The sequence below is a fragment of the Puma concolor genome, chromosome D2 (genome assembly GCF_028749965.1).
Source record: "Puma concolor isolate L17-30 chromosome D2, mPumCon1.1.hap2, whole genome shotgun sequence".
Classification (NCBI taxonomy): Eukaryota; Metazoa; Chordata; class Mammalia; order Carnivora; family Felidae; genus Puma; species Puma concolor.
In genome coordinates, this window is record NC_141677.1 from 48,214,053 (window position 1) to 48,347,804 (window position 133,752).

Consider the following 133,752-nt stretch of genomic DNA (forward strand, 5'->3'; position numbering starts at 1 on the left):
AGATTAGTATTTAGAATATGAAGAACTCCTACAAATCAATGAGGACAAACAACCCAATAAAAATGAACAGGAGAAAGAAATGAAGAAGAAAGAAAACACATATTAGGAAATGTTCCCTATCATTTGTGAGTCAATGATCAAGGGAAAATCAAATTAAGATTAGGAGATTTTATACTCATTTGATCCACAAAATCTAAGACGTCAATAGCATCAACTGTTGGAAAGGATATGAGTTAATAGGATTTCTTATACTTTGCTTGAAGGGATGATTTTTGGAGCAATTCATACAATTGTATTCCTGGCTATTGTCCAGTAAAATATGTCCAAGAGACAGCCCTACTCATGTAATACCAGGAAGCATATATCAGAATATTGATAGGTACTGTATTTATAATTTTAAAAACCTGGAAATAACTGAATGCCTTTCAATAAGTGAATAAATTATTCACCAAATGGCATGTCATACAATGGTGAAAATTGAAGAAGTACAGCTACATGCAGCAACAATGGATGAGACACAGTAGTATAATATTGATAATATTGACTTTAAAAAAACAAGTCCCGGGGCACCTGGGCAGCTCAGTGGGTTAAGCATCAGACTTTGGCTCAGGTCATGATCTTGTGGTTCGTGGGATCGAGCCCCATGTTGGGCTATCTGCTGTCAGTGAAGAGCCCACTTTGGATCCTCTGTCCCTGTCTCTTTCTGCCCCTCTCCTGCTCACACTTTCTTTTTCTCAAAAATAAAAAATAAACATTAAAAAAAAAGTCCCAGAGGGGTGCCTGGGTGGCTCAGTCAGTTGAGCGTCCAACTCTTGATATTGGCTCAGGTCATGGTCTTGTGGTGGTAGGATCAAGTCCCACGTCAGGGTCCCCACTGAGCGTGCAGCCTGCTTGGGATTCTCTCTCTCTCTCTCTCTCTCTCTCTGCCCTTCCCCACGTTCTCTCTCTCTCTCTCTCTCTCTCTCAAAATAAATAAACATAAAAAATAAATCCCAGAATATCATGTACCACAATATTCCCTTTTCATTACATTAAGAGCACCCCAAAATAAACAATGTTCTTTTAGAAATATACATAAATACGGAAGCAAGAAAATGAAAAGCACATGGTCCAGAATAGTAGTACTCAGTTGGAGGAGAAACCTGAGGGAAGGGGGGAGGAATAAATGGGTAGATGTGAACTACTGGGGTTGTCCTCTAATGTTGAGCAGTGGGCTCCAGCCTGATTATTATTACATACATAAACACAATAAAACAGGCCATGGCAGGATAATGATGAGCATCCTGAGCCAAGAATTCTCGCTTATCCAATTCTGAGCACCTGAGGTCCATTAGAAAGTTAATAACATAGTAATCGAAGAAATAATAGAGAGAATGACAAAACCTAAAAGCTGGTTCTTTGAAGAGACTAATAAAAGAGACAAACCTCTAGCACAATAGTGAGATTAAGGAAGGAGAAACACAAAAACAATCTCAGAAACACAAAGGACCATAATTACAGGTACAGTCAAAATTGAAATAACCATTTGAAAATCAGATGAGTTAAGTTTATGCCAATAAATTTGAAAACCTGGATAAAATGATATATTTTCGACAGAACTATAACAATAAAGTAACACAAAAGGAATGAAAATGCAGAATAGATTCGTACCTATTTAAGTAGAATCAATAGTTGAAACTCTTCACACAAATACAGACATATACAGTAAAGCAGGTGGGTTTTTTCAAAATTTCTAGGAACAGATAATCTTACACATATTACTCCAAAGAGTTGAAAAAGCAAGAAAACTATCCTAACCAACATGTATTCTAAACAAGAATAGTACACAAAAGGAGAGTCATACTCTGGATTCGTTTATGAGCACACATGCAACTACCCTACATAAAATAGCGGCAAATGGTACCTAACAGTATATTCAAACATAGTAGCAAAGCGGGATTTATCACAGGAATACAGTGATGGTTTCACCTTAGACATCAGAGCAGTGTGCTTCATCACATGAAAAGATCAAAGCAAGAAATAAAACCACAATCACCTCAACAGATGTAGAAAGAGGATTTGATAATATTCAAAAACCCTTTTGTGATTACCATTCTTAGTAAAATCAGAGAAGGAAATTTCCTTAGTCTGACAAAGGCCAGCTACCAGAACCTAAAGCAAATATCATACATAATAGTGAAACCTTGAAATCATTACCTTTAAAACAAGGAATAAGAATTTTCTGCAGAGGAAAAACAAGAGACCCTACAGATAAAACTAATAGACCTAATCAGAGGATTCAATCACCAGCTGATAAATACATCAACAAATAATGAGAAAATGTACATTTCTAAAAGGTATTAATCCCAATAAGCAATAAAATCTATAGATACGTTTGACTAAATCTAACAAAATATGTGTATGAACTTTTATTGTTAAAAGTATAAAACTTTACAGTAGGCTATAAAAGACCTACATAAATGGAGAGCATACCATGATTAATGGACTATTCAAATCATAAATACAGCAATTCTCACTAAAATAATCTATAAATTCCATGCAATTCTAACTTAAATCCAAACAGGATTTTTCATAGAACCCAAAGAGCTGATCTTAAAATTCCAATGGGAGGAAAAAAACCAACAACATGAAAAGCCAAGTCTGTTCTAAAGATAGAGATGATAGACTTTCTACTTCACATATCAAGTCTTACCACAATGCTATAGAAATTGAAACCATGAGATTTTATATATATATATATATATGTATGTATTTATTTATATATATATTATATATACACACATATATAATTTATATATATATTTATATATATAATATATATTTATATATAATATATATTTATATATATAATTTATATATATTTATATATATTTTATATATGTATAGATATATATATATATAATATCATGTACACATATATTGTATGTGTGTGTATGTAAAACCTGTTATCTGACAGAGGTAAAATTATCTGAGGAGAAGAAATAAATAAATTATTCTGGGTCAATCAGCTATCCATATGGAAAAAGAATCAGGTTCCTGTCTCACATCATCCACAAAAACAAATTCCACACAGATTGAATACCTAAATACAAAAAAACTTTAAAACTTTAAATGAAAATACAGATGACCTGGGGCATCTGGGTTGCTCAGTCGGTTAAGCATCCAACTTCTTTGGCTCAGGTCATGATCTCACAGTTCGCGAGTTTGAGCCCCACGTTAGGCTCCGCACCGGTGGTGTGGAGCCTGCTTGGGATTCTCTTTCTCTCTCCCTCTCTCTGTCTCTGCCCCTTCTCCACTTGCTCTCTCTCTCTCTCTCTCTCTCTCTCTCTCAAAATAAGTGAATAAACTTTAAAAATTAAAAAAAAAGAAAATACAGGGGGGGCACCTAGGTGGCTCAGTCGGTTAAGTGTCCAACTTTGGCTCAGGTCATCATCTCACACCTGGTGAGTTTGAGCCCCGTGTCTGGCTCTGTGCTGACAGCTCAGAGCCTGGAGCTTGCTTCGGATTCTGTGTCTCCCTCTCTCTCTGCTCCTCCCCCACTCATGCTTTCTCTCTCTCTCTCTCTCTCTCTCTCAAAAATAAGTAAACATTAAAAAAATGTAAAAAAAAAAAGAAAATACAGATGATCTTTATGACATTGGGGAGAGGGAATGATTTAATAAACATAGGCTCAAACCCTAAATAAAAAGACTAACAGCTGAAAACTTCTCTGATAAAAGATACCTTGCACAAAGTAAAAACACAATCTACTCAAAAGCAGCTTTTGCAACATACAGATAGAAAGACTGGTGTCTAGACTATGTAAGTCAGTCCTAAAATCAGTAAGAAAAGAGTAATATAAATAAGCAAATGATATAAACAGCCAATTCACAGAAAAGGAACATGAACAGTCTCTTGAGCAAATAAAAAGATGCTCAACGTTCCTAGTAATCAGAGAAATGAAAATAAAACGAGATACAATTTCACTATCCATTTAAAATATATTTTAGGGGCTCCTGGGTGGCTCAGTCAGTTAAGTATCAGACTCTTGTTTTTGCCTCAGGTCATGATCTCATGGTTTGTGGGGTCGAACCCCACATTAGGCTCCGTGCTGACAGCACAGAGCCTGTTTAGGATTCTCTCTCCCTCTCTCTCTCTGCCCTTTCCTGGCTCATGTGCTCTCTCTCGCTCTCTCTCAAAAATAAGTAAAAAATTTTAAAAATCACTCAGAGGGTGCCTGGGTGGCTCAGTGGGTCAAGCATCTGACTTCGGCTCAAGTCATGATCTCAGTTTCGTGGGTTAGAGCCCCGCGTTGGGCTCTGTGCTGACAGCACCAGGGCCTGTTTGGGATTCTTTCTCCCTCTCTCTCTGCCCCTCTCTTACTCACGTTCTCCCTCCTTCTTAAAAGAAATAACAACAACAAAAAAAATGAACAAAAAAATTCTATTTAGTGTATGGCTAGGCATATAGTCAATAAATAAAAATATGCCTGGAAGAACACAGGTCAATTTTAGAGGGTTAACATATGCCAACATTAGGAATCTAGTTACCTCGGAGAGAGGAAGTGAAAAGGAATTGAGATGGTGGATTCCTTTGTCACATTTAGTTCTCTAAGAAACAGATCTGAAACAAGTTTTGCATAATCTTCACATTTGCAAAAGCTCGGCAAAATATTCTGCCTTCATGAAAGAACATAACTTAAAAGGTACTTCATCGAAAACTAGTAAGAATCTACTTAAAAAAAGGGGAAATGCAGGGGGTAGGGAAAGCACCATACAAACGAAGATTTATCCCCAGGAGTGAGAAGCTTGAGAGTCGGGGCTGAAATCTCTGAAGAACAGGTGAGCAGTAAGGCAGAGAGTTACCTGGGTGGAGGCAGAGAGAAGCAGCTGGAAACACTATTAAGATATCACCTTCCTGGGGCACCTGGGTGGCTCGGTCAATTAAGCCTCCAACTTCGGCTCAGGTCATGATCTTATGGTCCATCGTCCATAGGTTCGAACTCCATACTGGGCTCTATGCTGACAGCTTGGGAGCCTGCTTTGGATTCTGTGTCTCCCCTTCTCTCTGCTCCTCCTCCGCTCACACTCTGTTTCTCTCTCTCAAAATAATAAACATTAAAATTATATATATCACATTCTTGCCTTGATATCTCAGAATGTTTGAGGTTCCAAAGTGTGGTTATTAAATGGAGGGAGACTCCTTTTTAATGCAAATTAAAATTATTCTAAAATGTGACCTATTATTAAAGTTCGACAAATGAAAAAGAGCTTTAAACCCACTTTGTCCTCTTAAAGGCAGAACAGCTGTTTACATCTTTCCCTGTTCCTCTGCCTTTTACCTGGATACAAACTCATCTTATATGGTGCACAATTCTGCATCCTGATTTCTTAACAGTGAAATGTGTGGTCCCACAGTTCCCAGGGTCTCTGCAGCCACTCTCCCAGGGGGACATTCTGTGCACCCCAGGTGTCACCCAGGGCACAGATTTTCCAACCCTGAGCGCCCTCGGGGCTGAGTTCCATCCACAGCACCAGCAGCCTGTACCGATTATAGCACAGCTTTACAAAGCCATTTTCCTGATATCATGGGTTTAAAAATGGAGCTTTGGTTATTGCGATTACTGGTTATGACCCACTAAAAACCAAACGGAGAGGAGGCAGAAATGTGAAAGAACGAGGAAGAAACAAATGAAAGTGGGGAGAGATGGTGTTTCAAATTTAAAGTAAAACTTTACCTTGTGAGATAAGCCAGGACGGTCTCCTGGGAGCAAGGGAAACCTGAGGCACCTCTGTCCCTTGCTGACCATCTTCTCCCACCCTTGGTGTTTGTATCCAAACAAGACCCCTGCCCTGGAGGTGTCGGCCTCTCCCCAAAACTAAAGTGGACAGCCACAGTTACAAAGGTCTAACTCCCACCCCCCCCCCACCTCCCCACCTCACACCGCCCACCACCTCCCCCATCGCCCCGACCCCCGGCCAAGGCTGGAGAGTTAAACACCTAGTTTTCAGAAGCCATATCACCGTTTTCCAAATTACAGTTAGAGCCCTAAGGTCAAGGTTACCAGAGAATGTGAACCACCCTCCTCTCTGGGCCTCCTCCTTGAGGGTCCCCATGTTGAGTGGGAGTGGTCTGGTCTACCCTGTCGTGAAAAACAAAAAATGTTTGTAGATTTCTTTGTACAGTGCCTACAAGCTTGAAAGCACCAAATTCATTGTGGAAAAGAAAATGATAAATGGAGGTGGCCAATATTCAGATACACATTTTCTCAAACCAAGATTCAAGCTAAGGCGCTGTCCTTTCTTCTCCTCCAAAGAAGCAGCGTGTTCTAACAAGCAGCTTAGAAGAAGTTATTGACAGTGACAATACTAATGAGATGCATCAGTCAGATGTAAAGATGTGTTTGTCTTAAATTCAGACTCTATCCAAAGCCATAATCTAAATCGAAGCTGGTTTTCGACTTTTTTCAAATCTGAAATCCACAAAACAGGTAAAGGAAATAGGCGGAACGAAGGTTTTTAGATCTGAAATCTGCAATACACAGATGCAATACATAGGTTTGGGGGCACAGGTCTCCCACACTCTTGCTGGGTTGGTCTTACCAGGGGGCAGGTGGTCGTAGAACTGCAAAGAGCCTCTTCTGTGGGGATGAACTGATTATGGTCCTGTTAGATTCTTCACCTCCCAAATTTCATTCCTATAGTTAGTGAAAAGTATTTTCCATTTACTCTCAGGTTACTTGCTTAGCAAAATGAAATTTTTATATTCCAGGGAAAACAATTTCAAAATTATATTCCAGGCATTAATTTGAGGATTAAAACATGTCCAACAGACTAAAAATGTTAGTTGACATTCTTCTCCTGTAGATAGTTACTTAGTTTGCATTCACTTCAGACACTTGTGCCAATGGAGGTATAAAATGTCCCCTTGGTGTGACTGGATCATCAGGAGGTTACCTTCCCTTCCCTCACTGCATAAATGAAGCTCCCAGAGATTTAACAACAGAGGACACTGAATGGGAAAGTGAAATTCAACTTCTGAAAGAACATTCCCACTTGGGCAGTAAATTAAGATTCAGATAAAAAATATGTTCTAAAATTACTCCCATGAATTAAATGTTAATACATTTAGGTTAAAGAAGTTAAATCGGAGTCATTACATGGAGACTGAATGAAATGGTAGACTGAGCATAAATATTTGACACCCCTTCCAGACAAAATATATATACACATATAAAAATAGTTATATATAGTTGTATGAGATATATAGATATATCAATAAGTGTTGGAAGATGAATAAAGGAGGGCCCACTGTGAATCAGAAATTATGAAGCATCCCTGAAGGGCAGACACAATGGGATGAGAGCAGGTGGCGGCTGCCAGTGTGGGAGTGGCTGGGTGCTGAGCCCACAGTCAGCGGTTCTGCAGGCAGCAGCAGGTCATTTTGTTAGGATGAGGCAGAGGTTGGGCCCTCTCCCCCCGACCTTCGCCCACCCCTACTGTGGCCTTGCAGGCAGGTACTTGAACAGAGGGGCTTTGCCATGCCCTCTGATGGAAGCAGTCAGGAGAAAGGGGGCCCGCACGCACCTGAGACTTGCTTTGGAACTCCCTCCCTAGCAGCAGAGCCCGGTTCCCTCCACAGTGCTCAAGACAGGTTAGGATAAACATAAGCATCTGTAGACAGACCGACAGAGGAGCTCAGAGATATCGATGCAAACATTAACTAAGAATCAATCATCAAAGAGGAAAACCAGCACCATAAAAATTAGTACCAAAACAATGAACTGCAGCACTGGAGTTCAAGGAAAGGAACTGACTAGAGGCAATGAAAGGAGATATTAAAGATAATTAACACACTGGAGGGATAAAAGAGCCTAATGCATCCGTGACAAAGGAATAGGATATTAGGAAAGAAGGACCAATGACAAATCTCAGAAATGAGCAGTATTTTGTGAAATTAGAAGACACACAGCAGGGCATAGACAGACTAACAGAATTAACATTGCTAAAGATCAATTTAATGAATGGAAGGATCAAGCAGAAACATTCACCCAAAAGGACCAAACCCAAAGAGTCTTACAAGCATTCCATCAAATGTTCATATAAATTCCCATGTTGTATGAAATCTTCTTAGAACAAGGTGAGAAGTGTCCCGATTCATTTTCCAAGAGTAATATAACCTTCATACACACACATGCGCGCACACACACACATGTACACACACGTACACACACAGAGAGCACATCAAAAAATGAGAAAAAAACCTGTAGAGCAAATTCTCTTATGAACTAAAGGGTTAAAAATCAAATAAAGTATTAGCCAACTGAAACCAGCAATATATTTAAAAGCAAACTATTATCATGACCCGATAGGGAACCCCACCTCCAACCCAGTATTGAGAACATCCCAGGATTGATTGAATGAATTGATTCAACAAAAACTAGATCTACTATACTAATTTCTGTAGCAAATTAAGGAAAATTCTTGTCATCACAGTAAATGCAGAAAATGCAAATGAAAAATTAAACATTCATTCTTAATAAAATATAATTTGTAAGCTAGGAATAGGAATAAAAGTTTTTAACGCACTAAAAAGTATCAACCAGAGGGGCACCTGGGTGGCTCAGTCAGTTAAGTATCCAATTCTTGATTTTGGTTCAGGTCATGATCTCACGGTTCATGGGATCAAGGCCTGTGTTGGGTTCCACGTAGCACAGAGCCTGCTTGGGATTCTCTCCTCCCCGCTCTCTCCCTCCCTCACTCGTGCTCTTTCTCAAAATAAATAAAAATAAACATTAAAAAAAAAGAAGTATCAACCAGAAACAGCACAAATACTCTTAAAATATGGGAAGTGGCCACCCTTATCACCAATCCTGGCTATCAGTGGGCTTGAGAAACTAAGAAAAAAATAAGAGGTAATAGTATTGAAAAGCAAGAGAAAATTCTGTCATTATTTATAGATGATATTTGAAAGACCTAGAATATATAAGAGAATCAGCTGTCAAAATCTTAGAACTATAAAGATAATTCAACAGTAACAACAACAACAACAAAATAATAACAGCTAAGCTCTTATTTTTTGTGCCAAGCACTATTGTAAACCCTTTTTACCAACATGACTAATCAGAAAATACCATAGTTTCAGCAATATAACACATAGGATCATCTAAAGGTCTTCGTAAATAAGGAACATTCTATAATGTAAAAGCTAAGCTCTTCACAAAGTAAAATATCAGAGCCTACAAATGAAAAAGAACCTGAAGAATATAGAGTAGTGCATGCACAGTGTAAAGTGCTATTTCTGGGGGCACCTGGGGGGCCCAGTCCGTTGAGCGTCCACCTTTTGTTTCGGCTCAGGTCACAATTTCATGGTTTGAGCCCTGCGTTGGGCTCCACGCTGTCAGTGACACTGACAGCGTGGAGCCTGCTTAGGATTCTCTCTCATTCCCTTTCTCTGTCTCTCCTTCACTCGCGCACTCTTAGTGAATAAATAAACTTAAAAAAAAAAAAAAGTGCTGTTCCTGAAATCTAGAAATTTGGATTTACCACCAAAACATGGATAAGAGACAAGGGAGTCAGAGCAGGACCCCCACTTATAGCCACAATCCTCAGAAAAACAATGGGCTCCTCCTGGAACAAAGAAGCGTTTCTCTTTGAGCCTGAATTCTTCCTGGGGGTGTTTTCCTCTCCTCATACCTCACCCCTACACCCACTCTCTGAAAATTTATAACTATAGGTTCACATGGGTTAGAGTTCAAATTTACACACTACCATGTGATCCAGGAAGCTTCAAGCCAAGAAATTAACACAAAAATTAGTCTCAGGCTGATAATATCATGGGACATCAACAAATGCAAAACCACATTGGAGAGGCATGGTTTACACCCACAGATAACCATCCCTCTGAAGAGAATTCGCATCCAACGTTAGAAACCACACAAAACAATCCACTGTGGGGAAGAGCCAACAGACACAACACAGAACAGGACAAATACCAAAAACTTCAGCCCTTGCGGTAATTGGATGCAGTCTTTTTTTTTTTTTTTTTTTTTTAATTTTTTTTTTTTCAAAATTTATTTATTTTTGGGACAGAGAGAGAGCATGAACGGGGGAGGGGCAGAGAGAGAGGGAGACACAGAATCGGAAACAGGCTCCAGGCTCTGAGCCATCAGCCCAGAGCCCGACGCGGGGCTCGAACTCACGGACCGCGAGATCGTGACCTGGCTGAAGTCAGACGCTTAACCGACTGCGCCACCCAGGCGCCCCTGGATGCAGTCTTTAAAACAACTGCTTAAAATTATAACCATAAAAGAAAAATTCAAAGAGAAAGATAGTGTGAAACAAACTCAGGAAGGTTTGGGGTGGGGAGCAGCTTTAGAAATAAAAATTTTAGTTTTAAAACTAAAAATGGAGTTACAAAATAAAAAACTAAAAATGCAATGGATGGCTTAAACAGAAAACTAGAAAGAAAGGGTTCCACAAGGATGGGAATAGAGAAAACTGGGAGATGCATATTCAAAGAAATAATGCCTACAGTTTTCCAGAATTATTGAAAGACACAAATCTTCAAATTCAGGAAGCACAAAACCCATATACGATCAAAATAAATCCACACAAACTAGAATGAAATGCAGAACACCAATGACAAAGAGATGATACCCACAAAGGAACAGCTTTGAAAACTTAGATAAAATGCACGATTTTGCAGAAAAAAATGTAACTTACCATATTGACTGAAAGCAATACTGAACACCTGGGAATATTTTAAGTGCTTTCACTTAAAATTCAGTGACCTTTAGGACATTCACAATGTTGTGCAGCCACCAACTCTGTTTAGTTCCAAAACATCCTACTCACCTCCCAAAGAATACTGCGTACGTATTAAGCAGTCATTCCACATCCACTCCCCTACTCCCAGCCTCTGGTAACTTCCAATCTACATCTAGCTCTATGGATTTGTCTATTCTGGACATTTCATGTAAACAGAATCATACAATATATAGTCTTTTCTGTCTGGCTTCTGTCACTTAGCGTAATATATTTGAGGTTCACCCATGTGATAATATGTATCGGGCCTCCATTCTTTTTCATGGCAGAGTAATATTCCATGTCATGGGCATGCTATATTTTCTTTTTTTTTTTTTTTTTTTTTTTTTTATATATGAAATTTATTGTCAAATTGGTTTCCATACAACACCCAGTGCTCATCCCAAAAGGTGCCCTCCTCAGTACCCATCACCCACCCTCTCCTCCCTCCCACCCCCCATCAACCCTTAGTTTGTTCTCAGTTCTCAACAGTCTCTTATGCTTTGGCTCTCTCCCACTCTAACCTCTTTTTTTTTTTTTTTTTGTTCCCCTCCCCCATGGGTTTCTCTTAAGTTTCTCAGGATCCACATAAGAGTGAAACCATATGGTATCTGTCTTTCTCTGTATGGCTTATTTCACTTAGCATCACACTCTCCAGTTCCATCCACGTTGCTACAAAAGGCCATATTTCATTTTTTCTCATTGCCACGTAGTACTCCATTGTGTATATAAACCACAATTTCTTTATCCATTCATCAGTTGATGGACATTTAGGCTCTTTCCATAATTTGGCTATTGTTGAGAGTGCTGCTATGAACATTGGGGTACAAGTGCCCCTATGCATCAGTACTCCTGTGTCCCTTGGATAAATTCCTAGCAGTGCTATTGCTGGGTCATAGGGTAGGTCTATTTTTAATTTTCTGAGGAACCTCCACACTGCTTTCCACAGCGGCTGCACCAATTTGCATTCCCACCAACAGTGCAAGAGGGTTCCCGTTTCTCCACATCCTCTCCAGCATCTATAGTCTCCTGATTTGTTCATTTTGGCCACTCTGACTGGCGTGAGGTGATATCTGAGTGTGGTTTTGATTTGTATTTCCCTGATAAGGAGCGACGCTGAACATCTTTTCATGTGCCTGTTGGCCATCTGGATGTCTTCTTTAGAGAAGTGTCTATTCATGTTTTCTGCCCATTTCTTCACTGGGTTATTTGCTTTTCGGGTGTGGAGTTTGGTGAGCTCTTTATAGATTTTGGATACTAGCCCTTTGTCCGATATGTCATTTGCAAATATCTTTTCCCATTCCGTTGGTTGCCTTTTAGTTTTGTTGGTTGTTTCCTTTGCTGTGCAGAAGCTTTTTATCTTCATAAGGTCCCAGCAATTCACTTTTGCTTTTAATTCCCTTGCCTTTGGGGATGTGTCGAGTAAGAGGTTGCTACGGCTGAGGTCAGAGAGGTCTTTTCCTGCTTTCTCCTCTAAGGTTTTGATGGTTTCCTGTCTCACATTCAGGTCCTTTATCCATTTGGAGTTTATTTTTGTGAATGGTGTGAGAAAGTGGTCTAGTTTCAACCTTCTGCATGTTGCTGTCCAGTTCTCCCAGCACCATTTGTTAAAGAGACTGTCTTTTTTCCATTGGATGTTCTTTCCTGCTTTGTCAAAGATGAGTTGGCCATACGTTTGTGGGTCTAGTTCTGGGGTTTCTATTCTATTCCATTGGTCTATGTGTCTGTTTTTCTGCCAATACCATGCTGTCTTGATGATGACAGCTTTGTAGTAGAGGCTAAAGTCTGGGATTGTGATGCCTCCTGCTTTGGTCTTCTTCTTCAAAATTACTTTGGCTATTCGGGGCCTTTTGTGGTTCCATATGAATTTTAGGATTGCTTGTTCTAGTTTCGAGAAGAATGCTGGTGCAATTTTGATTGGGATTGCATTGAATGTGTAGATAGCTTTGGGTAGTATTGACATTTTGATAATATTTATTCTTCCAATCCATGAGCAGGGAATGTCTTTCCATTTCTTTAAATCTTCTTCAATTACCTTCATAAGCTTTCTATAGTTTTCAGCATACAGATCCTTTACATCTTTGGTTAGATTTATTCCTAGGTATTTTATGCTTCTTGGTGCAATTGTGAATGGGATCAGTTTCTTTACTTGTCTTTCTGTTGCTTCATTGTTAGTGTATAAGAATGCAACTGATTTCTGTACATTGATTTTGTATCCTGCAACTTTGCTGAATTCATGTATCAGTTCTAGCAGACTTTTGGTGGAGTCTATCGGATTTTCCATGTATAATATCATGTCATCTGCAAAGAGCGAAAGCTTGACTTCATCTTTGCCAATTTTGACACCTTTGATTTCCTTTTGTTGTCTGATTGCTGTTGCTAGAACTTCCAGCACTATGTTAAATAACAGCGGTGAGAGTGGGCATCCCTGTCGTGTTCCTGATCTCAGGGAAAAAGCTCTCAGTTTTTCCCCGTTGAGGATGATGTTAGCTGTGGGCTTTTCATAAATGGCTTTTATGATCTTTAAGTATGTTCCTTCTATCCCGACTTTCTCAAGAGTTTTTATTAAGAAAGGGTGCTGGATTCTGTCGAAGGCCTTTTCTGCATCGATTGACAGGATCATATGGTTTTTCTCTTTTTTTTTGTTAATGTGATGTATCACGTTGATTGATTTGCGAATGTTGAACCAGCCCTGCATCCCAGGAATGAATCCCACTTGATCATGGTGAATAATTCTTTTTATATGCCGTTGAATTCGATTTGCTAGTATCTTATTGAGAATTTTTGCATCCATATTCATCAGGGATATTGGCCTGTAGTTCTCTTTTTTTACTGGGTCTCTGTCTGGTTTAGGAATCAAAGTAATACTGGCTTCATAGAATGAGTCTGGAAGTTTTCCTTCCCTTTCTATTTCTTGGAATAGCTTGAGAAGGATAGGTATTATCTCTGCTTTAAACGTCTGGTAGAACTCCCCTGGGAAGCCATCTGGTCCTGGACTCTTATTTGTTGGGAGATTTTTGATAACCGATTCAATTTCTTCGCTGGTGATGGGTCTGTTCAAGCTTTCTATTTCCTCCTGATTGAGTTTTGGAAGAGTGTGGGTGTTCAGGAATTTGTCCATTTCTTCCAGGTTGTCCAATTTGTTGGCATATAATTTTTCATAGTATTCCCTGATAATTGTTTGTATCTCTGAGGGATTGGTTGTAATAATTCCATTTTCATTCATGATTTTATTTATTTGGGTCATCTCCCTTTTCTTTTTGAGAAGCCTGGCTAGAGGTTTGTCAATTTTGTTTATTTTTTCAAAAAACCAACTCTTGGTTTCGTTGATCTGCTCTACAGTTTTTTTAGATTCTATATTGTTTATTTCTGCTCTGATCTTTATTATTTCTCTTCTTCTGCTGGGTTTAGGCTGCCTTTGCTGTTCTGCTTCTATTTCCTTTAGGTGTGCTGTTAGATTTTGTATTTGGGATTTTTCTTGTTTCTTGAGATAGGCCTGGATTGCAATGTATTTTCCTCTCAGGACTGCCTTCGCTGCGTCCCAAAGCGTTTGGATTGTTGTATTTTCATTTTCGTTTGTTTCCATATATTTTTTAATTTCTTCTCTAATTGCCTGGTTGACCCACTCATTCTTTAGTAGGGTGTTCTTTAACCTCCATGCTTTTGGAGGTTTTCCAGACTTTTTTCTGTGGTTGATTTCAAGCTTCATAGCACTGTGGTCTGAAAGTATGCATGGTATGATTTCAATTCTTGTAAACTTATGAAGGGCTGTTTTGTGACCCAGTATATGATCTATCTTGGAGAATGTTCCATGTGCACTCGAGAAGAAAGTATATTCTGTTGCTTTGGGATGCAGAGTTCTAAATATATCTGTCAAGTCCATCTGATCCAATGTCTCATTCAGGGCCCTTGTTTCTTTATTGACCGTGTGTCTAGTTGATCTATCCATTTCTGTAAGTGGGGTGTTAAAGTCCCCTGCAATTACCACATTCTTTTCAATAAGGTTGCTTATGTTTATGAGTAATTGTTTTATATATTTGGGCGCTCCGGTATTCGGTGCATAGACATTTATAATTGTTAGCTCTTCCTGATGGATAGACCCTGTCACTATTATATAATGTCCTTCTTCATCTCTTGTTACAGCCTTTAATTTAAAGTCTAGTTTGTCTGATATAAGGATGGCTACTCCAGCTTTCTTTTGGCTTCCAGTAGCATGATAAATAGATCTCCATCCCCTCACTCTCAATCTAAAGGTGTCCTCAGGTCTAAAATGAGTCTCTTGTAGACAGCAAATAGATGGGTCTTGTTTTTTTATCCATTCTGATACCCTAAGTCTTTTGGTTGGCGCATTTAATCCATTTACATTCAGTGTTATTATAGAAAGGTATGGGTTTAGAGTCATTGTGATGTCTGTATGTTTTATGCTTGTAGTGATGTCTCTGGTACTTTGTCTCACAGGGTCCCCCTTAGGATCTCTTGTAGGGCTGGTTTAGTGGTGACAAATTCCTTCAGTTTTTGTTTGTTTGGGAAGACCTTTATCTCTCCTTCGATTCTAAATGACAGACTTGCTGGATAAAGGATTCTCGGCTGCATATTTTTTCTGTCTAGCACACTGAAAATCTCGTGCCAATTCTTTCTGGCCTGCCAAGTTTCAAAAGAGAGATCAGTCACGAGTCTTATAGGTCTCCCTTTATATGTGAGGGCACGTTTACCCCTTGCTGCTTTCAGAATTTTCTCTTTATCCTTGTATTTTGCCAGTTTCACTATGATATGTCGTGCAGAAGATCGATTCAAGTTACGTCTGAAGGGAGTTCTCTGTGCCTCTTGGATTTCAATGCCTTTTTCCTTCCCCAGTTCAGGGAAGTTCTCAGCTATTATTTCTTCAAGTACCCCTTCAGCACCTTTCCCTCTCTCTTCCTCCTCTGGGATACCAATAATGCGTATATTATTTCTTTTTAGTGTATCACTTAGTTCTCTAATTTTCCCCTCGTACTCCTGGATTTTTTTATCTCTCTTTTTCTCAGCTTCCTCTTTTTCCATAACTTTATCTTCTAGTTCACCTATTCTCTCCTCTGCCTCTTCAATCCGAGCTGTGGTGGTTTCCATTTTGTTATGCATTTCATTTAAAGCGTTTTTCAGCTCCTCGTGACTGTTCCTTAGTCCCTTGATCTCTGTAGCAAGAGATTCTCTGCTGTCCGCTATACTGTTTTCAAGCCCAGCGATTAATTTGATGACTATTATTCTAAATTCACTTTCTGTTATATTATTTAAATCCTTTTTGATCAGCTCATTAGCTGTTGTTATTTCCTGGAGATTCTTCTGAGGGGAATTCTTCCGCTTGGTCATTTTGGATAGTCCCTGGCGTGGTGAGGACCTGCAGGGCACTTCCCCTGTGCTGTGGTGTATAACTGGAGTTCGTGGGCGGAGCCGCAGTCAGACCTGCTGTCTGCCCCCAGCCCACCGCTGTGTCCACAGTCAGACTGGTGCGTGCCTTCTCTTCCCCTCTCCTATGGGCGGGATTCACTGTGGGGTGGGGTGGCCTGTCTGGGCTACTTGCAGACTGCCAGGCTTGTGATGCTGGGGATCTGGCGTCTTAGCTGGGGTGGGTAGGCAAGGTGCACAGGGGCAGGAGGGGCAGGCTTAGCTTGCTTCTCCTTAGGTGATCCTCTTCAGGAGGGGCCCCTCTTCCGTGGGCCTCTCGTCTGCGCTTGGCTCCGGCGACTCCGTTCTGCTAATCCTCTGGCGGTTTTCTGGGTTATTTAGGCAGGTGTAGGTGGAATCTAAGTGATCAGCAGGACGCGCGGTGAGCCCAGCGTCCTCCTACACCGCCATCTTCCCTCTCCCCTATATTTTCTTTATCCATTCATCTGTCCTCCTTTACTCTTTTCTTTTGCATTGAATTCTTTTGTAATGTAGTATTTTAATTTCATTAATGATTTTTCACTATTTTTTTTTTAGTTATTTTCTTAGCAGTTGCTCTAGGGTTTACCATATACCAGTTAACAGAATCTGTTAAAGATTGTTTTTCTAGTTTAATTCCAATGATGTATAGAAACATTATTCCTCTATATCTCTATTGCCTTTTCCTCTTTTTTGTATTACAGTTATACAGATTTATTAATGTTACAAACCCAACAGTACACTGTTATAATTATTATTTTGTCACCTGTCGCCATTTCATTAGCCCATTACAGCTCTGCTCCCACCCACCTCCTTTGTGTTGTTATTGGCAAAGGGTTGCACCTATATTACATTTCTGCATGTTATAGGCTCAACAATACAGTACACACATACTATTTTATACAATTGCTTTTTGAATCAGTTTAGGAAAGAAAGGAGAAAAAATATGCATTTATAGTGTCTTTTATAATGACACGATTACTTTTACTGGGGCTGTTTATGTGGACTTGCATTTCTATCTGAAATCACTTGCTTTCGGTTGGAAGAAGTTCCTTTAGTATTTCTTGCTAGGCAGGACTGCTAGCAACAAACTTCCTGTTTTTATTTGGAAAAGTATGTATTTCATTTTTGAATAATATTTTTTGCTGGATCTAGGATTCCTGATTGATAGTTTTATTTCTTTGAGCACTTTGAGTGTTGTCCCTGCTTTTTGACCTCTATTGTTTCTTCTGAGAAATTGGTCATCTTACTGAAGTTCCCATGTAAATAATGCGTCATCTTTCACTTGCTACTTCCAAGATGTTCTGTCTTTGATTTCAGCACGTTTATTATGATGTGCCTGTAGGTCCCTTTGTGCTTATCCTGCTTGGAGTTCCTTGAGCTTCATGGATGTTCTTCAATAAACTTGGGGAGTTTTCAGCCATATTTCTTTGAATATTTTTTCTTTTTCTCTTCTCCTTCTGGTACTACCATTATGCACACATTGGTGTACCTAATGGTATATTACATTTTTCTGAGGCTTTGTACATTTTTCATCATTCTTATTCTTTTCTGCTCTTTGGATAGCATCATCTCCATCAATCTATCTGTAAGTTGGTTGACCCTTCTTCCCTTTCAAATCTGCTGAGCCCATCTAAATTTTTAAATGTTATTATACTTTCTAAATTTTTTTTTACCATTTATTTATTTTTGAGAGACAGAGCACCAGCCAGGTAGGGGCAGAGAGAGGGAGAGACAGAATCTGAAGCAGGCTCCTGGCTCTGAGCTGTCAGCACAGAGCCCAATGCAGGGCTTGAACCCACGAACTGTGAGATCATCACCTGAGCCAAAGTCGGATGCTTAACTGACTGAGCCACCCAGGCACTCCTGTTCTTGTACTTTTTAACTCCATGAACTTAATCCCTGCAACTTGGAGCTGGAGGGAATGAGAAATGCTGGTCACATACTCCTCCCAGTGAGATACTGTACCCTTTGGGAACAGACGAAGGGAGCCCTGTCTTCGTGGCTAAATCCACCTGGATTACAGCATCTGTCATCACAGTGAGGTGGGAAAAGGCAGGGAAGAAATGGGTTGTGGCTCAAGAGTCACAGACTCTTGCTGTTCTTACCAAGATTTAGTTGATTTTCTTGACTGTGTCTTCACTTGCAGTATGTCCTTAGGACTATTTCCAGAAACATTAATTGATCTGGCAGGGGAGGGGGGCTCTCTTGATATTTTGTCCAATTATAGTTGTTTTCTGGATAGCAGGTCCATGGACTCCCTAACACTGTCAATCTGGAAGTCTAAAAGATTGCTGGAAAACTTGACTGTACTTTATGACACTAAAAGAGATATTTAAAGGAGAAAAACTAACAGATCAGTAGATGCAGAAAAAGCATTTAATAAAATTCAGCACTGGATTTAGGACTGGAAAGAGCATTTTCTTAACCTGATAAAGACCATGTGCTAGAAAATAACAGCAATTGCATATTTAATGGTAAAACTTTAGAAGTTTGTCTTTGATGTCAGGAATAAGACAAAGATGCCAATGGTTGTCACCTACATTATCAGATTATCATATTGGAAGTATTTAAAGTATGTAAGAATTGGAATGAAAGAAACACAATTGTCATTATTTGCAGTTGACACGATTGTTACATACACGACAATTTATAGACTAATTAGTAAAATAGTTTAGCAGGGTTGCTACATACACACCAATATATAAAATCAACAGTATTCTTATCAACTAGAAAATGTCTTTCTAATGTGATTTACTGTAGCAACCAAAACTATAGGATAATTAGAAATAAATGTAAGATAAATAATCTTATTGTAAGTGAAAGACCCGGTGGAATTATGTCTTCATAATAAATATGTATTAAAAATGTCCTATTTAAAATATGGAACTAGGAACTAAGGCATTTTTGGAAGATGAGGGAAATCATTCTATCATATACAATAACCGATTATAAAGCTACAATGATTAAAACAGTGGGTTATTGGCAAAGTTAGATAGGTGGACCAATTTAACAGAAGCCCAGAAATATTCCCATAGTTACATGAAAATTGGATATAATCATAGCGATAGCCTGACACATCAGGAAAGGATGAGCTATTTTTTTTAAACGTGCTAGAAAAATAACTATCCATATGGAATTTACAAGACAATTTATGAGAATGTAATAATGACATCAGGTTAGGAAAGGGATCCTCAAATAAGGAAAAATATGTAAAGACTGAATTTGACTACACTTAAATTTAAAACTTCTGTATGATAAATGGTATCATAAGGAAAGTAGATACATGAATGTTCTGATTCTCCAAATTTTTATGTAAGAATGATCTCCAACGAAAACTAAAAATCTATATAATACCTAGGAATAAGCCTAATATGAAAAGTGGCAAGATCTTTATGAAGAAAGTTATTAAAAATTTATCCAAGAATATAAAAAACTTTAATTAACAAAATGAGACTTATCATGATCCTAATGGGAAAATTTGTATTAATTTGAAGAAGTCTATTATCCTCAAGTCAATAAACTAATGCAATCCCAATCAAAAGAACAATACAATCTTAGTGACATTATAAACTGATTCTAAGACTCACCTGGAACAGGAAATATACAAGATGGCAATGGGGGCAGAGGCAGGGAGGACTAGGAACTTGCCTATAGAAAGCAAAACATAGTACAAAATCAAATGACAGTGAAGAGTGTGGTTGGTAGAATAGACATCTAGATCCATTCTCCTTGAAAAGACAATTTAGCATATGATAAACCTGGCATTTCAAATCGGTGGAGAAAAGAATGAACAGAGAAAAGAACGAAGAATGAAAAAGTTCAATAATAGTTGGGGCAATTGCCTCTTCATTTTTCTTTGGGGGGAGGGACCCTGAAAGATTAATAACCAATTGTAAAACTAGACAAACATGATATGAACAAGCAACACTCAAGAGAATCTACAAATGGCCAAAAAACATGGAAATCTTTGGTTTTCAGGGAAATTCAAGCTCAAACAAGTATTTTCAAACACAAGACTTGTTAAAAACAAAACAAACCTCCCAAGATTGATGCTACCTACTGTTGGCAAGGGTGTGGAGAATGGGGTCCTTTCATGGATGGAGTATAAACGGAAGGAAGCAGTTTCACTATATCCATTAAAATTAAAATCTATGTAATTTTTAAAAAAATTTTGAGAGAGAGTGTAGGTCAGGGAGAGGGGCAGAGGTAGAGAGTGAGAATCTTTTTTTTTTTTTAATAATTATTTATTTTTCGGAGATAGAGTACAAGCAGGGGAGGGGCAGAGAGAGAGGAAGACACAGAATCTGAAGCAAGCTCCAGGCTCTGAGCTGTCAGCACAGAGCCCGATGCGGGGCTTGAACTCACGAACTGCGAGATCATGACCTAGGCCGAAGTCAGATGCCTAACTGACTGAGCCACCCAGGCACCCCGAATCTTAAGCAGGCTCCAGGCTCAGTGCAGAACCCAATCCGGAACTCAATCCCACGACCTTGGGATCACCCGACTGACTGAGCCACCCAGGCACCCTGAAAAAAATCTAAGTTTTAAACCAGCAGTTCCATGAAGGTAAAGCCATAATTGTAGGGATGAAAAGATATCTTGCATATAATGTCCAATGAAAAGCTAGCTGCAAAAAGGATGACATAATCTACATAGATCACATATCCAAAAACAAAACTGGAGGCTGTAATAAACAGACTGTAAAAGGCAGTGGTTAAATCAGGAATTTATTTTATTCTTAAGGAACAGGTAAAAAGAAAGCAGTTCAAGGCTGGCAGGCCAGCTTTTCCAGCCTCAACACACGACCTATGTCGATCCCATGTCACTGCTTAAGGTCCCCCGGACATCTCGGCAAGAAGAGTGTACACCAGTCCCTTATTTAAGGACCCGATCTGGAAGTTCTGCTCATATCCCATTGCCTAGTCACAGGGCCACACTTAACTATAAGGGAGGCCGGGAAGTCAAGTCTGCAGCTGAGTAGTCACATACCCAGGTAAAACTCAGGAAATCTTGTCAGTAAAGGAAAAGGGGAAAATGCACATGAGAGCAGCAGTCTCTGCCATGGGTATTTATAAATGCCTGGGACACAGCCTGGAAGAATACACACGACATACAGTACTTATCTCTGGGACAGAAGCAAGAACAGTGAGGAGACAAAGTATTGCCTGAAATTTTTTACACAGTGATAGTATATTCATGTATAAATTAAGGAAGTTTTAAAATTTCAGAAAATTTTATAGCTTGATACCAATATAACATGTTAAATACATTAAATCTATCTACATTGTACAAAGCCTTTAAAGTTGCAAAAAGTAGATTTTATCTAAATGAATAAGTTACTATTATTAAAATCATGACATTTAGAGCATCGTCCTCTAAGCCTGTCCACCTGGGAGGCATGGTGACAGTGTTCATAGATGTCACACTGAGACACAGGCAGAGCAGCGACCTGCCTGAGGTCCCAGCATGCCAGTGGTAGTGCTGAGACAAGAACTGGAGTGAGGACCACCCTGCTTTGACTGCATCATCCCTTTTGATAGCATTTTCTACTTGACAAGAAGGGTGCAACTTCTCTTGCTCAGCAGAGTTCAGATCTCAGACAAGAAAGATAGAATGAACTAAATTCAATCAAAGAACAAGGGGGAAGTAGTTTTCTTATAGGCTGATTATTACAAAATTAAATTAAAAAAAAAGAACTTCCCAGTTCTTCCCAGAACTTCCCAGGGAGTTTTAACTCCCTTCTGAGCCAAATTCTCAAGTTCAGGATTTATTGAGCTGTTTAAAAATCCCATCTATGACTTCTGGATAAAGACAGCAGACTAAAGAAAATAATAGCATCTTCTTCCTCTAACATATAAATCACTCTAAAAACAGAGTAAGATGAATAAGACAGAATTTTTTTTAAAAAAAGCAGAAAATCCTAGCGGGAATGACTCTCTGCCATCTCCTGCCTACGGGTAGGGATGCCTGGGCCCAGGCTATCAAACAGAACCTCAGACCAGAGAGGTAAAATGCAAATCCTCCAACCAGGGCTGTGTGGTGCCCAGCAGAGGCTCTCCCGGACCCCCAACCCAAGTCCTTTCCCTTCCCTCTGCGTCACAGGGAAGAACATACAGATATGGGCAGAGTGGCTCTCTTGCAGCAGAAGCAAGATGTAAAGAAATGGCATAGGAGGAAGGCAAGCATGATACAGAAAAAGCAGACAGGAAATATAGCAGGCCAGAGAAAACAAATCCAAGAAACAAACTGCACTGTGACCGCTCTAGAAGAAATGCAAGCAATACAACGAACTTAAAACAAGATTTCAGAGCTGAGATGATAAAACAAAGGGCAGGAAACGAGAAAATCAAGGCTAAGAAAACAGAGGATCAGAACAACACCATCACAACAGCCAGGAAACAGCTACAAAGCAAACCTCTGGAGCAGGAGAGTCACAGCAAATGCAAAGCACAAAGACAGATGAAAACCGCTGGACAGAAGATAACACACAAGGGGAACGATGGTGCCTAACACAAAGTAATCAGCATCCTCAGAAAGCAAACAACAAATAAAATAAAAAATGCTCCAAGTTACCGCTCGGCATGTGAACAGAGGGAGCAGGCCGCCAGGGTGGTCACTACACAGTAATCATGGTATATCGACTGTGGTCTGGAGTGACATTTGTGTGCACGTGTATGTTGGTGGTTTCATTTGTACTTATTTGTGGTTCTGCTTAAAGTTTTGTGTATTTTTTTAAGATAACACATTTTATATTCCTAAAAGACAGTCCCCGTAGGGGGGAAGAAGATGCACTTGGCTTAAAGTAAAGCCAACATAAGCTTAGTAACACTACAACCTTTTGCAAGTATAGGTCTTATTTATTACCAAGCTATTTCATGCTTTACTAATGAAAATGCCTGCTGATTTAACAGTATCTTAAAAGGAAGACTATGAGACAGATATATTCATAAGACACCAAATCTCATTTTTTATGGGTAACAAATAAGTTTAAATGTTTAAAACCTATGCCTCCAAAATAAGTATCTGTTACCAGATATTGATGAACTAATTTATTGAACAGGTCTGAATGAATATAAGACATGTTTTTAGCACCAATAAAAGAATTCTTGAGATTTCTGGTCTACAAACATCTAAACGAGCAGTAATGTGCTCCCCGACAGCATCTTTTGGGTAGAGGAACAAATGCGATCCAAAGATTAACTATCAGGTCCCTGATTTTATAACATAATTCATAGTGCCAAAATGAAAACATCAACCCAAGTATTTTTAAAACTTTTAAGTTTTGGAGATGAATGTCTTCTTCCTTGAAATTTTAAATTATGAGGTAGATATCATTCAAAGTAAACATCAAATGCAGCCAACTTCTGTTGACAAACATGATTATTAGTTATAGGATTAATAACCAGAAATTTCCATTAGGAAAAGTCAATCGAAAGTTTAGAAAGTAATGTCAGCAGTATTCTGGCTTGAGTTTCCAAATTCCTTCACCACTAGAAGTCCTATGAAAAGTGCACAGATTTCTCAATAGTTCTCGAAAGACACAAGACTGTGAGGCTGATAACTTGCACTCGAACTCCTGCAGGATCTCCCGAGTGCTGGCCTGGCCATCAACACGGGCCTGAAAAGCAATGAAGTTTCTCATTTCCACCAGCAGATCATCGTGTTCCGTGATGGCAGATGGCGGAGCAGATGCCTCTTGGTGCGCACTGTCACTTTCCAGTCGCTCTGGCAGAATCAGGTGGTTCCTAGCTCTCATTTTAGCCAACAGTGAAGACGAAGAGAGGGCCCCAGGTGAAGATTCTGCATCTTCCACTTTTCCACTGAAGTGCTCAGAAGCATCATCCTTTCCATCCTTTCTCGTGACGCCGTCCTGGAGAAAGAAGACCACTGCAGTGATATGCCAGCTTCTAATTCACGCTCCTACTACTTCCCCCAAAACACTGAGGAGCCATAAGCAAATACTAGAGCCCAGGGTAGTGAGGCTGACAGGAAAGAATGAGATGGCATCGAACAAAAAGGGGCAGGGGGCATGTCAAGCACTGAAACCCACCCGCCATTATATACCATTTTTTTAAAAACCCAATTCCCCCAAACTACACTCTTCACTCCATCCCTTTCTGTGTGGTGAGAGGAGGGGGATGGGCAGGGGGTGGGGTTGCGGCCTCCCTTGGGTGGGAAAGCCGGCTCTAGGAGGTGCGGGTTGTGCAGACTTTTCCTGCCCTTCCTCGCGAGCCCACCCTGATCCAGGCACCGTGGGCTAAGAACAATCGTAGAGCTGCACTTCCTTCTCTTCACTTTTAAATCTTTTGACTCTTTCCTACTTTACACTTCATGTGAGTTTCCCTAGAGCAACAACACAAATCTAACCTTTTTCACATCCCTATTGCTAAAAGAACAGAACATGGAAAGTCAAAGAAACGTTCTCTGTTCTACATGTGTTCATATTAATCTAAAATAGGAGTCTGAGGGATGCCTAGGTGGCTCAGTTGGTTGAGCATCAACCCAACTTCAGTTCAGGTCATGATCTCACAGTTTGTGAGTTCGAGCCCCGCATCGGGCTTGGTGGTGACAGCTCAGAGCCTTGAGCCTGCTTCGGATTCTGTGTCTCCCTCTCTCTCTGTGCCTCCCCCACTCATGCTGTACCTCTCTCTCAAAAATAAACATTAAAAAAATTTTTTTTTTTTTAAGTTTGAAACAGGAGTCTGAACTTGGGGAGTTTTCAACTTTTATCAGTAACATAACCCTTAACTAGCAAAGACCAAAGAGAGCACTGAATGATAAGAGTCTGGTCCAGTCTTTACTCAGTGAAGCACTCAGGGCATCTGGGGGTTACAGGACAGGGAGAGATGGGCACAAGGTTCTAGTGGCTAGTAAATTACAAACAACATCCCAGGCGGTTTTCTCAACCTTCACGTTAGAGGGTAGGGCTCTCCAGAACTGGTACGTCACCACCGAATGGAGCAGGCTGCAGGGGCAGCAACTCCCACATCCTCTATCCCTGTGTTAACTTTCTGAGGGCAAAACAGAGATTCTGCTGTAGATTTGGGTTAAAGACTGTCTTTTACAAAGTTGGCTGGTCCTTTCAGTTTCACATGAAGGTGCTTCATTAATCAGAGCATACAACACAGATACCGGGGGCCATTATGCCAGCGATTTTCTTCACATCTGAATCAGGTTAAATTTTCACAGCAGTTCTATCAATTAAGACTCACACACGAAAAGCAGACAGGCTATCATATTACCTGGCATTTCTCCTTTGAAGATGTTGAAGAAGGATGCTGCAGAGAGAAGTTGGAATTCCTTTTCTGACCAAATCTACTCCTAAATAAGGAAAAGAGCCACAGTAGATGAAATGTTTGCTCTTGTGGACTTAGAGATGAAAATGCCCTTTCAAAACTTAATCTTTTGCTGGAAAATTTTCTTCTTCATGGTTACTCTTTCATAACCATGAGGCTCATCCCCTTCAGTCTTTCTACGTTGCTCTCCTGGGAAGTCACAGCTGCATCTCAAGTAAGAACCACTCAGTATCTTGTTCAACAAGTGATGGCAACTACCCACAAATTCCAGGTAGAAAGATTATTCTGAACAAATGAACCAAATAGCATAGTAGTTACTGATTGCTGAACACTGGCTAATCATCTTAAGTTTAGTTATTATTCTGTATCTCTTATTTTTAACAACATCTCTTGAGCAAAACAGATCGTGCCGCCTTCCCTGAAAACTCAGCTTTGGAAGACAGGAGACAGTGTGAGGAAGAACGTAAGACTATAAATGTTTTTCCCCAAGTCATGCAAATCCGGTTGACCCAACCCCTCCCTGCAAGACTTTCTACCACACCTGCCCTGGCTTTATTCCTGGCCTAGGCGGTTTGGCCACCTCACATGCATGGGAGAGCAGCAATCTCTTACTTTATTCCTGCTGGTGCACCAGAAACCCCCCGATGGCCTGTCCAGGTGGGAACACCGGACACTGCTCCCAGACACCGTTGACGAGAGAGCCTCAGCGCTTTCAGGGCGTCCTGGGCCACTCGGTTGGCCTCTGCCTCCACCAGCACATAATCTGGATTGGCCCCATCTATGATGGCATCGTGTTTCATGACACTGTGCACACCAACTAGCAAGAACAAAGGAAACAGTAATGTGTTATTCCGGTTTGTACACAATATGTTTTCTTCTATATTAGCTAGTCTTGTTGTGGGTGGAGGAAAAACAATGAACATTTTTAGCTGCCATTTGCCAAGTTGACTATCACAACCCAGGAACTTTATAAATGCTGTTGCTAGTCACCTTCATCACCACCCTACAAGGTATGTGGGGATTACTAACAACCCTCAACATATCTGCTACCTGGAAATTTTTAAAACCATCTATTAATTCTTTACTGAAGGCAAAAATGTAAAAATATAAGCCAGAATTATAGAGTTTCTAAAAACTAATGATCATGAAAATGCCACTTATCAGCAGAATTTAATGAAGTTATCAGTGGTAAATTCATAGCCTTAAATATTTATGTATCAATAAAAATGAAAGAATAAAAATGAATTAATTTCTTTTTTTATTTTAAAAAAGCATTTTTCTCTTTTTGAGTTAGAGAGAGAGTACCCTTGGGCTTGTCCCCTACATGCACAGACGAGGTGGGGAGGGGCAGAGGGACAGGGAGAGAGAGAATCTTAAGCAGGCTCTATGCCCAGCACGGAGCCCGACTCAGGGCTTGATCTCACAATTGTGAGATCATGACCTGAGCCAAAATCAAGAGTCACACCTGACCGAAAAAAAAGTGTGGCAGAAATCTACAAAATTAGAAATGACAAGGGAGCAACTGTCTTGAAACAGAAGCAAGTTTCTAAAAAATTACAATAACATTTTCAATGCCTCTATGCAAATAAACGTGAAAACTAAACAAAAGAGATCATTTCCTAGGAAAACAGACCAGTAAATGGAAAAGAAATAGAAGGTAGGAGGCCCAGAGGGTTTCCTTCTGAAATGCCATACAGGAACCTGCCCTCCCGAATTGAGACCCACAAACGGTGATCTCTGGTCACTCGGGCCATCACACTGTGAACGCGATGACTGCAGAGGCCTGAACAAGACAACATTCCCAGGGATGACTATGCTGTGCAGGACTGCCTGTCCTCCCTGGTCCTGAGCAACTGTGGAATCTGCTTTCCTGATTGTTCTCCCTCGATATTAGTGATCAGCTTTCCCACTTCCAGAGTGCCTGCCTCTGGCCACGTCCCTGCCTCTCCCCTATGACGGTTACTTTAATCTCCTGTGCTGGAAAATGACATAAATACAGCATGTCCAGAAACTTCCTATTAGTGTTCAGGTCACACAAATCTACTTAAAGCACTGCACCCCTCCTGTATGTGGTTGTAAGTCAAGTACTGTTGTTCCCCAAAGGTTCAATTTCTTTGAGGTCTTCAGAAAAGAGAGGTGAATAAGATTTTCAAAATGTCACTATATTCCAAATCTGAATTTTAGAAGAAAAACTACTTCCAGCTGAGAGCCCATTTGGCCCTGTGAGTAAAGGCTGCTACTGCTACAAAGAGCCTACCCATCTTCTGTTCCTAGCACACCTGTGGCACATTCAGCAAAAAGATTACCTGACTTTTTGAAAAGCTTTTCCAAGACATAATCGTCATTGCTCTGCTGGCTGGTCTCATTCTCATTTTCATTGTCTTGCTTCTGGTACCGCCTTTTCTTCACTAGGTGTGGAATTCGAGTTCCTTCAAACTTGGCATCTCTGCGATGCTTAGAGTTCTTAGGCTTTTGCTTCAGCCTGCGATGGTGCTCCAGGGTCTCTTCTTCTGGTGCACTATGTTTTGTTTTAGACTTGTGCTTATAAAAATTATTTTCCGTTTGCTTATTCTCCCGAAGAGGGTCTGTTGGAGCCTGGCAGCTTTCTCTTTTGTCAGAAAGACCTTGTTTTTCATGGATGCTTTCTTCACTAGACAGTCCATCCATTTTGCTGATTCCTGGAGAATCTGAACATTCCCCATGTCCACTAATCACTGATGACTCCTCTGGTCTAGACACTGCACTCGCCTCTTCTCCAGGCCCATCACCACCAGTCAGATCTCTAGGCGTTCGAGGGGCATCTTTCAAAGGATCAGATGTTACTTGATCAGATGTTACTGCATTTACTTCAGCTCCTGTCGTTGTAGACTTCTCTTCAGATGATGTGGCATCATTTGCAGATGCATTAGAATCAGGGCACTTTTTGCATATTGAAACATCAGGGTCTGTTCCAAAGGCTGGCAGAAGTTTTCTTTTTAAAAGGCGTTTGGGAGTCTGAACATCTGAACCAGTTCCTATAAAGGGGAAAAGCACACTCAAGTTACACTACATAATTCTGCTGCGATTTATTACTCTAAGTTAAGTTATTTTATGTAATACCTGCAAAAATAGCACTTGTTTCAGTGCTCTGGGATGCATCGGGGCTTGTCAGAGTGAACAGCTCATAAAGATCATTGGACTTGAAAAATCGCCTTTGCTTTGGATCTTTCAGCACTCTATTTGTCAAAAACTGCTTGAAAATTTGTCTAAAAAGATAAAAATTAAACTCGTATAAAACAATGCTTAGCCGTGCCTCAAAATCCTAATTATAAAACTATGACTGATATGATAACTGCCGCTGAACAAATGTCTAAATAATACCCAAACTTCTTGCTTTGGAAAATTACAATTCAGAAAGTACATAAAACATTGGATGGTCTCCCATGTTTTATAGAATCTGAAATACAAAGAATGTCGTATTATTTATACCCAGTGAGCTTTTTCAACCTCCAAGATTCATCACATGTCAGACAACACTTTTCTACATGTAATCATGTGATTCACAGCCTCTCTGAGCTGGAAGGAGTCAGCTTCCTGGCAGGTCCCCTGCCCTGCCCTCTTCAGGACCCTTCCATGATGGCATTCAGGAAACTCTCTTAACTGAGCTTTGTACTTGAAGCCATCTCACCCACTTCTGCCTGCTGATTCACTCTATGCTGAAGCTCCACACCATCATCACCCCTGCCCAGACGTCCCCACAAAGCAGTCCTGCTTCTATCACCCAGGCTACAACATGTCTCTCTAAAAGGAAGCTCTCCCTCACGGGACTCAGCTCATCTCCAGCCCTCTCAGAATAAGGACTTGAGGGGGCGCCTAGGTAGCTCAGTCAGTTAAGTGTCCAACTTCAGTTCAGGTCATGATCTCACGGTTCATGAGTTCGAGCCCCGCGTTGGGCTCTGTGCTGACAGCTCGGAGCCTGGAGCCTGCTTCAGATTCTGTGTCTCCCTCTCTCTCTGCCTATCCCCCAGTCACACTCTGTCTCTCTCTCTCTCAAAAATAAACATTAAAAAAATTACAAAAAAATAAAAATAAAAAAAAAATAAGGACTTGAAGAACACATACCTATCTGGCAGTAACCCAGTGCAGGGTAGAAAGCAGGGAGCCTTGCTTTAAGAGCTAGGGTGCAGTTTGAGAATAAAGTCTTCAGCAGAGGAGGGGGGAGAAGGTGGCAGTATCTCCACCCCACTGTTAAAGCGACCTCTGCCCAAACCCCTACTCATTGTAGAGAGAGATGGAAAAAGAAACAGGTATCCTGGTCAACTTGTCTCGCAGGGGCATCTGAACCAGGCTACCCCACGCTGATCACACCTGCATGTTATGTGAAAATTTCAGTATGTATTTCAACTCTGTCACTTCTTAAAATTTTTGAAAAAAAGATGGTACACTATAGTAGATAGGTACGTTTCTCTTAAATAACAGTTAACATGAAGTTTACACATAAGCAGTCCTTGATATTTAATAAGGTACGAAGACATTCAGGTTCAAAGACTTTTTTTTTTTTTAATATTAAGTAAACTCCATCCCCAATGTGGGGCTTGAACCCATGAACCCGAGATCAAGAGTCACATGCTCTACTGACAGCCAGCCAGGCACCCCAAAGACGTTTTCTAAAAACTCAAAATAAGCCATCTGAGCTTACTTTAATAAGAAAAAATACAAAACCAAAACAACCAAAAAAACCCCCCAAAACCCCCACATATCCTTTAAGTTACAGCAACTAGTGCTCTAAGATGAAAAGACTCTTAAAGCAATGCATGAAAAAAATTCCCAGCTCCAAGCCCTGGAGGCATACTTCTAGATCTACATCCTGCACACGCGGCAGCGGGGAGAGCAGTCTCCAGTCAAGGAGCGAGCAGCCATCTGTACTGACCGGTGGTAAATCTTTTCTTCGATGGTGCCTGCAGTCAGCAGCCTATACACCGTCACTTGCTTCTTCTGGCCGATCCTCCAGGCTCGCTCCCGGGCCTGCGGCAGAGAGATGCATGGTAACAAGCACCCTTCCCAATGACAAGCACTTACCGAAAGAAAAGAGAGACAGCCGGTCGCTTCCTTCCCCTGCCAAAGCTAAAATTTTGGCTACTGATGCTAAAATATATATAAGGCCTATTAAGGAAGATAAATAGGCAGGTGACAAAGGCAGACGGAGCCATCTCCACCTGAAAAACAATGTGTGTAACTTTGCACACTCTCTCTGTACCCCAGGTGTAGCGATGAATGTTACAGATAAACTGCTGGAGACTCTTCCTGTCTGTGAGGCCAGACAGTATCTTCCTCCACGCTGAAGACTGGGCAACAACCAAGATGTCAGCTCCATGCAGAAGCTGACAGGGGCGCCGAAGGACACTCCCAAGTGCTGGCCACTCACCTGTATGCCACTAATACACTCCCTTACCTGTGTGTCTGTACTTGGGTTCCAGTCGGGATCATAGATGATGACTCTGTTTGCCCCCGTCAGGTTGACTCCTATGCCACCCACCCGAGTGGTCAGAAGAAACACAAATATAGATGTGTCCTAGAGGTAAGATGTGCAACATTTAGCATGCTCATTTAAGACTAGTTACAGCTCTTCACCTCTGTCTTTACATACTCTACACATGGAAACCTCTTCCCAATACAAAAAATGGGTTATGTCCTGGAGACTGTGGGTCAGTCAAGATCTCATCCCACAACTCCTACTTTTAGTATCAATTATATTAGAAATATCTCAGAGTTGGCTTTTCAAGAAGGAATACACATTCTTTGTTTAGACACACAAACATACACAAAATACAGAAATGCACAGAGTTTAAAGCAGTAAGTCTCTCCCTACCCACTGCCTATTCCCCATGTACGCATGGCTCAGGTGAGTGAAGCTATTCTCCTTCCTTCCTCTGCACGGAGTAGCACTACTTGGTTGTACTGTTATATACACTGGTTACCTCGTTGTATCTTGTAATCAGTGGTTGTCTTGAAGCTATTGCAGTGGTACCATCCATCTTGAGGTAAGAATACTTTTGGGCTCTAAGGAATACTTCAAGTATGTCCAACATCTGTTTGGGAGAGGGGGGAGGGGAAAAGAGTTTAAAAATCAAAAATACACTTGCAGTGAGTACTCTCACATTTCTCTAAACAGTCAAACCTTCCCCAACAGGCTTAAATTAAAAGGGGCTTCTTGCTCTGAGGCAGATAAATATAATACTTACTACAAGAGTATTTTTGGCATTTCTCTACTATTAATTCTTCTCAGTTTTGTAAAGAGCAGGACATCTATTTGAGTTCAGACCCAAACCTACTCACACCCTAGAATCACATGGTAAACTTTTTTTTTTTTAATTTTTTAATGTTTATTTTTGACAGAGAGAGACAGAGCATGAGTGGGGGAGGGGCAGAGAGAGAGGGGGAGACAGAATCTGAAGCAGGCTCCAGGCTCGGAGCTGTCAGCACAGAGCCCGACGTGGGGCTTGAACTCACGGATCGCGAGATCGTGACCTGAGCCAAAGTCAGACACTCAATTGACTGAGCCACCCAGGTGCCCCTTTGGTAAACCTTTTTAAAAAGCTAACTTCGGGGCGCCTGGGTGGCGTAGTCGGTTAAGCGTCCGACTTCAGCCAGGTCACGATCTCGCGGTCCGTGAGTTCGAGCCCCGCGTCGGGCTCTGGGCTGATGGCTCAGAGCCTGGAGCCTGTTTCCCATTCTGTGTCTCCCTCTCTCTCTGCCCCTCCCCCGTTCATGCTCTGTCTCTCTCTGTCCCAAAAATAAATAAAACGTTGGAAAAAAAAAAAAAATGTTAAAAAGCTAACTTCTAGGCACCAACTCTAGAGAAAGATCCAAGCTCCCAAAGAGATCTGTAGGCTTTCCACCTTAGTATCAGGGGGTGAATTTGCTTTTAAAATCATTATTTTAAATTACATCTCATTTTTTTTTTTTTTTAACGTTTATTTATTTTTGGGACAGAGAGAGACAGAGCATGAACGGGGGAGGGGCAGAGAGAGAGGGAGACACAGAATCGGAAACAGGCTCCAGGCTCTGAGCCATCAGCCCAGAGCCCGACGCGGGGCTCGAACTCACGGACCGCGAGATCGTGACCTGGCTGAAGTCGGACGCTTAACCGACTGCGCCACCCAGGCGCCCACATCTCATTTTTAAAATTACTGGTTGTTAAGTCTTAAAGAATTGTTGTTTCTTGTATGAGGTCTGTATACTCACTTGTCTTGACTGCGAAAATAGCAATACTCGTTGACCTTGTTTGTGCCATATTTTCAACAAGGACTCAACTACTATCATTTTCCCAGAACGTTTCCAGTATCCAAACTGATCTTCTTCTAGTTCCTCATCTGGAATACCTCTGAGATTCTTGGGGCCTCCAGAAAAGAGATCAGGGTGGTTGCAGATTTTTCTTAGGGCTACAAGTCCAGAGAAAATCTATGGTATAAAAGAATTACGTGCATTTGAATTATCCCACTTAAATAACATTCGCTTGGAAAGGGAGGGAAGGATGATATTCAGTATGCAACACAGATTAAAAAGGAATTCTTCACCAGCTTCTTAGCTTCCTCCACATCCACAGCATATTAGGAGCTGGAAGAAATCAACCTTCATTCATCTTCTGTCTTGCTAAGGTAAGTAAGTTCTCTAGAAACAAAAACATCCTATTGGACTGAACATCTACTGGTCATATTTAATTTACTGATGATTTATTTTCTCTCACTAGAAAAAAAGGTATGCAGTTCACAGCATATAAAAACTGACTCATCTTTTATGTGAATAAAAAAATGCCCATCTAAATTTGGAGAAATCGGGCAGGTGACTGAACAAAAGCATTTAAATATTACTAAGTACACCTCACTGAAAGTTCTGCAGTTGAATATGAGTCAGAGGTTGAAGTTCCATTTACTTTTAACTTTTTTTTTTTTTAATGTTTATTTAGTTTTGAGAGAGAGAGAGACACAGAGTACGAACAGGGGAGGGGCAGAGAGAGAAGGAAACACAGAATCTGAAGCGGGGTCCAGGCTCTGAACTGTCAGCACAGAGCCCGACACAGGGCTCAAACCCACGAACCATGAGCTCGTGACCTGAGCCAAAGTTTAGACGCTTAACCGACTGAGCCACCCAGGCGCCCCAAGTTCCATTTACTTTTATATTAGAATATCAGAAAACGTGTCTGCCTGGAAAATATGCAAATGGGAAAGACATGAGGGTGGTTCATTCAGCAGAAGGGCGTAAGAAGAGACCAGGAGTGCCTGCCCTCCAGGCTCCCAGCAGAAGGGCATCCTTCACAGCTTTCTGAGTATGACTCAAATCAAGCTCAGGAGTATAAAAGCTCAAGTAGAAAAAGATGAACCATAAGTGAAGTCAACAATGGTAGTTTTAACTAGCAAACAACAGTTAAACAAAATAAACAATAGAAAAATCTGAACAAATCAGGAACATTGTCAAAATTCCTCCTAAGAGTCATCTGTAACTCCCCGTCTGCCTCTAGATCTGTGCTTCCAATACAGTGGTCACAAGCCACAGAGGGCTACTATGCACACACAGTGTGGCTAGTCCAGGGGCACCTGGGTGGCTCAGTGGGTTGAGCATTCAACTCTTGGTTTCAGCTCAGGTCATGATCTTGCGGTTTCATGGGTTCAAGTCCCACATCGGGCTCTGTGCTGGCAGTGCAGAGCCTGCTTGGGATCCTCTCTCTCTTTCGGCCCCTTCCTGATTCGCACTCTCTCTCTCAAAAATAAATTAATTAAAAAAATAATAAAGCATAGTAGTCCAAACTGAGATGTGCTGCAAATGTAAAATATCCAATTTTAAAGATGTAGTTTTAAAAAAGGTAGAATATTTCATTAATAATTTAAAATGTTTGATTATGTATTAAAATGACATTTTAGATACATACATCAGGTTAAATAAAATTCATTATCAAAATTGATTTCACTTCCTTTTACCTTTTTTAATGTGACTAGGACAATTTAAAATCCCATATGCAGCTGGCATTGTGTATCTACGGGTTGGTGCTAATCTAGACCACCTACGGCTTCCCAATTCAGAGGCACACGAAGCTAAGTTAAGGGACGATTTTGGAGAGATGAATAAATGTGAATGATTGAAGAACCTCCCATAGATGCCAAAGACAGATGAAGTAAGAAACTGCGCCATGGCTGAAAGAACTGAAATGACTTCATCTGGAAGAAACAGCACGCAGACAGTACAGGACACGGGCAGCCCGTCACCCATTCTCATCTCTTTGTCAACCTCTGTGTATAAGCAGGGAAGTGTGTTTCGGAGAGTAAGGTGCTTGCCACTCAGCTGTACCTCCCATGAGGACAGACCAAAGACTAAGGAAGTTTTATGTGTCAAATAAACAAAACACAATTCACACTTTAGGACACTGAAGCACAATGAAATTGAACAGTTTATATGGAGCTTCAAACTAAATGCTGATTATAAAGCCACTATGCTTATTGAATAAACCTTTACCCCCATCTACTGCTGAGTACTGCCAGTAACTAAAATGTTATCACTCACACAAACATTTATAATCCTAATTCTTCCTTCATGCACCTGCTAACCCCAGCAGTCCAGGGCCACTTCCCTGCTTTCTGCAAAGGACCAGACATCCCTGCAGGACTCACCACTACAGACCCTGTGTCTAGCACTACTCTTCTGGACCACGAGACGTGGGGCTCAAGTGTAACTGTGCTGCAATACAGGCAAAAGGAAGCATGCTTAAATGGAACTGTATGTTCTCTTACTTCTGGAAGGGCTTTGAATTAAGTGACGGTGCACACCCGAATGTTTCTAAGAGGTAACCATGAATCCTTGACTAGTCCTAGTTTCCTTTCCTCCCCTGCTTCCCTGCTCCACAATTCATTTCTCTACTTTCCATTATTTAGCTGACCTGCATATCTCCATTAAGAATTCTGTAAACTTCTTTGGAATCAATAAAATTTTGGTAGACTTTAAGTTGCTCCTCTGTAAGACGGCAAAATAGGACCTATAGGGGAGAAAAAAAAAAGAGAATTTTTTTTTTAAAAACTATGAAAATAATTAAAATATCAACAAAATTTTCCAATTAAAAAAGCACAACACATACAATTTTAACAATGTACCTCTTATTTTAAAAAGCCAAAATTGTGCCACATCTCAAGCTGAACAAAAACACAGTCACCCCTTTACATCAGCCCCTCCATTTCTGTCATCCATCCACCTCCAGATTCCTACCCACTCTCCCAACAGTCCCTGAAGACTGGCTTCCTCTCCACAACAAAGTTCAGGGACAGGTGCACAGAGCCTCCTGCATCCTAGCCTCCAAGAGTTCAGACCATGTCACCACCTGTGCCCCGCTCCCACCTTCACTTCCGCAGACCTGACCAGGGACCCTACCCTCGCCTGACTTGTTCCCTTTCCTGGAGATGGAAGCACAGGTCCGTAAGTTTACCAGACTCGCCCACCCTCCCAACCCAACTGTGCCTGTTACTCCATGCCAGAACATTCCTTGATTTTCTGCCTCTCAATACCCCTTTCTCCACGTCCACTGCCGCCACCTCACGGCTTGACACTATTCCTTAGTCATTAAAACAAGACATTCTCCTTCAGCTACCCCTTTGCCACCCACTATGTCTGCCTTGTAAACTTTCAAATGAAGACTGACTCAACCACCTGCCTTCTCTAATCCTTTCTGGTAAAGTACTGAGCACTGCTGAAGAACACTACCCATCGGGGCAGTGTCCTGCCACTCTTGCTCCTGGTCTCCAGGGGAAGTCTCTATGCACTCCCCGCTCAGCACCTTCTGTAAACCTAGAACAACTGTGACAACACTCCTCATTCTCCCCAAGCCTCCCACTTACCCACCTTTGTTACCCACCTTTGTCTCAACCTCTACTTAAAAGCAATCAAACGGACAAAACATCAAACATAGAAACTGAAGCTATCAGTCATGATTCCCTGACTTTCACTTCCTAAAATTCATCTACTTTATCCACCTCACCTGGTTTTCCTTTATCCTCAGAACAGCTTCCTATTTGCAATCGGGGCAACCCTTTGACCTTCACACTGGATCTGAAAACCCTCTCCTCTTCCTTAGGACAGTGCTCCACCACCTTACACTTTCCAAAATCTGAGGGGGAAAACTCCCTGAATGGATTATGTACAATCACCATCCCCACATCCTCTCCTGGACCCAGCACAAGCCTGGAGCACATCCACCAGGAAACTGCCGTGGATGAGGTCACTAATAACTTGCTGGCAGCCGGCCACACAGGGACCCTAGACCTCATGATCCATTTCCCCTAACCTACCTCCTGCCTTTCTACGTAGGCCTCCTATCCTCCTGGCTAGTCCCTCCTGATACCCTCTCCACAACACTGCAGCTTTTCTCTTCTCGTTCTGTGCATGGGCCTCAGGCAAACTCATCCCTGCTTGTAACTTTCACCCCTTCCCTGCTCAGAGGTCACAACTACATCCCAGCCTAGAACTCTCCTCAGAACCCAAGACTCATTTATAATTGCCTTTTAAGCAGGCAGATATTTCGTGGGTGCTTCAAACGACCCGAATTAAACTCGTCAGCTGTCTCCTCCACGTTCTGTCCTTTGAAGCCTCTGGCGGAAGATCCATCCCATCAACTACACAGGAAACCCCTCCTTGGTTCAGACTCATCTTTCCCCTCAGACTCTATAAGGACCGGCTAACTCATCCCTGTGCCTCCATTTTCCTTCTCCTCCAATACGTTCATATGCTGCTTGAGTAATCTTCCTAAAATATGAACCTGAGTATATGTAATTCCTGATTTCTTAAACTCATATTTCAGTCCTTTGAATACAAAGGCAACAGGGAAAAGCATTTCCTGTTAATTACAAAGTTAACTGAACAAATTATTCACCAGATGCTTCATGTACGCAAATCACTGTTTTAGGTGTTACACGGCATTTTAAGATGGGTAAGACAAAGTCCCAACCTCAAGGAATTCTGGTCAAGAGCCTCGTGGGATCTTAAAACTCCTGTGTGTAGGTTTGCTGGAGTGTAGGATGGATGGATGCAGTGGGGTGGAAAACCTCCAGGCAGAGGGAACATCCAAGCACATGGAAAGATAAGTGGCTCATGTTTGGAAAACAAGAAGTGATTTGCCTTGGCTACTACATGGAATATAAAAAAGACACATTCTGGGACTCCACAGCAAAAATAAATTGGTGCAAATAAGCTAAATCAGGTATTCTTGATGGGAAGAAGGACACTGAAGATAACTGGCAGGAAGATGAGCCTTGGAAAAACTAATCCAGCAACACCATGCAATACTGAGGAGAGTGCCAATCAATGGTGGGAAACGAGACAGACACTGGCTGCATTAATTTAGGAGGATGTAGAGCAAAGAAGCGAAAGCATGAAAAAGGACAAATAAAACAGCACAGCAACTGGTGGATTTGGAATTAGACAAAGAACAGAGCATTGTGGCCTGAGACACTGGTGGGAAAGAGAGACCTGCAAGGGGAATGCTAAGATCAAGGGCTGAGTTTGGAAATAAGTCTGGGGGAAGGGAAGAGGCAGGGACAGAAAAGCCTTGGTGACAGATCTCCAAGATCTTTTATATTTTCAACACTGAGAATCTATATTGTACTTACATTCAAAAGAAGGTGTAGTCATTGGTGGAGATAACAGACCACCAGGATGGCCTTTAAAAGGATGCCCCTTGCACTTGTACCCCAATGTTCATAGCAGCACTCTCAACAATAGCCAAATTATGGAAAGAGCCTAAATGTCCATCAAACTGATGAATGGATAAAGAAATTGTGGTTTATATACACAATGGAATACTACGTGGCAATGAGAAAAAATGAAATATGGCCTTTTGTAGCAACGTGGATGGAACTGGAGAGTGTGATGCTAAGTGAAATAAGCCATACAGAGAAAGACATATACCATATGGTTTCACTCTTATGTGGATCCTGAGAAACTTAACAGGAACCCATGGGGGAGGGGAAGGAAAAAAAAAAAAAGAGGTTAGAGTGGGAGAGAGCCAAAGCATAAGAGACTGTTAAAAACTGAGAACAGGGGCGCCTGGGTGGCTCAGTCGGTTAAGCGTCCGACTTAGCTCAGGTCACGATCTCGCGGTCCAGGAGTTCGAGCCCCGCGTCGGGCTCTGTGCTGACTGCTCAGAGCCTGGAGCCTGTTTCAGATTCTGTGTCTCCCTCTCTCTCTGACCCTCCCCCGTTCATGCTCTGTCTCTCCCTATCTCAAAAATAAATAAACGTTAAAAAAAAAATTAAAAAAAAAAAAAAAAAAAAAACAGAACAAACTGAGGGTTCATGGGGGGTGGGAGGGAGGGGAGGGTGGGTGACGGGTATTGAGGAGGGCACCTTTTGGGATGAGCACTGGGTGTTGTATGGAAACCAATTTGACAAAAAATTTCATATATTAAAAAAAAAAAAAAAGGATGCCCCTTTTACAACCTAAGTCAGATGACATCATTCCTTTATCTCCCTGTGAACCACCTCCTCCCTCACAGTAAAATCCAGTCTTCAGCGTGACCAGGAGGCCCTGTTGATCTGGCCAGCCATCTGACTTCTCCCTCTGACCACTGTCATCCTTCTTCCTGCCCTCAGGCCACAATGCCTTCCTTGAAGGCCCTTCCACTTCCATCTACCTAAAATGCTCTTCTTCCAAAAACTCCATGACTCACTCCTTCACCTTCTTTAGGCCTCTGTTAAATGTCTGTTTACCAGAGAGGAGACCTCTAACCATCCCTTACAAGAAGCCCCCTTCCCCAAATCCTCGCCCCTACTCACCCCATCCCCCTTACCCTGCTAATTTTTTCCTCCACACTACTGCTGCCTGCCATGTGACATATTTACCTATGACTATCTCCCCTCCTCAAGAATGAATGTGAGTTTCATGAGAGTGAGCGTTTGCTCTGTTCATTGCTATCTCCCAGGAATGTGACTGGCACCTACTATGATTTGTGGCAAGAATGAGTTGGGGCTTGAGGAAAATAGAGAAGTTTACAAGTGCAGCTGCAGGAATATGTGTGTTAATAAGCAAAAGAGCAAAGCCTGTGGACAGAGGAAGAGTCCCGCCAAGGGCAGATGACACAGCAGGCTCACCTGTCACATACAGATGTATACAAACATAAAGCAGCAGCCCAGCAGCACCAGCGGCCACACCTGTTAGCCTCGCCAACTTTGCGCATGAAAAGTAAACAGACAGGTACACCCACGCTTCAGAAATGTTTTGGTAACTCCTGGATTTACAGACCTGTTCATTTTTATCTGGCAAAGAAAGGCTCATTTTGACATCTGACTTCATTCTCCGCAGTAGGTATGGATTTATGGTATCTCGTAAGACACATGCACATTTATAAGCAGTTTTAACCTTTAATAAGAGAAAAAGGTAAACAATTACTTATGTTTAAGAAATACATTTGTTCTTACCTCTCAACTGATTCCAATGTTTAAAACAAAATTTTTTAATGACCTCTGGTTGTACAAAAGGGGCTGGAAATGGCTGGAAAATGGTTTGGAAAAATTAGGATAAGCTCCATATATTCCATTAGGTGGCAGATTTCATAAGATCTCATCAGTAAAAAAAACTTACTAATCAAATTTACAAAAAAGAACTGGTAATTCTGTGCCCTATTTCTCCTCCATACTTTGCTTTAATTATTATATAGTTAGACTTTAAAGTAGAGATTGGTTTGGTTCTCGACTACCCTCTAGGGAAAAAACAGCTTTCAAATGAATCTCTGTTTATAATCTTGCATTCTCCAAAAGCTACAAAGAAACTGCTGCCCTGCAAGACTGAAGATCAAAAGCTAACTCTGGGGGAAAGCTGCAGCAATGGGAGCAACCAGATAATAAGCTGAGATTACTGCCCACTGGGGACTTAGGAGAGTAAGTTCAAGAAAAGCCCTATGATCCCAGAAATAAAAGGTCACTCTAGCCTAAGACAGAGCATATGGTTCTGTAATGGAGCATAGCCACATGAGATGGGTATTAACTGTATGTAGAAAAACAAAGACCCACAGCTCAGGAAACACTCCCTCTGTAATTCACTTAAAGGCAAACAACGAATTCAATAAATTATTGATACCTGGAAAAATCTAAACAGGCTTAACAACCTAGTAAGGAGGACTATTTAATGAAACAAGAAAAATTCCAAACAAAGTTTAAATTTAACAGAGTTAGCTGCAAAATGAAGGGCAATAAAAAGAGTATGACTGTGTAATACATACAGAAAAACTCATGTGAAAAAGTAACATGTAAAAAACATTTTAAAAGACCCTAAGAACACCTTACTCGAGTCTGTAGACATGTTATGTGCATGTATGTGTGTGTATCTTGTGTGTATGGGCATATATAAATATAAAAACAGGATTTACTTGGAATAGTAGACAATAAACAAACAAGTTCAATAAACAACTTTTAATTATAGGTAACCTCATAAATGTATCATTCAGACACTGATAAAAATTACCCTGAAGATGATGATCAGGAACATATTATTGTTTGTAATACAGAGATGATAAATTTCAAAATTTAACAAGACATTATAGTCCCACCAAGGAAGCAAGTGCACGGTTTAAATTCTTCCTAAAAATATATACATTATGTTAAGGAAACTGTCCCCACATCCCCACCTCTACCCACATTTCTGATCTCCAGAAGCATGGGTGAGTGGATGATGATTCAGGAAAACCAGGGCTGGGCTGGTGGGTCGCCTGGCTACTCATTCCCACTCTTTCTTCTGTCTGTCCACCCCTCTGGAGAGTTCTCCTTCCCCCACCCCTCCCTGCTCCTGGCCTACTATGGTGAACTCACAGGGGTCAGACCTCAGAGTGGCTGGGGATGGGTCTGTTTTTCATACCCAACTCCCTTCAAAGAAAGATCTAAAGCTCTGGAATGGGGTGGAGATGGGAGAGCAAGGAACACCAAGAAACCCAATTTTAGCCTGGATGTCAAGCCATGTTCTCAGTGCAACTTTCCTAGGCTATCCTGTGCTTCATGCAATAAAGCTGATTCTATATTTACTCCCCATCTGCCTCTCTGTCTCTCCGTGAATAAACATACATGGTGGGGATCCAACTGTATTTCTCTTAACTATCCCTCCCAACTCTCTAGTACCATGGAAAATGGAGACCTAGCTGAGCACGCCCGTGCTTCCTTCCTACTCCTGTCAAGGTGGAGTGATTATCACTCCCCAGTTCTGCCTGTTCCAGAGCTGAGTGACCTTAGGCCAGTCACCAAACCACTGAGTCTCAATAACCTTGAGCAAGAAATGAGGAGGTTCTTTTCAGTTCTAAAATCCCCGCACAAGCTTATTGACATGCAAATCCAAGAAGCAGTCCATATTCTTGGCAGTTAATGTTCTTCTCCCTCACCTTCCTCAGCCTAGCATAATCCTCTCTCTCCCAGGGAGCCTTTCTTGACTCCCACAAGCTCTGATATTGCATTATCTCCCCTGATCACAGTCCTCATTACCCTGTACTACGATCATCGGTTTATCACGTTCCCACTGTGCACCCACCACTGGAGTGGATACTATTCAAGGTAAGGTTCTCGTTGCCAGCCACTTCTCATCATTTTAGCCCCAGCCTAACACAATAAATTATCTGCTGACAGACTATCTTCTTGGGATTCAGTAATTGATGGCAACCATGGACATATAAAAGCAAATGTAAAAACAACACCTCTGCTCCCAAGGACCTCATAGCCAAAAAAGAGAAAAAAAGAGAAGTACACAAACTTCTGAAACAAGGCCTTCAAAGAAGAAACAAGACCATGTTTACAGGTCTCAAAGTCGCTCCCCATAAGTGATTTATTAATTCCGAAGGAAGTGGTTAACTTCAAAGAGTTTAGAGATCTGGTAAATACCCACCTTACCCACCACCACCAACTACAACCACCACCAATGAAGCGACAGGCCAACAGCATGAGCCTCCAGATGTGAAGAACTGAGAAACGCAAGTCACAGAGAATGTGAGACAAACCCAAAGTGAGGCACTTTCTACAAAACAACAGGCCTATAGTCTTTAAAATTATCAAAGTCATGAAAGGCACAACAAAAACAGAGGAACTTTTGCAGATTAAAGGAGGACTAAGCAGGGAAAGTACTGGAACAACTGGCAACATGTGAATGACTACACTTCAGAATTATACCAGTGTTGAATTTCCTTCTGATTTTGATGTTTTTACTGTGGCTATGTTCTTAGGAAATACACCCTGAAGGATCTGGAGGAAAAGGGCATAATGTCTGCAACTTGCTCTCAGATGATTCACACAAATCAGTATAAATTTGCATGCACATGTACAGAGAGATGGGGGAGAGAGAGAGAAGGAAAGACCTAACAAAGGTGGCAAAATGTCAGCAAATGCTAACAAGTGGTGAATCTAGTGAAGAGTGTAACAGTTCTTTTTACAATTCTTGCAACTTTCTGTTAAGTTTGAAATTATTTCAAAGTAAAAATTTGTTAAGGGAATGGTATAAATGATGGACAACAAGAACTCAGTGGAGGAAGAAGACTCTTATAAAAGTTAGTTATAAGTCATTCCATCTCAAAATGTAAAAGGTATTAAAATGGTTTTAACAATCCTCTAATTTTAAAGGGCTAAAATTCTTTCTCTAAATATTTTAAAACACGTAAATGTCTCTTTTGGTGGATGGCTTTATTTCTGGGTCAGTCATGACCTGGCAGGTACAAGTCCCGCAGGAGGTCTGTGCAGAGACCCTGCTCCTCACCGAGGCTGAAGCTGCCTCCAAGTGCCACAAACTGCCCTCAGGTCAGCCTCCTGACATTCCTCTCGGAGCAACTCCCTTTTCCCAGTCACCCAGACCTAAAACCTCAGGGTCTGCTGCAGCAAGCTCACCACGTCCGCTCCATTTCCTTTATCTTGTCGGCCCCCACATCTTGTTTCTTCTGCCTACAAAGATGCCACTTAGAGCTTTTGCTCTTCACCTTCCTCCTAAGAACCACTGCCCAAGTCCAGGCCCAGGTCCTCATCACCCTCACTCCTAACGATTCCTGAGGGTCCCTCAAAGCCAGCCTCCCTCCCACAACCATCTGCAGCCTGGGTGACTCTCCGAGAGCAACCTCCTTTCAGCCTCCTACTTGGATACCTTCTGTGGCTCTTTGCTGCCTGAGCACCTCTGCCTGCATCCCTTTCAAGGCCCCCATTTCTGGCATCCGCACCTTCCCTGTGATATATCTCACAAGCATCTCCAGTGCAATCAGGCATGTCTCTTCACTGCCCGTGGCCATATAACGTGGCTGCATTCATATTGCTGCCCTAATCTAGAATGCCCTCGCTCTTCTTAGAGGGAGGCAAACCATACGAAACTCTTAAATACAGAGAACAAACTGAGGGTTGATTGGCGGGGGGGGGGGGGAAGCAGGGGAGAGGGGAAAATGGGTGATGGGCACTGACGAGGGCACTTATTGGGATGAGCACTGGTTGTTGTATGTAAGTGATAAACACAGGAATCTACCCCCAAAACCAAGAGCACACTGTATATACTCTATGTTAGCCAACTTGACAATAAATTATATTAAATAAATAAATAAATAAATAAATAAATAAATAAATAGAGTGCTCTCACTTTTCTTAGCCTGTTTTCCCAGAATCAGGTTAAGGGTCACTTGAGTGTTGCATTAAGTCCTCTCTGAACAACTCAATCCTCCCTGGCTTCCCCTTTTCTAAGCTTTTACACTACCTTGTCAGATGTACTAAATTATATACTGTCCAGAACTGATTCATCCTTGTTTCATAATTCTGACTGCTCCTGAATACTTTACATGAGTTTTTAAAACTCATCTGGAAAAATATATGCTATCAAGCACAAATGATTTTGCGATTTTTGGCAGATACTGGTTTATAAGCTTGGCCATTTCCCTTATATTATGAATGACTTGGCTACAAAGTATAGTACTTAGTAGGCACATTTAAATATTAAAATGCCTGAAGTGTTACCTGCCCAATACATTACCTGTACTGGGGAGGCATTTGAATATCCCCCCATGGTGATAGGAACCGAGAACTGCTCCATGAACACAGGCAACGTGCCTAACTTTCCTGGGAAGATGAAGTCAAAGAGCGACCACAGCTCCCGGAGGTTATTTTGCATCGGTGAGCCGGACAAGATGATGCGATGAGGGGTGCGGAACTATTTCGGGAAAGAAAACACTTTTTTATTAAATTCACTTTCCAAGGGATGACTACCATCCCAACCCCAAAATCCTCCCATGCAATCCTGTTAAATTGTAACACTTTTACATATCATTTTAGTCATCTCCAAAACATGGACACTTTATGCAATTTTAATTCTTCAATTACATGTAAATAAATAGGGAAGAATTTTTCTTATTGTTCAAGCTGAATACTACAGATCAGAGTCAGGTTTGGTTACATCTTAACAAATGACCCCTAAAAGAGACATTTAGTAATATGAACAATTAGAATTTTTAAAAATATGATAATGGGCAAGAATAAAGAATTTTCTGCATTAAAGCAAAATGTGTATTTCAAATCCTTTATGCAAAGCCCCTAAGTGTGTTACTCTCAATTAAACACTATTTTTCACCTGGAAATCCCCCAGTTATAAAAAGTCATACCTGTTTGCAAGCAAGGGTGACAGCAGCATTTGGATTTCGAATTTTGTGCCCCTCATCCAATATCACATAGTGCCAGTCATGCCTGCTAATGTCATCTTGCATCAGCCGAATGTAGGAGTAAGAAGTGATCAAAATGCCATGACAATGAGCAATATCTCGAATTAGTTTCTCCTAAAATATGAAATGGAAAAGCCAGTTTTAAATAAGCTCATTTAAATAAGTTAAATGAGTGTTACTCTTTAAGTGGCAACCTTTCAATCATGATATAATCTAATGCACTTTTAAAATATGTATACAAACATAATATACACAATTATACATTATTAGCACTGGAAGTTTACTTTATGTTTCATTAATCTGTAAGTGGTACACACAGACTGCCATATCTACTATTAAGCGGGGGAGCCTCAAAAGAAGACTAGAAAAAGTTATAATATGTAAACCCTTACCCAATTTTTATTTTTCTAAAATATCCTTCTGTGTCAATCCTTGTTAAATTTAAATTTTTTTTTTCAACGTTTTTATTTATTTTTGGGACAGAGAGAGACAGAGCATGAACGGGGGAGGGGCAGAGAGAGAGGGAGACACAGAATCGGAAACAGGCTCCAGGCTCCAAGCCATCAGCCCAGAGCCTGACGCGGGGCTCGAACTCACGGACCGCGAGATCGTGACCTGGCTGAAGTCGGACGCTTAACCGACTGCACCACCCAGGCGCCCCAATCCTTGTTAAATTTAAATCAACAAGGAGATGGGAAGTGATTATTTTAAAACCAGAAAAAGAAAATGAGAGAAAAACCAAGGAGACAAGACAAATCCAGGAGCTCTACCAGTATAAAACATGAAATCCGAGAGAAGAGAGTAGAAAAGGACATAAAAGCAATGGTTTTTTTTTTAAGGTAGCAAAGGGACAATCTTTCCATAATTGTAGGGGGAAGGCTTTGACCCTGGAATTCTGCATTGATCCAGACTAGCAGTCATGCCTGAGAGAAACAATAAATTCACCTTCAGACAGGCAGAAACAGAAAACAAACTAGAGACAGATTAGGTAGGGTATGTTATATATCCAGCCAGTGAGAGGTGACTGCACCAAAGAACATGGTACCTTTCCAAGAGCAGAAGAAAGTGTGTCTAGAACACACAGCACTCTGCAGAACGGCGACAGCAGAGCTCCCTGAACCGAAATGCTCATCACACACAGAGCACTTGCAGCAACTCTCTGAAAAAGGACAGAGGTCCTATTACTAACCCCTGTTTTACAGATGAGGAAACCAGTAACAGACCAGGTCACACAGCTGGTAAGTGGAGGAGTCACGATTTGAAAGTATAAAGGCAGCCAACTCCAAAGCTAGTATTAACTAAGTATTAGGCAATGCTGCCTCATACTTAACTGTAAAAGAAAAAAAAATTTAAGGGAAAATTACATGTAATATATATATACCAGTTCTCAATATAAATAACAGGTATCCTCTGCTTCAAACTAGCCACTTCACTTTTAGGAAAGACCTATATTAGTATCTTGTTTTTGCCAACCAACGGAAATCCAAAGAGGATTTCGCTTTTATGAGAAAAGGTGAAAAGCAAAATTAGTGTTCAGTGTTTGTTTAGCAGGGAGCCATTCTAGAAGCATTATGCACCCCAGCAACTAGAGTGGCGCCACCAGGCTCCTTCTCCAGGAACTACACTCAGCATCTTGGCAGTAAGCTGCCGTGCTTGGAAGCGGGTCCATATGTGTTTGGTGCTGTATCTTGACTTGTTTTGTGCATGTTAGCAAGATGTGTCGTAAAGTATCAGAAAAGCCTTAGAGAGGTTATTTTTGCGGTCTGGGGATGCTCGTTTTTCCATATAAATTAATGGCAAGGGCTTCTTCACTTCATGCCACTTCAGTGTATGAAAGGTTTTATGGGAACGCTCTACTTTTGGGTAGTGGGGAAACCTATGTTAAAACAGTAGGTGAATATGAAAGCATTGTTTTAAATGCTAATGAAACTGTTCAGAATAAATCTAAAACACAAAAAGGGATATATTTTTCAGTGTCACTGTAATTCCTGTTTGGTTTAACAAAACCTAGAGTGTGTACCGGAGAAAATAAAAGTGTACTAAAAATGCCACCCTAAGGACAGAAAGGGGCACAGGTGACACACACTGTGTGGTTCTTAATTGTGAAAGAAAAATAGGTTGGATTTACATTTGTAAAAAACAAGCCCACCTACTGATCCACAGTTGCTACTTCAACACAAATACTAGAAAAGAAACAGACTGTAGAATTATCAAGGGGGAAAGGTAAGAGAAAATAGGGGGAAAAGTCTGGAAAATAGAACACAAAAAATACAATAGCTGGTTTCAGACTAAATGTACCAGGGGTCTCCACAACGATAGCAGGTCATTAGCAGAGAGACTTTTCAATGGGTGGATACACACAGCCAAACCCTTAGACCCAAACTAGACTGGCACTGAAAGTTGAAAATATGGGAATTACCCAAGAAATGCAAACAGAAACAGGGCAGATCTAGAAATACAAGTATCAGACAAAAGGAACTGACCAGAAAAAAAGAGGGGCATTTGATATTTTAAAGGAGATAACACACCAAGGAAGAGGAGCCAGGCATGGCCAGGCACCTGTCTACCAAAAAGCCCTACAACAACCCACGAGCACAAGCACTCAGAGCTGCACTGACGAAACAGTACATCCACAGCCTGCAGGACAACCGACCACAGCCTCCCAGAGTTTTTGACAGGTCAGAAGAGAGAAAGTAAGATTAAAGAAAACAAAAGGTCAAAAATTAAGATACAAATGTTCTGATGTGCACTCTCCATGAGCTCCTTGTAATAGCTATCCGCGGAGCTTTTGACCACACAGAGAACACTCGTTCTTTACGTGCCACTGAGGCAGAAATCAAACTAAGCAGTCAATGCAATCTGCTAAAAAAGGAAAATGAGAGAACACGATAAAAACAAAAATTAGTGGACATTAAAAAAAAAAATAATAAAAACCCTGGTAGAACTAAAAAAGTAAAAAATCGAAACAGCTCACTGAAAAGACCAGACAAACCTCTGTAAACTCAGCCCAGAAAGCAGACTCAGATGCACAGCATGAGAAATGTCAAAGGAACACAACCCAGATGTAGACAATACACAAATACGTATTCTCACCAACACCACTGGTGAGCTAATGCCAAAACCCTGAACACTTTGACAGAAAGAAGATGACTATTAAAAACATAAAGTACCAAAATGGACCCAAGAAAAATGAGACAAACCGATCAGACCAATTACTGAAGAACTTGAAAAAGATGGTATGCTCTTCTCACCAAAAGTCAACCAGACCCAAAGGGTTTCATGAGTAAAGTAAGAATCCATCCTGTTGTTTAAACTGTTCCAAAAAGCAGGAAAAGACAGGACGCATTTCAATTCATTACTGTAAGACTAGTAAAACCTTGTTTTCAAAACTAATAGACACAACACACATGTGTGTGCACTCCCTACTAGAGATCCATTACTTTATAAATAAAATCTAGTAGTATATTAACCTAATAAGGCTCATCACAGGAATACAAGAGCGAAATATTCGGAAACCTGATGTAATAATTCATGTAATCACAATTATACAAATTTTGTAAAACTCAACATCTTCAAAAATGACTTTAATATTACGTTAATAAACTAGGATTGGAATATTTTTCAATTCAATAGAGTATAAAAGGGTACAATAGGAGCCAAAGAATTTTGAAAGAGAAATATAAAGTGGGAGAAATGACCTTCTCATGTCATAACACACTCAAAACTTCCAAGTTAATAAAACTGCCTTAGAGGATAATTAGGATATCTGGTATGTTAAAGGTTCGACGGGAGATCTGTATTATCATTATCATTATTATCATTATTATCATTATTATCATTATTATTATTATTATTATGACTACTACTCTGCCATCCCCCTATTCCCAATTTTCAATGCCTGCACAGTACTACACTGAAGACCACACGTGATTAACCATTTCCCAACTTTGTACCTTATGATGAATGTACAGTAAAAACCTCAGGGCTCACAGCTTTACAAACACACATATAGGTTCTCCTGGGACTCACCTCCCTCCACTTTGCCCTTACGACGCTGCTATTCCAATGCCACTGGCCCCACCACAGCTACCAATAGCGCCCATGAAGAAAAGCAGGCTGTCCAAAGAAGCACTACTCTACCTCAAACACCTCATCCCGTCAGTCCTGCGATTTTTTGAAGCCCAAGTAGATGTTAATAATTCCTCTGCATCTAAATTTTCCCCTGCGACTGTGGACAGGCAGCTACCACAACTCTACCCCCATTTTCCCCTCCAGGAGAGCAGTGGCTGCTCAAAGTCATGAAGCAGGTAGGACCCAGGAAGATAGCAAACTGAAATACAGAACATGAGTGCTTAATTTCTCCTCTAGACCTGGAGCTCTGTGTATACATAGAGAGAAGAGGCGGGTGAAAACAAGTACAAATGTTTGGGGCTTCAAAAACAACACAAGTCAAATTACCACTCACGTTTATAAAACATCCACTGCATTGTAGCCAAACCCCGCAAATGTAGGCCTACTTGCTCATGACCCTGAAACTCCTGTTAGATTCAGGATGGTCATTCCATTAACCCCCCAGGAATACTGCTCCAAACTGGATTCTGGACATCACTTCAACAGAGTTAAACAAATGAGATGCCAAGCCCGTCAAATACACACCAGTGGAACCGTGTTCAGCTTCTTTTGCAGGTATAAGGATCAAAGTTTATTTGGAAAATTCTGTAATGTTAAGCTATAGAAATACAGAATTTCTACCATATTCAGAAGATATATGACAGTGATTAAGAATCAAAAGGACACTTTTATAAAAAGAGTAAGAATCTTTTTTAAAAAATATCCCTATTGAAAATATAACCTCCACTTAACAGCCACTGGGTAAAAACACCATCTAAGATTATTTGTTTTCACCTGATTCAATCTCAGAATTCTATAACTGCCTAGACTGGAGTTTCAATAATGGTGAATTGTTGAATATTATGGACGTCTCTATCCAAACACTTAAGACAAATCATCTCGGGCGGTTTCAAATTAAAAGCTTGTAAAATATGTAACCTCTCCTAGTTTTTGCAATTAATAGGGTACATCTGCAATTAGCCTGACTTACTGAATGCAGTGCTGTTGTCATTAAAAGATGTCTGTGGAAGTGCTGCTGTTATTATGGAGGCTCAGGAGACCAATCCCTCCTAGAGGGCAAACAGTGGACTGGTAGAAAACAACAGCCATAAATCACACTGTCAGGCAGCGGGGAGAGCGGAGTGGAGCACAGGCACATGAAGGCCATTCACGGTAAACACAGCACGGCAGCTTCCCGGGCAGGATTTACTGCACCTGTAATTAATTAAAATTTCCTTCAAGCTAAATCTTTAATAAACAAGGATTTGTGCTGACAATGAAGAAAAAAGGGCTCCAGCAACATAATTTTACAATATACTTCACAGAACAAGCATAGCATCTATCATTTCTTGTATCAGGTGTATACACTGTCTCTAAAGTTAATAGGAATTACATCACTTTGTGTTATAATTTGTGTACTTGGAATGGGTCTGAAATATTTAGGATGCTTGAGGGACCATGTGGTCCTTTTCTACTTTTATCTGGTATGTCTCTACTTGACTCCCTTCCAGCTCGTTAAAAAGCCAAGTCTTTTGACTCCTAGCATTCCAGAAAACAGGCCTTTTTTTAAAGAACACGTGATGGCAGTTTCATCAAACAGCCACGTTTTCCTGTGGTTTGTTCTTTAATCGTACCTTGCATTTTGCAAAAAGAATTTCAACATGCTATTTCATTGTTTCCATTTGGGGCCAAACGTATCTGGATGTGAGAAAAAAAGGTCTAGAAGTGAATGCCCACGAACGTGTTTGATAAAGCAAGTGTGAACCTTCTATCTAGAATGTATTTATACTCAATCAGTCAGAAACATCAGAGCATCTTTTCTTGACTACTGAGAAGAAGGAGTCTACAACATTCTTTGTTTCTAACAGTAAGAATTAACTGAGTTACATGCCAAGGAAAACACTAAGCTTTTGTGTACATCTATTACCCCAATAACTCTTCACAAAATTAGCAAAAAATACTCATTTTTCAGGACATCAAACTAGGCTCAGAGAAGCTAAATGACTTGCCCAAGGTCACAAAGCTATCAAACGGCAAATCCAAGATTGGAACCCTAGTCTGGTAATGACAAAATGTGTGCTTTGGAGCCTTTAAGCTATTGTTGCATTTCCCACTCTTCTGCCTCTAAGTGCCACAAATTTGTCAAAGTGAGATTAAACTCTTTGAATTATCGAAAATATTCCACATAATTACTATATCCTACATAGCAGGAAAAGGTAGGAGAGACAAAGTGACAACTGTTTCAGAATATAAGCATGAAATTTCTCATTATGTATCTTCCAACAAATTGAAAAAAGGGTCCTTAATAATTAAACTTCATAACAGTGCTAAAGACGCCACCACCCACTGTGAATTATGTGAGAAGTATCACAAAACTGCCTTCTTTTATTATCTTTTCATATATTTTCTTTCCCCAAGAAAATGGTTAGCTTTTCAAGGTCAGTTAAAAACATCACAGCCATTTTTTGGAGCCCTAACAGCATCAAATACGTACAATATCATGTTTATAGTTATTCAACAAATGTATGCTAATTGACTCATATCAAGTTTCTCTATGTTAGAAAAAAGGGATCATGAAACATAATGAGAAATGGAAAATCTTAGATTCCTATTAGATGAGATTTCAATTGACCATTAAAGATGATTCAGAAGACTGAAAATGTCTTTATCTGATTTGATTGTTTGGCTGAAATATTAGCCACATATATTTTTGCATGGCTCCTGGGTTTGCACTTGATAATTCTAAATTACGCTGTCAATCAAATACAATAGTAACAAAGATAATATAGGGTCACATGGTGAGAGAGGTGGGAAGCTACAAGGCAATGTAAGGAAGAAGAATGATAGATGTGTTCCATTCAGAAATGGTTTGATCACTTGATGTCTGTTCTCTAAATGAAATTTTTTTCTAGTTTTTAAATTTTTACACCGTATCAGCTACAACAAATCATTAGGAAAATCAAGACAATCTACTTGAATAAGGAGAACAATTCTTGAATTATTACTTTTAAGTTTTCTAAAGAGAATTTCTCTTCTGTATTTTCTCTATCACTGAATGTCCCTATGCCAGAGCACCATTATCACATTTAGATGGGACAGCTACTGGACACAGAAAGCCCCACCATGGAGAAAAAGAATCTCAGCTGATAAGGACAGAAAGTAAGTTAGGCATTACATGCTGGGTTAGACGTCAGACTAGCAATGACAGAATATTTGAAATATGATTAAAAAACATAAACTGTACTGCAATGTAACACATTATCTGTAAGCCAACAGGAATGCGTGGGGTGGTGACAAAGATCTTCACACATAAATATAAAAGGAAGGGGCAAAGGTATCAAATGTCACTTTGGTGTTTGAATCCAACAGCTGGAGTTCTGATCTCAGGAAGTGTTAGTAACAAGGTCTGTGCAAAGGATTTAAAGTATTTTCAATGTGTCCTCATCACAAATAACAAACTGATACTAACAATAATGAGTAATAAACTGATTGTGTTTCTAAGACTAGTCTGTAAGATGCAAATGAACATCTTTTTTATCTTTTGCATAACAACTTACATCTTTAGAGATCTGGAATACTTCATAATGGAAAAGAAATGGTAGAGTTAATTAAGGGTCAGAGGAAAAACACAAGTCTACAGCTTTTCCTCAAAAGTTAAATAAGAAACTTCAGGTTAAGGTCCTTGGTAAATGGTAAAGCACTGAAAAAATTATGAACACTCATATGTATGCAGGTGTCTGTGTGTGCAAAACGACCTCAGAAGATGAAACCACTGTAAACAAAAGTGAAATATCTATTCTTTAAAGTTCTGCCCTCCAAACAAGGAAGCAAGTTGCACCAACAGAGACCTTACACTTACATGAAGACAGTTCTTCAGTTTAAAATAAAAGAGGAAATGCAGGTAAGCCACGATATACGGTGAAAGTGAATAAATGCCCTTCAGTATCCCAAAAGAAAAGAAAAGGTTGAAGAGGAACATATGAAAAGTGTACCTCTTAAAGAGAAGCATCAACTAATGAATCCTGCTGCAAGAGTTTGCAACATAAAACATTAAGAAACATCAATAGACAGACAAGTGAAAAAAGGCATCAAAAATGTTTTACAGGGTTGACGGAAAGATAGTTACAATTTAGTTTGACTAGAAAGAACAATCTGAACTGTTATTTTCATGCTGTTAAAAATCACTGGATTTTTTTTTGTTTTGTTTTGATCACAGCATTAACCCTACTTCATTAATTATTTTAATTCAGTTTGTTACCATCACTTAAAATTCAGGGCAAAGTCGACTGATTTTAACAGCAGCTACTATAAGCAAGATTCCATCTCACCAACCTTGAGCTACCAAATTATAAACAGTCCTTATTCACTTCTATCAAAAGTTCCACTTACTCACGATCATGAACAAAATGGGACTCTGGGAGGAAAGGGGTACTGGGTGAACCCGCGGAAAGTGGAGTTTAGTGGCTCACATGCATCCACCTCAGTGAAGCAAACATTCAGTAGCTCTTTCAGGTACGCTGCTCTTGTGGGGGGAACACAAGAGCTCACTCAAGAGCCCCAAAGACTTGGGAAAGAAAGAACTCATAACAAACCGCCACTTCCCGTCAATAATGTAACCTGCAAACCCACAGCAAAGAAGGGTAATTATTCATTTAGGCAGAGTCTGGATGGTCAGAGATGAGAATTTAAAAGTATAATACAACCTCTCTATGCTACCCACTGGAGCACAGGTAAACTTCCTTTTTAATGTGACTAAAACTACAAATAAGTGAAGAAATTCAACTTTCAAAATCCAGTGGTTATGCTTACATGATGACCAAGAATTCAGAGACCAAAAAAGCAACTTAACTAAAAAGCAACAAAACAAATTAGGAAATTCGCAAAAAGGAAGATTGTTCTTTCGTCACTAAGAATATATTTAAAAGCACGTTAAATGCATTTACCAATGAGGTGTTCTATTACTCTTTCCTTAAACTGTGTAAGGCCACTAATGCCCCAAATCCAGCTGGCTGACTGTTATGTAAGCCCCGATGTACGGTCCCACTCATGCTAATAGGCTTGTGGTGCCCTGTCTGTGACCAGTTGTATTTTGCTGGACAACAAACATGTCTCAACACCACTATGAACTGTTAGAATGATAAAGCTTACATTCCTAATTGTTTTGAAAATACAGAGATCTAAATTAAATCAGTGACAATAAGATTAATGCAGAAAAGAAATACGAACATACATGTGAGAAATATAGGCATCAGAGGGAAAACAAATATGTAAAATGGAAGACTTTAAAACCAAGCAAACCATAAGGTACTGAAGTATTATAGTGTTACCTTTTTGTGAGTGTAAGAGCCAGTTTCATGCAGAATTGCCACTCTGAATGGAGGCCACCACGTGTGAAATTCCTTCACCCACTGATGCATCACTGTCGTTGGACAGACAATTATAGTCGGACCCAACCCCTTGAACCTGCACCCAAAACATCCAAGAAGAAAACACAACCATGAATGACAGCATATGGGTGATTAAGCACTAAAAAACAAAAAAGGAAACAAGTAGAAAGCTAACAGTTTAAAAAAGAAGAGTCTAGCTATGGAAATTTATTTTTTCTTTAAAGAAAAAGCTATTGAGGTTAAAACCCAGTAAGTGAAATCTAGAGTAAAGTAAATGGAAATTGAACAAAAATTACATAACAAAAATACTTTCCTTTCCTCTTCTCCAGATAAGGGAAAATATTACAGGTTTCTTCAAACCAAAGAGAATCTTCTGTTTGAAGCTTTACAGCCTACGAAGAGTTTTCACTCACACAATTTCAATCAACTGCACAGCCCTAGAAAGTAAGCAGGACAGGAATGCTGCAGTGTTCCGGGGCTCTGGAGGCCGGCACGCCTGAGGCAACATGGTTACCAGCAGACGCCGCAAGGCCTAGAGCCAGTCTTTGCCCACCACAGCCTGCCTTCACTGCGTGGTGCTGCTCGCTTCTCTGGAGGGCACCACAGTGACCGCTTCCACTGGAAAGCCCATGCCACGAGCACAGCTGCGCTGTTCTCACAGAGCAACAGAGCACTACGTGGCAAGAGGCTTAACGACAGTCACCCACTGACCCAGCAATCCTGAAGAAACATTTATGTACCAGGATACGCACCGTAGCATATTTACAATGTGGAAAAAGTGAGTGCTACCTAAACGTCCATAAAGACAACGACTGAACAAACCATCCCATTTCTTTAATTCAGCACAAGCCAGTGGGTCTGGACTCCAGCTCTGCACACATATGTGTGCTCTTGCACACATAAAGTGCAAGATCCTGGGCACATCAACTTAACCTCTTTGAACCTCAGCTTTCACATCTTAAAATGGGAATAATAATAGTACTGATCATATAGGGTTATATAAAGATTAAATCAGTTAACACCTGTAAAATGCTCACAACAGGGCCAGATAGCAAATATTACAAGCTTGTTAAATAACATTGAATATCATATAACCATTAAAATCATTTTTGAAGAATATTTAAAAAGCTGGAATAATACTCATAAGAAGTCTTTTAAAAAACCAAATTATGGAATCATCCCATCTCACTTACACACGGAGAGCCGGTAGATTGGTCCTGGTGGCCACTATCTCAACATCCATCTCTCCTCTCTCCTTCCTAACAGAACCACCATTTTGTTAGGTATCCTCTCTTCCTTCCCACACATGTACTTGATGGGACTGACGACTGCCTGGCTGAGGCGAGAGGGGAAAAGCAGGAACCCTGGTTCACGCACAGCAGTCAGCACACAGTACCCCCTGGTGATGCTCACTCTTCCACTCAGGGCCTGGCAAGCCTGGTTCACTCAGGGTAAGGACGGACTTCCATTCTAGGCTGCGGCAGAGTTTGCTCTTTTGGGTGCTCCTACCAATGGCTGATGGGCAGTTGGGTTACAGTGCAAGGAAACCTGATGACTAAGAACTGGCCATAGGAGAAAACTGAAGTCCCTGGGTCCCTGATCACATCACTGAGCTGCTGATCATACTGTGTCCACTGCCCACCTCCTCCATAGGTTCTTAGGTATACTACACATACTGTGAACATCGACTCGACATAAGGTTTCCCTTACTGGCAGTAAAAATATCCTGATACACTGCACACCACAAGTAACTCACTGCATGTGTACCATCCTGCCCTTTCCCCCTGTTACAGTGGAAAAAGTATCCCTTTTTTGTCTGACCAATCCCTTTGCCTGTCCTTACCTCTCACTCATTCTGGGGCAGATTCACTACCACTCTCCCCCTCCCCCACCTTTTTCTGCCCCAAAAGGATGCTGAATATCTGATGCTAGATGCACACTGCATATGCTTTCCCCAAGCTACCTCATTAATTCCCATAGTTGTAATTTCTCCCTTTACACTGATGCCCTCAAATCTAGGTCCCCACCTCAGATCTCTTTCCTGAACTGCAAAGTACCATACTCTTGAATGTCTAATTGCTGGCTGACTTAGATGTCCCCACAGCACCACACATCATTCTTCTCTACCTCGCCCTCCTCCCATGTTTCCAAACCCAATGGAAAGAACTGTCACCCACTGTCCAGGTATCCGAATTAGAAATGCACGCTTCCTCACTGATCTGTCCCTCTTGTTCTCTACCATACCCAACCTATGCTGACTTCATGCCATGTCTACCTCCTAAATCCCTCTGAAAGGCACCCTTCTCTCCATCTACACTGTTAATGCTCCAGTTCTGGCTACTATCACCTCTTACCTAGGTTACTACACTTTTTAGCACAGTCATTTCAGAAAGGCAAAATCTGAATGTCTCATCCCTTTGCTTGAAAGCCTTCAATGTTTGCCCACTGCGCTTGAATAATCTACACACCTTAAGCTGGCCTATGAGACCACAAGGATCTGACCTCTGCTCACCTCTTCAGCCTCACCTCTCTCACTGCCCCCATCCCAACATCTGCCTCTGTGGTTCAGCACTCCACCTGCCAGTGCTGTCTTCAGTTTCTACGAAGTACATACTCCTCTGATCTCTCAACCTTCCCCTTGTCCCCTCTTACCCTCTTAACTGCCATCTACTTGTGCTTTAGCTCTTGAGCTTCTCCAGGGTCTTCCTCTTTCCCTCCAGATAGGTTAAGGATCCTTCTATGGTATATCCACACTAGACAGGACCCCATACTAACCCTACCGTGACACATATCACTCTTATCGTAAATGTGTATTAGATCTTTCCTAAGCTCCTTGAGGGTAGGAATGGCCTTTTCTTCAAATGATCTCAATGCCCAGACCACAGGAGATAATGTATATTGGCCTTTTTAAATGAAAACATTTTCTTAAACGTTGTTAGAAAATATACTGAAATGTTAAAAGAGATGATTTCTGAGTTAGGGAATCATGTAATTTTTATTTTCTTGCTACAGCTCAGTAAATAATTCCTGAGCTTAAAAAAAATTTTTTGTAGGTTACTCAGAATAAATCACACAGTGCTTGATGTATTAAAAATAATCTTCTGCACAACTCAAAAATACCTAATAGAAAACAAGCCATAACCAAAATGAGGCTTACCCTTATATTCCAATGTGACAAAATGCCTCCACCCACTTCTAAATCCTCTCACCCTTCAGCTACAGTCACTGTCTCTGCCCCTCTGCTCCATATTAAGGTCTCAAGAAGTCAGAGGCTACAACAGACTGACACTTCTCACTGAATTCCCAAGCCAGAATCTGCTCCTCACTAAGGGCAGGTCCCATGCAGGACCTCAAGCTCCCTGGGGAGGGCATGACTTTGCTCTGGCCTCTTCCATGGCTACATTCCTTTCTAAAAGGATTAAATGCACCAGCTTCTTTACATCCTCCAAGGGGAACAAGAGTTATCATCAATATGCACTTAGCAGGGATTAGGAAACAACCAACCAAAACCTCTTTAAAATATTCACAAACTCACTTTCAAGTAAGCATGAATATACATACACACTGTATTCAGTTATACAGCATTTTTTCTTTTTATCACATGCTTTCTGCAAACGGCTACATTGATGACTCACACTTTGTCATTTAAGGCCAATATTTTATTCTAGCTAATCATCTATCTGGCATTACTATACCCTTTAATTTCTGCCATTTTCCCTCTATTAGAAGACTATGAAGATTTTCACATTGAGTGGAAATCTAGGAACAGACCTAGATTGTTCCTGAACCACAGAAGGGTCAATCAAATCCATTAACAGTCACATCAACTGAATCACCCTTTTCCAATCCTCAATACCAGTGAGATGAGCATAAGAAAAGGCTAAATGTACTAGAATGATTAGCATCAATTACCAAACTGGCTAAAATTTCTTTCATCTTTGATTATCATTGATTATCTAATGAGTTTAGGGCAAGGCAATAGCTCCAACAGTCAAATACTTCAACCTGCAGGATGGAAATCTGCTATACATTGGTTAGAACTTACCAGGAATTACAAAAATATTTACCTTTGGAAGTTCATTAATTTTTTCAGGCCACTTATTGGTAACTAGAAAATTACTAAATGATATCCAAGACTCTATTAACTGAAGTTTGAAAGGTAAGTAATTTATTTTCTCTCCATCATGAAATTCGGGGGGCCTATCATTATAACAGGAACAGCCCCGGGAAGAGAAGGTAGTATGTATACATGATGATCTGGGATAGATTTTTACAACTGCATGTAATAAGCTACTCCCTCTTTTAAAACCAAACACACATGCAAAATACATTAAAAAACAGAACCAAAAGAACTTCTTTACCATCAAGTTTCTTCTTGGCATCCCAGAGATTTACACTGTTTTAATGATCATGGACCATAAAATTGCAACACAAAGACCATCTCAGGTCAGGGCCCCAAGTCTACGGCTTGCAGGGGTTCAGAGAAAATGTAAATAGCCAAGGAAGCAATGTCAGCTCATGCAGAACTTCATGTGACCATTTGTCTATTTTTCTTTAGGACATAAGCACAAAGAAGAACTCCAAGTTCATCTAGTTACAGAGGTGGACATGTTATAAACTTGTGAGGAAAATGTGATACAATTTGGTCTGGCACATGGAAGTGGAGGGGACCAAGCTCCCCAGTACACCTCTATCCATAAAGGGCCCGGTGGTTTGGGTGATACACAACTGCATCCTGGGAAGCCACTTCTACCAATACTATTTTAATAAAGACAATCTGGGCTACAGTCCAGCATGCCACACTATTTCATTATGAAACAGAGGATATGGGCATTGATGGTTAAGTGATTACAGCTGCTGCTCACTGTTAACCCTGATTTCCCTCCTTGTCAGACTGCCACCACTCCAGAGAGCAAGTTTTAATTTTTAGATCAAAACTACACTGCAGGGATGACCTGAGTTTTCCTAGGCCCAGCATATCAGACTCTACACAAGTTTCATGATAATAGAAAGGGAAGGAAAGATAAGAGATGGGAAATAAGAAAATCCCAGATATCATTTAAGGAAAGAAAGACAGTCTTAGAAACCATCAGGGGCAGCTTGGGGCATTCCAGTTATCCAAAAAGAAAGAAACAAACAAACAAAAAAACACCCATGTAGACACGCAGAGCCAAGCCAATCAAAGCGCTTATTTAGAACACAGAAAGCACTTTTTAAAATGCTAAACTGACACTCATAGAGAAGAAAACACACTAACTGTTCATTTTCAACTATGATTTTTCCCTCGGGCTGGAATCTTTCCACCTTTCCAAGCAAAATATGTAATAGAATTCTAATATTGGAAGCAAAACCTCTGCTTCAGTATAACCTCCATGTAATAACAAAATATTTAGTATTTTTAAATCTCCAAATGTTTTTTCCCTTTCTTATGTCATATAAATATTCCTAAAATATTCTAAAACTTTAAGTAACACTCATGAGAAGGCTGATCTGTTAAATTAATGGAAGAGTAACGAAGAAAAATAAAGCACTACTGAAGATTAAAAAAAAAAAAAAAAGTTCTTTACTCAATAGTTTATGGTTTGCATTTGGCTCCCTACTAAACATTTCTCTGGGGATAAACCAGAGTGCAGGACAGTAACTTTCTGCAGTTGCTGACTTCAAGCACATTGACACTATGTTAAAGGTATCTCCAAACCCTATTTAGTAAATGTCTGAGGTTTCTACAACATAACCATTTGGTAGATATCTTGCTATTGTTACCCATTAGATAAACCTATTCAAATACAAGGAGCTCTCAGATTATTTGGGTTCAAGAATAAATACCCACACGATTTACCTACTATTAGTTTTACCAATACTGATTTACATAGAGCCAATTTATAGCTTCAATATGGAAATAAATGCTCACTGTATTTCAAGATAAAATGCTTCAATCCCAACACACTGAACTGATAGTTTAAATGCTTATTCTTTCAGAATACCAAAGCTTTAATAGTTCATTTCAATTCCTAAAGAAAATAAAGATTGCAATCTAAACATAATTTTCTATCATTTTAGGCAGTCATTTAGGCTTTGGCTTTAGAATTGATATAAAAATCTTGAAGATTAGGAGAGGGAGAAGAAAGCAGAGTGAGCAGACAAGTAATTTCATGTAAAAAAAAAAAAAAAAGCACTATCTATAAATGCTATCGAGCATACTGATTATAAAAGAAATTCGGCAGAATGGCTTCTCCAAAGCTCCAACCTTCCCCATGAATAGACTTTGCACTTACTGTAATGCTCACCTGGTCTCCTGCCAGAACAAAATATTTTAATGTAAAATTTAATAAATGGAACTAAAGGTATTATGCCCAATTTAAAATTCCATATTGTGTAAACTATCGATATTAACATAATTGAGTTTGTAAACAATCCATTTGTAGAAGCTAACCTTAGACACTGTATTGACCCAAAATATCTAGTGGGGCTCATCTGCAAAATGAAGCATCAATGCCTGGAATTCATTAAAAGTGTTACATGTTTAATTTCTCCTGCCCTACAGCTCCATTGTCTCGTAAAAATTTTCCTTTGATGTCCCCCACTAAAAGAATTAAAGGAATATTGTAATTGAAATGTCATCAATAATTCACAAGACCCTCCTCCACAGCAATACATCTGATGAAATATTAATTGAGCTCCACAGACTGACAGTCTGCAGAGGAGCACTTGCCTGTAATTTGAACCACGAGTCCTGATCTTGCTGTAGCTCAGACCTGCCAAGAAGGCAATTATCTGGATGGTCTTGCCCAATCCCATTTCATCTCCCAGAATTCCTCCTGCCTGCTGGCAGTGCAATTCCCACAGCCACCTAACACCTGTCTGCTGGTACCTACAACAACAAACACCAACAAGAAAGAGAAAATGGCAAATGGTGGATAATACAGATCATAACAGAAAGTACTCATGAATTAATCATTTGACTAGGTTCTAGTACCAGTCAGAGAAACATGCCGGATGTGTGTTTTACATGAGTATTATATTTATAAGGTCATACATTTTTGATTACCTAGGCATAAAATCACAAATTTTTCTTTATAGAACACATTAACACATTTCTAATTAAACTGATAGATGAGGTAATTAGGGACTATTTCATTTCTTTTTCAACATTAGAAATAGCTTAGTAAACAAGCAAAAATTTATTGTCTTTTATTCAATATCTTTCTGGAAAAAAATCTCACATATCTTTAGTTATATAAAGTTTCAATAATTTGTCTATGAAAAAGAGGCATTAACATTTACGTTTTCTATCTCAGCAGCATCAAAAAGCAAGACAGAACACCACAATTTACAGCATATACTGTTGAAAAGTCACTTGACAATTACATTATCTTTTTATAGGAAAATTTTAATTGAATTTTGAGGCCATAAACAAGTCTGAATAAAAGGGCTGCTCACAAAATTAGTACATGACAGATGATTCTGTCATATTATTAGCAGATGCAAAAAAAGAACAGTTTAAAGACAACACAAAATATCTTTTTAATATTTTAAAGCAGAATTTGATTCAGAGAGTTTATCATAAATACAAAAAGATCAGAGCTATTAAAATTTTAATTTTTTTAATGTTTATTTATTTTTGAGAGAGAAAGAGTGTGAGTGGGGGAGGAGCAGAGAGAGGGAGACACAGAATCCAAAGCAGGGTCCAGACTCTGAGCTGTCAGCACAGAGCCTGACGCGGGGCTCAAACCCACGACCACGAGATCATGACCTGAGCCGAAGTCAGATGCTTAACCGACTGAGCTGCCCAGGCGCCCCCAGAGCTATTAAAATTTTAAATAAGGAGTACAAAACAAAAAGAAATAATATGTTCCCCTCTTAAAAAAAAAAAAAAAGTTGGTATTTTCCTTTCTCCACTAAAGGCATAATTTATAATCTAAAAATGAAGCTTAAAAAAAGGAATAATGCAAGAGGCATTTCTGAGAGTGAAGGAAAGACAGTATCATGGAATGGTATGAAAATTACCAAGTTTAAAAAAAAAAATCTAAGGCAAAAAACACTTACAGGACAACAAAATCTACAGTTTTTTCTTTTTTTTTTCCCCAAAGAAAATACCAAGGCTGATGAGTGCTCCACCCCATCACAGTTTGGGGGCAGCTGGGTGGCCACTGGTTAAGCGTCTGATTCTTGATTTTGGTTCAGGTCATGATCTCCCAGTGGTTGGTGAGATCAATCCCCATGTCAGGCTCTGCACTGTCAGCAAAGAGCCTGCTTAGGATTCTCTGTCCTTCTCTCTCTGCCCCTGCCATGCTTTTGAGCACATGCACATGCTCTCTCACTCTCTCTCTCTCTCAAAATAAATAAATAAACTTAAGAAAGAAACAATACAGGTGGTTTTCTTGTTGGTTTACTGGGTCAGTATTTAGTCTAGTATGTGATCTGTCTACCTAGAATCTCTGTGTGAACTCCAGTCCTTGCTGAGCCACACTTATCTAATCTCTTCTTAATTGTATGTTATAATTTCCCCCCAATAGTTTGCAAATCAATTCCAAAAGTGTGACTCTAGCTGTTGCCGTTACTATCATATTAGGAAAACTCTGAATAAGAATGCTGCTGCTCATTAAGGATTAAAAATCAAAACATAGTAAAGTCTAGTATGGATAAAAGAACTTTAGATCCAGGAAGAAGGACAAGTTCTATTAACACATGGTATGTACAGAGAATGACGGCTACCAACTCCTTTAGAAGCCAACTGCTGGGGAGGCAGCTGGCCAGGTGGTTTGGATACAGCCCCACAACCATCCTGCATAAAGATGATCAACCCATTTTATAGTTAGGAAATGAAAGCACAGAGGTTAAATAACTTGCCAAAAGTCACACCGCTGGGAAAAAAAAATGAGCAAGCCAGAATTAAAATCCAGAACCTCTCCTTCCAAAGTGACTCCACTTAGGAGATAATCTTGACCAGCAGTTCTCAATGGGGAGTTATTTGGTTACCTAGGGGACATTTGGTAATCCCTGGAGTCATTTTTGGCTGTTAAAATTAGTAAAGCATAATTGTCATCTAGTGGGTTGAGTCCAGAGATGCTGTTCAACATCCTACAATGCACAGAATAATTCTTACAACAAAGAATTATTCTGCCCAAAATGTCAGTTGTGCTCAGGATGAGAAACACTGATCTAGGCTAAAAGCTGCTGTGAACCAGTTACACTGGACCAATTTCAGCTGTGGATAAAGATGTGGTTCAGGGGTGCTGGGGTGCCTCAGTTGGTTAAGCTTCCAACTGTTCATTTCAGCTCAGGTCATGATCTCATGGCTGTGGGGTCAAGCCCCATGTCTGGCTCTGTGCTGAGCAGGGAGCCTGCTTGGTCTTCTCTCTCTCCCCTTCTCTGGCTCTCTCTCTCTCAAAATAGAAAAAAAAAAAAAAAGATGTAGTTCAAAAAACTCCCCCAAAAAACTGATGTACGATCGGAATCACTAAATACTGACAAACCTCCTTTTTCTGAGGTGCAGAACAACTATGAGACCAGCTCCTCCAGGCAGAGCAGGGACCTCAATCTCCCAATGATCATTCTAGTGTTTCACTTTTAAACTACATGGCCTCCCTCCAATAAGGGTGCAACACCTCTCTTCGTTTGGGGCCAATCAACTTAAGGCAGGAAAAATCTAGAGGAGCACTTGAGAAGTCATCAAAGGAATAAAAAGTGGCAACCGGCACGGTATCCCAAAGGGAGTCTGGGAGGGCATTAAGACAGCTGCATCCTATGTGACCCAGGAGAGGCAGTAATAGCGTGCCCGGTGTTTCCTCACCTCCAAATGTAATCTCCAAGGGTACCTGAATAGCATATGATTATGTGTTTATAAAATGAATAACACTAAAGAAATGGTTTAAGGAAAAGTCTCCATTAGGCGGCCCTGTAAGTCGTATCACGACTTTCTACAAAGGCCCTCAGACTGCACCCGCACATGCTGGCTGAGGCGTCAGTGGCCCTGGGTTCTGGTTTCGGCAGCACCACTGACAGACTAAGGGTCTGTTGCTTTCGTTTCCTAATAGAAACTGTAAACAGTTACACACTGCAAATGAAAGCAAGTTAACACAATTCCGTTTTCAGAACCTTTAAAAAGCATATAAAAATTACTCCTTCAGAAAAAGTTAAAGATTTTTTACAGGCTATTATAAAATAGTAAAAAATGACTATACTGTGCTTCCCCCATGAGACTGAAGTATCACCAAATAACCACAAATAATTGGTTTTTCTTGGCACTGTCACACTAACCCAAGACTGCATTTGCTAGTGTGGCTAAAAGTCAGGTCAGAAGACTGAAGTTTGTCATTTGATTGCTACATTATACAGATGAATGCATTTGCTGGGCAAATTTTCAAAACAGAATTTTAAAAGTTAAACACAATCTTGCAGAAAATAGCACTTAAATAGATAATTGTACCTTCTGACTCCCTTGTGTACAACTACACCCTGTTAATTTAATTCCACAGAGGGCGGTAAATACAGCAAAAATATATCGACAGCTTAAAATTAAACTGGCCTGGCTAAAACTTAATCATCAAAGAAAAATGGAGACACATCAATCCTATTAATTTTTCTCATACAGCAGAAGAAAAGGAACAGAAGTTTAATAACACTTATGAAATATTTAAAAACCTGTTTTTGAGAAATGAACACAAAATACTTTCCAGAAATGTGCAATTAAGACTAATTAAAACAGGGGCGTCTGGGTGGCTCAGTCAGTTAAGCACCCGACTCTTGGTTTCGGCTCAGGTCATGATCTCACGGTTCGTGAGATCAAGCCCCACATCAGGCTCTGCGCTAACGGTGCAGAGCCTGCTTGGGGTTCTCTCTCTCTCCAATCTCTCTGCCCCTACCCCACTTGCTCTCTCTGTCAAAAATAAACAAACATAAACAATTTTTTTTTCTTAAAAAGACTAAAACAAGCAAACGTACTTACATTAACTACTATAGGGTTAATAGTCAATACCCTGAATCCTATATGCACCTAGTAATCAAAGTTTGGTTCGACTGTGAAATTTCCTTAACAGAAAATCTCACACTTTCACAAAAATGCACTCAACTTGCCTCTTGAGCATATTTGCCAACTCACTTACTACATGTGTAGAAGCATCCTTATTTGTTAAATCAATTTAATTTATAATCTGGGTATTCCTTTTGCTTGTACAACACTGATACTATTTGGCCTGTTCCTTAAGAAGCAATCACTTTAGAGCCGACAAAAAGAGAGTTGTCAATAAATGCTGTCTTTATGAACCCTTCCATAGTTAATTTTCATGTGGGAGAAGCAATAAACAAAGAAGCCACCTCTCTGGGCTATAAAATGATTCATCTGCAAAAATTACTAGGGAGATTCTGGCCTGAATTTCCACATAGGTCTTCTTCTGTCCAGTTAGGACAACCCAACCAAGACACTTCACATTTTCAGGATTTCAGCTTTCCTATACATTAGTGGGATAAAGTAACTACTCCCAACTCCTTCTGCCCACCCTCTCCTCATAGAGATAAAAACTGAAACTATAAGACCTCTGAGAGAAAAGATAAAAAGCATGTTATTTTTCAATAGAGATCTTGCACAAGTTTTCAATAGAGACTATTTTCAATAGAGATCTTGCACGGTTGACAGGTGAATCTATGAAGGAGATTAAACATAACTGTCTCAAAGAAATTAAGTTCACACCCTGCACCCAACTACCAAGTGATGCTACTAGACAGAAAGCTATTTAATGGTTTAACTTCCTCTATGCATTGAAGAAGCCTTCCTAAATTATCTTGTTAAGTAAATCCCAGGAGTGATGAGACTGAAAATGTGCCTCAGTATTTACATTCATCATAAGAGACTGGCCCAGGCCAGGTAGGCTACAGGCACGCATCTATCACACAGCTCCCAGTTATCCGGAACACTTGGCCACTTCACACATGAAACACAGTCTCACATAGCAACTTAATGCTAAAGGTGTTTGCCTATACCTTCTCTTTTGACATTAGAACAACATCTGCATAAAATATTTAGATGCACATTTGGTCAGCTCAGAAGTATTCTACCCTTAGGTACAACATAAAACACTTAGATACTACTCTCAATAGTTTTTTATTTCTACACAGAAGTAAAAAAACAAAAACAAAAACAAAACAAAAAACACACCCCAATATTGATTTTAATATACATCTCTTCTTACTTAATCTGACTTAAGAAATTAGAGATTTGGTCCCTTAAATTTACTAAGAGCAAAAAAATAATCTGATGGAGATGGCTTTTAAATGTGTTGCTTCTAGGCTGCAGAGACAGGTCCACATAGACTCAGCAGCTTACAAACATGCCCAATGTGAACATTAGTCAATTTATTATCATCTACTTTTAATGAGCAGCACGTGGCTAAAATTTCATTTGATGGTATCCGTATCTGCAATACATTGTTACAAGTACCTTAAGGGTCCACAGGTAACTACTGTGTAATTCCTGAAATATTAATTTGTACACAATGGCTTGATGACAGACATAAAGGAAAGAACACACAGCACATACTTAAAAAGTTTTTTGAACAGAAAACCCGGGATTTTAAAATCGTCAAACTCGGCATCGCTCTCCTCAGAATCGCCTTCAAGCTTCAGACACTTCTCTTTGTCCCGCAGCCTCAGCTTATTCCATCTCCTACCATGAAAATAAAAATCATATTTCCATTATTTTGGTTGCATGATTAGAATATAGTTCTAGATAATGCACAAGAAAAAGAAGAAAATTAGAATGGTCTTTTAGCTTTCTACTACCATCATTATCCAAAACACTGATACTCAAAAAAAAAAAAAAAAAAAATTCTCTTTTCCTTCTTTCTCAATTCAATTCTTATTTGAATTATTATAGCTGCTTTAGAAATCTTTCTGGAAGGTCCCATTTCATTATCAAAACTACTTGTTCCTCTCCTGGCATACCCTAAAGGGAAATTTCTATGCTAGTTCCTAAGATATATGAACTTAATTCTAGAAAAGACTCAGTGAAAATTTCAATATAACTTAATCTCCAAAATGACAGTATAACAAAAAATAGATTTCATTTATAATTACTATTTCTGTGCCAAAGGTATGATAGTCATAGCATAAAACAGCATAGTGTCTTGAACATAAAGCAAATTTTTGGTCAAAACTGCTATATATCAGATTAACATATGAGGGGGCATCAGCAATATCAAAAGACTGACAATTGACTTAGAAAAAATGTTTCCACTAAATAAAATCTAAGTTATAAATTTAGTAATAAGATGCTTTTAAGATATAAAATAAGATGAATTGTTACTCAAAAACTAAAAATAGAACTACCCTACGACCCAGCAATTGCACTACTAGGCATTTATCCAAGGGATACAGGTGTGCTGTTTCAAAGGGGTACATGCACCCCCATGTTTATAGCAGCACTATCAGCAATAGCCAAAGTATGGAAAGAGCCCAAATGTCCATTGATGGATGAATGGATGAAGAAGATGTGGTATATATACACAATGGAGTATTACTCGGCAATCAAAAAGAATGAAATCTTGCCATTTGCAACTACGTGGGTGGAACTGGAGGGTATTATGCTAACTGAAATTAGCCAGTCAGAGAAAGACAAATATCATATGACTTCACTCATATGAGGACTTTAAGAGACAAAACAGATAAACATAAGGGAAGGGAAACAAAAATAATATAAAACCAGGGAGAGGAACAAATAGAAGAGACTCATAAATATGGAGAACAAACTGAGGGTTGCTGGAGGGGTTGTGGGTGGGGGGATGGGCTAAATGGGTAAGGGCATTAAGGAATCTACTCCTGAAATCATTGTTTCACTATGTGTTAACTAATTTGGATGTAAATTCTAAAAAATAAAAAAGTTAAAAAAAATGAGTATTTATATTTCAGAAGGGTGATGCCATGTATGTATAACGAAAAAATGTCAAAAGATCTGAAAGTCTTTTTTTTAAGTGTTTATTTTGAGAGAGGGAGAGAGAGAGAACACACACACACGCAGGGCAGGGGCAGAGAGAAAATCCAAGCAGGCTCCACACTGTCAGCGCAGAGCCCAACGCTCAGCTCGATCTCATGCTTCATGAGATCACAACCTAAGCTGAAATCAAGAGTTGGATGCTTAGGGGCGCCTAGGTGGCTCAGTAGGTTGAGCAGCTGACTTCAGTTCAGGTCATTATCTCACGTCTGTGGGTTCAAGTTCCACATGGGGCTCTGTGCTGACAGCTCAGAGTCTGGAGCCTGCTTCAGGTTCTGTGTTTGTCCCTCTCTCAAAAATAAACATTAGAAAAATTAAAAAAAAAAAAAAAAAAAAAAAAAAGAGTTGGATGCTCAACCAACTGAGCCATCCAGGTGCCCCTAAAGATCTGAAAGTCTTAACATCAAGACTATTGAGAAAGTGCAGCCATTTCACCAGACTAATTCTGTATCCAAATAACTATGATGAATATTGGTGTCATGAATTAAAAAATATACATACAAACGTCAAAAGCCTCACACTCTACTCACTCTCAAAATAAATGGATGACCTTGCTCAGCATGCATGCAGCTCGCAATGTGAATTTCACAAAATGGTGGGAATAGGATAAAGCAATATAGATAAATGCCTTCAAAGTCAAAAGCTCATAGGAAGGGAATGAGAACAGTAACATATATAAGAAGACATTTATCCGCCATCGATTATGGAAGAATGCTAAGAGAATACGTGAGGAAATGTAAATAAGAAAGTGGAAATAATATCACACATACTGTCCACTTAAATCAATGTTGTGTTCCGTATTAATTAGCACAGGAGGCCAAATACATGAGTGACAGGCAATCCCATCCAGGTAGCTGCTGGAGGACCTTCAAGTACATCCTCTGATAAATTCTTGCTTTGTTGAGGATGTTAACTCTTCAAGTAACAAAGGGGCTACCTGAGGTTTAACTGTGATCAATAAGGAAGAACTAGCTGATGATCTGAAACTCCTTCAGGGCACCACGAGTACCAACAAATAAGCACTGTTGGTAATTTCCAGAGAAGAACAGCAAATTTAAGAGGCAGCTTATAGCCGAGCCTAATAACGGTCATATAGCCATGAAGTTTAATGTAAGATAGTCTTTTTATACAAAAATTGTAATGACCTTTTTGTGCTCTAACTTCTAAAGGCAATCTTTTCCTCTCTTTTTTTCTTCCTTAAAAATTATCTCCATGCAACTGACGAAATGAAGTACGCCTTAGTGGCTATAATCGGCTTTGATCTTCTTCTGAGTTTCCTATTATCTACAAATTTAGTTAAGTGCAATGGTATACAGCACTGGATCTCAACCAGGGGCAATCTGGCCATCCTCCCCCCCACCCCAAGTTAATTTGACAATGTCTAGAGACATATCTGGTCATTACAACCGCTGTGAGGAGTGAGATATACTACTAGCATCTGGCAGGTAGAGGCCAGGTGCGCTACTAAACATTCTGCAATGTACAAGACAGTCCTCCATAACAAAATGTGACCTGGTCTCAAATGTCAATAGTGCCAAGTCTAAATAAAAAACCCTGGTAGATCAGTATACCCACTATTGGAACTTAGAAACCAAAATGAGGGGTGGTGCCTGGGTGGCTCAGTCAGTTGAGCATCCAACTCTTGGTTTCAGGTTGGGTCATGATCTCACAGTTTATGAGTTCGAGCTCAGCATCAGGCTCTGTGTTGACAGTGTGGAACCTGCTTGGGATTCCTGCTCTCCTTCTCTCTCTCTCTCTCTCTCTCTGCTCCTCCCCAACTTGCGCAAGTGCACATGCACACCCTCTCCCTCTCTCAAAATACAGAAATAAACTTTAAAAAAAAAAAGAAATCAAAATAATGTACATACATTTCCCTGTGTATATATTTGGATTCTTGCTACCTACTATGTGAAATTTAGCAAGCAAGCAATTTCACATGAGATATTCATCAGTATCCAAATTCCTTACCATCAGAACTCAAAAACAAACATCTGCAAAACAAAAGATACTTCTATTTAGTAAATTTATGAATAATACAAAACTGATAAGAATCACAGAAATTACCATACTCACTTAAAAGTACTCCATTTTGCAATTACACAAAGATAACTCCTAAGAATCACAAAAATTATATCCACTTAAAAATACTCTACTTTGCAATTACACAAAGATAATTTTACAGGAAGAAAAAAAAACACCAGAAGATACTGGTTTCACAAGTTTGGCATAAGGTCATTGAATATTTTACATACAAGAGTATCACATATTTAACTCCACTGATAGATAACAGCTATTTCCTTCAACTCAGCCAGTAAATCTTTGGGGCTGTTAAGCTTCCCACTGCATCACTCTGTGTCAACAGGGTTCAGCTTCCTCCTTCTCCTCCCTCCTAAAATGTACAGGCATCATGTCTCCACAGCACACAGCACCTAGGAAACCACATTAGCCACCACAGAAATTATTGCATTCCAGTACCTTCCGCTTCATAAAGATGAGAAGAGCCAAACATTTATTCAGTTTGGCTAAAGGATGACTAAAGATGGTAGGGAAAAATCATTATTGCCTACAAGTATTTGTACCATTGTGAAGACAAATCGCCCCAGCAGAGTCATCCACACATATTAAAGACAGAAAATACCAGAGTTATAAAACCACATGCATATGCGGCTCAGTCTAAGCGATCCTTCTGTTATATAAAGCAGTAATTCCTCATGGGGCTTGGAGCCAGAACAGACCTCTGACCATCTAACCAGTGCCCACTGAAACAGTGCAGCACCTAGTGCTGATGGACAAGAAGGACCACATGGCAGACTGGGGGCGGGGGGGAGGGGGGTGGTGGAGGAGTATCACATTCACCTGATGCCTTTCCCATCCTAGACGCTATCAAGAGTCTTAAAGTTGCTTTCAACCTGCTTGTCCTGCAACCTGGCAGGCCGGGCGACCTGTCTGGCCAGCAGGTGTAAAGGGATCTCTGTGCTATGAATAAACTGGGTTTAACGCACAGAATAACCACAGGCCAAAACACAGAAGTCTGCACCCGGGTGGTCTAGAATCAAATCCTGACTGCTATTTATTAGTTCTTTAACCCTCAGCAAGTAACTTCACTTCTTCAGCACCTAAGTTTCCTCAAGTAGGAGATGGGGAGAACAATGGCATCTACTTCCCTAGATTTAGGGAGGATTAAATGAGGTGTCACATGTAAAGCACTTAGCATGAGCCTAGAATGTAAGTGCTTAACAAATAACTACACTATTACACGTAATCATATCTGCTTACTGAAATCCTCACACAAACACAATCCTCAGAGCTGTTACTATGTTCACGTACAGAGGAGGAAGTGGAGGCAACATATAACCCAATATAATCCATCTGTGATAAGGTAATGCACCACCAGTGTTTATTAACAGAATTCAACAAGTATGTGTGAACAAAAACCATGTTTATTAATCAAATGGATGCTCAGAAATTATGAGTACCATGCTCAACATGAGTAAACACACTTACCCATCAGAAGATACCTGCTGGAATACTTCAATTTAAAAATTCTGTAACAGATTTGTAAACAGTAAACTGTCATGAAGTATGGCTGCCTTTTATATGACAGTAACAAAAAAATTGATACAGAATGACTTAAATTGGTTGGGGATGGGTCAAGATTAAGATCTGGGCTCCAGTGATTTAAAATCTTAAAAATCAGATATGGTCCCAAAACGTCTAAATTCTGTGTTTCAATAAGTAAGGCAGATAATGGATTTTAAAAGTGGAAGGGGGCAGTAAATAGTCCAATATTTACATTTTTGGAAAAGAAATAACTTTTCCATGTTTTTTATCCTCGCATTTAAAAACATTCCGCACATGTAATAGTCACAGCTGCAGCCACATAAAAGCAAGTGGGCCTGGTGTTCCCTGGCAGGGTTTCTAACTCTTTGCGGGACTGCCACAGTCAGCCTGCTAGCGACTCCACTGGCAGCCACTTAGAAAAGAACCCAGTAATAAACATAAACTTACAATTCCAATCAGATGCAGGCAGAGAAAATGCTCCCTGGCTTTGCTACATTCATGCAAGAATGAGAACCTGGCCCAGGCTGTGGGGCCTGGGGCTGATACCACAATAATGATCTGTCAGAAGCAATTCGGACCCAGGGCCAGGCTCCTGGCAACAAGGCACAGCTAACCAGTTGAACTACACCAGGAACAACACTTCCTCCAGTTGCTAGGGCACCTTGTCAACAGAACCCTAAGAATACACCTGAGAGCTAGTTGCCACCATTTAAGGTTATTTATTTTCAAAGAATTTCCCGAACACCAAGAATGTTTAAAATATGTAAGTGGAAAAACACAGCTAACTGCCATTATGCCATACCTTGCAGTTTCCTCAGATCTGTGCTATCTGCATTCCTGTACTGTCCCCAGGCTCCCCCCAAACACATATATCCTCACCCCACATGGACCATTGAGACCTCTGCCCAAGCCGTGCCTCCAGAGACGCCTTCTTCGATCAGAGTTAGGTGTCCTGTCCTCCAGGTGCCTTCTCAACCCCACAGCACCTTGGACACACCTGGTGTTTCTACTAGAGTACTCACCAAGTGTTCGCACCACTTGAAAATCGTATCTAATCTTCCCCATTAGACTGGGAGACACCTGAGGCCACAGACTGTTTTAGTCATACTCCTAGAGACCAGTGTAATGCCCACCTAAACACAAATACTCAGTAAATGCTGAATGAATGAATGAATGAATGAATGAATGAATGAATGAGGTTCAGAATTGGGCTGGAAATAAGGAAGACATCACAGACAGAAGCATGGCCTGAAAATGGTCAAAGTGGGTCATTCAAGAATGAGTTTAAGAATTGTCCTATTCTGGGTGCCTGGGTGGCTCTGTCGGTTAAGCATCTGACTTTGGCTCAGGTCATGATCTCACAATTCATGAGTTCAAGTCCTGCATCAGGTGAGCTCAAGCCCCGCTTTGGGTAAACACGAACTCTGCTTCGGGTGAGCCCTGCTGCTCTCTCTGCCCTTCATGGGATTCTCTTTTCCTCCCTCTCTCTGCCCCTTACTTTGTGCCCTCTTTCTCTCTCTCAGAAAAAAAAAAGTCCTGTTCCTTTTAAATTTTTAAATTTTTTTAATGTTTATTTGGGGGGGGGGAAGAGGGAGAGAGAGAGAGAGAGAGAGAAAGAGAGAGAGAGAGAGAGAGAGAGAGAGAAAGCAGGGGAGGGGCAGAGAGAGAGGGAGACACAGAATCCGAAGCTGGCAGCACAGAGCCCGATGTGGGGCTTGAACTCACAAACGTGAGGTCATGACCTGAGCCAAAGTCAGACACTTAACTAATGGAGCCACCCAAGCACTCTAGGAAGTGTCCTGTTCTATCTCATTTACAGCCTACCTCCTGCTGCATTCCTGCTCTTTCTACATGTATGATGTTAAAGAACTACTCCTAGATACATCCAGTGGGTAAACATGAGTAAGGTCCACTACAAAGAATGAGGCATGACAAGGACAAAGTCAGAGAAATTCTTGATTGTATAAGGAGGAAAAAAAAAAAAAAGGACAAGAAAGGAAAGGAAAGGAAACTCCTTTATTAATAAAAATTTTGTAAGTTATTTTCAAGTCCTGAATTGTGTTTTGGGTTTTCCAGTGGATTCACTTTGTAACAACACTGGTTTCTGCACACCAGATCTTGGGAAGAATCAGAAGCCCCAAGTTTGCATCCAAGCTTCCCTAGGACCAGGTGGAAAAGGGTGGGCAAAAGATTCAACTTTTTAATGAAAGAATTCATCTTCTGAGAGAGGAAAACAAAAAATTTAACTAGCCCTAAACTACAATGACAATACTAGAAAGGAAATAATGTTTTCCTTTCCACCATCTTTTTCTTTAATCTACATATGTAATAATCACAGCTGCAACCAAATAAAATGAAGTACGTTATTCACTGGGGAGGTTTTCTAACTCCTACAGTTCCTCAGACTTCGGTGGCAGCCCCTAACGGAGAACCCAGTAAAAAACACAGATTTAAGATACCCACTGAGAAGTGAAAACCAGATGTGGGCAGAGAGCTGCATTTCAGGTCTCTAACTGGCAAGGAGAGGTGTGAACTTTAGAAGCATCATTTAACACCACTGCATTTGTCTCCTCTGCCACAAAATGAATCAAATAAAAGTTTCACACAGCACTAAATGGTAACATATGTACTACACCCTTGGGAAACTACTTTTTTTATATACTACATGCATATCAGATGCTATCTTGCAATTAATTATTGGTAGGTTACACACAAAAAAAGTAAAACTGAGAAATTTTTGTTAATTGCAGGTTATATATGAATACAAAATAACTGTTAAAACACCTACTGTAATCTTGGGCAGGCAGGAATTAGGTGTAGCTCCTTAGTCTAGAAGGCCATCACGCTATTCCACCCATACCATCAGCAAAGATTAAGATTATCACAGTCCACTTAGGGAACAATGTCCTGCATATCTAGTACAGCAAGGAGTGTGGAAATCAAGCCTTACAAGGCACAAAAGAATGATCTGGAACATGGACCTTAGAACAGAGAAACCTGTGAGGAAGCAAAGTGTAATCCTCACCTATCCACACTCAGAAGCAAGGAGCAGGCTGTGAAGTTTGAAGAATGCCCCCTGGGCAGAGGTCTAGTGCCCCCTAGTGCATTCAAAGGAGAAATATTTTTTGATTTCTCCCAAAACAACTACTGACAATGTGTTTATATTTGTACAACTTTTTTATCACTAAGTGGACCTTATCATATTAATAAAAAATGTATAAAAGGGAAAAGAAGCCTAATATCAACAAAACTAAGTATATAATAGCTAATGATCTGGCTATGCATACTAATACCAATTGTTAAACTGCCTTTTACTTTAGAAACAGGACACCTTTTCATAGATACCATTATTTATAGGCTCTTCATGATTCTCACAGACCTCTTACCAACTTGATGAAATCTTTGTAGTAAATGTTTTACCTGGTGGGCATGCAAATAAGAGCAGCTAATATTTATTGACTGCCTGACATAAGCCTAATAACTTAGACATATTATCTTTTGTAATCCTCATACCATCTGTGAACAAAGTACTGCTATGACCCTCATTTTACAGATGAAAAGATGTACAGAATCTCATGGTTACTAGGTGAGACTCTGGCACAGACTCCATGGCCTGTGATTTCTAACCCCTATGTCACATATCACCTCCTTGAGTAACAACGGCTAGCTCTGGACCAGTTGTGTTTTCAAACTACACATACAAACATCCATATTATGCATATATTTTTTAAACTCAGAGTCAGAAAACAAATACTAAGGAATGACAACAACTAATAGTTACTGATGCTCACCGTGTGCCGGGCACTGTTTTAAGCAATTTACCTGTATTAATTTATTTACTCCTTGCAAACCCTGTGAGGCAGATACTATATTTAATCTTTTTCACAGTTAAAGAAAAATAGGGACAGATTAAGTAGCCTGGCCAAGATCACCAACATGAAGATTCAAACTCAGATAACCAATCTCTAGAGTCTACTCCTGTTACATAATCTTGTCTCTCAAACGTATTTTCCAAACTCCCTAAAACCAACTCTTTTCTCATAGTGCAAGCCAAAGAGTCAATAATCGCTTCTTTACTGGCTACACAATGAAAACAACTGTACAAGAGCAAACCAAGTTCTAAAAGTCCAATTCACAGATGTCTCAAAAGATGTCCTTCCCTACCTCAATATTGCACAAAGTGAGTCAAAACTCCCTCTTCACTGCACAGTTGCCAACTTTTTCAACAGTAAAATCAGCTTAGCAATTCTTTTGACTACAAATAATCTAGACTGAGCAAACACATAAAACATATTTAATAAACAGACAAACCAATGAACTGCCTATACCAACCCACAAAAAAGGCAAAATATACCTATCAATAGGAATTGTCAAACATTAGTAGCTTCAGACCGTATAGTAAGAAAATGAACATGCCTGCTCCAAAACTCCAAGGAAGTCATATATTGAGCTGCTTGAAATTCACAAGGGACCTACTGCTCTGCCTTCATTTTTACACTGCAAGAGCCACCAAGCCTGGAGCACTTCAGACCTGCACTGTGAGGGAAAAGTCACACACCATATTGTTAAATCATTCTCAATACAGGGTGAAATTTCAATCTCTGGCTCATTCTGCACTTACTGCAATATCCATGAAAGAAATCTACAACAGAAGCACAATGAGTACAATTTGATTTTTAAAAATATATTCAAGACACCAAGCTGGGTATTTAATATAGTTTGCATTTCTGTAGTGCAATAGGTTTTCTATTTCAGACAGCTAAGAATCCCTTACAGATTAGTCTAATTTGCTAAATTGAGATACTCAGTGTTTTACTTTTCTTATCTGCCTTTTTATGGTCTATCTGGGTGGACTTAATTGGCACATCTGAGCAGATGAAATACCCTCAGTTAGGAGTCCAGATCTCACCGAGTAAATTAAGACTGATGCAGACAATTATGCACTGAAACTGGGAATGAGAGGTGTGTGCAGAGCACGAAGCAGAATTAGTCTTCATTTGTGTCTTAGCTTTGTCATTTCAAAGAAGCCAAGATTCTAAGAAAACTCTTTAAGGGAGTAACTTTTCCTTCTGTCTAAAATATAGAATCCTAGGGGGGGAGAAAAAGAACACAGGTTTATTTCTTGAGACATTAACTCCTAGAAACTGATGGTAGTAAGAACAATCTTCAAATCATTATGTTTAGGTTTCTTGAATAAACCTAGATTAAACTTAAAAATTCAGATCTTAGACATCAAATGATTTGGAGATCAAATGCTTTTTACAAAAAGTTATAAGCTCTACAATGTAATTTGGCCTTTCCTACATGTGACCTTCCTGAAAGTGCTAAATCATCATCCAGTGCAAACAAAGATCCAATTGAAGAATAAATGAGAAAATCCCAGTGCAAAGGGAGCCAGCTCTAGGCAAAACAAGACACAGAGGCTCTGTAGGGATAATAAAATGGAGACAGAGCATCTAGGAGGCACAGCCTTCAGCAGCATTTCAGGCATGGAATGGGACCCGCAAACAGTGTGGAACTGGTCCCCATCAAGTGAAGGCAGAAACCTGTTGCTGAGGCAACGCTCCTCCCAGTCCATCACACCAACCAAGCTGATAGATCACTCCCACCTGACCCAATCCTCCTCGGATCCCTTTCTCTTCTCCAGCCTTCTCCATTTACTGCTGTCTTGGACAAATTATATCAGCTTTCTGGGCTCAGGTTCCTATCTCCTAGGGTTTGTGAGGATTAAACCAAAGAACCCATCTGACACAAAGCACTGCCTAAGTAGTAAGCGTTAGGTGATGCTACCTATGGTTGTTCTCATAGAACCTTTCTTCCAACCCCCACATGCCACCCTTGCTCAAGCCATCAAGGCCTCCAAATTTCCAAATCCAAGAGACTTCTCCAACATTTATCCTACTTGGCTTGACCCCTCTAAGCACCTGAAAATGCTGACAGCCTTTCTCCTCTAGAACTATGCAAGTATACAGCCAAACCCTCCAAACCAGGATCCAAATCGCCTCTGGCCCCAGTAGCTCCAGTGCTTAAGGGGAAGGACAACAGAGATACTGTTTACCCAGATGATTAAGCTTTGCAGTGTTAGAAGGTAATCTGTAAGATTTACATAATATATGGAGTCATTAGCCTTTTCTAACTCAAAGTTAGTCATACAAAACAAGGTAAAAAAATGGGGCAGAAAAGAAAAATCTTTAAGGTTTAAAGATTTAAATAAATATATTTATTTAAATAAATATTTGTATTTATTAAAAGCCAGTTACAGGGGTGCCTGGGTGGCTCAGTTGTTTAAGTGCCCAACTTCAGCTCAGTTCATGATCTCACGGTTCACGAGTTCAAGTCCCGTGTTGGGCTCTGTGTTGACAGCTCAGAGCCTGGGGCCCACTTCGGATTCTGTCTCCCTCTCTCTCTGCCCCTCCCCCACTTGCACTGTCTCCGTCTCTCTCTGTCTCTCAAAAATAAAATAAACATTAAAAAAAAAGTTACATCAACAGGCATGACTACAGATGCAGGTTACACAAGACCGTGAGGCAAATTCTATCCCCATCCACACCATACCTGTCAAGTCTTCTAGACTCCCTACAATCACCCCAAGTCCCCATCCAACTGGTTTAAGTTTTTGGTTTGGTTTCCATTACAGGAAGGGGGAAGCAGCTAAGTGCTGATTCTTAGTGCCACCCTGTGGTCACATCTAGATATTACACATTCCACCAATTCACAAATGCAAGGAAAATGACATTTACAAAACCCTCTCCTGGCTTCAAATCCCAGCTCTACCTCTTAACAGATCATATTGGCAAGTCGATCAATTTGAACAAGGCATGATCAAGTGTTTGAATAGCCTACTATAACTGTAATAAATGAAAGGTACGTATACATAAGATCAAAGCCTAGAATGAAATGTAGACAAATGACATAAAAAAAGAGGTGTAGGGGCGCCTGGGTGGCGCAGTCGGTTAAGCGTCCGACTTCAGCCAGGTCACGATCTCGCGGTCCGTGAGTTCGAGCCCCGCATCGGGCTCTGGGCTGATGGCTCGGAGCCTGGAGCCTGTTTCCAATTCTGTGTCTCCCTCTCTCTCTGCCCCTCCCCCGTTCATGCTCTGTCTCTCTCTGTCCCAAAAATAAATAAACGTTGAAAAAAAAAAAAAATTAAAAAAAAAAAAAAAAGGTGTAAGGTTTTTTTTTTCCATCTTAATACTGTCATAATTTCATTATTTAAAAAAACAAGGAATCATCCAAAGTTCAAGGTGGGGGGTGTGGAAAGCCTTCAAACCATTTGCAGGTAGCAGCTCAAATCAGTTTCAGGCTGTGATCTCAACAGCTTAGCCCAGAGTACCACTAGATGATATATGAGGAGACTCAGGGATCACCTACTGAAAAGTCTGTTATCTTGTTTCACTTACTGAGGTGGAGGTGGAATGGGGGCGGGGTAGGGGGGAGATTTATTGCAGTGGTAATACCAAGCTGACATTGGGCTAGAGCAGAGAAAAAAGCATCACATTTTCAAACCCCAATGTCCTTAACCAACAATTCTTTCCAACTGCATCAAGGGTTTCCTAAATGGGAACATAGTAAGGGCCTGTAATACTGAGGAACGCCACCAACCTCGCCTCAGAATTAGTGGGAGCCCAAAGTACGAGTGCAGCACTCAGCTCCTTCCGCCCCTGACCTGCTGCCTCAGACACTGCAAGCTGAGTCCTCAGGATGCTTTCCAGGTGATTCTGAAGCATATGTTCTGATAAGAAGCAGATGATCTATTTTACACAGCACTTAGCTGAATGAACTGACCTCAAAGTTCCTCTCCAAGCCCTTTCCTATATAAACACAACCCACTTGTGCAGGGTACATAAAAGAGGATTTTAAAGTAACATATACACCTCAGCACTTTCGACAATAGCCAAATCATGGAAAAAGCCTAAATGTCCATCAACTGATGAATGGATAAAGAAGATGTGGTTTATGTATACAATGGAATACTACTTGGCAATGAGAAAGAATGAAATCTGGCCATTTGCAGCAACGTGGATGGGAACTGGAAGGTATTACGCTAAGTGAAATAAGTCAGTCAGAGGACAGATATCATATGTTTTCACTCATATGTGGATCTTGAGAAACTTAACAGAAGTCCATGAGGGAAGGGAAGGGGAAAAAAATAGTTACAAACAGAGAGAGAGGGAGGCAAACCACAAGAGACTCTTAAATACAGAGAACAAACTGAGGGTTGATGGGGAGTGGGGGAGAGGGGAAAACGGGTGATGGGCATTGAGGAGGGCACCTGTTGGGATGAGCACTGGGTGTTGTATGTAAGCCAGTTTGACAACAAATTATATTTTTTTAAAAGTAACGTATAAAAACTGAATCTGCCAAAAGCTACCACCTCAAAAAGGAAAAGTATATAAAACCTACTTATACACATTAAGTAATTCCCAAAGTTGACAGTGCATCAGAATGACCTGGAGAAGCTTTTTAAAAATTACGACCTGAAGCCCCATGCTAGATTTCTTGAATCAACACCTCCAATGGCAGGGCACCCAGGTGATTCTGCAAAGTCAGCCTGTAGGCTGGGAACCTCTGCTTCAGTCTATGCTCACTGCCAAGAAAATAAAGCCTGTTACTATTATATACTGTCTGGCACACAGAAAAAGAAAGAAGAGCTTCAGGGTATGGGTTTAAGTCAAATTATAAATGCTAGCCCTAGTTGTGTCAACAGGAAACAAAACTTACTTGGAAGGACATCCTCTCACTTAGGATACAACCTGACCTACAACCCAAGTCTGACCCAAGCAGTGCTCACTGCAGCTGGAGAAGGAAGCCAGAGTTGGTGACATTTTTTGTCTGTGCTATCTCTCAGGTTGGCATATAACTGGCATGAATGCTGCTGCTTCCCTCTGAGGCCCCCGTGTCCATGGTAGACATCACTAACGGACTGTAGCACTCTTTCCTAGAGAATCCAAACAGGGCCTCAGTCTCCCCCCCTGAACAGACTGCCACTGCCTAAAATGGGAGCTGTCTGGTAAGGTGAGGGCTTGTGCCCTACCTTCCTACAGTGACTGCTTAGAAACCAGACATCTCTGCAGACCACAGCCACCACACCACTATCCAAGGCAATCCAAATGAGAAATAATGTGTCTCCAAAGCAAAGCAAGCATGTATTTTCCTTTTCAATAACCTGCACCCTAGGGTCTTTTTCAACATATCTGAACTACTCAACAGACCAGGCCTTGCGCTGGGATGAATCTCCTCCACAAAGTCTTCCCCAAATACCTGTCTGAATTCATTATTCCCTTCACACTGCTTAGGGCCCATCTGTGCCCATGTCCCCTAAAAGACAAATTCCTCTCCGGAAACCCTAGCACCAGTCCTAGAGTGCACACACACATTCATGCAGTGAGAGCAAAGATGACACAATGAGAGTTGCCTCGTATCTCATCTGGAAATCAATCAGAAACACCGAGGTAACGAGGGCTGCTGATCTTTGATCACCTCAAGGGGAAAGGTGCACATATGAAATGTCTGGTCTTCTAGGCCACCCTTGACCCATTCCGGCTGTACAGACTGGGTAAGTAACACCTAAGTGTTCACCAGAGACACCTATCACTCAAACACTGCATGTGTGTCAATCCTATTAAGTCTTTATTTGGCTCCTGGAGCTCCCAGGCCCTAGCTTTCTACAACAGCGATGTATTTTAAGAAAAGCTAAACCTCACAACTAAGAGCAACAGCCTAATAGAAACTCTGCTGCTACAAAATTAAAATGAAAAAATAATGATGTTTTCTAGGATCTGCATACCAATGACTTGAGTAGGAACCGACGGAATATTTACTTCAAAGAACTGGCTCATCCTTCCTGGTATATCCAGAAGTATGAAAATCAGGGAACACCACTGAGGAGGCAGCCTCAAAATGCAACTTAGTGCAGAGACAGAAGCAGGATACAAATGTGAGACAGACACATGAGCAGTTTAAAAAATGGTAACACTTCCAAGACTGATCTGAGGTCTTGGGGCGAAGTCAGAGAAAAGAAGGATCCTAACAGTTATTAGCCTGTTCCAGAAAAGGTTACATTGTAGAAAAGTCTTGATAGGAAACTCGCACTTAGCAACACCTAAACACAAAGTTACCAGGTTGGGACTGAACTAGAGCTAAGGGAAGACCTCAGACAGATGCTCCCTCCAGCTCAGAGAAGAAAGGGGATGAGATGTCTAGGAGTGACCCACTTTCACTTCTAAGTTTAAATGACCATTATAATTAACAGGGTTATAACCAGGACAAGTTCAAAAAGGGCACCTAGCTTAGGTACGCATTTCTAAACTCTAACCATTAAGAAAAACTCATTTTCTGTGTTGCAAACTCTATGGGGCTTTACTCTGATTATCCGTCCTCAAACCACTGCTAAGATACAGAAGCCTAAAGTCTTTTTTTTTCACTCAAGGGAATACCATTACAATTTCAATCTGTCTACAAAGATCAGCAACAAGAAGTAACAAAATATAAAAAGCAACTGGCAGTTCTAAAATGTTCTTAATAATGCTTCTCAGTCCAAAGCATTTTCTTTTAACATCCCCCAATCCAAAGAGTATCAAAGGAGACGCAAAACAAACATTTCAATGTGGTATCTGCAGTTTAACAGCCGTAATAACTGTGGCCATAAAATTTTAAGAGCTATAGTATTTTGGTGGCAATTAGAGTTATTGATATTTCTGAAATTCATCTGAGATTTTACTGTAACTTTAGCAAAAAACTGGCTTTGGTATGGCTTTGGAAATAATTGTTCTACAATCTTAACGTTATTAAGAAAAACGCATTGCAATGAATTTAAACTAAACCCATATTTAAAATTCAATCAAAATAAACTGCTTCTCATCAAGATACTAATACATTTAAAAATTAATTTAATATTGAATGGGAAGAAAATATTGCTTCATTTACAATCAATATGTTGAGATTAACACTTTTATTAATTCTCTACAGTAGTTAGAAAGAGACTGACACCACTCAGCATTCAAGAGCATCCAGTGATATCCTTCAAATACCTCTACAGATATTAAATGTGCAAAGTAAAGTTAAAGTTGCAATGAGAAGTAACAAATGTAAGCCACTCCTCAAGGATGCTACTTAAGGTCTACCACAGTAAGTGTAACAGCTCTAAGAACTGGATTTAGGTCACAGGTCCTCAAACTGTGTGAAAAAAACTATGCCACCTCTGCTTTTAAAAGGTTAGGCAGGGGCACGTGTGTGGCTCAGTTTAAGCATCCTTCTCGTGGTTTTGGCTCAGGACATGATCTCATGGTTCAGGAGTTCGAGCCCCAAGTCCTGGCTCTGTGCTGATGGCATGGGGCCTGCTTGGGATCCTCCCCTCTCTTTCCCTCTCACCCTCTCTGCCTCTCTCACCCTGCCCCTGCACACTCTCTCAAAATAAATAAAAACAAACTTTAAAATAAATAAATGGGGCGCCTGGGTCGCTCAGTCGGTTGAGCGTCCGACTTTGGTTCAGGTCATGATCTCACTGTCCACAAGTTCAAGCCCCACATCAGGCTCTGTGCTGACAGCTCGGAGCCTGGAGCCTGCTACAGATTCTCTGCCCCTCCCCCACTCATGCTGTCTCTCTCTGTCAAAGATAAACATTACAAAAAATTTTTTAATATAAATAGATAGATAGATAGATAGATAGATAGACAGACAGATAGATAGATAGATAAAAGGGTTAGGGAGTGTATGAGACAATCTGGATGTGGGTCATCAGTTCTAAGTAACAGAAGAAAAAATATCAGGACAATCTGCATTCATAAAGGCCCGTGGAAAGCTACAAGAAACAATAAACTAGACCTCCCTACATAGAAAAGAAGAAAAAACTGTGGAAGACTGGGAAAAAGCCATCCCAGGAGCAAACACTTAAAAAGTAATCTGCTGGGGTGCCTGGGTGGCTCAGTTGGTTGAGCGTCCAACTTCTGGTCAGGTCATGATCTCACAGCTCAAGCCCCACATCGGGCTCTGTGCTGACAGCTCGGAGCCTGGATCCTGCTTTAGATTCTGTGTCTTCCTCTCTCTCTGCCCCTCCCCACTCTGGATCTGTCTTTCTCTCTCAAAAATAAACATTAAAAAAAATTTTTAATAAATAAATAAATAAATAAAGGGATCTTTTTATCTTATTTACCTGTTTTATTTATCTTTCAAACAGATCCCCTTTCCCTTGCACCTTGTTCGTGCTTGGTAAGCTCATGTGGGAGACCTGAGGCATGGCAAGGTCGTGCTCAGTGGGGCACACTGGTATCTGCAGCATACAGACCATTTTCCGGGGCTCAGAAAAAATATATGGCAGCTGACTTCCTGAATGAACACATTCACCTTCCCTTTTATCTTATTTGCATCTTATACTGAGAGAGCCATGGAAAAAAGCCAAAGTCAATCTCCAGCATAAAAATGACCGTGAAAAGGAAGGGTATGCAATGAGCATGAAATACACTTCTGGCAGCATGACGGGTTTATAATTCTGTAGGTGACAGAATTGTCTCAAGACAAGGAAGGAGGGATTTAAGAAAACAAGCTTATTCTTTCATACACCAACGCTTAAATTTCAGCTTCTTTTTGGGACAAATCCTCCACAATCATTTCCCTGCTTCAAAAGAAAACAAAAACCACCACTATACAAGCCAGTCTTCTCCTGACCCCTGTTACAGGTGACCTCTCTGAGTATAAAGGCATACATCTCACACTTTAGTCCTCTGCATGCATCTTGCCCTGGCCCTCCCCCAAGCTTTTCTTCTGAGACTCGTCCCAAATCTGAACGAAGATACAGAAATTAGAAGCATTCCGTATCAGCTCCTCTGGGGACTTGGGGGTTCTGCTCGTTTAGGAGGCTAAGGATGCAGGAAGTCCAACCTTTGGATAAACGGGGGTCTAATACATTAACCTGAATCTAGAATCCTTATTTAATAAACCTGCTGCCTAAGACAAAGCAAGCAGTACAATCTCTTTACAATCTCTGCAGACTGACCTTAGCCGCTGCTTATAATAATCTTCATCTCCATCATCTCGGCATCTCACTACTTTCCGACCTCCTCCTCCACAGGTGGCTTCTGCTTCTTCCCCAGAACTTGGAAAAAAGTCATCCCCCATCTCCTGCACCGTGACTTTTTTCTGCCGCTTCCGGTGCTTGAGCACAGGTTTCAGCACGGAGTCAGGGCCTTCTCCGGTCAGCTCAGCCCCCTCTGCCTCCTCCTGCTCCTCCTCCGTGGGGAAGTATTCGGACTCTTCGCTCTCAGAGGTGCCCTCTGCCTTCGGCTTCACGTCAGACTCCAAAGGCTTCTTTCCTTTCGGCAAGCCCACTTTCCCTTGGAAATGAAGAGCCCTTTTCTGCAGCTTCTTGATGTGCTTTCTCAAGCGCTTATCTGCTTTCGAGAGAACTTTGCTTCGCTCACTTGGTTTGTTTTCACTGAGTGTTGCGCTCAGCTCAGAGGTGCCCGAGGCCGCAGTTTTCCTAGCTGCTCTTTTATTACAAGCTTGCTTCTTCCTTTCAAAAGACAATTTTGCTTGATCTGCCAAATACTTTTCAAAGCCTGATGCTTCATCGAGCATTAGTTTTCTAGGCTTTTTCTCCTGTTTCTGAGGGATCTGGGTTCCAAAAGGTGTCATCTGGCCAGTGCGGATGAGCTCTTCCCAAGCAGCCTCCTGGACAGGCATGAGCATGCTGCCGAGACAGGATGGCCCCGGTTCTGAAAGAGGGACGACAATGCACTGAGCACTAGTGTGAACCTTTCCAAGAGTACGACACAAGGACTCACTTATTCAATAAATAGCACCTACAAACAACTCACATTTAAAAAACATACCGTGGATGTACTAAAGCATATTGTACATAAAAGAACAGAATAAAATTTATTATAGCATTCATCATACCACGTTCAATACACTCCTATTCAAAAAGGTGTTGTATGGAAACCAATCTGACAATAAATTTCATATTTAAAAAAAAAAGGTGGTTTCTCAATAACTTTTTCTAAAATAATGCATTATAAATACACTCTCTGTGTATCTAAAGACAGAGCTACTCATTTACAACATACACATTTCTCTGTGTTTCTTCATCAATTAAAGAGTAGCCCCCAAGGAAGCAATCTCCCAAGTTTCCATGTCACTTCAAATACCAACATTCACATGGACTTAAATTCAAGAGATAGTAAAACAGAAAACATAAAGAATCAGCATGCACCTACATAGGTAAAACATAAACATTCACTCTGCACTGCCCAATATAATAGTCACCATGTGGCTTTTTAAGTCGAAAATTCAGTTCCTCAGATGCACTTGCCGTATTTCAAGTGCTCAATGAGCCATATGTGGCTAATGGCTACCATAATGGACAACACAGACAGCATTTCCAGCATTGCAAACAGGTCTACTGGACAGCACTGTGTTAAATGTGCAAAGTTAACTAACAGAAAAGAGAAACTAAAATTGGAAGTTCTGCCGAGCAATATAAAGTCACCCAGATATCATCCCTCTTTCGTTAGTTGAACTTAATCTCTGGCAAAATTATTTCACCCACAGCCAAAATACAAACGTAAGTAAGGCTGAACAGGAAGAATCCATATTCTAAAAATCTACATTTCTTGTAACCAGTGTTTCACTAAACTTGCAGTAAAGAACAATACACATCAGAAAGGGCACAAATACTAAATGTACAGCTTAGTGAATTTTCAGAAAAAAAACATACCCATACACCGACATCCAGATCAAGAAACAGAAATCACTACTACCCCCAGATGCACCACCCTTCATGGCACCCTCCAGTCTCCACCCCCCCAAAGTAATAACTGACCATACCATTAACGCTACAAACAAGCTGTACCTAGCTTTGAACTTTATGTAAATGGAAATGTTTGTACTCTTACGTCTGGCTTTTTTGCTATAAACATGCTTGTGAGAGTCATCCTTATTGCTGAATATCGTTGCAGTTTGTTAATTCTCATGGCTGTTAGTATTATATTATACAAGTATACTATAATTTTTCCATTCCACTGTTAATGGACATTTGGGTGGTTTCCAGGTTTTAGCTACTATGAATTATGTTGCTATGAATATTCCAGTACACCTCCTTCAGAAATACATTTATACATAATTCTTTGGGTATGTTAAGCTCTAGCAGACACTGCCAAATGGTTTTCCAAAGTGGTCCTATTAATTTTAAGTTCTACCAACAGTGTTTGAGAGTTTCAATTCTTACCATTTTAGGTATTCTGGTAGTTGTGTAATGGTACCACTTTGTGGTTGTAATTTGTGTCTCCCTACTAACTGATGAACTAGGGCACCTCTTCATAGGTTTACTGACCTTCTGAATAGCTTCTTTTGAAGACAATGTTCAAGTCTTTAGCCCTTTCCTAAGAGTTCTTTAATACACTCTGGATTTGTGTCCTTCAATTATACATGTATTGCAAATATCTTCTCCCACTCTGCAGCTTGTCTTTTCCCTCTCTTAATGCTATCTTTTGATGCACAGTTTAGTTGTGATATAGGTCACTTATCAAATCTTTTTCTTTACAAAACGCATTTTTGTGTCTCGTTAAGTCTTTGCCCCAAAATCATGAAAATACTTTCCTACGCTATACTCTAAAAGCTTTGTGTTACCACTCACATTTATATTTTTATAATCCTTTCAGAATTTATCTTTCTACATAGAGTAGCAGGCCAAGACTCATTTTACCTTCATGTGAACCACTTACCGAAAAGACGACACTTCCCCATAGCACCGTACTGCCACATGCATCATAAACCAACTAATCACACATGGGTGGGTTTGTCTGCTGGACCCTATATTCTGTCCCACTGATCTATTTGTCTTTCCTTGTGCAAATACCCACTGTCTTACTTACTGCACCTTAATCACGGGCCTTGATATTCTGTTCCTCTTCAAGGCACACTCTTCTCAGGATGCCTGTGTAACTTAGTCGGTTGAGCATCTGACTCCTGATTTCAGCTCAGGTCATGATCTCTCAGTTCGTAAGATAGAGCCCCCACATTGGGCTCTGTGCTGACGGTGCAGAGCCTACATGGGATTCTTTCTTCCCTCTCTCTCTGTCTCTCCCAGGTTCATGCGCTCTCTCCAAATAAATAAATAACCTTTAAAAAAAAGAACGGGGGGGGGGGGGCGCCTGGGTGGCGCAGTCGGTTAAGCGTCCGACTTCAGCCAGGTCACGATCTCGCGGTCCGTGAGTTCGAGCCCCGCGTCGGGCTCTGGGCTGATGGCTCAGAGCCTGGAGCCTGTTTCCGATTCTGTGTCTCCCTCTCTCTGCCCCTCCCCCGTTCATGCTCTGTCTCTCTCTGTCCCAAAAATAATAAATAAACGTTAAAAAAAAAAAAAAAAAAAAAGAACGGGGGGAAGGGTGCCTGGGTGGCTCAGATGGTTGAGTGTCCGACTTCAGCTCAGGTCATGATCTCGTGGTTCAGTTCATGAGTTCGAGCCCCACATCAAGCTCTGTGCTGACAGCTCAGAGCCTGGAGCCTGTTTCAGATTCTGTGTCTCCCTCTCTCTCTCTGCCCCTTCCCCGCTCATGCTCTCTCAAAAATAAACATCAAAAAAAAAATTTTTTTTAAATCGACTTTTCTTGGCCCAATACATTTTTATATCAATTTTAGAATTAGCTTGTTAATGCCCCCACCCTCACCCTATACTTCCCACCCCACACCCTCTCTCTAAAACAAAAACAAAACGAACAAAAAAACCACTATGGAAATGGTCAGAGGGCCAAAAGGAAAACCAGTAGAGACTGGGATCCTGGAAGGCACAGAAGTATCAGCTGCTACAGACAGGCCAGGTGGAACAAGAATGAAAAGGGGCTTTTGGAATTGGGGAAGTCTATTAATCCTGGGCAGTTTTACCAAAGAAGCAAGAGAAGGTACAATGCAGTGGCAGGTTTTAGGCAGCCGGACAGGAACAACGAGAACATGGAACCTCAGCAGGAGAAAGCCTTGGTTACAAGCCCAACGAATTCAGAGACTGAACTTTTAAAAGTCCATGTCTCTAATTTTTTTTTCAATGTTTATTTATTTGTTGAGAGAGAGAGCGCGTGCACACTAGCACAAGAGGGGCAGAGAGGGAAAGAGAGAATCCCAAGCAGGCTCCACGCTGTCAACTCAGAGCCCAACACAGGGCTTGATCTCATGAACCATGAGATCATGACTTAGGCTGAAACCAAGAGTCGGGACACTTAACCAACTGAGCCACCCAGGTGTCCCAGTCTTGTATTTTTTTCTACTGCCCTAACTCTTCATAAAAATTCCCCTGTCTTATTGAATAAGTTTCTGGAGCTGGTAGAAGACATTTGCTTGGAAAGCTTAAATGCTAAGAAGCTTCAATCTATATTTCAAGTATTAAATGACTGAGCCACTACCAACAATTTCTAAACACACACCCACACATACACACAGACCACAAAGATATTTCATTTCAGAGCTTACGCATTTTCCCAAAAGGTTTTCCAAAAGACATTCATCCTACGCAGTAATTAAAACAAAATTACAGCCATAGTATAACCTGAATGAAGATGCCTTTTCATTAACGAGAAGTGATGCTTGGAAAGCCTGCCAAACATGTCCCAAAAAGATATGTAAAAGCAATTCTATGAATGTTGACTGATGATGTTGGGCTTAAAAATGTAATTTGATCAAGTTGTTAGCTGTCTCTACAAAATTAACTACACAAGAAGGCTAAGCTCCCTAATTTATTAAACATAATAAATTATGTGCACCAGCAGCCTCTAGTAGATGCAGTTAAACATTTACTTTCATTCTTTAAAAACCCCACATGACTTAAAACAGATTTGGTTCTGCAGAAGTAGAGAATAAAATTTTCCTAATTCTGTTTCAACACTAAGGCAAAGAAACACATTTTTGGGGAACCCTGGCCATGACTGAGGAGATACCCTCCACCAACTTCAGGCATCAGGCACCAATTCAAGAACAAGGAGACACTGTTCCTCACCTGTATCCTCTTCCTCCAGACCAGCATGATCTATTTCAACTTGTACCTCTGCTCCTCCAAGGATGGCCTGGAGACGTTTTTGTTTTGCCGTGATCTTCTTTAACTGTTGTTCCTTAAATGGTAAATATTGAATACAGAAAACAGAAATGATTTATTGCTAAATACCAAAGATAAATGTAAAAACCTTAATCAAGAGCAAAATAAAACAGAAATTCCGTATGTTACTATTATTAGATAGAACCTCATTTGAGCTACTGCCACTTTTCTAGCAGGAAGCAGGCCTCCAAGCATTTCCATCAGGCAGGCATCCCCGTCTGTACCCCCTCTCTTGGCTGGGCAGCACAGCTGTCTATGTTCACATGCACTGGCTCTCCACTGACTTGGGAGGTGGAGCTGCTCTACTCGGTTTTCCCCCATTACACACAGGGCAAATTATTAAGCTTTTGTTTCTGACCTTACCAACCAACGGGCTATGAGGTCAATAATATTCTCTGGAATAAGAAACATATACACAAACGTTCAAACACTTGAAACAGTCAGCCCCCTTTGATAATCTACCATATTTATGATTGTCCTTTATAGTATTCTACCCAATCACAAGATTTTAAAAGGAACATAGGGACGCCTGGGTGGCTCAGTCAGTTGAGCCTCTGACTTTTGATTTTGGCCTGAGTCATGATCTTGCGGTTCATGGGATTGAGCCCCATGTCAGTCTCTGCAAGGACAGCTCAGAGACTGCTTGGGATTCTCTCTCACTGCCCCTCCCCCGCTCATGCATGTACTCTCTCTCTCTCAAAATAAACATTTAAAAAAAAAAAAAAAAGGAATACACATTTTGATATACCCTTTTACCCTCCCACCCATGACACCTCTTTGTCTTTTCTCCCTCTACACCACCAGAGCTCAGCTATGCAGCCATTCTTAGGGCCTCTCCAATTAATTAGGCCTAAGGTACCTGGTTCTTCTCAAGGTCAATGTTTAAACACCAAATATGAGTATAGGACAAGGAGAAACACTGGATATAAATGCCATGTTACACTAAACTGCATTTCATTTTCTTTTAGTCTTTCCCTCATTTAATCTCATTTAAACAGATTTTAGGTTAAATCTCATTTAAAAATGAGGAAATCTCATTTCTCAGGGTACCTGGCTTGCCCAGTCAGTTGAGTGTCCAACTCTTGATTTTGGCTCAGGTCATGATCCCAGGGTCATGGGACAGAGCCTTGCGTTGGGCTCCATGTGAGCGTGGAGCCTGCTTAAGATTCTCCCTCTCTCTCTCTCTCCCTCTGCCCATCTCCCCAGCTCTCTCTCTCTAAACACACACACACACACACACACACACACACACACACACACACACACACAAGATAGCCATTCTCAAAAAACAAAACAAAACAAACAGCCTTTCTCTCTGAATAGTCTAACCATCAAAGGACTACTTTAGAAAGATAGGAATATACAGTTGAGTTACACTAGTACCTAAAATGGCCCAACATTTGGTCCTCACTGCTCCTTGAAACCTCAGCTCACCAGAAGCCCAAGATTAGAGGTCTCTGCACATTAATTTGCATATTCCAACAAGAGGCCAGATGTCCCCAAAGCGGAGACCCTGGCTACCTGAAACCACTGCGAGCTCTGAACTTTGGGCTGCTATTCTGGTGAGAGAAGATGGGGTGGTGAAGATAATGGACTGGTGAGCAGAAAGCAGGAGGAACCGAGTCTATATGCGTCCACTAGTGGAGCTTAAATAAGATATGTAAGAACTTTACTCACTGCAGTGGGTCAACTGCAAGCACAAAAATATCTGCTAGTCATTTTGGATGACATTTTGGATCAAATGATCAAAACTAGTCATTCCTATCTACTCCAATATATTTTCATAAAACACAAGTAAATACTAAAAGCTGTTTCAAACCCCATAAAAACAATGTCATAATCTCAGATCTTCCCTTGCCTGAAGTTGTACAACCCTCAATGCAGACCCATCAGTGTGGCTGGGTGATGACTGCAATACCTAATGCTGGCCTCTCAGAACAGTGAGCATGAGTGTGAGAGAGGTATGGCTATACCAACAGGAAACACAGCATACACAATCAGTACAAGCAGGAGCTAAGCAGAAGAAAAAAAGGAAATTCACACCACACAAAGAGACTGGATGAGAGGCCAGCATGCCAAACGGGAGCCTAAGCTGGGTAAAAGAAAGTGGCAAAGCAAGGAAGACCATAATCCTAAACATGAATAAGGCAGCACGCAACGCCAAGAAGGGAACACTTTCTCAAACATGTGTGAATGTGTATTTTTTTTTCAACATTTATTTATTTTTCGGGACAGAGAGAGACAGAGCATGAACGGGGGAGGGGCAGAGAGAGAGGGAGACACAGAATCGGAAACAGGCTCCAGGCTCTGAGCCATCAGCCCAGAGCCCGACGCGGGGCTCGAACTCACGGACCGCGAGATCGTGACCTGGCTGAAGTCGGACGCTTAACCGACTGCGCCACCCAGGCGCCCCATGAATGTGTATTTTTAAAAATATTTTTTTAATGTTTATTTATTTATTTTGAGAGAGAAAAAAAAAGAGAGATCATGCAGGAGGGGCAGAGAGAGAATCCCAAGCAAGCTCCAAGCTCTCAGTGCAGAGCCCAACACGGGGCTCAATCCCGCAAGCCACCAGATCATGACCTGAGCCCAAATCAAGAGTCGGACACTTAATCAGCTTAAGCCACCCAGGTACCCCTAAAAAATATTCTTTAACAGGAGATATTAAAGGGAAACAGCTGAAAAATTAAACATACAAAAGGAATTCAAAATTTTTTATTATAGACACATGCTTCACATATTTTAACTACTTTTCGAATACTTCCTAAATATTAAATGAACAGAAATGATTACTTTTTCAAAAATGCAATACTTAAATGTGTTATTTGGATTCACCTTATTATACTTCTGTCGTTTTACAGAATCTAGTTTCCTGTTGACGTCTCTGTTGGTGGCAGCTTGAGGGCTAAGTTGTTCAATAATTTTATTGATTTGCCTTAGGGATGTCCTACATGACCTGAAAAATAAGATACAGTGTCTATTTTCCACTCTGGTAACATTTTTTTTAATAGTGTAAGATGACAGAAATGCTAAAACAATGTCCTTTTACTTGTTAACTAAAAGATAAAAGAAACTAAACCAGAATCCATATTCTTTTTGGCCACATATTGAATTTGAAGGGCTATTAGAAGGTAAGATAACTGCTAAGCGTTTTCTTTGATCTGGCTGATTTAAACCAGCACATTCCCATCTGTAAGCTGTTTCATTCATTCTACAAGCATTTTAAGGGTCTACTCTATTCAAGAGACTGTGCTAAAACAGTGTGCAGTAAGTTACCCTGTTAGACGAAAAAATGCGTATGCGTGGTTTGGTTTTTTTTTTTTTTAAGATTTTATTTTTTTTAGAACACTTTTAGGTTCACAGCAAAACTGAAAGGAAGGTACAGAGACTCCCATATACTTCTTGCCCCAAACACACACACCCTCTCCCATTATCAACAAGCCATACATGGGTTTTTAAAGTCCCATTATGGAAGTCACCCAAAGTTTGGGAAAGAACTAGAAATGCTTATACATTTTCTTATACAAGTCAGGTATCTGTGACAATTATTTTTCTTTCACAATATTGGAAGACTTACTTGCTGTAGCATTATATTTTACAGTGTGAAGGGGGAAAAAATCAACCTATGTTACGCTGCTCCTAAAACACACACCACAGAATGGTAAACTCCCAATTTTCAAAACACAAATTCAATCTTGACACTTAGGTAATTTGCTGTTTGTAACCTTTGTGGATTTCAGGATAAAAGATGTTATCAATGCAAGTTACTGGCAGTCTAACCACGTGTCACCATCGCTCTGTTAACCTGTGTTGTAATTCTGCAGCACTCCGCCGTCACCTATGCAAGCAGTAGGTCAAATGTAAAGGTGTGTTCATTATAAGGAGTCGAGCTCCTCACACCTGGAGGTCAGAGTACAAGTAATCCAGAATGCCTGCTACTCAAGAGGCCAAAAGAACACACCAAGAAGCTGCTGGCAGAAAACGTCCTTTAAGTTCCCACAGCATCTGTACCTCAGCCTCCCCCACTGAGGGCAGCCAACAGTCCCACCTCTCCCCTCCCCAGCCACCCACATCCAAAACTGCACCATCCCTCCACCCATTCCTCTCCTCCTTCCTGCTTGCCTGACACAGCCTAGAAAACTGGTCATGACAGGGCAAACTGGCAATGGGGAGGAAGTTCAATCTTCCACCTGCCCCACCTTTTAGCCCAGGTCCAGGGCCTGTTTCTCCTCTAAAACACAAATGAAGTCTCCACAGGACATCATTTTTCCTACAGAGTCACAAGTAGGACAGAAGAAAGGAAAAACAAGGAGTTGTTTCTCATTATTTCTAGAAATACAAATCTGAAAAATTACCAAAAGACTGTCACTTGGTTTAGACACAGGAAACTGGAAAGAAACTATAGGACAAGAGAAAAATGTGAGGGGGAGGTGGGTGTGTTCCTGGTGTCTTGAGTAGGACACATCACACCTTTAGGTACACTTCTCCTGAGAACCATTTTGTGCACATGCTTGTGAGTTTTGGGGCACTCGGAACAGTACTTCTCTCTAGGACGTTATGCATACACAGGCTATTGTTGGCTGGACTGGGACCCTAACTACCATGTTCAGTGCTGCTCCTGAGGGAAAGGGCTAGGGTTCACACACAAGGCCAAAGACTGCCCTAATTGACCTCATCTTTCAAATTAGAGGTTCTATCAATTTCCTAAATTTCTGGAATACTACAGCTATCATCTGAATTTCTCTGTCACATGTAAACACAAATTCTGCAATCAGAGAAGACGGTCCACACTCACGTGAGGTCATCCAGGACTGAGCGATACTCTTTCTCTGCATCAGCAAGTTGGGCCGCACGGCTGGCCTCATGAATGGCGCTGTCCACCTGCCGAAGCACACCCTGTTCCAGCACGTCCTGGTCATACACATCCACACCCAACCCCTGCAGTTCAAGAGCCTGCGCACTCAGCTCCACCGTCTGTATCTGATGTCTGTCGATGTGCAGCAGGGCTGGCCCTCTCCTCAGAACTTCTGATGAACAGCCCTCGGCAGAAGTGGATGGTCCGCTGGCAGAGGAACAAGAGGGGAGGCTTTCCTCCACCTCTGCATTGCCGTCATTTTCTCGTTTTATTGTCATTTCTTGTTTATCACTGACACACTGACTTTGTAAACAGTCTTGCTCCTGAGCTTGGCTTGAGTGGGGGATTCTTGCATTTTGCATCCTCTACAGACTATCTAAAAGGAAAAAAAAAAAAAAAAGGTATGTAATAAGCTTTTTGGTTATAAAGAGTTGATATTTATATAGTTTCTTAAAAATCTTATAATTAAAGGGGGCGCCTGGGTGGCTCAGTTGGTTGAGTGTCCGACTTTGGCTCAGCTCATGATCTCACGGTTTGTGGGTTCAAGTCCCATGTCGCGATCTGTGCTAACAGCTCAGAGCCTGAAGCCTGCTGCGGATTCTGTGTCTCCCTCTATCTGCCCCTCCCCTGCTCACACTCTGTCTCTCTCTCAAAAATAAACATTTAAAAGGAAAATTTAAAAAAAAATGTACAATTAAAGAAGCCTGATTTCTCAAAAGAGCAAATAATAATCCTCCAATTAGGTATATTCAAGTTCCAAATACTATTTTTCTTAAAAGGGTACAAGCTATACATATTCTTGAGATTTGATAATAAATAAGAAAAAATTAGCCAAAAAAGAAGAAGAAGAAGACAACGACGACGACAACGGCGACAAACCAGTAGGAAAAAATGCAGTAGCAGCAACAAAACACATTTGGAGAACCAGCCAATAAAGCTGGCAACCAAAATCTTGACTGACACCCTGAGTGTCTTCTCCAAATCAACTGAAGTCATTGACTGCTGCTTTCCAAGTTAGCATTTTCACTGCATTATGGCACAAAAGATTCTCAATACAGTGGCTTGATTAACTGTGATATGCAAATTTAGTGAAGTAAGGAACAAGCTTCTCTATGACTCTGACACTAGAAATTTTTAGGCTAAACATTTACTCTAATAAACACAAACTACAAACAAGACATAAGAGCACCACTCAAATCTGAATCTGAGAAAGATTAAATACTCTCAAAAATAACCCCATTTCAATGTGCAATACAATTTGCTGCAAATCAGGTTGGCAAAAACAGTTTGGGCCTGATAATAATCCAGTACAGATGAGGAAAATCCACCCTCACACAATGCTGGTAGGGATATACTAAAGCTCTTCTGGAAAGCAATTTAACGGTATCTATTAAATGCATTAGATTTAAAATGCACATGACCAGGTATTTATTCCAGAGAAGTACTCACATGTATATAAGGATGTGTATTGTAGCATGTCAATAATTTAATACAAGCATTAAGTATTTTCGGTGACAAGGATATAAAAGTCTTGTAAAGTGAAAAAAAATTCCCCTAGGACGAACACATTTATGTTGGTTAAAAAAATGTGTATCTGTATGTGTGTGTATGGAATGCATCCAAAGTGATCTGGAGATACATATTAAACTATTGGGGAAGGGGAAGCAGAAGGAATAGGGAGGAATAAAAGAAGCTGTTATATTTCACTCCACATACTCAGGAACTCCTTGAATGAAAATGTATTCACCATATTGACTGCGTAACTATCTAATAAATACATCAAAAAAACAATCCAATAACCAACAGCCTTGCTTTTTATTTAACTGTGAATAAAGGAAGGTATCTTTCACCACTGAAATTTTATTCATATGAAATGACCAGAAGATCTCCCAGTAAGCCCCACTGATTTCTCATTAAATAAAACCATTCCAGTGGCCAAACACTAGGATACAAAGATGCCAGGAACTTAGCACCATCCCCTCCAGAGTAGCTCACTTTCTAGGGGAGGAGAAACATGTCAACAACATGGGCAGGTCTGCAGAAGAGCCACCAACAAGAGGCCACCTGGATACAGAGGAAGGGACAATCCATTGGGTCTGGAACTAAAAACAAAAACAAAAACAAACAAACAAACAAAAAACCAAACATATACAAGCTAAAATTTGAACACCTGGCCCAAAGTTTGATACACAGAACATACTCCATATGTGCTGAATGGAAGTAAGGTTCAGAGAAGAGTCTAAAATAACAAGTCCAATGTGACAACTGAGTCACTGGTGAATTCAGTCATAAAAATGAGAATCTCAGAAAGAAAGCAGATGAGAAGAAGAAGGAGGGGCTGGTAGAGAGCTTATAAGCCACAGGTAACATGTCCAGCACGCAGTCAGAAATGCAAATCTTGGCTCAAGAGAAAGGTCTAAAGGAGATGTGGATGTATCAGCGGAGCAAACAGCCCAAAGAATCCTAAGACTATGACAGGTACCAGAAATCCTTTCAGAGGGTAAGACGCTAACACTGCAAAGGTTAAAAGTGAACAGCAGAGTAAAAAGTTCTTCCTTTTTTATGCCTTCTGATTATTTTCAGAAGAAAGGATCAACTTGGTGCTCTATCATTAGCTAGCCTGCATTTTCAACACAGAGGGCAGGATCCTGGCTCAGGGCCTTCATACTGGCTGGAATTAATAATTCCGTTGTCACTGTTCTTATTTGTACATATACAAACATTCCTTTTTTAGTTTAAAAAAAAGACATTAATTCAATCACAAATCTTAATAATACTGTAGTACAAAAACAAAATTAAAATTACGATGTTTGGAAAAAACTTCTAATAATAGAAAAGAAGATGGTTAAAAATGGGAAACAATATGGCAAGTTCATGTAAGGAAGCCAGAAGGGATTTGGAAATTAGGTCACTAATTATCTTAGTAAAATAAGTGTCAGTGGAGCAATGGGGACGAAAACCAGACTGCAGTGAGTTAGGTGAGTAGATCAAGAAATGGAGGCCACAAGTGGGTAACCTACCCCCCCTAAGGAACCTGGCTGTGGAAGGGAGACAGCTGGAATGACAAAGTAATAATGGGTTGGGGGAGGGAAATTAAGTCAAGAAAAACTATAGAATGCAATAAGGGGCAAGGAGCTGTATAGGGAGACAACCTACAGAGAAGGTTGTACAGGAGACAGTAGCAGGGAAAGACCAAGTATAGATGTAAACAGAAGAAACATCTTTCTCCAACTCTGGCAGAAGAATGATCTTAATGTATCTAAATCCGTAAGTGCAGAAGAGGAAAGCTGAGGTGGACCACAGAGAAAAAATCCTGCAAGGCAGGAAGTTTGGGCATCTCCTGAGCCAAAGGACAAAGTTGGGACGGAGGCTGGAGAAGAATAAAAATCTGGAATAAATGTCCTATAGAAGAGAAAAGCTGATGGGGAACAAACACTGGTGATGGGTGTGGAGGGCCCCCCAAAACAATCCCCAAGGCTGTACAATTTCCTCCTTCAGTAATTAACATAACAGTCCCAGGGGAAATGTCACTGTTGGGGGTTTTCTGAGCAGAAGTAGCAGAGGACAAAAGGGCATGGATACAGATGCTGAGGAGGAGACTAGTTCAAGTAATTGAACTTGGGGTCCAAGCTGGGGGGGGGGGGGGGGAGGCCGGAAGGGACTGGAATAGGAAGACAGGGAAGGAGAGAGGAAGACATCAAAAAGCCACTTGAAGAATGACTGTGGACCAAAGGGCAAGCTGGGAATGAGAGCTGAACCCAGGAGGTTCTCATCAGAAGATAAAGGGTTTCAGAAGTGAAATAAATCATCCATTCAACAATTTCAATTATGCCAGGCAACATACTAGGTTAACTAGTTTCTGTCCCCATAGACTTTAGAGTCTCTTGGGGAAAACATACATTTTAAGAATTATACACACGTATACATATTTGCACATACAAAATCTATGCTCATATATAAATTATATACACAAATGTAGTTATAGTAACTGTTATAAACAAACAGGATTTTTCAGGACAAAATAACAGAGGAACCTAATTGACAGGGCAGAGGTAGGTGTGAGAAGGGAGGCTGATAAAGTGATACTCGGGCCAGTCTCTGAAGGATGAACAGGATTAATCAGGCCAAAAGTGGAGTGAACATCTTGCAAAGAAATGTGTAATTTCTAAGGCTGATGAGCTGGGGCATTTGGGAAAATGAAAGAAAGGTGGAACACAGTGAAACTTTTTTACTTTATCCTACATGAGTAACTGAGTTAAAGTTGCTGATAAGGACTCCATTCCTTGTGTAAATCTTACAGAATATCTTCTAACACTCTGCAACCCTTAATCATCTTGGAATAACGGTATCTTCATTATCCTCCCCTTTGAGCACTGGGGCTTCTGTGGGAAGAGCTGAATTGTGGTATGCATATTTTATTGTAACCATGCCTAACTGGGGATGGAGTGGGGCATAAGGGAAGATGGAGGAGTTGGCTGGGTCACAAAGGACCTGGGAAAACATTAACTTGGATTTTATTCCAAGAGCAATGGAATGATTTGTAAGGGTTTTAAACAGGGTGATGATGGTTATGACCTATTTCACGTTTGTAAGAGACCACCTGGGCTACTGTATGGATAATGGATTAGAAGAAACAGTACAAGGAGATGATGGGAGACACACGGGTGAAAAGTGACGGCAGCTTGGAAAAGGATGACAGCTATGACGATGGATGCTACGTGGGAAACCAATGTAACAGTATTTATATGTGGACGGCTCAATCCTCCTCCACATACTCCCACTTGACTATGTCAATGCCCAAAGCGCCTGACTTGAATTTACCCCGATCCTCTCTTTCAAGTAACAAACTCCAAACAGGGCCGCGCTGACCCTACGCGCCGGAGCCCACACAAAGCTCAGAAGTGATGTTCCGTGGCTGGTCGGCTAGCCTGCGGCCCCAAGGTTGCTACCTCCCGCCGCCCCAGGTGGCCGCGCGCTACTTCGTCAGTTCCGGCCGCAGGTGCGCCGGCACGGAAGGCGCGCGTCAGGCCCGAGGGCCAGCTCCCGGCCGCCCCCGCGGATGGGATCCTTCAAGGCGGCCAGATGGCCGAGGCGAGGCCGTGGGTGCCTGGGAGTCCGAGCAGGGCCCAAACATCCCCTGCCCGACATTTAGCCCGGCCATCCGAACACTCACCCCAGGGCCGCGCGGCCACCCGTACGGAAACGTAGACGCCTCCACCGCCACCAGCCGTGGAAATTAGACTGGGGCCAACTGCTGCGCATGCGTCTTCAGTCCGCCGTAAGCACCGCCCCCAAGCGTGACCCGACGAGCGTGCGAGGGTGGGGCCTACTGTGCATGCGCCAGGCTCCCTGGAGCAGCGGGCGAGGTCACGTGATTTGAGGGTGCGGTATAGCCTTCACTTTTTCCTTGGAGTTGTTCTTGAGTGTCGTCTGGGCAAACGGTCGGCTGTGTGGTTTGGGCCCGGGCTTCACTCGTGGTCAAAAAAAATACCGCTCTAGGAAGGCGATTATAAGAAACACAAGACATGTTTCCATAGAGAGAAAGAGAAAGGTACACGTGTGCCACAAGAATGTAAATGCTTGCAATTAACCGTGAAGTCCAAAGAAAGTAAGATTGGGAAGGGAGCTGGCTTGAGTGTTACTTTTCAATAGCCACGCGCGGTAGACGTTGTGATCCCTGTTAGTCATCTGGCACGGCTGTTAGCACGCCAAAAATAGGGAGAGGGCTTGTATATCTCTGTTGCCCCTCCACCTCCCACACACATAACTTGGGCTGGGACGGTGTACAGTAGGCTTACATGAATGTCTTCATTGCATTGAGTCAATCGTTTAATAATCTGTCCTGATATCAAAGCGGTAAAAAGAATTTTGAGCCAAAATGAGAAGTTTTGTTTGGAGCATTTGAAGAAACAAAATGTCCACACCTAGGTTCAGAAGGAAGGGAGGAAACTGATCTTTACCTAAGGAATAGCCCAGGATGTAGCCCGGCCGCAGTGGTAACGGTACCAAACAAGGCAGCATCTCAGCCCAGGGATCCCAGTGCTGGGAGAGGGTACCAAAGCCAGAAAGTCCTCTGGGAGTAAGAATCTTTGTGTGGTTTTTTTTTTTGTGTGTGTTTTGTTTTGTTGCTTTGTTTTAGGGAAGGACCTTTGGGTCCTGGGTAGGGAAGTGCCTTCTTCGTTTTGAAGCCTGAAGTCGGGCTATAGAAAAAGGGGGCTAGGAAGCTACTTGGTAATGCTCAGTAATACCCCCTTATCTCTCCCGTTAGCAAGGTTAATTTACATATACTTCAGGTCGTCCCACATGAAAATGTACCTCAGTTTTTAAAAAAAGGAATAAAGAATTCTAGTGATCTTCTGAATACAATAATTGAGAATAGAAAGGCATTCGTAAAATATTAGTTTAATGCTTGAGTATGAAAGCTGTTTCTCCCAGATGTATAGTGGTTCCCAACCATTTTGAGAATGAGATCCTCTCTTCAATGGGCATTATTTTGGTGAGCCCATATGTATCAATCAGGATTTGGACAGGAAGCAGATGGTACACTCAAACTTGGATAGTTGAGAATTAATAACTTTTACAAAGGTGTGGACAGGGTTAGGAAAACAACTCAAGATTGCACAATACCCTGGGGCCAGCAAGACCTCAGGAGCTATTCCTATATGTTATGAGCTGGACTGCATCCATCCAAATTCCACTGAAATCCTAACCCCAGTAGCTCAAATGTGACTGTATTTGGAGAAAGTTTCTCTAAAGACCCTAAAAAACTTTTATTAAGCTAAAATGAGGTTATTAGGGTAGGCTCTAATCCAATGTAACTGGTGTCCTTATAAGAAGAGGAGATTGGGGCATGGACATGCACAGAGGAAAGACCATGTGAAGACACAGGGAAATGACAGCCATCTACAAGTCAAGAAGAAAAGCCTCAGAGGAGACCAACCCTGCCAACCCTCGATCTCGGACTTTCAGCCTCCAGACTGTGAGAAAATGAATTTCTCTTGTTTAAGTCCCCCAGTCTGTGGTACTATTTTTTGGCAGAACTAACAAGTGAATACATCATCCCTAGGCATGAAAAGCGTAATGGGAAGACATAGGTTCAGAAGAGAATGGTTGAATGGAGAAAAACCAGTTGACGAGAGAAATGCACCAACCCGTGGTCACTCGGTGCGGGGGGAACAAGGGAAATAAATAGGCTAAACTCACTACTCTTCCATTATTTCATCTGCTGCTGCCTCCCATTGGTCAAAGCCAGAGGGCAACAGAGCCTGTTGATGCTACTCTGTATAGATCAGCTTCTTAGAACCCAGGGCAGGGGAGAGAGAGATGGAGAGAAGGTTTGGAGCATCAAACTGAAATATGCGTCATACTCTACACAATTGTAATTATCCCTTTAGTATCCCTTTAATTTGGAGAAGGTGTAATGAGACAGAGCTACTATTAATTCAGTAAAGCTTTTTAGATGAATTTGTGTTTAGTTAATGAAAGGATCTATGCGCTTTCTCTAAGCCAAGTTTCTCCTGACCTCTGTGGCCTGAGAGTAGTAATAAGGTCACATTAGCAGCAACAACTCAGATTTTGGTGACTCCTGTGCCCACCTGAATACTCAGGATTGCTCTTTTCACTCATGCCCTTATGAATGGAATTTAGCACCCTTATAAAAGAGGCCCCAGAGAGATCCTTCACCCCCTCTGCCATGCGAGGACACATCAAAAAAAAAAAAAAAAAAAGAATGTCCGTGAACCAGGAAGTCAGCTCTCACCAGACGCTGAATCTGTCAGTGTCTTGATCTCAGACTTCCCAGCCTCCAGAACTGTGAGAAATAAATTTATGTTGTTTATAAGCCACCCATTCTGTGGTAATTTGTTAGCAGCTTGAATTGCCTAGGCAGAAGAATACAAGAAGTAAGGGTTTTAGTAACTTACTTATAATACTCATTTATGAGCTTAGGTGCCTGAATGGTTTTGTCAACCAAAACCTCTCTCCTCTCCCCCTGTATCCACTCAGTCCCCAAGTTCCATTGCTTTTGCCTCCGCCTTAGATTACACACCTATCCCATCTTCTCCATCCCCTCTGTTCAATCTTGACCGCTGCTACCGATTTCCTACCTCCAGTCTTGTTCCCTACCCATACACTTGCATGCCAATACCAGAGGGATTTCAGACACTTCTGATCACGTCTCTCCTCTGCCTCAGATTCACCCCCACAGGATAAAACCCAAGCTGTTTAACATGTTGTCCAAGCCGTTTCATTATCCTGCCCAATCTAATTTTTCTGTCCTTTTCTCTCTGGATGCCTATGCTCAAGATTTAAGGAAGTATTTACTACTCTAATTGTGATGTGCTGCAGTCGGCTGGACTGGCTAGACAGCCATTTGTGTGCACCTCTTCCCAACTGTCTTAGTCTGCTCAGGCTGCCATAACAAAATACCATGCACCAGGGGGCTTACACAACAGATACTGATTTTCACATGATTCTAGAGGCTGGGAAGTGCAATTCAATTCTGGTGAGGACTCTCTTCTGGGCTTGCAGACAGCTACCTTCTCACTGTCCCCACATGGTGGACAGAGTTCTGGTGTCTCTTCCTTTTCTTATAAGGGCACCAGCTCCATCAGATTAGAACCCACCCCACTCTTAAGACTTTATTTACCTTAAGTACCTTCTAAAGGCTCTATCTTCTAAATACAGTCGCATGAGAGGTTAGGGCCTCAACGTGTGAATCAGTGGCCTCACATTGGAAACTCCAACTTGGCCATGTAGGAGTATTTACACTACAGAAATAGCCAAAATCTGTGAACCAGGGGCTTTGGTAGGAGGAGGACAGTTTATTTTTTCCCAGCCTACCCTAACTTGTTATTTTCAGGTCAATGTGACTTTGCACATGGGTCTCTCTTCCTGGAATTCTCTCACCCATTCCAAACTCAGCCCAAAGTTTCTTTTTTCTGAAGCTTTCCCTGACCCTCTAAACAGAAATAGGCCTTTGTAGCAGCTCCACACCCTGAACCGGTATTTTCAATATTTCTACTGTAGCACTTACTACTTTGGATTTTAACACATTTTATGTTACAAGCACTTTTACAGCCCTGACTATGGGCCAGATTGTCCTCAATGGTTTACAAATATTAACTCATTTAAATATGACCAGAATTTTCATTGTGCCTTTATTTTCTATCTAGTGTTCAGTGTAAGAAACTCTCTCCCTATGCTTACAAAGCAGAAGGACTAAGTTGACTCCCATTTTTCAAAACTTCAGGGTAGTGTCAATGCCCCAATTTTATTCCTCATCCCCCATAAACATGGAAAAACTAATGAAAACAACAATAGAAATATACTGGAAGTGCATTGAACACTGTGCAAAATTGATAAATCTAAAAATAGCAGTAAAAGCATATTATTTAGAATTATGTTACCAAACACTGCAAAAAATAATGTTAAATATATGTTGAATAAATGAACAAATAATTTTAAAGGTGAATAATATATAACAATGAGCAATGGTTATATGATTCCATTGAAATATATATGTATATATGTGTGTTTATGTGCATGTGTATACATGGTGGGGGAGTACAGAGTGGAGATGAGGAACAGTTTCCCTGCTTTTTTGGTCACACCTCCACCATGGCATTCTGTGTCATTATCTCTCTTAATCTCACTGTTTCATATGTTCTGTCCAACTTCATCTTTGCCCTTTTTCTCAAATCCCTCCCTGATTAATTTTTGGCACTGCTTTTTTCCTAACCTTTTAGGGCCATTTCAGTAGTCTTCAGCAAGCACCTTACTCTCCAGAGCTGATCTATAAAAGAAAAGAATAAGAAATCTTGTCATTTGCAACAACACGGATGGACCTGGAGGGTGTTACGCTAAATGAAATAAGTTAAACAGAGAAAGGCAAGTACCATATTACTTCACTTGTATGTGGGACCTAAAAAACAAGACAAGCAAAACAAACAAGTGAAAAACCAGAAATAGATTCGTAAATACAGAGAACAAACTGGTGGTCGCTAGAAGGAAGGGAGCTGACAGCTCAGAGCCTGGAGCCTGCTTCAAATTCTGCGTCTCCCCCTCTGTCTGCTCTTTCCCCACTTGTGCTCTGTCTCTTTCTCAAAATAAATATTTAAAAAAAATTTTAAGTACAAACTTCCAGTTAAAAAATAAGTCACACAGGGGGCACCTGGGTGGCTCAGTTGGTTAAGTGTCCAACTTCAGCTCTGGTCATGATTTCACGGTTTGTGGGTTTGGGCCCTCTCTCTCTGCTGACTCGCTCTCTCTCAAAAATAAACAGTTAAAAAAATAAAATAAAATAAGTCACACGGATGCAAAGTACAACATAGAGAATGCCATCAACAATGTTGTAATAACTTTGTATAGTGACAGATGGTAATTACACTTAAAGTAGTGAGCATTTCATAATGTATATAATTGTCGAATCACTATGTGGTATGTGTGAAACTAATATATCAACAATGCTTCAATTAAATATTAAAAACAAAAATGATAAAATTAATGAAAAATAAATAGGAAAGAAGAAGAAAAGAACAGATATGTATGAACAATGCTCTGCTCAAACTTTAGGAAAAGGTACAGGTTAATTTCAGCGTGCCCTGATTTTAGCAGACTCCACTAGCTCCGTGTAATTTTATCAGCAGTAACCAGCATTGTAACTAAGGTCTGCGGTTGAAAGTTAAGGAGATTCTGACGGGAATCATGACGACTCTGAACACATGAGAATAAAAGTTATTGCTGACCTAGTCTTCCTAAGAGTGGAAACTAATTGAGAGTATAATGCAAAGAAGAATTTGGCAATAACCTGAGGATGTGGACATGTCTACAGGATATCTAATTCCAGATAAAATCTGTCAGAAGAAAGAAGAATCACGTGATCTTAGTATGCTGAATACTGTGGGGCAGTGCACTTGTTTATTCGTTATGTGTGAAGCCCCCTTTGAGCAGCCAACTCAGAGAGAGCTATTCAACAAATGGCCACTAGGGAAAGCAGAGCACCAACTAGTGGGTTAGAGTAATGTCATTTCTAAGAGATGCATCTTATCGAGCGGCTTCTCTGAGCCAGGTGTTCTGTTATTGTGGGGGACACAGAGGTGAACAAGGCAGACAAGGGCCGTGCTCTCCTGAGACTTCCATTCTACCAGAGAGGGAAAAAAAACCCAATAAATTTATTAAGCAGATAAAAATACAAAGTACTAAATGCTATTATGGAAAATAAAATAGGATTATGTGTGAGAGAGTGACTGGAATACCTCTTTAGTGGGTATAGTTTCTGAATAGGAGACATTTTGGCTGCAATCTGAATAACAAAACAAACATCACTACCTGAGTATTAGGTAGAAGAGGATTCTTCACAGGAAGCATTAGTGCAAAGAGGCTAAGACAGGCACAAACCTAGCAAATTTAAAGAGTAGAATTTCTATTTTATTCAAATCAAATCCATTGAAGGGTTTTAAGTAAAGAAGTGACATTATAAACTTACATTCTAAAAGTATTATTTTGGCATAAGGACAGCCATATAGATTAATGGAATAGAATCAGGAATCCAGAAGTAAACCCACATATCTGCTGTCAATTGATTTTCAATACATGTGCCCAGACCATTCAATAGGGAAAGAATAGTCTCTTCAACAAATGGTTCTGAGAAACTGGATACTGACATGCAAAAGAATGACATTGGAATCTACCTCACCCCATGGACAGAAGTTGACCTAAATGGAATAAAGGCCTAAAGTTAAGAGCAAAAATTATAAATTCTTAGAAGAAAGCTTAGACCTTAGATTTGGTAATGGATTCTTAGATATGACACCAAAAACACTGCGACAAAAGAAAAACTAGATCAATTGCTCTTCATCAAAATGTAAAACTTGTGTGCATCAAAGAACACTCACTGTCTAAAAAATAAAAAGACAACCCACAGAATAGGAGAAAATATGTGCACATCATATCTGATAAAGCACTAGAATCCAGAATATATAAAGAACTCTTCCAACACAACAACAACAAAATAATTAAAAACGGGCAAAGCATCTGAATCCACATTTCTCAAAAAATGTATGTATAAATGGCCAAGAAGCACATGAAAAGATGCCCAACATCATTAGTCCTTTCAGAAAGGCAAATCAAAACCACTATTTTTTTACATGGTTATTTATTTTTGAGAGGGGGGAAGGGGACAGAGGGGGGGAGAGAGAGAGAGAGAGAGAGAGAGAGAGAGAGAGAGAATCTGAAGTAGGCTCCACGCTGACAGTGTAGAGCCTGATGTGGGGCTCGAACTTATGAATCATGGGATCATGACCCAAAGTCGGATGCTTAACCAGCTGAGCCACCGAGGTGCCCCCAAAACCATTTTAATTAGTAGTTGCCAAGGCCTGGGGGAAAGGGGAGTTGGAGAGTGATTGCTAGAGTACAGGTTTCTTCTGGGGGTGATGAAAATGTTCTGAAATTAGTGGTAATGGTAATGTTTGCACAATTTTGTGCTTCTTAGGGCTCACCATAGCAGAGAGGACCTGTCATTTACACAAAGGCACAGGCAGCCCGCAGGTCACTGCACTGTTACCTATAGAGCAAGCATACCCACGGGGACTCCAAAGGCTGCACAGATCGCTGACATTCTAAGGGGATGCAGGCATGAGCAAACAATAAGAGAACCACTCCTCCCCCACTGAGAGCAGGTGGTCCTTAAGGGGGGCCCTTCCGTGCACAGGCACATGCCTGTGCCATGCCTGGTGGGCGCAGACACCTGGGGCCAGGAGGGGAGGCCAGGAGGGAGGGATGCCACGTGCTTTCCTCTGCCAGCAGCCCGCTGCTTCTGAAGACCTGGGCAGAGAATCCTAACACCCAAATAACCTGCATATTTACCCGAAAGGACGCAACGGTTTTAACGCCACGTTAGAATACTGGCCAGATGTGACCTGGGTAATACTATCTGGCAAGAGACCACCTTCTCTTTCTCTCCACTTTCAGGAACAGCAAAAGAACCTGAAAATGCAAAGTTGATAGTAATGGTGATCAGAGGGGAAGCAAAAATCACATTTATACCTTGCTAAGTTAAAACTGCACAATTCAGCCTATTACCTTCTGTCACTCATTTTTCTCTCCCTAATATGTGGTGCTAGCCATGTGCCTGGCCCTTGGAAAGCAGAGGAATAAATGTCTGAGTCTTTCAGGAATAAATGTCCTTCTCCTCTGTGGTGATGGATATCCTACGAGTCTTCCATGATTTAGCTCAATTCAGCCCTTTCATAAAGCTCTCCTGACGCCCAACTTCAATCTGCAGGAAATTCTCCTTGTTCTTTGTCCTCAACTTCAGCACAGCGCCGCCCGCGCCCCCCCCCCCAAGATAGCTTTGTAATTGGCCAGGTCACCATCCGTTTCCCAAGATCTCCATCTCAGCTGCTCCTGCAACTTTGACCCTTTCCCTCCAGGGACACAGATGCCACTCCCAGCTTTGTCCTCTCTCTCTGAGCCACAAGGACCGTCAGGTGCTACAGATAAAGAGACATGGTCGCTGACTCTCAATGCAGCAGCCCCTTGGGGACCACAGATCTCAGAGCTAACAGCTGTTCTCAGGTTGTCGGAAGTGGTGAAGCTTCAAAAGCACGCTTCCTCCCGCCTGGCAGAGCCCCTACCCACAACCCACCTCATTTCTGTGAGGTCTGTGTTTAGAGACCCACAGATTCCTCAAGATGCTTTTTAAGACTTCCTGCTCTTGGCTGGCAAATTGTTAATCAGTTTGTGGCAGCATAAATAAAATTAGAGGGTTTAATTAAAACTAATGAATGAGTGAGCGGAGACCAGCCTGGCCGCGTTGCTCTCTGAGCCTCGGAGCAGTAAATAATGAAAGTGTCACACAGCGAGTGAGATGTTTTAGCAGAAGTGTAGGGCCAGCAGAAACGAGGCCACAGAGAGCTCCTCCACCCAAGGTGCAATTTGCAAGTTGGTGGAAACCCCATTTTATGTGTCTTATTAATTAATTCTGCAGAAACTGCTCCAGTTTTCTGGCCTTTCAAAAAAAAAAAAAAGAAAGAAAGAAAGAACAGAGTAACACACAGGATGCGCATTCTCTGTGTGTCCTTGGCACGTGCTTTCACAGGGCACTCCTTAATGTCCTGGTCCTTGTGGAGGGGAGCAGGGGGCACGACAGGCATTTCAGGGGCAGGGATCTGGAATTCTGACATTCTCAGCATGTGGGACATAAAAGGGAGAATTGTCCTACATCCCACTTGAGTTTCTTTTTTTTTTAATTTTTTCTCACATTTATTTTTCAGAGACAGAGAGGACAGAGTGTGAGTGGGGGGAGGGCAGACACACACACACACACACACACACACACACACACACACACACACTCCAAAGCAGTCTATAGGCTCTGAGCTGTCAGCACAGAGTGTGACATGGGGCTCGAACTCACAAATAGTGAGATCATGACCTGAGCTGAAGCCAGATGCTTAACTGACTGAGCCACTCAGGTGCCCCATCCCACTTGACTTTCGAATACACTCCCAAAGATTTGTGTAGGTTAAAAAAAAAGCTATTTATAATTATCTGGGCTTCTACCTGAGCTCCATGTAAACATAAAGTCCTTTTTTGCACAATTTTACTGAGGACATGCTACCACCATGTGAGTGAGGTAAGCTAGGACTTTGCTTGGCAGCATTTTAAAAGTCACATCCCCAGTGGCAACAGCCCTCTTAATTTCTATATCTCAAGTATAACACCTACATGAGTTCTCCTGTAGCCTGTCACTTTTAAGGCGATTCCACACACAGGTGTAAGCATATTACTATTTGTTTGTGTCCAAGTGTAGGCCTGCCGGGGTATTTCCATGTTGAAATGAATATTAACTTATTATGAATTACTTCCCTTGTATTTTACCCAGCTTGGGCATTATACCAATTTTTTAAACACTGTGTGTAGGGGGTGTGAAGAAATATTTGTTACAGAAATGGGTGCGTTGGGGGTGCCTAGGTGGCTCAGTTGGTTAAGCGTCTGACTCATCATTTCAGCTCAGGGCATGATCTCACATTTCATAGGTTGGACCCCCAAGTCTGGCTCTGTGCTGACTGTGCAGAGCCTGCTTGGGATTCTTTCTCTCCTCCTGTCTCTGCCCCTCCCCAACTCATGCTTGCTCGAGCACTGTCTCTCTCTCTCTCTCTCTCTCTCTCTCTCTCTCTCTCTCTTTCTCTCTCTCTCAAAAATAAATAAATACACATTAGAGAAAAGAAATGGGTGTTTCAGATCAGATGAGTTTGAGATTTTGAGAACCACTGCTCTTGCCAACATGTGAGTGTGAAGATGGTTGAGAGAATTTTGGAGAGTGTCTCTCCCACTGCTCCTTCTGTTCCCTGTCCCCACCACCTCATCAGAGCTGATTCAAGTTTGAGGACACTTCCTGAAGTCATTTCCAAGGCCCTGGAGCAGCTCGTCAGCCTGGCAAGTAGTGCCAACTCTAAACCCTCTATCCAGCTGGCTGCCACGCTCAGTTCTTTCCCCAGCGCTCTCCCCACATGCCCTACACCCAATCCAGCTCCATGGCTCTTGAAGAAGCCCAAGAATGTTCTTTATTTGGTTTTCCTTATTTTTCCACTCATTATTATGTCCAGAAGTTTGGGGTTATAGAGGTAGGAGTCCCAGACTGAGCCTGGACACAAGGACAATGTGACAGGCTAGGATTCCAAAATGACCCCCATGATTCCCCCAACACACTGCTGGATATGCCCTGCATAGTCCCCGGGGCTGTGAGTATACTGGATTTTACCCATGTGAGCAGGTTATGTTATACAGCACAGCTGACATTATGATAGATTTTCTATATGGGCCTGATATAATCACCTGAACCCTTTAAAAGCAGTGTTTTCTTTGGTTGGAGAGATTCCCAACCTGCCACTACTGTATCCAACATGTGGACAAGTCCACATGTTGAGGAATGCAGGTGGTGTTTAGGAACTGGGAGCTATCTCCAGCTGACTTCCAGCATGGAAACAAGGACTGTAGTCCTATAACCACAAGGAACTGAATTCTGCCAAGAATAAGAATGTGCATAGAAGTGGATGTTTGCCCCAGCACCTCCAGACAAGAACTCCATGCCACTGACACCTTGATTTTCACCCCATGATGCTCTGCACAGTCATGCTCTCTTGGTCGTGCTGTGCCAGACTTCTGACCTACAGAAGTGGCTGATAGTTGATGCTGTTTAAGCTGCTAGAAATCCAGTAATTTTTTGTGCAGCGATAGGAAATTAATGCAGACAGGCACTATTTTCCTGACAACAACAGAGCAAGATATTTGAAGAAGGATTTGAAAAGTAGTGCCTGTGGGGAGTTCAACACCTGGCGGAGGCAGAAACCAGAGGCCAGGAAGATGGAAGGTCCAAGTTGTGGTGGAGGTGGCGGGGGGAACCAGCCAATGTATACCACACTGACAGGGTTCAAGCAGGGGTCAGTTCTCTTGAAAGTGTTTCCTTTTAGGGACGCCTGGGTGGCTCAGTGCATTGAGCGCTTGTCTCTTGGTTACTGCTCAGGTCATGATCACAAGGTTTATAAGATCCAGCCTGAGTTGGGCTCCATGCTGATAATGTGGAGCCTACTTGGAATGCTCTCTTCCTTCCTCTCTCTCTGCCCCTCCCCTACTTTCTCTGTCTCTCAAAATAAATGAACTTAACAAAATAAAATAAAATAAAATAAAATAAAATAAAATAAAATAAAATGTTTCCTTTATTATAGAAAAGTCACCACCAAAAAGTAGTAAGAAAAACCCAGAAATCCCCACCCTGACAGACAACCATTGTCAACTTTCGTTTACACCCTTCGGGTATCTATGCAATATGAAAGTAAACAATCTGACACAATAATTACAATTAATTTTAGTTGTAGGCTTGCCATGGGTCAGTACTATGCAAAATGCTTTACACATGTTAACATTTAATCCTTACCACACTTAGGAATACTTACGTATTCATATGTACCGATGAGAAGTATAGTTCTTATCCCCATTTTACAGCACATTCACTGAGACCCAGAGAAACTGCATAATTTTCCCGTGGTCACTCGGCTGCAAGTCTGGATCAGAACTCAGGCAGTTGGACTCCAGAAGCTGAGTCTTAACTGTTACCTCTCTACTGCCTCGCATAAACGGGATTTTACAATGGGTGCAATTATACAAACTGCTTTTCTCGGTAAAAGGTCATGGGCGGTATCCTAAGTTGGGTCCTGCAGGAAATAGGTGCTAAAGCAGAGATTGTGCGTTGGAGACTTACAGAGAATGAAGGAAACCAGACTGGGCAGAGGGAAAAACTGGACCACAGTGCAGTGTCAACACGGGCCTTGGCTTATTCTACATGGAGCTTTGCGGTTGGCATAGCCCTCCAGATTGAGGCCCTGGGATGCTACCTTTTGCCTCTTCCCTCAGGGAACAACATGGTTTTTGATTTACTGTCCTGCCTGGAGGTGGGAGGGCAGCGGTTCCAGAAACCCCTAGTTGGCCTTCCCTTTTGCAAGAGCTCTTAGTACTCCACAGGCCAAGGAACCACTGTGGGAATTTCATCAACCATCAAGTATATGCTTCCCAGATATGCATTTGGGGATTAGGGAAATAACCGCCAGGTGGGCCTGTGAGTCCTTCCACAAAAATAGTTCACTGAGCTGACAGGAGCTACTTTGTCCAACGTCTAATGACTGACTCATGCAGGTGCACAGAAAGCAGCCTCTATGCCACAGTTCAAAACATCTGCAAAGGGCCAGCCCACCTCCAGGACTCTGAAGGGATTAGTGCTGCCTTTCTTGCAAATGCATTTCCAGTTGAACTGCCTCCCTCTGCCTGCTTCCCTCACTTCCATACTGTGGGGTTACCAAGAGTACTTTCCAATAAACTTCCCCTGCCTGAGAGTCTGGTTCCCAGGGATCATGACCTAAAACAGGTTCAGGAGTTGTTCAAGGAAGCAGACCTGAAAACGGGATCTTAGGACAATGAGGACCCCATAACCGGGTCAGGAGGATTAGACAGTCCCTAGTATGCTCACTCAGTGCAATTTTTAAATTTCACCAGTCCTGCACTGGAATGGGACAGTGGGAAAAGGTTATGACAGGTGCAATGTCTCGGGCTTCTGAGAAGTTCAAAAGAAGTAGTGATCATAAAGACAAGGAAATTGGTTGGCTCTTACTAGGTGCTCAGATCACATGCTAACTTGGTGGCCCATGGTTAAGTGTTCAGTCTCTGCTAAGACCCAGTAACAGGCCAAGAGCTTTCTCTCAAGAAGAGAGTAGTTATCTGTGGAGGATGGCAGGGCTTTGCCCCCAAATCCCAAGGGCTTGCATTTCAGTTCACCCATTGGGACCTGCCAAACGCTCCAAACCATATCCCTATCTGCCACTCACACTTCAAGTATTTGGAAGTCTGGATTTTAAGAAACAGAGGAGATAAGCATGGCACTTGTTTTTTCTCTTGATTAACAGTTGTTTCCATGATCCATAAATACTACTTTAAAAATACAGCATGATGCTTTATTAGTGTGGGCATGGATCACACTGTGTTATAAGGCCTGCAAATGTGTTCCCTTCTTACTCAGCCTGAAGGCAGGGACAAAAAGAACCCATTGTACCTCCACATCCTCCCTGCCTAATCATGCCTCAGATGTGGTTCTGTTTAGTGTTCATGAGATGGATGGATGTGAAGCTGGCATGTGGGGTCCCAAAGGGGTCTGTCTGCCAGGGTTTCCTTCTACCTCTTGGGTCTAGCACGCTCTTTTAGCTTGGAAGAGTGGTTCCCAAAATGTAGCGTGAGGCACACTTGCATCAGCATCGTGGATGTAGTTGTTAAAGGCCGATTCCCAGGCTCCGTGGATGTAGTTGTTAAAGGCCGATTCCCAGGTTCCCTTCAGGCCACCAGAACTGGAATCCCCAGGAGTGGGCTGGGAACAGGCTTGTCTCCCAGCTCCTTGGCTCCTGTGGCTCCTGGCACGTGCTGAGTGGTGGCTTCCAGAGCTCCAGACCAGAGGAGCCATTTCTGAACCCTCCACCCTCAGGGAAATTCCTCTCCTCCTTCATTCTCATCCTCACTGAGACCCTCCCATGTTCGGCTGTTTTCTTTCCTCACATTTTCCCCCACCTCTGGGCTATCTCCCTCCTATCACACCAAACTATTGTGAAGTCCAGTGGTAATATGGTTCACAAAGTTACACTGCGTCACATTTCCCACTCAAGAGATGTGGTGTTTTATTTGTAGCTGGCTGTTCCCGCCTGAGTCAGTACAGAACTGATACAGGTAGGGATCCAGGGAACAAAGGTACAGAAATTAGCAAAGGTCCCAGGGCAAATCCCAAATTTAACAAAATAACATTCAAGAAAAGAATGCAAAACCCTCTCAAACAATTAATGCCTTGGGATCACAGCTTTAATTTGTAATTTTTAAATCCTTACTGGGGATGGGAGTTGGTATGCATCTTGTTTTTTTTTTGTTTTATTTTGTTTTGTTTTTTTCTGACTGATAGAGGCATTGAGGCCTTTGGTCCAGGGGAGAAAATGCCAGGCTCAGCAAGATTCCAAAGTGGAAGCAATTTGGAAATGGTTTGGAGATCAATTCCCTGCCCAAATGGTCTAAACAAACCCAAACCAGAGCTTTTAACACAAATGATTAGAAATGAAAGCAAAAATTTCGTCAAAGCAAAGGTGTGTGTGCAACATATTGGCCCCTTGGTGTCATTTGAAGGAAATTAATGTGGGGGCCAAAGAGATGGAGTCTGCAATATGCAATGCTCCAGAGACCTGCCTGTGATTTTGTTCCTAGTGTAGCAGAAATAAATGCTCCCGGCAAACCTTCAGGGAGAACTAAGACATGTGCATAAGTAAGATTAATCAGTAAAGCTAGCATCGACCTAATGAGTCATCTTTGACATCATAAAACTTGAAAAATACAAGGTTGTAGCTTGTCAGATCTGTGCATGCTCGGAAGAAGCAAAATGGGGGCTGCCCAAGTGCACGGTGGTGGGCAGCTCTCGGGTATATTCGGCCTAGCACAGCAGAAGAAATAGAAAAAGGGCTGCATTGGGGCTGCCTAGGTCTGTTTCTATGGAGACTTGGGATTGGGTGCTGGGGTGGAGAAAATCAAAGGTGTGGGGGTTCATGCACCTTTTACCCTCAGGGATCCCTTTCCTTCTATTCACACGGAGCTCCCAGGGAGACAGTGTTTCCATCCAAACATATCATCCCCCGGGATTTCCTGGGATGCAGCATCAGCTTCTGGGTGACTGGGGAGAGGAGGGTCACAGAGCGTGGCCAGGACAGGATCTCCATGAGGCAGGACCTTCAGAAGTTTCCAGCACCCAGAGAAAAGGGTTTGTCACGGCCTTGTGTCTAACTAACCGAGCTGCCGATTCTCCACTCCCATTTGTCATCAGATCCTGTGGGCAGCCTCCACCTAGAATTAGCCCTTCCTCTCTGTTGTGCACCCACACCTGCTCACACACAGCCTTGCTTCCCTTGAGCCCGAAAATCTCTTCACATCTCTCCCTTTGCAGTCTGATTATTCCCAGACTCAATCAGGAAGAAGCTGAGGGCCATGCGCTGTCTGGAAATCGCAGGCTGTTTTGGAAGGTAATCTGTGCCACAGGTATCGTTTGCCTGCCACCCTCAGCCATCAAGATACCAAACCTCCTCCTCAGGGAATCATGATTGCATGGCAAGCCAGACCATGGCCTCTTGACCATACACTTCCCAGGTACTTCCTGGTTTGGAAAGCTTCTTTGCTTTCCGAACTTCCCGGTTTGAAAAGCTGAAATCCACCTTTTCTCTGTTGACGGATTCCATGCGGATGGTGGACCGCACACTCCCATCAGTCCTAGAAAGTCCCTCCGTGGTTAAAGCCTCCTGAAAGAACAGCCAGGCCCCTCTGCTATGCACAGCTAGGTTCTGTGGGAACAGTGTCCTCCCTGCAGGGACCACACCACGTCACTCCAGCGCTGGCATCTGAACCGGTACCTTGACATCTCCAGTCCTCTGCACACACTGCCAGCCATGCTGTATGTGGCTAGATGCCTGGCTTATTCCGCAAGACTCAGCTGCAGCACACAGCGTTCTGGGCACACACCACCACCACACCTCCAGCGGCCGATCCCAGAATCCTTAGCAAGGACATCAGATCTGGTCCACTTTCCTGGGCATGTGCACACTCCCTGTCCATTCATGCAACTAGTGGAGGGGTTTCTGGGACGCTTCCTCATGACAGTCATTGAATATATAAAAAGGCACAGACTTTGAGGCCATATGACAACACGACTGGCCTGATGTCCTGACTCAGTCACTGATGTGTGCCCTGGGAAAAGAGTTAATATCTTGGAACCTTGATTTCCTCATCTTTTATTCATTCAGTGACTATTTACCATGCCTACTGTGCACCTGCTGTGTTCTAGGCGCTGAGGAGACAGCAGCAAGTAACAAAGATACAATCTCTGATTCCCTGGAGGTGAGAAAAGAGGTCTGAAATAGAAAGAAACTTAAATTTGGAAGTCTTCAAGTGGTGGATGGAAAGTGAAGCCATGAGATCCAACACGAGGGCGCTAAAGCAATATATAAATAGAAAAGATGGATCAGAGTGCCTGCCTGGGTGGCTCAATCCATTGAGCATCCAACTTCAGCTCAGGTCACGATCTCACAGCTCGTGAGTTCAAGACCTGCATCAGGCTCTATATTGACAGCTCAGAGCCTGGAGCTTACTTCGGATTCTGTGTCTCCTCTCTCTCTGCCCCTCCCCTGTTTTCGCTCGTGCGCTCTCTCTCTCTCTCTCTCTCTCTCCCAAAAATAATAAACCATAAAAAATTTAGGAAAAAAAAAGATGGCTCAAGCTCTAGAGCCTCCAACATTTACAGGTCAAGCATGACAAACGAGCGAAGGAGACTGAGAAACTGAGGTAGGAGAAAAAATGAGAAGGAGAAAATGTCACAAAAGCCAGGAAAGAGAGTGTCTCAAGAATTAGGGACTGGTCCATTGTTTTTATAGCACCCACTTCATAGTACTGCTTCAAGAACTGAACGGTGTCTGCAAAAGCCCCTATGGGCCATGCCCCAAATGTCCACCTTTTACTATTAAAAGGCCCTATGTTGTCTGCCTCTCATGAGGTTCCTGTTGTGTCCCTGTGGGCCGCTCTGTCCCAAATTGCCAGTGATTTTATGCAAGGAAGGACAATCACAGTACTGTTTCCCTCAGGACTACGAGAAATTGTAGTGATCATTGGATAACAAGAAACTTTCAGTGGAATGACCCAGAAGGTTTAAATGAGAGAGGAGAATGGAAAGAGGAATGAATTTATAAACATTATGCCTGAAACCATAAGAGATCCTTAAATACTGAGAACAAACTGAGGGTTGATGGGGGGTGGGGGAGACAGGAAAGTGGGTGAAGGGCATTGAGGAGGGCGCTTGTTGGGATGAGCACTGCGTGTTGTATGGAAACCAGTTTGACAATAAATCATATTTAATGTAAAAAAATAGAAACAGAAATACATAAAAATTCAAAGATCATGCCGGAGAACCGGAATTTTCCCCAAGGATGCAGAAAACAAATTTTGCCAAAGAAAGAGTAAAGGATCATTCTAAGCCTCATTAAGACACTGAGACCAAACATTAGTCCTGATTGCCCATTGATTGATAAAATAGGCTGTCTATAAAGTAGTTGGGTTGACAGAGACGTCAGTAACTTTTGGACATTTTGTTAAAAAGCATGCAATCTGAAACTATTATTTCAACAGGTAAAATAGCCCAGTCATTTCCAAACATCTCTATTGTTCCTCCATGTCTTGAACAAACCACAAGAAAACAACAACACATGAGCTTTAACAACACATGTTGTTCACAACAACACCCATGAGCTTTAAGTACTTGACTCGCATGTGTGGTGTGAGTGTGTGTGTGTGTGTGTGTGTGTGTGTGTGTGTGTGTGTGTGTACAGGAGAGGGGAGGAAATTCACAAAAGAGAGTCAAGTTGGGGGATAAATTAATCTTTTGAAAATCTATTTCTGTGTGAAATACTGTGTAAGATGTTTCTGCTTAAATCTTTTAACTCTCTCTCCCTCTCTCTCTCCTTCTCAAAGTACGACGGCTTTTAAAATTTGACATTACAGATACAACTCCTTCTGGCTAAACAAGGTCCTACATCGTATTCCCTATACTAAGTAAAAAAAGAAAACACAAATAAATTGCTATTTTTTAAAGCCTTTCATTCAATTTTTTTTAAGTTTATGTGTTTATTTTGAGAGAGAGAGAGAGTGAGAGCAAGGGAGGGGCAGAGAGAGAGGAGAGAGAGAATCTGAAGCAGGCTCAGCACTGTCAGTGCAGAGCCCAATGCAGGGCTTGATCCCATGAACGGTGAGATCATGACATGAGCCAAAGTCAAGAGTCAGATGCTTAACCGACTGAGCCACCCAGGTGCCCCTAAGTCGTTATTTTTTTAAATAATGCAGATTCTTTTTCATTCTCATAGACCCCAAGCTAGCCCCAGTATACGATCTGTTTAAAAGAGTCAAGGCCATGGGCACCTGGCTGGCTCAGTTGGAAGAGCCTATGACTCTTGATCTCAGGGTCATAAGTTCGAGCCCCATGTTGGGTGTAGAGATTACTAAAAAAATAAATAAAACTTAAAAAATAAAATATAATAAATAAAAGAACCAAGGCCAAAGATGAGAATTAGTAGCTGGTTTATACCTCTTGCTGATGCTAACCTGACTATCACCTTGAGAGGGAGCACAGAGGTGCCTGTGGAACAGTCCCATCACATCAGAACTTCACACAGACTTTACACTCTCATGGTCTTGCTCCTTTGCCTTGCTCCTTTGTTAAATACCACAGAGCTACCTGGCTAGTTTTCATGTCCATGCCAGCTCTTTGACTGGGTCTGAGTGGGCTTTTTCTCTGACATTACACTGGACTCTATTGACTGTCCAGTGTTCTCTAGCCTCTTCCCAGTCTTTGGTTCTCAGCTTTGTCACCCTGTGCTGGTCCTGGCAGCTCAATTGGACCATGTTCTGCTTTTAGTCAACCAATTATTCACTAACCTATACACAACACAACATCCATCCACCCACCTGTCCATCCAGTGAGCATTTATTGATCACTTTCTCAGTTCCAGATCCTATACTTGATGCTAAGAAGTCAGAAATAATGAGAAAATCAGAATATAACAAAACCGGATTTTGAGAGGGAGTAATAAGGACCATATTCACCCTCTCAAATGGAACAGCCAAAAATCCAGTCAAAATAACAAGAAACAATGGATTTTAATACGTTGGACACCAGGCAATGAAATATAGAAATTCTTAAGAAGTGGCAAACAATCAAGATGAGCCCTAAACTTGCCTCAGCTTTCCACCTTGAGGGCATTTTCAGCCTTTAATACAAAGAGGAGGGACCCAAACAGAACCAGAAGACTCTCTGATTTGACAACAGGGAGCTGAGAATCTGGGACAACAACAGCAGCTAAAATTTAGAGGGCAGAGTACCAGAAAAGGATGAGAACTACAGAGACTTACAGACTTACAGTCTCCTTTGAGTATTTAGCAGAGTGTTGACCATTATGTTTGTGTAAGTAAATTACCCAGGTCTGAGGAAAAAGCCATCCAAAAAGATTGGAGGAAATAATGCCTATGCTTATACAGTGGCTGGAATAGCGCCTGTTCCTACCAGGCAGACTGGAAAACCTCATAATTCACGATAGAAGTACTGATAATAGTCACGTCTCATAATGCCAAATAGTTAATCTGAGACTGGGTACTACTCCAGATCCACCAAACAAATCATAAATCAAAACTTAAAGAATCAAACTGTCTCCAAGTGAATTATATTACATCCCAGGACAAAGCTCAGGAAGATTTATAATAATAAAACACATTCAGCACCCAAGGAGGCAAACTCATAATGTCTGACATTCAAAGATCACCAGACATTCAAAGAAGCAGGAAAACATGATCCGTAATGAGGATAAGGAAGTTAGAAAGAGACCCAAGTTAAATTTCTGAGAGGAAAACTGCAATGTGTAAAATGAAAAATACGATGGGTAGGATTAATGGCAGAATATAAATTATAAAGAAAAGAGATTAGTGAACTTGTAAACAATAAAAGCTACCCAAAATAAAACAGAGAAAAATGAACTTTAAAAATGAAAAGAGCATCATTGACTTATAGGAAAATTAAAAAAAATTTTTTTAATGTTTATTTATTTTTGAGAGAGACAGAGACAGAGTGCAAGCAGGGGAGGGGCAGAAAGAGAGGGAGACACAGAATGAGAAGAAAGGTCCAGGCTCTGCACCGTCAACACAGAGCCCAACGTGGGACTCAAACTTAGGAACTGCAAGATCATGACCTGAACTGAACTTAGATGCTTAACTGACTGAGCCACCCAGGTGCCCTGAGTTATTGAACAACTTTAAGCAACCTAATCGGTGTGTTACTGGAGTCACTGAAAGAGTGGGGAAGCAGAAAAAATTTGAAAAATAATGGCTGATAAGTTTCCAAACTTTATGAAAACAATGAACCCACAGATCCATGAAGCCTGACAAACCCAAGCACAAGAAATATGAAGAAAACTACACCAAGACATATTATCATCAAATTATTCAAAAAAGTAAAAAAAAAGAGAGAGAGAGAGAGAGAATCTCAAATGCAGTCAGAGGAAAACAAAAACATGTTATGTACAGAGACACAACAATAAAGGTAACCTAAGATTTACCTTTGGAAACGATGCAAACAGGAGCACGGTGGAGAACATCTTTAAAGTACTGATAGAAAAAAACACCAATCTAGATTTTTATACCCAACACAAGAATCTTTCAAAAACAAAAGTGAAATAAAGCCTTTTTCTGACATAGGAAGGCTTAAAGAATGTATCATGAGTAGACCTGCAATATAGGAAATGTTAAAGGGTATCCTTCAAACAGAAGTAAAATAATACCAGATAGAAATCTGGATCTATATAGAGAAACAAATAATGTCATAAAAGGTAACTATATGGCTATGTGTGTAATGCTTTTTTTTTCTTTTATTTAAGTTGATTTAAAAGATAACATAGTTTAAACAAAAATGATGATAATGTATTATAATAATCATAACATATGTAAAGTATATGACAATAGTACAAAGACTAGGGGAGACAGTAAATACACTGTTATGAGGTTCTTTATGTTATCTGTCAGAGTTTCTCAATCATACCAATATTGACATTTTGGACCAGGGAATTTTTCATTGTGAGGATTTTCCTCACATGCATTGAAGGATTTTTAGCATCCTGAATTCTACCTTCTAGACATTGCCAACTGTTCTCTGGAGCACAAAATGGCCTCTCATTCAAAACCACCGCTCTATGTGAAATAGTTTAGTATCGCTTGAAGGTACTGATGATTTAAAAATGTATATTATAAATCCTAGAGCAACTACTAATGTCACAAAACAAAGAGCTAATAGGCCAACAGAGAAGATAAAATTGAATGTTAGAAAACATTCAATCCAAAGAAAACATGAAAAGGGTTAAAATGGAACAAAGATAGAATACTTAGAAAACAAATCATAAGATGATACACTTGAACTTAACCACATAAAAAAATCACATGAAATGTACATGGTTTACACTTCCAATTAGAAGACAGAAATTGTCAGACTGGGTAAAAAGCAATACCAAAACTACATGCTAAGAGAAATGCATTTTAAATATAAAGACAGAAATAGATTAAAGATCAAGGTGAGAAAAAACATATGCCAAGATAACACTAGATGAAAGAGAGCTTCAGTTGGCTATATCGATATCAAACAAAGAGGACTTCAGAGCAAATAATGTCAGGGGTGGAGAAGGTCATTTCATAAATATAAAGAAGTCAAAATATGTGGAATAAAACCAATAGAACTTTATTGAGAAATAGATAAATCCACATTCTACTCAGTAATTTCAATACTCCTCCTTCAATAATTGATAAACCGAGCAGACAGAAAATGAGCAAAGATACAGTAAACTTGAACATTTTCAACCAACTTGGCCTAGTTGACATGTATAGAATGCTCCATAACAAAGTATTCATTCTTCTCAAGGGCTCATGGAACTATTTACCAAAACATTCTGGGCTATAAAATAAGTCCCAGCAGTCCATTTCATTACAGTGCAACAATCATATTTCTGAAGTTATCTAATTTATTTTTTAAGTTTATTTATCTATTTTTCAGAGAGGGGGAGAGAGAGGCAGACAGAAACGGAGACAGAGGATCTGAAGTGGGCTCTGTGCTGACAGCAGAGAGCCTGATGTGGGGCTCAAACCCACAAACCGTGAGATCATGACCTGAACCAAAGGCAGACTCTTAACTGACTGAGCCACCCAGGCACCTCTGAAGTCATCCAATTTAAAACTGCCTTCTACTTTAGGCCCTACCTGTTCCAAACTAAGAACTTACAGGAAGCCTGAAAGATGAGGTTCACATAGAGAAGAACGTAGTCATCTTCAATATTTCCTAGTTTTGCACCCACTACCACCAATGGGTGGACTATGTTGAACCAAAAAGGAGAGATAATTAACAGAAGGTACAAAATGCCTGGTCATCTAGTAAAAGTGACCCCTGAATACTAGATGTGTAATTGCCAATGTGTTCTGTCATTGGAGGATTGTGTAAGTTCATGGGCAGTCCCCTTTTGGGAAGAACCATCCTCTTAAGAGCCCAACAGGGCGTGGAGAATAATGGCAAAGAGAGAGAGAGAGAGAGAGAGAGAGAGAGAGAGAGAGAGAGAGACTGGGGCCTTGGAATCAGGGGAAGCATCGCTCTTTCACCTTCCCACAGACTGCAACCCAGATGGGACAGGGATCCAGCTTCAATTATGAAACTAGGGCATTCATTCTCAAAGTGGCCCCAGACCAGCAGCTTCTGCATCACCGGAGAATTTGTTAGAAAATAAATTTTGGAGTGCATAACAGACAGAACTAGAAACTTAAGAGTGCAGACCAGGTCTCAACTCAGGGAAACCATCCATGATTCTCTCACACCGCAGTAGCTGCCCCTTCCTTGGTACTCAAAGAACAACTCGCTCTCCCCGCATCTGAGCACCTATCCCACAGCTTCTGAGTGGCATGGCCAGGATCTGGACCACAGTCGATTCAAAGTGAGACCAAGGGCTCTCAGTTCATAAGTAACAGTGCTTCCCGTCACTTCCAAGGACCCACGGAGAGGAGGGGTTAGCACCTTCCATCACATCCATTCTGCTTACCAACAGCCCAGCTCAGCAGCTTATATCATAAAGCATTTATTTCTCCCTCCAGGTGGTGGGCATCTGTGACTTATCTGGGATTGGGTAGGGTTGGCTCCAGACTAGGACAAATGTCACTGGGGCACAAGTTTCTCAAGGAAGAAGACAGAAGCACAAGATTCTCAACTACATCATGCAAGCACATGAAAGCCTCTGATCACAGTTCCATCAGCCAAACCTCACCTCAGGGTGGGCAGAGAAATACAGTCTACCAGCGAGCCATGACAAGAATGGATGGGGGAAGACAGTTCATAAATAGTACCATGAAACACAGAATTCAACAAAGAGCTAGTCTTACCAACCCCACTAAATGGTGGGACTGTGTGAAGAGATATACACATCACACACTTTTATTGACCTTCACCCTCGTCCCCAGCACCTAACTCAGTGCTCTGCTCATGGTGTGTTTATGAAAGTAAAAGATACTTTCAGACAAAGACAAATAAAGTCCTGCTCCTTATTTGGGAAGACTCATTCTTCATGGACTATCAAGCACATTTGTCCTTTGAAGCCCAACCTCTGACCTTCTCCCATAGTGTGAGACCCTCCCTAGAGCCCCATGGTGTGAGCTGGAGATGATCTATGAATGGTCATGGATCAAACTGGAAACCTCAGAACACAGAAGGGTCCCAGAGCAACAATCCCCAAGTCATTTTTTTTCAACACACCAACACTTATCCAACATTTAATCCCTTAAAATGATCCTCAAGAAAAGTAGAAAGGCTTAGCGATCAAATAAGTTTAGAAAACACTAGATTAGGGGCACTCGGATGGCTTAGTTGGTTGAGCATCCAACTCTTGATTTTGGCTCAGGTCATGATCCCAGGGTTGTGGGATGGAGCCCCATGGCAGACTCTGTGTCAAGCGTGGAGTCTGCTTGAGATTCTCTCTCTCTCTCTCTCTCTCTCTCTTTCTCTCTCTCTCTCTCTCTCTCTCTCTTTCTCTCTCTGTCTCTGTCTCTCTCTCTCTCCCTCTCTCTCCCTCTGACCTTCTCCCTCACTGGTGCACTCGCTCTCTCTCTCTCTCTCTCTCTCTCTCTCTCTCTGTCTTTGTCTCTCTCTCTCTCCCTCTCTCTCCCTCTGACCTTCTCCCTCACTGGTGCACTCGCTCTCTCTCTCTCTCTCTCTCTCTCTCTCTCTCTCTCTCTCTCAAAAAAAAAAAGAAGACAGTAGATTAGTTCATTAAGGTTTCCAAGAAGTTCTGCAGTAAAATACATCTCAACAGTAAGAGTAAGACTTCCAAATCCAAGTTTAACTTTGTTTAATGTAGCACAGGACCCTGTTCCTCATTCTCAATCTGAAATATCTTCATAAAATGATCTACCCACTGACAGAAGTTGAAGAACTTAGGGAATTAGAAATTAAGCAAGCAAAAGTCAAATTTCAATCACTAAATAGTTGGGCATTTAGTGTCAGCATTTCCCCAAGCCTAAATAAAATAATATGGTCCTTGCTCTGAGAGGCCTGGGAAAATGCCTTGGTTGGGGCTGAGCACAGCTGGGAAGTGATCCTCCCGCTCATGGGGATAGATGGACAGTAGAGTGTCCTTTGTCCTTCATCAAAGCACACCTACCAAGACCTCTGTGATTTCTGAAAGAAAAGTGGTCTACGAATCTGCTCTGAGGAAGGAGGACATGTATCTTCTGTTTCAGGTAGACGTTTGAAAGCTCCTTTCTTTAAAAACTCTGCTTGTTTTCTTTAAAGACCAGTTTAATGTGTTACATATAATAAAGACATACATAATCCATTTTTAAAAACATGCTTGCTTACTCTTTTGATATATGTCTTAAATAAATTAGGGAAAGAGCTTGTTTCTTTATGGTCCTAATAGAACTAAGGAGATGTCTCATAGCTGTCTCTGTGGGCCTACAATTCTGCCCCAGAGAAGGTGATGTTGGTCAGAACAATCCCCACTTTTTGCTGAAACAGCTGCTTAGAGGGGCTTGACTAGGGCTACAGGAAAACCCAATGAGTCCCTCCACCCCAGCCCATTGCCAAACAACCCCCCTGACCAGTTCTGCAGACCAGAGCCATGTGTGTGGATTGTCTCTGAATCTGAGCTGTCCCTGGAGATAATGCCTGGATGTTACATGGTACTATGTATGTCTGGGCACGCAAGAGTGACAACTTCAGACTACACTTGGTCTCCAGGTGATACGCTGTTTCCATTTCTGGAAGAACAAAGCATCAGAACATAGCCCAGCCCGGGCAGGGACAGACACAGTCCAGGCCTTTGCAGATCCTAAAACACCTACAGTGTGCCAAGGGATTTACAGACCTCATCTTACTAAATCCTCAGGAAATGGAATATCAATAACTCACCCAAAATCACACCAGCAAACAGCAGATCCTAAATTCAAAACAAGGTCTTCCAACTGTGATGATTTCAGATTTCCTGAGTCATCTCAGAAAGAGGTCATTTTATAATTCTGAAATTACCCAGACAAAGCAGAACATTTTGACCCTGCCTATTTACTTCTGCCACATTTTTTAAAGTTATTTATTTTTGAGACAGAGAGAGAGCATGCAAAAGTGGGAGAGAGAGAGAGAGAGAGAGAGAGACATAGAATCCGAAGCAGGCTCCAGGCTCCAAGCCGTCAGCACAGAGCCTGACGTGGGGCTCAAACTCACAAACTGTGAGATCATAACCTGAGCTGAATCCGGACACTTAATTAACCGCCTGAGCCACCCAAATGCCCCTAACTTCAGCAACATTTTGACCAAATTTCTGGCGGGGGGGGGGGGGGAGGGATAAATTTTTGAAAAATAGTCAACACAAAATACAATTGGTAAAACAACATAGAAAAAAATTTTAATTGATTAAAGAATGGATTAATCCTCCCCTAAAGAAAATTCACAGAGGTAGAAGTTATACTGGTGAAATTTGATATGGATTATTAAAGCCCAGTGGGTAAATAAAATCTTGGGGCACCTGGGTGGCTCAGACAGCTAAGCATCTAAATTCAGCTCAGGTCATGATCTCACGGTTCATGGGTTCAAGCCCCATGACAGGCTCTCTGCTGACAGCTTGGAGCCTGGACCTGCTTCTGTTTTTCTGTCTCCCTCTCTCTCTGCACCTCCCCTGCTTGCTCTCTCTCTCTCTCTCTCTCTCTCAAAAATAAATAAAAACATTTAAAATTTTTTGTAAAAAATAAATAAAATCATCAAGGAATTTTCAAGAAAAGAATTCATCCCAGTGAAGATACTTTCAATGAAATAAACATTAAAACCAAGAGCTAGTGAATGGATGCATAGTTGGCACGTGAGAGAAAGAGTGTGCCATTCTCAAGAGTCACCAGGCAGTGGCAGCAAAGACCAGTAATGGAATTAAACTGGCCAGTGGTTCTCAAAGTACTGTCTCAGAACCAGCAGCCTGTTCAGGAACGGTCTAAGATAATTTCAGGCAAGGGCAAACAAAGCTGGGAATTTGTTAAAAATACAGATTCCCAAACCCACTCAGAAACTGGTGGGGCCTAGTACTCTGCATTCTAACAAGCCCTCCTGGTAACTCTGCTGCCCACTCAGGAAATTGCAACCAAACACGAGTCAGTTTTCCCCCTTTTCATGTGTCCTCCGGGGGCATCTATTCCGGAGAGGGGAGACAGATAGTAAACAAAATCTGTAGGGGCGCCTGGGTGGCGCAGTCGGTTAAGCGTCCGACTTCAGCCAGGTCACGATCTCGCGGTCCGTGAGTTCGAGCCCCGCGTCAGGCTCTGGGCTGATGGCTCGGAGCCTGGAGCCTGTTTCCGATTCTGTGTCTCCCTCTCTCTCTGCCCCTCCCCCGTTCATGCTCTCTCTCTGTCCCAAAATAAATTAAAAAAGCGTTGAAAAAAAAATAAAAAAAAAATCTGTAAACTGTGCATATGAGGATTCACACTAGAAGAGAATAAAAGCAACCAAGGGGGATAATAAGTGCTGGGTGCAATTTTAAGCAAGGTGGTCTGGGAAGGCTTTGTTAACAAATGCAGATCACAAGGTGAGGAAATGAAATGTGCAGACAGATTACTTTCCAAGCAGAGGGGTGAGCACATGAAAAGGACCCAAGGTGGGTGGAACAGCCATGCAGAGGACCTGCAGAGGTAAGGCTGGGATCTAGACCATAGGGCCTGGAGGCCACTGGAAGGACATGGTCCTGATGTCTAATCATCAGAGGGCAATAATTAAACAGATGACATCATCCCCCTATTAGATTGTTAGGGTTTCTTTTTAATTTTATTTATTTTTATTTTTGACAGAGAAAGAAAGATTGAAAGGAAGCAGGGGAGAGGAGCAGAGAGAGGGAGGAAGAGACTCTCAAGCAGGCTCCACACTAAGCCCGGAGCCCAATGCAGGGCTTGATCCCACAACTGTGAGATCTTGCCCTGAGCCGAAATCAAGAGTTGGACGCTCAACTGACTGAGCCATCTAGGTGCCCCAGATTGTTGGTTTTTTAAGGTAATAACTCTGGGTGCAGCTGGGGGGAAAAGAGTCACCTCATGGTTAATGGGAATGGAATGTGACATCATACTTGTAGAAAGCCATCTGGCTTTATGTGCTACGAGATGTAAAAATGCCCTACTGATTGGAGGAGTCATTTCATATCTGGGACTGTACCCTTAAAAAAAACAACAAATACTGTATAGGGATTCTTATATTGTTCCTTTCAACTCGCCACAGAAAGCTAGTTGGCTCCCAGAGGTTTGGCACACAGCCCCTCTAGTCCCAGGGCTTTGCACGCCAACATCTCATCCCCTCCCCATTCCCACACATGACCTCCCACCTGAGGCACCTTCCTCCGGATGTGGTCTCCATCTTCTACCTGGACGGCACTGCTCAGGGTGTGCCTCTATCCCCTGACCTCTGGCCTTGGACAGCCCACTCATGCTCCACCCCCACTCAGGAATGAGTTCTCTTCCTCTCTCTTTCCAAAATGCCCGGAACTGATCTTGTAACAGGTGCATCTCTCCATCCCTCCTGCAAGGGTCTGAAGTTGGGCCTGTTGGACAGGGGCAGAGGGGACAACTTGGGCATCTCTCACTCTCACCACAAATAGAGGATCTTATCTAGTGGTCTCCCATGTGGGGTATAGCCTGGACCCTTCCTGAGCCCCTTGGGAGTGCTCATTGTGTCCCAGGGCTCACTAGGGATGGTGGAGGAGGGCTATTCACAGAAACGCCTGGGCCTGCTATTCTCTTTCTGGCCACTAGAGGAAGAACAGAGGCTTTCTGAGCCCATCAACCCTGCAGACTAACTCACAAAGGAGGCTGGAGTTTGCTCAATACCTGGGGTCAGACAAGAGGTACATTCATTCAATCTGCTATCAGATGGCATCTGAGAAGTTCAAGTGAGGAAATGGTACCTGTCCTCCTGTCTCTTGTCCATTTACAAACCCACAGACTGTCTGCTCTTTGTTAGCATGCAGCCTGCTGATGACCAAACACTGCTCAGGCCTCACAGGACACAAGACATGGGCACAGTCCTTATAAGGGATGTGTGCATTTCTCATCAATAATTAGTTTGAGGGGCACCTGGGTGGCTGAGTCAGTTGGGCATCCGACTTTGGCTCAGGTTTAATCTCAAGGTTCATGGGTTCGAGTCCCGGATGGAGCTCTGTGCTAACAATTCAGAGCCTGGAGCCTGCTTCACATTCCGTGTCTCCCTCTCTCTCTGCCCCTCCCCCATTCATTCTCTGTCTGTTTCAAAAATAAAATACAATTTAAAAAATTCCTTTAACTAAAAATTAAATTAAGAAACTAGCATCTTACTGCCTAAGAAAACAATGCTCTGGTTAGTCTTCCTGACACTCAGAGTTGATCATGTTTTCAACTGAATCTGAGTGCCTCGCTGTCCTCCCCACAGCTGCCACTCCTGGCTGCCTAGTCCCCACACACCTGTGGAGAGAAGGAGACCACATCTGCACCTACAAAGTCCCTGTGTCCCTGCCCACGTCACCACCTGGAGCTCCAGTACTAGTCAGGGGATCCCCTCTCCCTCTCACATAACCCTGAGTCAGGCCTCACTATGGAATTGGATTCATGTGGCCAGTATGGTTAGAGTTAGGGTCAATCAGAGGTGTCCCTTGCCACCTGCCCACACCTCATGGGGCCAGTTCTTTCCATTGCAATATAGTTTTTTTTGTTTTTTTTTTTTTGTTTTTGTTTTTTTTTTAGCTCCAGAACCTGCCTCAAAATCACCGGGAGTTTGAGGGATGGGATTCCCAACTTCCCAGCCCAGACTTGCTCTCTCACAGAGACCTCCTTCTGGGGCCTCATCTTGGCACTGGGCCACAGAGCAGGCCTCGGAGGCTCTTCAGATGTGTTTTAACGTCTTTGTCCCTCAACAAGAAGGGGTCAGAACTCTGGTCACTTTCCTCCCTGTAAATACCTCCAGAAAGAGTGACTTTTTATTCATTTGTTCCACGTGTGCAGACATGGTGCCCGCTGCTGGGGACACGGTGGTGGCAGACCTGAGGGGGTCATTAATGCTCATGTATATGAAGCATTAGCCATCATCAACCTTCCCTGGCATCCATGCTCTCTACCTGATCCCTAGGCTCACTCCCTGAGCATGGACCACAGAGGAGGAGAGGATCCTGATGCTCCTCACTCGGGCACAAGCTAACTTCCCTCTCACTCCTGGAAGTGCAGGACCAATGCTCTGGACAGAGTCACCCCGGAGCTATAGCTCAACCCTAGAGGGGAGGTGATACTCTAGCTCTTACTTTCCTGTTGGTCACTTCCCAAGGGTGTGTAGGGAGCTGGAACTCACTCCTGCAGTGGGCTCTGCGTGGCCTCCTATCCACCACGTTTGCCCAGCCCCTGGAGCCCTGATCCATCAGCAAAGCTACATTCGTGCAAGTTGAGAGCATGGGCTCTTAGGGCCGCCTGCCTGGGTTCTAAGCCTGGCTCTTGCTTCCTAGCTGTGTGAGATGTCTCTCTTTCATCAAATATGAAATGGAAGAAAATAATAGTACCAGCACGATAAGGTTGTTGTGAGGAATAAGTGAGCCAGTGTAAGCTTTCCAAGCCACGAGTCGCCAACCATTTGTTGGTTATAAAAGCAAGTTAGTGGGTTGTGACCAGCACTTCACATAACTATAGTAGAAACAAGAGTATGCCTCACTTTGGGTAGTAGGTCAGTATACACATCTATATGTGTGTGTGGCAGAAACTATTCCCAGATGCTTTTCTTCCTGTGAGGCCCCATGGTGGGCTTGGGAGATGTTAGATGGATTGAATATAGGCCAAGGTGGGGAGAAGACATGCAATCAAGCCCTACAATCCCTCTTGCCAATGCAAGGGTAAAGGTATGTGTACGTGGGCCAGAATGTCCCCCACGGTTAGTAACCCATTCTGCCGGAAAAGTGAACATGGACAACAGTGGGACTGGGCATGGCAAGATGCAGGTGTCCTGGGCAGGCCACCATGTGCATGTGGCAGGGAGTGCTAGTAGAAGCAGCATGAGGAGGAGCTGGGGACATACACTTAGGGCTCTGAAAGCCATGGTTAGCTTGTGAACCTGGCCATAGGCAATGGGAATTTAAAGCAAGAGGATGACCAGTTTAACAAATATCTATTAAGTGCCTACTGTGGGGAAGATTTATGTTTTAAAAACTTGACTGTGAGAGCAGTTAAGGGGGTCAGGAGCTGGAAGTAACACCAGAGGCAGGGAGAATCTACCAAGAGGCTACTGCAATAGTCCTAGCAAGAAATAATAAGAACAGAGGTAAGACTGTCTCAGGAAGGAGGAAACAGATATAGCCTCTGTGCCTGGAGCTAGATGGTCCCCAATACCCAGAGGAGGATAGTAGTCATGACCCTGCACACAGGATTTGTGGGAGAGCAGTGCTTTGAAGACCACAGAGAAATTCCACAGGTCTCCAGAGAATGGAAGCCACATAGCCAAATGGATAAACCCATGGACATGAATCAGACGGCCGGGTGACCTTGGCACATTAGTCAACTCCCTACACTGCCAACTTATAAAATGGGGCCCAGAAGAGGACTTAGCTCATAGGAGTTTTATGATATTGAAAGCTAATAATGGTAAAAGCCTTTTGCAGTGTCTGGTACAGGGCCAGGGCTCGCACTGGGGCTGTTTGCTGACCTCTCTCTTACATCACAGACACGCCTGGAAAAGGCCCTGGCAAGCAGCCTGGGAAAGAACAAACTTCTGGCCACTCAGACACAAGTCAGAGAGACTGGGCTGACTTTGTAGTGTCCCTGCCCCTTCCAGGCCCATGTCTGAAACTCAGACCCATCCATCCGCAATAACGTGGAGACTCAGGGTGGCAAGCGGTAGGCAGGCCCTGAAGGACCAGCGGTCTTACCATAATGGGCCTCCTCCATGCATCTCCACTGTCTGCATCTGGGTGTCTTCGGAAAAGGTCTCTGTCTTCAGAGGCTTCAAGATGAATGATCTTGAACCTGTGGCCACACTACACAAGCACAGAAGGTTTCCACAGTTCTCAGTGTAGGCGGTCGCTACATACCCATTCAGAACAATTCACTCCCAAACAAGTATCCCCCTTGCATTCTCACTGAACCTTTCTAAATGCAGACAGTACGCTGGGTGATGGGGATATACTGACACAGCCCGCGTCCACAAGGGACATCCTTCTGGAGTAGTCATCTGCCCGCCTTCTGTTCAGGGCTCTGAGATTTCCCTGCCCCAAACTTACACTTTTCAAGTCTAAATATCGGAGTGACTCTGACTGATCAGTGCTTGCTTTTCTGATCACGACAAGCCTCTAAAAACCAAAAGGGATCTCTGGCAGCCTTCATCTCTCTTCCTGATTTTCCCAGTCATGCCAACCCTGACTGCAAAATGTAGTTTCCCTTAAATATCTTTTTGCCTACCCAACTAGTCAATCAGGGGAGCTTTTCAGGCTAGGCTGCAGTGTCAGTGTGCCTTAAGGCAAATCTATTTCCTGGCTCTCTCCAGGGTACATCTAGGGCATTTTTCAGGTACACTTTAGCTTTCCCCTAAGTGTGCCTCTGTCCATTCCAAACTCAACAAAATTTTGGCAAAATGAGGAAGCCCTATTTTTTTTTTTTCCAAAAGTGGCACACAGGCTAATTCTTCCATTGCACAGTCATCTATGGGGTTGTATCCCAGGCACTGAGTGCAACCCACCCACCTCAGACCCTATCCTCTGGTAGAGGAAACAGACACGTGAACACACCCTCATAATACAGTGTGACAAATATAGTGATAGACACATGGTCTTGGCACAAAGGAGAGAGGAAACAGTTTTATCTGGGAAGTAGGACAAAGAGGCTTGATTTGATCACAATGGATATGTAAGAGGCATCCAGACAGATAGGAGGGGGAATAACTCACAGCAGCATCACCTTACTTCACAAGGAACCTCATTCTAAACCCTGTGCGGCCTTGTCCATGCACCCATTTTATAGATGTATTAGTAAGGTTTGGGAGGTTAAGTAACTTGCACAAGGTCAGAGAGTTAGAAACTTGCAAAGAAGGGACAATTGTATGCTTTTTTAAATGACAGAACCTAAATCCAGAGCATTTAAGTAAATGAGCTCCAAGTTAGATGGGTGGAAAGTGATGGAATCAGGAATCAGATCTGGGTATTGTATGGTGACCGTGGAAATAGATGGATTACAGGGGCTCTGTTAGGTCTAGCTAAAAAATTTGGACTCTCTCCCACTGATGAGGAGGAGGCTGTGAATGGTTTTAACTGATGTTGCAACTTCATATCCACCCCAAACTATCCTTCCCAATAAGTATCAACCATCAGTTCCAGTAGGGAAGAAGTAACAAAAGTTTTCAGCCACAACAGACATGCCCAAGGGAAATATATTTTATTTAATCAAGTTATTCTATTTAATAATGATATTATACATAACAAACATTCCTATAACTCAGGAAGAAAAGAAAAACCACCTAATAGAAAAATGGGGAAAGTAAGAGGCGATTTACAAAAAAAGGAAACACAAATGGCCAATAAACATAAGAAAAGGTACTCAGCCAGTTAAAATAATCCTCTAACTAAAACAATATTGAACACCATTTTTCTCCCATTAGATTGACAAAAGGGAAAAAGACAAAAAAGAACAAATGTGCTAGGGTGTTGGGAATTGTGTACTCTTCTGTACTACTTGTGGGGGATACATTTTTGCAGATGCTTTGGAGGGCAATTTGGAAATTTCTTTCAAAATTTAGAATGTGCATAGACTTCTGGGATCGACCAAAGTGTGTATCTCTTGAGGAAGCACCTCTACCCAAACACAAGGAAATCCATTGCAACATCATCATGCCTAAACATTAGAAATAACCTAAATGGGGGTACCTGGGTGGCTCAGTTGGTTAAGCGTCTGGCTCTTGATTTCTGCTCAGGTCATGATCTCATGGTTTGTGAGTTCGAGGCCCATGTTGG

General features: G+C 41.5%; 1 protein-coding gene and 1 long non-coding RNA gene across 5 annotated transcripts; one reads left to right on the forward strand and one right to left on the reverse strand.

Annotated features, from left to right (window-relative positions):
* Nucleotides 1-20,901: 20,901 nt before the first annotated feature.
* ERCC6 (ERCC excision repair 6, chromatin remodeling factor) lies at nt 20,902-100,424 on the reverse strand. 4 transcript variants are annotated; one of them, XM_025918162.2, is made up of 21 exons: nt 100,284-100,424; nt 95,051-95,486; nt 93,091-93,211; nt 90,160-90,271; nt 85,177-85,894; nt 67,176-67,301; nt 61,353-61,511; nt 54,581-54,716; nt 45,087-45,257; nt 44,462-44,638; nt 39,737-39,853; nt 35,391-35,486; nt 32,708-32,923; nt 31,441-31,551; nt 30,915-31,034; nt 30,393-30,487; nt 28,583-28,728; nt 27,790-28,497; nt 26,096-26,300; nt 25,430-25,508; nt 20,902-24,057 (listed from the first exon to the last, which is right to left on the reverse strand). In XM_025918162.2, exons 2-21 carry the CDS (start codon nt 95,470-95,472, stop codon nt 23,638-23,640), a joined length of 4,455 nt encoding a protein of 1,484 aa, XP_025773947.1. In that variant the 5' UTR covers nt 95,473-95,486; nt 100,284-100,424; the 3' UTR covers nt 20,902-23,637. The 4 variants fall into 4 exon arrangements, 3 of the variants coding, with proteins under 3 accessions (XP_025773947.1, XP_086536381.1, XP_086536382.1); XR_015241695.1 differs by having other exon boundaries at nt 23,988-24,057; nt 25,430-25,768; XM_086680255.1 differs by lacking the exon at nt 61,353-61,511.
* LOC147576045 (uncharacterized) lies at nt 100,115-108,891 on the forward strand. The gene is made up of 3 exons (XR_015241696.1): nt 100,115-100,388; nt 104,857-104,998; nt 108,541-108,891. It is a non-coding gene; the product is annotated as an uncharacterized LOC147576045 (long non-coding RNA).
* The last annotated feature ends 24,861 nt before the right edge of the window (nt 108,892-133,752 follow it).

Bases quoted from the DNA above. Each gene is read 5' to 3' on its own strand.
- ERCC6 (XM_025918162.2), bottom strand. From the start codon at position 95,472: ATGCAAAATGCAAGAATCCCCCACTCAAGCCAAGCTCAGGAGCAAGAC. The intron at 45,258-54,580 runs GTAACACTATAA...TTCATATTTTAG, and splicing joins GCTCTTACACTCACAAAAAG to GAGAAACTAATTCGAGATAT. The intron at 26,301-27,789 runs GTAATCTTTTTG...TGTTCTTGCTAG, and splicing joins AAAGCTTTTCAAAAAGTCAG to TTGGTGTGCACAGTGTCATG.